Genomic DNA, 121,896 nt, shown 5'->3' on the forward strand with positions numbered 1-121,896 from the left:
TCCTTCCTCCCACAAACGCCGTTTCGCCATGCAATAAATCTACTCCAATCTATTTCCAACACCATTCTATTCAGATCCCTAATACGTTATTAATTACACATCCAGCCTGTTTCTAATTCAATTCTTAATCTATTCCTAATCTACGAACCCAATCTATTTCCAATCTATTTTGTTTTCTGTCCGTGAAATATTTGACGTTTTAATCTCCTGGCAGCGATAAAAGTGAAAATATTGATGCATTCTAAACGAGGAATAGATACGGCCCAGACTAGCAGATGGACTAGGCTGGAATAATGCACGCGTGTCCCAGCGTCCATTACGTTTAAAGTACTCACGCACACGTGACTGTTGCTGAACACGTGATGGTACATACCATCTGTTGAACTCAAGTCAAAGGAGACTTGTTTAAGTCACCATCTGGTGACCTCAAGTCAAAAGGTGGCTTGTTTAAGTCACCATCTGGAGACCTAAAGTCAAATTTCGACTTGAATATGTCACCATCTACATAATAATGTCAAAAGGTGAATCATAAATCACCATCTACACAACAATCAAATGTTACTTGTATAGGTCACTATCTACAGAATTAAAGTCAGTGGTGACACCATCTACACCACTAGTCAAAATGTGACTAGCATAAGTCACTCCCAAAAGAAGCCAAGAACCGACGGCTATAAGCATCCAGCCTGTAAGAAACGTGTTTTAAAAACATACGTTACGTGTAAGGTACTATTTTAATGTCATTGTCGCGACTAAATACAATAATTAACGTATACGGGGTTAGATTGGTGTAATTAAAGAATCAGTTAATTAATTACCAGAGGCGGGAGGTAGGGTAGGTCAGGTAGAGTGGTGTAGGTTTATAGAGCGGCCAGCTAAGTCACCTTTAGTCAGACGCTGATCATTGGGTACGTTCGACTTTTGTGTCTAATTTGCTCATCAACTTTTTTTTTTAATAGTCCAACCACCGCAGTGGTGCTTAGATTATCAACATTAATGAAAACCAATTAAGAATTTACGGCCACAAGTAATAAACAAACAGCAGAAGATGTAATCAAGATATACACGGCTTGGTATGTGACGGTCTTATAAAGCTTCTTTTAGGAATATAACTGTATTTATATATTTATATATATATATATATATATATATATATATATATATATATATATATATATATTTAAGCTGGGTTAAGGTATTGTTGCCTTAGCTATAACTAGCAGTACACTTTCCCCCCTCACACCCATACACATCCCACACCCATCAACCCCCCCCCCCAAACACACCCCCCACACACTTCCTGCCCCGTCTACCTGAGTTCCCACTGTAGCGACCTGTCTAGTAATTAGTCGGAGTTAATGAGAGAACGCTGCCATCAAGCGACTAAATGAGACCAATTAATCAAACTCATGTGTTTATCGCCATCCGGTGAAACAGTCGTGATTGGGAGGTATGCTCGACCACGGCCGTACCGGACCACGGGCGTGCCGGACCACAGCCGTACCGGACCACAGCCGTACCGGACCACATGTGTACCGGACCACGGCCGTACCGAACCACGGCCGTACCGGACCATGGCCGTACCGGACCACATGTGTACCGGACCACATGTGTACCGGACCACGGCCGTACCGGACCACATGTGTACCGGACCACGGCCGTACCGAACCACGGCCGTACCGGACCACGGCCGTACCGGACCACATGTGTACCGGACCACGGCCGTACCGGACCACATGTGTACCGGACCACGGCCGTACCGGACCACATGTGTACCGGACCACAGCCGTACCGGACCACATGTGTACCGGACCACGGCTATACCGGACCTTGGCCGTACCGGACCACGGCGTAACGCACCATGGCCGTACCGGATCACAAAAAAACGTGTACTTTTACCTGCATGTTTTTTTGGTCCAGTGGGCTGTTGTTGATAGGAGCTGGTCAACATTTTTAATTTGTTGTGGTCGCCATTCCTGAATGGACACATGAAATGATGCTCATATTTGCTCGTGGTTATCGGTTTATCAGAAATAATTGTTGACTATAAGATCAATATTTACATTTGTTGGCTGAGGTCCACTTGCACTTGGCAACTGTGGGACGTGGGTATAGTGGTGGTGAGCGGAAAAAAGTCACAGAAAAAAAGTCAGAAAAGAAATAATTTCTTTTTTCGAAAAAAGTCATAAAAATCACAGGAAAAATGTCACAAAAATGTTCTTCTAATACATATTTTGATTGGTTTTTTGAGAATAGGCTAGAAAAGCTGGTTCCAAATTCTTGTTGCCAGAAAGCATATTTTTCAACCAAAATTGAATATGTTATACCGTTTGTAAAATAAGTACAACATGATAACCGGTTTTATTAAGACTAAAAATATTAAAACAAATATTTTTTTTTAATATCGATTAGTAGAGTCAGGGTGTTTTGATGATAAGGGATGTTATATTATTTAATATAAATAAAATACCACGCTATACCCCATTGAACGCTATTGTGTATTATACATGGAAAACAATTGTTCTGACTTTCATTGCTTTACTCTCCCTTGCGATTCTGGTTAATTTCAAGGAGAGGTTGGGGGCGGTTTTTTTTTAAATAATTGAATTGATAAAACATTTCAAAACGGCTTTTCAACTGCCTATATTCAGTACAAAAATATGAACATGAGTGTAATCGATGGTTCCCAAACAGCTATAATTTTTACATGTGCAACTATAAAGGGTCGTCCATAAATGACGTCACACTCTAACGGGGGGGAGGGGGTCCGTAATTGTGTAATGTTTAAGAAAAGTTCAACTGCAATTTTGAGGGGGGGGGGGGTTGTAGGTTGAGGTGTGACTTCACTTCAGTTGAGTGAGGGGGAGAAGGCGGGTATGGCTTTTTGTGACGATGTGTGACGGAGGGGAGGGGGAGGTAAAAATCGTCCAAAACAGCGTGACGTCATGTATGGATGACCCCAAAATTTTATCGCGTAGACCCCTGGCACTGTACGACATGGACGCGTTGACCCTCTGGCTCGTAGTGGCCTTAGTGGCACACATCTAAGTAATAAGCTTGAATGTCAGATAGACTGAGTCTATGCTTGTAATGTGTAAACATTGTGTGATTCGCTGCTAAATTTGTGACAAATTATAAAAAAACCAATTTGTTTTTTGTGTAGCGATCACAGCAACAGTGTAGCACTTCCCTCCCCTTACCACCGATCATACACGGGTTATCCCCGCTGATTATTTATTGGAACTGTAGGAAATAATTCAGTCCCGTGGTCCAGAACCAACAATGGAAGTCTGTTATTGATTCATGAAGAACCGACGATACACCGTGGGGATGGACATCAGAAAAAAGTCGGGGGACAGTCTGGAAATATTGTGTCCCCTGGGGCCGGGGGTATCAGCGCTGGGGCGGTCAGGCGTGATGCTCAATCGTTCACGGTCTGACGCGTCACAACAATTACACCCGACGTACTCACGCACACACACACACACACATACACACACATAGACACGCGCGCGTGCCGCTGTTTTGTTGTTCTAAGGAAACGCCCCTGTCCCTGGTGACGTAACTCCAGCCCCACCAGACGCCGGGGGGTGACACCGGTCGTGAAACAACACCCAGGTGTGAGCAGACGGCTGGCAGACGACATGACGTCATCAGCGAGTGTCAGCAGGCGAGTACCGTGTGGATACAAAAGGTCGATTACTCTCCTGCAAGTCACGTGCAATATAAGGCCAAGGTCGGTGTAATTCAATTGATGCGCCCCAATTGACGGGAAATTCATGAAAACATAAACACAGACTACCGGTAAACATGGCGTCTGTTACTACTGGTAGGCGTTGATCTGTGATTAGAGATAAAATAAAATCTAACGTGTGTACGTTTATCTTTCGAGCATATCTATCTTTAAGTAGAGCTATGTAAGAAGCGATTTTTTTTTTCTGATTTGGGAAGGGGTGAGGGTTGTAGCGCTCTGATGACCACAACGCAAACCCTGCCTAAACAGTGAGTAGCAGTCGATCTCCTCAACTTAAACTAGATCTATGTAGAATACAATAATGCAGCTCAAAATGGACCCTTACCCTTCCCCTCCCCCCCCCTCCACACACACCACCTTCACATCATTGGATATGCCACTGGCCTCATACTGGCGAAAAATCTTTTAACAGTGAGCCACCACCCCCCCCCCCCCCCCCCCGGCTTTACCCTACCCCTCAGCCCAATCCACAATGGTATCTTAGCAACGACAACTGACAAGTTTGTATCGTTCTGCAAACACGGTGAATTAGAGTCATTAAAAAAATATCAGCCTCAACGTTATCAGTGACTCACTTGCCTTGCTCGGTCCTCATTACCATAGCAACCATCACGTGATAGTTTCCTGGACAACCTCCTGTCAACCATCACGTGGTTGTCTTCAGAACAACATCCCGCCAACCAAGCTGAAACAACAAAAACTAAAGGCCAATATGGCATGTATCTCCGCGCATGCCCAATCGGCCACTGCCTTGCTTCATGTATCGCGAACCAACATTAGGTAGAACGGTCGTAGCGGAAGTGACGTCATCGACGGTGTGACTAAACACCGGAAGTGGCCGATAAGGGACAAAACGTGCGGCTGTTGAGAAGATATGGTCAGATTTGGATGGGCTCATGATGATAACATCACGATGTGCACTCATGATGAGAACATCGCGATGTGCAAGCGACGCATCAATCTTAGCCTGGTGCATTAGTTTTACACATCAATCAGACAAGTATCCATCCGTGACCGGCTTAACGGGTGGATGGGCGGGGCATTGGCCATCGGGACTCAGTAGATTTGTGGCGTCACTTGGTGTATACAACGGGGGGCGTCATGGGAAGATCAATGTACATCCTATTCAAAAAAGTTTATCTAATGATTAAAATGCCCAGAATTAAAATCTAACCAGATCTGATATCATTCTTCAGCTCAACAGGACGATCCCTAAACCGCATATAAGGGTCAACAGTATACCCCCGATCCCATAAGGGGTCTTCAAGACTAACCACTGTCCATCAAAGGTCAACAGGACGCTTCTGATCCCATAAAGGGGTCGATGGAGCGACTCCCAGATCACATATGGGGGTCTTCAAAGAGGTCTAAATCACGATCCGCAGACCCCAGAAGGTAGTCAACCCGAGGGGTCCACATGACGCTCCCCACCCCAGAAGGTAGTCAACCCGAGGGGTCAACATGACGATCCGCAGACCCCACAGAACGCCGCCCGCCGTGGGCATGGACCAGAAAATGGTGGCCGTTAACGAGGGAGCCAGACCACACTGGCGGGATCGACCACCCTCACATCCGGTTCGCGAAACAACTTCCGGAAATGGGAGAGCATGACAGCCAGACGACTGTAGTTATGGTTCCTGGTGAGGATGGCCTCGGTATCGTGGAGATTGTCGGGCCGTTGATGATGGCCCTTGGTCCTAACTGTATTCATTAATGTCAGCGATAATGGCGCCACGGGTAGCTCCCCCTTGCTCCGCCATTTTTAACTGTATGGGTGGTAAGTGTGGGTTCGGTGGTACCCGATATACAGAATGTTGATCTTTATATCAACCGATATACAGAATGTTGATCGTTTTAGCGACCTATATACAAAATGTTGATTTTCTTTAACTCGTTACTTAAACTCGCAAAAGAAATGTGTTTAGCTGTAGAAAACTTGAATAGTAAACAGGGTAACAGATCGTTGGGAAAAATGCATGCCTGGAAATATTTTTAACCCCAGGATCTTTGAGGCATCTAAAACAAATTAGAAAAGCGAAAATATGAAGAATACACCTTTCTGTGTAAAAGAAATGTATCAAACTACATGCTGCCAGTAGCTGAAACAATGGAGGTACTTGAGGGTAGTCAAGGGTGACAAAGTTGGGGCAGGTTTCATATTTGAACCCAAACAACGTTGGTTTTCGGCACAGCTGAGAATTGGCTGCTACAAATGTAAATAGATAATTGGAATTAATAAGTGCTTCCCCCCAAATAGTGATGTTTTAGCCACGCTTATAATATAGGGTGAGGGATGAGTAAGGTCGCTTAATTGTATAATGACATTCAAAGTTATTTTTACTTATTCATCACACCACGAGAAATATGAATGATCTGTTTAAAAATTACCTAAACCAATACTACATATATTATTTCTGTCGCTGACCCAAAATTCAGGATTTGTATTTGTTCAGCAATTGTTTTCACCTTGTTTTTAACCGCACACAGACAGACTCGACGTTCGACAGTTTTAGAACCCTCGCCCTACACGGGGTACTGGGACGAATGAAAGTAGAAAGATGGACGGCGTCCCTTGAAGCGAGGGCTAAAACACAATTCTTTTATTCCCGCACACGTCTGCAGATTGTTTGGTGAGCTGGGCAGACGAGAGCTTTGTACTCGGCTCAAACTCAGCAGAAGGCGGGAATAAAGGAGCAGACGATATGGAAATATTTTCTAGACCAGACGGAGGAGACTTCCATCGTAGGTGGTTGTTAGGAGGAGGTAGCCTGAAGGTTGGGAGGAGGTAGCCTCAAGGTTGGGAGAAGGTAGCCTTACGGTTGGGAGGTGGTAGCCTCAAGGTTGGGAGCAGGTAGCCTCAAGGTTGGGAGGAGGTAGCCTCAAGGTTGGGAAGTGGTAGTCTGTAGGTTGGGAGGAGGTAGCCTGCAGGTTGGGAGGAGGTAGAAGAAGATAGCTTCAAGGTTGGGAGGAGGTAGCCTCAACGTTGGGAGGAGGTAGCCTCAAGGTTGGGGTGTGACAGCTTTAAGGTTGGGTGGAGGTAGCCTGTAGGTTAGGAGGAGGTGGCCTCGAGTAATAGGAGATACTCTCAACATTGTTTTACCCTTTGCTTTTCTTGCCTTGGCGTACGGCGCATGTTAAAAAAATTCAGGGCATTGAAAAGGGCACTTTTGGCATCAGACAGTCTTATAACATCATTATACGGGTCGGGTGACACAATTGAGGAACTCAATCGAGACATGGTTTTATCTCCAGCACCTCTCCCCCTCCCCTGTCTAGCCCCCCCCCCCCACCCTCCCAGGGTCTGTCTAACCAACCCCCCAATTCTCCCTTAATAAAGAGGCTATTGCAGCGAACGCGAGTCAGGCCGAGGGCTTTGATGCGCTCAAGAATCCTGGGGAAAAAAATAATCCCGCGTCAGAAGAGGCAGTGATGGGGCTTTTAAAAAGTCATCAGTCGCTCCACGGCCCGGGGGTCGGGACGGCAACAGGACAGTTAACTGGCGCTGGCCACCCGGGGAATTGGTAATGTGGACATAGACAAGTCTCTTGGACATAGACACGTGTCCTGGACACTGTGGGGTGGGCCGGGAACAAATTTGACTGGCCGTTGTAGGGGGGGGGCTGAGGGATCCGTTTAGCTGCAGTTAGTGGGGTGATGGAGAGGTTTAGCTGCAGCTAGTGGGGTGATGGAGAGGTTTAGCTGCAGTTAGTGGAGAGGTTTAGCTGCAGTTAGTGGGGTGATGGAGAGGTTTAGCTGCAGTTAGTGGAGAGGTTTAGCTGCAGTTAGTGGGGTGATAGAGAGGTTTAGCTGCAGCTAGTGGAGAGGTTTAGCTGCAGTTAGTGGAGTGATGGAGAGGTTAAGCTGCAGCTAGTGGAGAGGTTTAGCTGCAGTTAGTGGGGTGATGGAGAGGTTTAGCTTCAGTTAGTGGAGGGATGGAGAGGTTTAGTTTCAGATAACGGAGTGCGAGTGATGTGTAGATTTAGCTGAAAGTGCATCTTCAGTACCGCAATTTACCTGTAATTTTTCCCTTGAGATACATTTGTTTACCTGTAATTTTTCCCTTGAGATACATTTGTTTACCTGTAATTTTTCCCATTAGGTACATTTATTTACCTGTACCAATGCACGAGAGATCTAACCATCTACCTGCTAATATTGTGAGTAAAACAAAAAGTTCTTTTGTCGTGTGAGGTCAACTCTCCTGTTTGTTTGACACTGTTCACCTACAGTTTATGTTAGTTTGTAGGGTGGGGTGTTCATGTGGCTTACAATATAATGAAATTTACTGGAGGTAATATGTACTTCCTCTTCCCTTCTCTATCCTTCCTCCCCTCTTCCATCACCCTCCCCCCCCCCCCACACTATTTAATCAGCCTATAAACACCAAAGTTTACTGCCTGATTTAGTACTGCAGCAAGCTATTTCAAACAGCCCTGTTGTCCAGGGCTACTAGCCATTCTACCCAAGCTAATATTATCTCGTGCTACTATTGTTGTACCCCACACCCTACTGTGGAACAAAAGAAATGAGAGGTATCTAGCCAATGATCAAGGGTAATGACCGCTACCCCCCCCCCCCCCCCCTCTCACCCAACCCCAGTCTGTAGGAAAAGATATCCTGTGCCACATAAAGTACCTTGAAAGCACTTTACAAAAATGCGATGTTGAAAAAAATGCAAATTAGCAATTATGCAAATTTGGCTAATCAGGAAAACGTCGAGCTTTCAACAGCAAAAGGCGGCGCCACGGGTGTGGAACTCTGCGACTCAATGGCAGGAAGTTTTTTTTTTACAAAGGTTGTGTTATCCCAACAGCAAACTGGGGCTTTAATCAATCGGCTGGGTGAAACACCCGTTAAATTTAATTTTTGGACACGGGTTGAAAGTGTAAAGATAAACTTGCTGGGGCCTTGACCTTAGACTATGTTCTTGCTTGTACGGAGTTAAACCACTAACTTGGTGTAGACACGTCACTAGCACCTAAACAACAGGATTAAATAGAAAAAGTTATGTCACTAGCACCTAAACAAATGACTGAATGGAAAAATCCACGTCACTAGCACCTAAACAAATTACTGAATAGAAAAAGTCATGTGGCTAGCACCTAAACAACAGGACTGAATAGAAAAAGTCATATAACTAGCACCTAAACAGCAGAATAGAAAAAGTCTTTAGATTTTAAATCTATTCATCAATGAAAGCATTGCTTAAATTTGTGTAAAATGAATCAATGAAAATCATGGCGCTTGAAAAAGGAAGGCATTACTAAACAATACATTGGCCTACTTGAATTATACTTTTTACTAATCAATGTCAAAAACACGAGGCAATGAATTAATTTATGCAAATCATCTAGGTCGCATAATAACGTCTGACGTTTCCTGAGGGGTTCGATCAAAGTAGACATGGACAAAATGCTTGGAGGTTGTTGTTGTTTTTTTACAAGCTTTTATTTAACTCACTTCCTCTGTCGTCAGTCTGTCGACAGTCTGTCTAGACGGAAACGCAGGAGTGAAAATTCGGACAGTTCTACTTGACCGATACGATTCACAGTTGGCACGTGGGTCAAGACATGAAGACAATGCAATCTGAAACTAAATTTGACTTAATTGGATGCCTAATTAATTTTTTATGAATTAATTAAAATTTGGACCGAATTAGTAGGCATGTCTAGCCAACCACACCACACGCGTCATCACCTTCAATAGCTGCGCCATCACGTAATGGCTGCGTTCAAAAACCATTGCGCGCCTACTGAACGTGATGTTCAGTAGGCGCGCAATGGTTTTTAGTCATGTAACTCTATTGTAAATAAAACATGTAAAGTACTGAAAAAAAAATTCATAAAAAACGTTTTAATAACAAGCTTTTATGTAATGATGCACTAAAAAGTAGAAAATAAATTATAGACTACTATTTAAATAACTATAAAGAAAAGCGTGGGTCACTTTAGTATCTATTGGATACCTTTACTAATGTTAAGGAAGACACCCACGCTTTTCTTTATAGTTATTTAAATAGTAGTCTATAATTTATTTTCTACTTTTTAGTGCATCATTACATAAAAGCTTGTTATTAAAACGTTTTTTATGAATTTTTACAAGCTTTTATTTAACTCACTTCCTCGTCAGTCGACAGTCGACAGTCTGTCTGTCTAGACGGAAACGCAGGAGTGAAAATTCGGACAGTTCTACTTGACCGACACGATTCACAGTTGGCACATGGGTCAAGACATGAAGACAATGCAATCTGAAACTAAATTTGACTTAATTGGATGCCTAATTGATTTTTTATGAATTAATTAAAATTTGGACCGAATTAGTAGGCATGTCTAGCCAACCACACCACACGCGTCATCAATAGCTGCGCCATCACGACCACGTAATGGCTGCGTTCAAAAACCATTGCGCGCCTACTGAACGTGATATTCAGAAGGCGCGCAATGGTTTTTAGTCATGTAACTCTATTGTAGATAAAACATGTAAAGTACTGAAAAAAAAATTCATAAAAAACGTTTTAATAACAAGCTTTTATGTAATGATGCACTAAAAAGTAGAAAATAAATTATAGACTACTATTTAAATAACTATAAAGAAAAGCGTGGGTGTCTTCCTTAACATTAGTAAAGGTATCCAATAGATACTAAAGTGACCCACGCTTTTCTTTATAGTTATTTAAATAGTAGTCTATAATTTATTTTCTACTTTTTAGTGCATCATTACATAAAAGCTTGTTATTAAAACGTTTTTTATGAATTTTTTTTACAAGCTTTTATTTAACTCACTTCCTCGTCAGTCTGTCTAGACGGAAACGCAGGAGTGAAAATTCGGAAACTTCTACTTGACCGACACGATTCACAGTTGGCACGTGGGTTAAGACATGAAGACAATGCAATCTGAAACTAAATTTGACTTAATTGGATGCCTAATTAATTTTTTATTAATTAATTAAAATTTGGACCGAATTAGTAGGCATGTCTAGCCAACCACACCACACGCGTCATCACCTTCAATAGCTGCGCCATCACGTAATGGCTGCGTTCAAAAACCATTGCGCGCCTACTGAACGTGATGTTCAGTAGGCGCGCAATGGTTTTTAGTCATGTAACTCTATTGTAAATAAAACATGTAAAGTACTGAAAAAAAAATTCATAAAAAACGTTTTAATAACAAGCTTTTATGTAATGATGCACTAAAAAGTAGAAAATAAATTATAGACTACTATTTAAATAACTATAAAGAAAAGCGTGGGTGTCTTCCTTAACATTAGTAAAGGTATCCAATAGATACTAAAGTGACCCACGCTTTTCTTTATAGTTATTTAAATAGTAGTCTATAATTTATTTTCTACTTTTTAGTGCATCATTACATAAAAGCTTGTTATTAAAACGTTTTTTATGAATTTTTTTTTAACATTTCAAGTAGGCTTACAGTTTAGCAATTTTAAACACATTGATGTAATAACATGTGTTAAACGCGGGAAACTATTTTATTTTTACTTTTGTAAACACCTGCCTTGGATATTTTTAGGTAGTATCACTTTATGAGCAATACCTTTGTGGATTATTTAATCAGGACCACCGGAAATTGGCAACTTTCAACCAGACTTCACTTCCGGTAAATATTTACTGACCTATTTAAAGAATTGAACCTCGGGTTAGGCTATTTTAGGGTTAGGCTATATTGCAACTGTGGATTAGAATCTATAACTACTGTCTGATAAGGTTAAAGATTCCAAGAAACAGGAACGACCCCCCCCCCCCCCCCAGCATGTGAGCACATGATGGAACCATTTTTTGAAGCTGAGCGTCCAAAACACCATGTTAATCTGACCATTAGCATAGCCAGCCGTCGAGCAGGCGATAATTATTTTGTTATCTCTTCGACCATGCATACGGGGATCACGTGACACAGTTTGGAGCTGCAGACGATAGCTGAGCCTCAAGGTCGTGACCGCATCGTTTGGACAAAGGCTCATGTTTCGGAGTGAGGACGTCGGCGGCTTGCAGGGTGATCTGACGGGGGAGATGGTTCGGCACGTCAAGGTAATCAAGCTTTGGGGAACCTTGACCTTGATGTTTGGGGAAGTTTGATCTTGATGTTTGGGGAACAGAATTGAGTGCACGCGCACTGTCAGATGCGTCTGCAGCTATCTCAGTGATGGGGATGTTTCAGTAGAACATCGCAGGAACATCACAGTAACATCACAGGAACATCACAGGAACATCACAGGAACATCACAGTAACATCACAGGAACATCACAGGAACATCACAGGAACATCACACACAACAACATCACAGTAACATCACAGGAACATCACAGGAACATCACAGGAACATCACACACAACAACATCACAGGAACATCACAGGAACATCACAGGAACATCACAGGAACATCGCAGGATCTGTTTAGTGCACATTATTATTTAGAAAGTTTTTTATTATATACGTTTTGAAATTTATTAGGCTGAGGAGGGGTTGGGAATCTATATTAAAAGCCTGTGTTTAATGCCATCTAATATGCGTGCAGTGTTCCTTTCATACTTTGGGGCACTTAAAACTTTCTGTTGGTGGGGAAGCGGACACTGGTAAAAGTATATATTTTCTATATAAATTATTTTTCGTGTTTATTTGTGTGTGGTCCCATCAACATCCTGTGTGTCGTCTGTGTGTGGTCCCATCAACAACCTGTGTGTCGTCTGTGTGTGGTCCCATCAACAACCTGTGTGTCGTCTGTGTGTGGTCCCATCAACAACCTGTGTGTCGTCTGTGTGTGGTCCCATCAACAACCTGTGTGTTGTCTGTGTGTGGTCCCATCGACAATATATTGTGGGAAAGTTGTGTGTGTATGTGTGGTCCCATCAACAATATCTTGTGGGAAAGTTGTGTGTTTGTATGTGTGGTCTCATCAACATATGTTTGTAAAATTCGTGTGTCTGTGTGGTTCCATCAACAACATACCAAATGTACTTCCCCCAATCAAAATGAAATCCTTCATTCTGTTGTTTTCAAAAAAAAAAGTTCTCTATTGTCAGCCCACGTTTCTCCTCCCACTCTGTTTTCCAACTAAATTTCTAAATTTAGATCCCATCTTCCCCCAATTTAGCCTGCACTCTCCACCCAAATTTTAAATACGTTCTTGTTTTGCAGAGGCATTTGTGTGATTTTTTAAAACTAATCCGCTTCTGTCCCCAAAAATATTTTTAAGAAAGCATAAAGTATAAATAAAACAATCTTTGATTTCATGTGTCGGGTGGAGTTAGATTGTAAACAAACAGTAAGAAGGGGAGGTAATGACCTGACAAGGGAGAGAAGCGGGGAGGTGATTAGGGTCACGGAAAGTCATTGAGATGTGAGGTGGAAAGTTTGTCCCTGCCTCCCTAGAGATGTCATTTCTCCGGGATGTCATCTAATGTCAATTTGTCATCTCTAGACTGGTCGAGGTACTTTGTTCATGGCGTCTGGCTATTTTTACAACCATGTGTAAACTGTTGTGGGGTGTGAGGAGGGAGTGTATGGGTCAGTATGGGTCACTGTGGGTTTTTGTAGGGTCATTTTAGTTGCTGTACTGGTCATTGTTCCATTTAATAGTGTCCGGTCCTTTTTACTTCTAACTAGAGGTCTTCTTCGTTCTTAATTTTTATTTTTGAGGGGTTTCTCTCCAACATAATTACGTATTTCGTGTCAACATGTTATATGGCATACGGCCAGTTGTCTCATTGGTTTTCTTGCTGGCTTTATTTCCATAGGCTTGGTCCACCCGAGTACAAGCGTATGGGCAGCAGTTGTTTGATTTTTAGAGTTTTCTCTCCTGGAAGGATTTGAGTCGGGACATTAAGAGTTAGCAATAGTTACTTTCGATTGATTGGGTTTTTTTTTTTTAGTTTCAATTTTGTGTGGCTACAGCAATGGTGAATCTGATAGACTAGGACTGGTCAAACACCTGCGCCGTCCACATTTTTCGTTACGTATGAACAGTTCAAGGTCACTAGTTCTAGGGGCATTCGGGGATAAAATATTACTCACGTTCTTTTTTTTTTCTGTATTTAGTGCGAGCGACGCTGAAATTTTCTATAATCAAAAGCTAGTAGGAAAATGTTGAGATAACTTTGGCACTACTCTGGCCCTCTTCCCTCCCTTCCTTCCCTCCCCCCCCCAACCCCCCCCCCAACCCCCCACCCAACAAGACGGCAATATCCCACGTCCACGGTCCCCAGCTGGAAAGTTAATATAACACAGAATTACATTTCAATGGAACAAATGGGGGTATTTTTCTTGGTACATCGATTTCGTCTTAATGAAATTCTGGAATCTCTGCCCAATGCCGACTCTACGGTAAGACGGGCACTGTCGGTTTAAATGTAGTGGGTTGCAGGGTTGGGGGTAGATGTATGGGGAGGGGTAGGTGTGGGGTAAGTTGGGACTGGTAGAGGTAGTACTTTCAGTGTAAGGAAATGGTTAGGATTAGCTTGTTCTGTTAAACACTACCAACCAAAGTTAAGCACTAACAAATTAAGTTGTGCCATAAATGCCCATACAATAACATAACGCCTAAACAAACCCCTCCATGACATACCCCACAACTAAACCACACTAAGCCGAACCTATTTTTTACTTCATCCGGCATTTAGAAACAACATCCTTCTTACTTACTCGGGTATAAGACATTGTCTATGTTAATAGGACATTACCCCTTGTCAATAGGACATTACCCCTTGTCAATAGGAAATTACTCCCTTGTCAATAGGACATTACCCCTTGTCAATAGGACATTACCCCTTGTCAATAGGACATTACTCCCTTGTCAATAGGACATTACCCCCTTGTCAATAGGACATTACCCTCTTGTCAATAGGACATTACCCCTTGTCAATAGGAAATTACTCCCTTGTCAATAGGACATTACCCACTTGTCAATAGGACATTACCCCTTGTCAATAGGACATTACCCCCTTGTCAATAGGACATTACCCCATGTCAATAGGACATTACCCCCTTGTCAATAGGACATTACCCCTTGTCAATAGGACATTACCCCCTTGTCAATAGGACATTACTCCCTTGTCAATAGGACATTACCCCCTTGTCAATAGGACATTACCCCTTGTCAATAGGACATTACCCCCTTGTCAATAGAACATTACCCTCTTGTCAATAGGACATTACCCCTTGTCAATAGGACATTACTCCCTTGTCAATAGGACATTACCCACTTGTCAATAGGACATTACCCCTTGTCAATAGGACATTACCCCCTTGTCAATAGGACATTACTCCCTTGTCAATAGGACATTACCCCCTTGTCAATAGGACATTACCCCTTGTCAATAGGACATTACCCCTTTGTCAATAGGACATTACCCCGTGTCAATAGGAATTTACTCCCTTGTCAATAGGACATTACTCCCTTGTCAATAGGACATTACCCCTTGTCAATAGGACATTACCCCCTTGTCAATAGGACATTACCCCTTGTCAATAGGACATTACCGCCTTGTCAATAGGACATTACTCCCTTGTCAATAGGACATTACCCCCTTGTCAATAGGACATTACCCCCTTGTCAATAGGACATTACCCCTTGTCAATAGGACATTACCCCCTTGTCAATAGGACATTACTCCCTTGTCAATAGGACATTACCCCCTTGTCAATAGGACATTACCCCTTGTCAATAGGACATTACCCCCTTGTCAATAGAACTACCCCTTGTCAATAGGACATTACCCCCTTGTCAATAGGACATTACTCCCTTGTCAATAGGACATTACCCCCTTGTCAATAGGACATTACCTCCTTGTCAATAGGGCATTACCCCCTTGTCAATAGGACATTACCTCCTTGTCAATAGGACATTACCTCCTTGTCAATAGGGCATAATCCCCTTTGTCAATAGGACATTACCTCCTTGTCAATAGGACATTACTCCCTTGTCAATAGGACATAATCCCCTTTGCCAATAGGACATTACCTCCTTGTCAATAGGACATTACCCCCTATCAGCAGGGTGATGCTCTGCAGGTGACCTGAGGTCGAAGCTTCTATACTAACGCAGAAGTTAAAATGTAGCGACGCATTTGTGACGCTACTAGACTCGAAGGGAAGACAACTCAAGCGATGTTCCCTGACTTGTTGTTGTCCTTGTCAAGTTGACATATTTGTGTATAATTTCCTATTTGTCTTTTAAGTACCATTCAATTTACAAACTAATCTAAACACGAAAACAACTGTAACCACTACATATTTGAGAAAATGTTATCGAAAAATGGACACAAATTAAAAGAAAGGCATGTTTTTACTAAACCACCCTCTCCCTCCTTCATCCTCCCCCCCCCCCCCCCCCCCCATTCTTTAGACTCCTGTTGTTTGCGTCAGTCAAGCTGATATTTTTAAACCAAAGTGAAAAAAAATTTCACTCCATTTTCGGATTCCCAGCTCAACTGTAGAGAGACCCAATCGAAAGAACGTAATGGTCGGGTTAAGCCGGTCCACGGGAATGTTTTGTGCCAGTGGCCGCTGGACATCATTTAGGTAGAGCGGCAAGAAAAAAAATCAAGATTGATGACCATACGAATTCACACTGAGCCCCTAACCAAGACAGAGCTTGGGTTCATAGCCCCGCCCCCTGCCATATTTGTTCAGATGGTGCAGGCCCCGGCATTGACCGAACCTTCCAGAGCTTCTGGCACCACGGACCAGCAGACGATCATGGGGGGGGGGGGGGGGGTGTGGACAAACACCCCAGTTATACCCTGCTCGCGGTCTTCATTAAAAGTAGTTTCATCTTCCACAACCTCCCTCGATGTTTTTTTGTCTTCCCATCTTGTCGGTCCGATAGTTTTGTCTGTCCAAAGCAAATAGACACATATATAAACATGTATACTAAACGATATATATATATATATATATATATATATATATATATATATATATATATATATATATATATAGATATATATAGATAGATATATAGATATATAGATATATAGATATATATATATATATATATATATATATATATATATATATATATATATATATATATATATATATATATATCTATATATATATATATATATATATATATATATATATCTATATATATATATATATATATATATATATATATATATATATATATATATATATAGATAGATATAGATATAGATATAGATATAGATATATATATATATATATATATATATGCAAGTACGCTTGTAATTGAATAGACGTGTGTGGGCTTGTATTTTCGAAGGTTAAAAACAAAAACTGTATTATTGATTACATCATTCACATTTCTCACTGCAAAGTCTTGGAGATATTTTTTCTACAGAAAAACTTGTTCAGTGTGACATGAATATGAGGAGTGAGGTTTTCAACGTGACACAAAGCTTATATCATACAGAGTATAGTTTGACGTGACACATTTACAACCTTGACATAATTCATGTACATATTTAACAGCAACATTGAATATTCAGTTCTGCGTTTTAAATTTTTACACTACTAGTATAGTTAAAAACATGACAGTAATATGCTACACGTAATAAGAAGTTAAGGAGTGCTACTACAATGTGACAATAATACCACTACTATGTTGAAAGTGACATTGCAGACAAAATGGTTCCCTACGAACAACTATTTGCCGTACCAGGACCACCAGTATCACCAACACCATCAGGACTTTAATGTTAAGAACAGTTTCTTCCAGGCATCTCTTGGTGTGTGTGGTGGGGGGGGGGGTTCTGCCTCCCCCGAAAAAAGTCTACCGCCCGCCCCCCCCCCCCCCGAACGAAATGGAATTTATATAGAAAATATAAACTTTTACTAGTGTCTCCCCCCCCCCCTCTCACCGGAGAAAAAAGTCTGGAAGAAACACTGGTTAAGAAGGACGCTTCTCTAACTTAAATTGCAATTTTCCACCTGCAATAAAAAGTTAAATAAGTAAATGACAGGTAAAACATCATTGCTTACCTGGGTTGTCATGAAACTTGTAGCGACCTGGTCCAGCTAAAATTAGCATACGAAACACAGGAACAGCCTTGACCTAGACCTCAGGGCAAGAATCATGCAGACGACGTCCGACAAGTTCTGTTAAAACAATGCCTTCAATTTATGCCCAAAATGTGATCTCGAAAACATACACAACACACACGCTCAGAACTACAACACACCAATGGCCAACAGAGAAGATCCCCTAACAACAACACACCAATGGCCAGATCCCCTAACAACAACACACCAATGGCCAACAGAGAAGATCCCCTAACAACAACACACCAATGGTCAACAGAGAAGATCCCCTAACAACAACACACCAATGGCCAGATCCCCTAACAACAACACACCAATGGCCAGATCCACTAACAACAACACACCAGTGGCCGACAGAGAAGATCCCCTAACAACAACACACCAGTGGCCAGATCTCCTAACAACAACACACCAATGGTCAACAGAGAAGATCCCCTAACAACAACACACCAATGGCCAGATCCCCTAACAACAACACACCAATGGTCAACAGAGAAGATCCCCTAACAACAACACACCAATGGCCAACAGAGAAGATCCCCTAACAACAACACACCAGTGGCCAGATCTCCTAACAACAACACACCAATGGTCAACAGAGAAGATCCCCTAACAACAACACACCAATGGCCAGATCCCCTAACAACAACACACCAATGGCCAACAGAGAAGATCCCCTAACAACAACACACCAATGGTCAACAGAGAAGATCCCCTAACAACAACACACCAATGGCCAGATCCCCTAACAACAACACACCAATGGCCAGATCCACTAACAACAACACACCAGTGGCCGACAGAGAAGATCCCCTAACAACAACACACCAGTGGCCAGATCTCCTAACAACAACACACCAATGGTCAACAGAGAAGATCCCCTAACAACAACACACCAATGGCCAGATCCCCTAACAACAACACACCAATGGTCAACAGAGAAGATCCCCTAACAACAACACACCAATGGCCAACAGAGAAGATCCCCTAACAACAACACACCAGTGGCCAGATCTCCTAACAACAACACACCAATGGTCAACAGAGAAGATCCCCTAACAACAACACACCAATGGCCAGATCCCCTAACAACAACACACCAATGGTCAACAGAGAAGATCCCCTAACAACAACACACCAATGGCCAACAGAGAAGATCCCCTAACACACCAGTGGCCAACAGAGAAGATCCCCTAACAACAACACACCAGTGGCCAGATCTCCTAACAACAACACACCAGTGGTCAACAGAGAAGATCCCCTAACAACAACACACCAATGGCCAGATCCCCTAACAACAACACACCAATGGTCAACAGAGAAGATCCCCTAACAACAACACACCAATGGCCAACAGAGAAGATCCCCTAACACACCAGTGGCTAACAGAGAAGATCCCCTAACAACAACACACCAGTGGCCAACAGAGAAGATCCCCTAACAACAACACACCAATGGCCAACAGAGAAGATCCCCTAACACACCAGTGGCCAACAGAGAAGATCCCCTAACAACAACACACCAATGGCCAACAGAGAAGATCCCCTAACACACCAGTGGCCAACAGAGAAGATCCCCTAACACACCAGTGGCCAACAGAGAAGATCCCCTAACAACAACACACCAGTGGCCAACAGAGAAGATCCCCTAACAACAACACACCAATGGCCAACAGAGAAGATCCCCTAACACACCAGTGGCCAACAGAGAAGATCCCCTAACAACAACACACCAGTGGCCAACAGAGAAGATCCCCTAACAACAACACACCAATGGCCAACAGAGAAGATCCCCTAACACACCAGTGGCCAACAGAGAAGATCCCCTAACAACAACACACCAGTGGCCAGATCCCCTACACGGGTCACCAAGCACGGCCGCCATGTTCGACTAGCTATATCCGGTGAATCTTATCAATAAATTGCACGCGCCCGCCAAAATTAGAAGTCTGGGTAAACTAAACACACACAAAAAGACGCCCCCCCCCCCACCATACGGCACCCGCTCACACAGTGGGTTGGGAACATCACGTGCAGGCGAGGGAGGTAACACTTCCGCTCAGCTTTTCTGCCAATCGGAAACCGTTTTCTCAGAGGGTTCCTCTTGTGATGTGGTTATGTGGGTGTCATGTGGGTGGTATGTGGGTGGTATGTGGGTGGTATGTGGATGGTATGTGGGTATGATGTGGTTGGTGGTTATGTGATGGTGGTGGTTGGTGACAAGACAACTTGCCCGTGCCTATACATTGATAGCCTTGTACCGACAAAACGCCGACACAACCCCGACACAACCCCAGACTTGGAGAGTATCAGCCTCTTGTAGAGCCACTGATCCATCAAAGTCTGTGGGTGGTCACGGTCATCCTCCCCCCCCCCCACCCCACCCCTCCAATTCCCTGGGCGATCATGTGGTCTCTAGTCGCAGTGTAGTCAACATTTTATTTAAAACGTATTCTTTTATTTAACGATCCCCCCCCCCCCCCCCCAAATAGCATCTGCAAACCCCACTCCCTCAAAAGTAATTGTTGTTCTTTTAATACAGCTATTTCTGTATAAACTATTTACTTGTCACATACGATATTTGGGCAACGATATTGGTACTGGTGGGTGAAAGTCGATGGTTAAAGAATGTGGTCTGAATGTGATTTTTTTTTTGTGAACATGCGATCTGATTGTAAAAATGTTATTTGAATGTAGACATGGGATCTGAATATGAGAATGTGATTAGTATGCTGAATGCTGTTGTACCAAAATGTGAAGATTCGGCAGACATTTACGATCCACATCTGTATGCTAGATGAAACTAGAGGTTACACGATCCTTCCACTAACACTATTATAACAATTGTCCATAAAGTGGATCTATTTCATTACTAAGTTTTGTTTCATTATTTGTTGTGATATGAACCAGCGGTTGCTGTTGATTTATAAACTCCTGCGCCGGTAATTGTTTATGTGATTTAACTTAGGCTATGAATGCTAAAACACGCTCTGTGAAATTATGCCATAAAATTAATTTGTACGTGAGAATTGACATCATACCTCCCGCCATTATAACGGTTTGATTTCGTACGATATCCCACCCCCCCCCCCCCCCCTCTTCACCCCACCCTTCTATTATGTAACCAGAAGTTGTTTTTAAGTGTATAATTACTTCCCTTGAGGGTGATGATCGCTACACGAGCAAGGGAAGTAACAAGGAAAATGTTTCGGAAATTGCTAAATATCCGTATGAAGCGGGCGTTGAGGGAAGAACCAATTAGGCAATAATAGATTAACTCCCCTGTGTGATAGATAGAGGATGGGCTCAGTTCATCATTTGTAAATTGTATGGCTCCACCGCAGTGGGAAGATTAAGTGAACTTTATTTAAACAACGAAAACTGCAAAAAATTGTTGCAGCATGTTGTGCAGGTTTAGCGTGTGTAACGAATAGAAATGTTAATAAATGCTTCAAAACCTGATGTGATATGCTTTAATTACAAATTACGTTAATGAGTGCATGGCTATATTACAATATTTTTGTATTTTATTTGAACAATTAACATCTACTCATTTCCAATTATTGTAATATATAATTTAATCTACATGAATATATTGTTATTCGTGCATGCATGATTTAACTTTATAATACGTTAAGAGATAAAATTATTGTCTAACAAATTTAAATAATTAAGTTATTGTTTTCACGGCTATTACATGACGTCGTGCGCCTTCACCTTTACATATATGTAGGTCATGTTCCTTTATGGTGTCTGGACAAGGTCATGGTCAGGGATAGGTTAGGTCATGGTCACAGCTGGTTCATGTCGTCACAACAACTGTACCACAACCAGCACACACACACACACACACAACTAGACTTGACCAACACAAACACACACACACACAAACACACACACATACACACACACAAACACACACGCGCGCGCACACACACACACACAAAAGCAACTTGTTACCAGAAATGTGATACTTTTCTATGAGGAGCGACGTGGTCAGGTGAGTGAGTACATGATCACTAACTCACATAGTTCGCCAAAGTGAGTGGGTTTGCTGACCACAGTTTTTTTAACTTGACTTGTTCCTTTCTGGCCCCTGGGAAACAAAGTGCTGCGGCCACACTTCTTCACCGGACACGGTTGTGAGCGGCTTACTATTTTACAGTGCCCGGATCAAGAAAGAGATGAACTCTACTTCATCTGCCTATTGGTTTTGGGAGTAATGGGAGTTACCAGCGAACATGAGAGACATAAAAAAACGAAAAATATGTTGTCACAGTTATGCCCCGTGTTAGGTGTGGCCCTCGTAATGACGTCATTAATTTTTTCTCTCGATGTAGCTTTTAATTGCCCCCTAATCAGGTCAATTTATGGCTGGATAAAAAACGGTGCAACAGCTCCAAGGCGTGAGTATCTTGTTCCATCTCTCACGTGTAATTAGCTCTAGGCATGGTTTTAGGGGGGGGCGTGGGATGAGGGGTGCGAGAGGTGGGGAGGGGGCATCAATTATTCCAGAGTTTTGTTGCCGTCACTAAAGAAAAAGGTTATCCATGACCTGTTTGCCCAAACCAAACTGTAGGGGGGGGGGGGGGGTGACACATAACACATTATCATTCTGTGACAAAAATTGTGCCCGGGGAGGGGCGGGGTGATTTTCATTACATCTTTGTCATCGCAAGACATCGATTATGGTTTGTGTTTAAATCATCAACAAAATCCTCAGCCAAACACTGCACATGATGCCAAATGTTCCTGAGTGTAGTAAACTGATGTCTAAGTCCATCTAGTACCACCTACCTATGATGCCAAATGTCACCTAAATCACCTACCTATGATGTCATATGTCACCTAAATCACCTATGATGTCAAATGTCACCTAAATCACCTAGCTATGATGTCATATGTCTCCTAAATCACCTAGCTATGGTGCTAAATGTCACCTAAATCACCTAACTATGATGTCAAATGTCACCTAAATCACCTAAGTATGATGTCAAATGTCACCTAAATCACCTAACTATGATGTCAAATGTCACCTAAATCACCTAACTATGATGTCAAATGTCACCATAATCACCTAGCTATGATGTCATATATCACCTAAATCACCTAACTATGATGTCAAATGTCACCTAAATCACCTAGCTATGGTGTCATAATGTAGTGTTCTAATACCAAATGCCTCCAACACATCTAGTGTTCTGTTGTCAAGTTGTGGGGAACTAGACCAGTTTTACCGTCTGTATTTTTGTATCATTTTCACCAGGGTTAATCACCTATGATGTCAAATGTCACTTAAATCACCTAGCTATGATGTCAAATGTCACCTAAATCACCTAGCTATGATGTCATATGTCACCTAAATCACCTAACTATGATGTCAAATGTCACCATAATCACCTAGCTATGATGTCATATATCACCTAAATCACCTAACTATGATGTCAAATGTCACCTAAATCACCTAGCTATGGTGTCATAATGTAGTGTTCTAATACCAAATGCCTCCAACACATCTAGTGTTCTGTTGTCAAGTTGTGGGGCACTAGACCAGTTTTACCGTCTGTATTTTTGTATCATTTTCACCAGGGTTGTTGCCGCTGAGAAGAACTCACCAACTAGTAAAAACAACGAAACCATCCATTAGCTTACATCTCATAACGAACGTCTGAGGGTCAATAATTAATGCTGTGTAAGTGTCTCCTCTAACTAACCACTTCTGTCATTTCATTTTTCCGTTTGATAAAAAGTTGATCTGTATAGTATCTTATTCATTTTTAAAAGCCTTTTAACGGGAAATCATCGCCGTTAAATAATTTACGCCTCGATTAGATTCCGCACGCGGCCACCATATTTTAGTGGCCAGTTGGCCAGATTTCTTTGACCGTTGGCCAAAGGCCATTTGACATTAAAACAGATTGTAGGCACTTATGTTTAATTTCCTCTGCCATTGGCTACTTAAGAGCACGCTAGTTATTACAAGTCTTTTAGAGAGCTAGTCTGTTTATTAAAACAGTTTAAAAAATATAACAAGTCTTATCTCATTTCCAAAAAATAAAAATTATATTTCGAAATTTCTACTTCTTGTCCGTTTTTTTTGTTAGAACTCTGTGAATATACAGTGTGGGGTTAGTGTAGGTACGATTAATTTCCTGATTTTAAAAACTCGGTTAAGTTTCTAAGATGACCTTTAGTCGACTACCCAATACCTCTAGATCTATTTCCGGATTCTATTTTTAGACTTTGAAGTCGTTTCAATGGTGAGCGCTGTTGGAAGGATTGTACGCAAACACGTCCAGGCAAACACCTGCAGGCAAACACCTGTAGGCAAACACGTGCAGGCAAACACCTGTAGGCAAACACGTGCAGGCAAACACCTGCAGGCAAACACCTGTAGGCAAACACGTGCAGGCAAACACCTGCAGGCAAACACGTGCAGGCAAACACCTGTAGGCAAACACGTGCAGGCAAACACCTGCAGGCAAACACGTGCAGGCAAACACCTGCAGGCAACACCTGCAGACAGGACAAGAAGCCTTTCAGTGCAAGATGACAGTGATGACGCGTCTTCAGCAGACGTGTCTTTAGATGTCTTTAAAGGATGTCGCAGGCCTAATGCTCTATAATATTTCATGATGTGGAGTGGAACCTTTAGTTCCAGGCATAACAGAGCGAGAGATCAAACCAAGTTGCAATATGTTGGTATGCAAAACTCATTAACTCTACTTCATCTGCCTGAAACCACCGTTAGTTATATAATATATATATATATATATATATATATATATAGCCTATATAGGCATATATATATATATATATATATATATATATATATATATATATATATGTAACTGGGGTAGGCCTAACTACCAGTTACAAATGATAACGAACGAGAAGCCGAGACACAGTGTTGGTCTGATGCAACCGATAACAGGTGGCTTATTGGGTCGGGCTGATAACAACCTCAAAGCCAACGCGTGCTATTTTGGGAAACGGTATTCAGACGGCCTGTCAACTTTGATGGATAGGACGCAGATGTTATTTTACGGTCTGTACGTTTGAACTACGCAACTGGTGGTCGGAGATCGAGTACAAGTATCGATTACGGAGGAATACAAGTACGGAGACGAGTACGGATACAAGGCATAAATAGGAGGGCACGGCAGGACTCGTTCTCTCTCTTCCCGTTTCAGCGAGCTCTCTTCCATCTTCATCGCTCGCTTAGATCAGTCAGTCTGTGTGACTATGTCAAGTCGGTTATAGAACGGGTTAGCCGTATTGTGTTAAGGAGGATTATAGACATGTGGATTCAGTTATATAAAGCCTAGTGAAGGACTGTTAGGGGTCAGTTGATTCAGACTATTATTGAGAAGCATTCCTGTTGATTTATTGTGTTATTATGAAGCATTTCTTGATTCATGTAATAAAGGATCAATAGCGAACCTGCATCTTGAGTATCTATACTGTGGTCAATGTTGTCTAGAATGAGTGGTTAAACTCGTTAACACGTGGCACTACAGGCAATTAGGTCTCATTACATGTGGCGTTGCGAGCATGGTAACTGTTGGCTCGTTACAATTGGCGTTGTCGGCAGGATAAATGTTCGCTCGTCACAATTGGCGCTGCGAGCAGGGTCACATTTGGCGCTGCGAGTAGCCTAGGTCACATTTGGCGTCGTCGGACAGGATGAATTCAACTAGACTTGCCGTTTAAGGCACCTATAGTCAACCTTGTGCATAACTGTGTTTAGTGTGTGTGTGAATTCGGACATTCAGGAACTGTGAAAATTGAGGAACGAGGAAAAATTTTTCATACACACACGGTAAGAAAGAACTCTTTTTTTTTGGTACTTAAGGAAGAAAATGTCTACTCTGGACGAGAAGCAGACCCATATAGTGGTCCTACCCAGAGAGTCCCATATTAACAAATTTTACGGGGACGGAGACCCAACTTTAACCAACAGGTTCAGTGAAGAGGTCAAAGCGGCCTGGGCCTCGAGACATATGTCACCAGAGGAAAGATTAAGACTGCTGATGGGCAGTATAGGTGAAACGGTTAGGGCAGAGGTTAAGTGCCACGATAGGACCGTCCAATCAGATCCAGATAAGGTGCTGGATCTGATTATGGAGACCTTTGGGGAGAGACGGTCGGGAGTGCAACTGCTATCGGGATTCGTGGGCTTAAAGCAGAGAATGGCGGAGAGTGTGATGGAGTACTCACACAGGATGAACAGGGCCTTTGATTTGGTAAAGGGCAAATCACCGGACATTGATGTACGCCTACTGAGGGACCATTTCATCGAGGGGCTAGCAACCCCGATCTTAAGGAGAGAGTTGAAAGAGGAGGTCCACAGAGACCAGCAGTTGACCTTCCTTCAGGTCAGGAACTCAGCGATCCGCAGGTCCGAGGATGAGGACCAATCGAACTGTTCGGTGGACAAAGTCTCTGTGCCTGAACAGAGACAATCCCCACCCACAGGGGCCGACACGATGGAGACCATGATGGCTCAACTGTTGGCCCACCTAGAGAAGGTTGACCAACGCTTGAAGTGGTTGGAAAGCAGGTCAACAGCTGAGAATCAGGAAAAGAACGGGACAAAACAGGGACGGGTTGGACGGCCGCGTCCTGCCAAGCCTTCACTCCAATGGACGGCAGACGGTCGACCAATTTGTTTGTCTTGTTCACAACCCGGACATATGGCACGGTACTGCCAGGGAAACGGTCGTCCTCTGTAAGGCAGGGCCAAGCTACAGAGGGGCGAGGTTATGGCCCAAGAAGCAAAATGATGGGAGTCTGTCCCGAAATGGTGATTACGATTGGGGACATCGCGGTGAAGGCAATTGTGGATACAGGCTCCCAGGTGACGACAATCACGGAAATTTTTTACACCAAATGGATGAAAGGAAAAGACCATAGGTTGAGGTCTGACACAGGCATGCGCCTGACGGCAGCTAATGGACTAACCATTCCATACTGTGGTTATTTTCTGGCGGATGTCGTGGTGGCAGGACATAGGTTGAAGCAGGTTGGGGTGTTCGTTACGAAACACAACCTAGAGACAAATGTGTCAAATATACCTTGCCTGTTGGGCATGAATATTCTTGGCCAGTTGCCAGAATTTCTTACAAATATTGTCGGATCGACCACACCAGGTCAGGGATCCAAGTTGGCCAGGTTTGCCAAGACCAGAGGAAGGATATCAGTCCCGGCAAACACGGTCAAGGCAATCACATTAAAAATTGGTGATAGAAGTGTGAATGGTGATGTGATGATAGAACCATGTGGCGCCGCACTGAGGGCAGGCGTCGTGTTACTGCGGACATACACATCAGCGGAAAACGGACTAGTTCAAGGGTTGGTAGCAAATGTTTTGGATGAAGAAATTTTTATACCGCCTAACACTCTGGTAGGAGTACCACAGAACGTCGAGGTACAAAGGTCGGCACAGTGCATCGAACTGATCAATACCAGTAGTAATGAAGTAACAATTAGGTCGGTCAATGTGACGGCCGAGGTGAAGAAAGAAGATGGCCGATCATATATGTAACTGGGGTAGGCCTAACTACCAGTTACAAATGATAACGAACGAGAAGCCGAGACACAGTGTTGGTCTGATGCAACCGATAACAGGTGGCTTATTGGGTCGGGCTGATAACAACCTCAAAGCCAACGCGTGCTATTTTGGGAAACGGTATTCAGACGGCCTGTCAACTTTGATGGATAGGACGCAGATGTTATTTTACGGTCTGTACGTTTGAACTACGCAACTGGTGGTCGGAGATCGAGTACAAGTATCGATTACGGAGGAATACAAGTACGGAGACGAGTACGGATACAAGGCATAAATAGGAGGGGACGGCAGAACTCGTACTCTCTCTTCCCGTTTCAGCGAGCTCTCTTCCATCTTCATCGCTCGCTTAGATCAGTCAGTCTGTGTGACTATGTCAAGTCGGTTATAGAACGGGTTAGCCGTATTGTGTTAAGGAGGATTATAGACATGTGGATTCAGTTATATAAAGCCTAGTGAAGGACTGTTAGGGGTCAGTTGATTCAGACTATTATTGAGAAGCATTCCTGTTGATTTATTGTGTTATTATGAAGCATTTCTTGATTCATGTAATAAAGGATCAATAGCGAACCTGCATCTTGAGTATCTATACTGTGGTCAATGTTGTCTAGAATGAGTGGTTAAACTCGTTAACACGTGGCACTACAGGCAATTAGGTCTCATTACATGTGGCGTTGCGAGCATGGTAACTGTTGGCTCGTTACAATTGGCGTTGTCGGCAGGATAAATGTTCGCTCGTCACATATACATTCCCGGAAACTGAGGACCCAAAACTAAATGAATTGCTGAATAAATACAGTGATATATTTGCCTCGTATGAGGGTGATTTGGGGTACACGGAAGTAATAAAACACCAGATACCCTTACTACAAGACAAGCCGGTGGCGCAACCTTATCGAAGATTGCCACCAAGTCACTACTCTGCGGTGAAAGCACACCTGAACGATCTACTAAAAAAGGGAATTATTACAACCAGTACGAGCCCATATGCGGCACCGATTGTAGTGGTAAAAAAGAAGTCAGGGGAGATAAGACTGTGTTGTGATTACCGGAAATTGAACAATATCACAAGAAGGGATGCATTCCCCTTGCCTCGTATTGATGAATGTCTTGATGCGTTGGGGGGAGCAAGATTTTTTTCTACCTTGGATTTGGCCAGTGGCTACCACCAAGTGGCCATGCACCCCAACGATCAACATAAAACTGCATTTATTTCTCCACTGGGACTGTACGAGTGGACCCGTATGCCGTTTGGTCTAACTAATGCACCTGCTACATTCCAGCGAGTAATGCAGAGTGCTATGAGTGACTTTCTATTTCAAATAATGTTGGTGTATTTGGATGATATTCTAGTTTACTCAAAAACTTGGGAGGACCATCTAAAAAGATTAGAACAAGTGTTTCTCCGTCTTAGGGAGATAGGAGTAAAGCTGAACCCAGACAAATGCTGCTTTGGTTTGAAATCGGTACATTTTTTGGGTTACGTGATTTCGTCGGATGGCATCGCCACTGACCCAGATAAAATTGCAGCTGTTAAAGAATGGAAACAACCAACAACCACGGTAGAGGTCAGGTCATTCTTGGGCTTTGCTTCCTATTATAGAAAATTTGTGCCGGGTTTTGCAAAAATTGCCGCACCATTGCATGACTTGGTAAACAAAATGACAAAAAAACACAGTAAGGAGAAAAAGAAAGGTAAAACACACCTGATAGGTGAATTATGGACTGATGAATGCCTGAACTCGTTTAAGCTATTGAAAAAGGCTTTGACAGAGGCGCCGATATTGGGATACGCGGACTTTGACAAACCATTTCGGTTAGAAATTGACGCCAGCTCTAAAGGCCTGGGAGCTGTGCTATCACAACAACAAAAGCAAGGTTTCAGGGTTATTGCGTATGCCAGTCGAGCTCTGAAGGAATCAGAGAAGAACATGACAAATTACAGCGCCATGAAACTAGAACTTTTGACATTAAAATGGGCTGTGACGGAAAAATTCAGGGACTATTTATTAGGTGCTAAATGTGTGGTATACACTGACAATAACCCCTTGAGTCACCTAAAGACAGCAAAGTTGGGATCCATCGAACAGCGATGGGCAGCAGAATTGGCACTCTTTGACCTAGAGATAAAGTATCGCCCGGGGCGGTCCAATGGCAATGCGGACGCCTTATCAAGGAATCCTTACGAGAAACCGGGTGATGAGGAAGAAACGCTGACAGGAATATGTGAGGTCAGAGCGTCAACAGATATCCCTCATGGGGTACAAGTGATGCAGAACGGGCAGACCGGGGTGGAGCACATATCCACGGAACCCGAACATATGGACAGTAGTGATTTTAATTGCCTTAATCACCAAAAGATAAGAGATGCCCAGAGAACGGATAGTGGCTTACAACCGCTATTGAAACACGTCCAGGAACAAAAATTCCCAGGAAGAAGGGAAAGAGAACAATTTGGTCGAGAAACAAAGAAAATACTGAGTCAGTGGAACCGTCTCAGTATAAAGGATGGTGTTCTCATGCGGAGAATTCATGACCAAATTGATGGCACAATACACCAGGTGGTGGTGCCGGGACAATTACGAGGAGAAGTGCTAAGGTTGGCACATGACAGGGCAGGACACCAGGGTCAGGACAGAACCCACAAAATATTACGACGGAGGTGTTACTGGCCCAATATGGAAATGGAGGTCAAACGCCATTGTGAGGCTTGTGTGAGGTGTCAGCATGCGAAAATGCCAGTTGTCAAAATGAGACAGCCATCAGGACACCTACTAGCGACAAAACCACTAGAGATTGTGGCTATGGACTTTACGTCGTTGGAGCAATCATCGGATGGGACGGAACATGTGTTGGTAATGACTGATGTATTCACCAAATGGACTGTGGCGGTGCCCACACGAGATCAGACTGCCAAAACAGTGGCAAAGGTCTTATTACAACATTGGTTCATCAAATATGGCATATCAAGACAATTACACTCTGACCAAGGAAGGGCCTTTGAGTCAGAAGTAATTAACCAACTGTGCAACCACTACGGGATCAACAAATCTAGAACAACCACATTTAATCCGAAAGGAAACGGACAGTGTGAACGGTTCAACCGCAGCATGCATGATTTGCTGCGTACGCTAGAACCTGAACAGAAAAAACGTTGGCCTGATTTTCTCCCAGAGTTGGTATATCTATACAACTGCACACCACATGCCACAACCGGCTTTTCGCCATACATGTTGCTGTTCGGACGAGAGGCTCGACTCCCTCTTGATTTGTTCCTAGGAAAAAGGGAGAGTATGACTGGCTCATACACCGCACTGGAATATGTGAATGAACATATGAGAAGAATTAGAGAAATGTACAGGGTAGTACAGGAAAGACTAGAACATGAATCTCGGCGAAGGGAACCGCCGATACAGACGAAGGACCCGCCACTCAAACTGAATGACAGGGTATTACTGCGTAGCCACCCGTTAGGCAGAAACAAAATCCACGATCTCTGGGGACAGGAGATATGGCAAGTCGTGGAGATGCCTAAAGCAGCAGGTGGCCCCTTTAAGATAAGACCCATCGATCACGCCAAACCGGATCGGTGGGCGAATATTGCTCAATTAAAGAAATATTGGAATAGGCAAGAAGAGCAGTTACACACAGAGAAACCCAAGACAATTAGGGAACCGGAAGTTACAACGGAAATTCACATACCCATTCCGGAACCATATCACCATCAACAGAACAACAGCGATACGCAAGGGGAGGATACCGGCAACAATGAGGATCCCGGTCCCTCCAGAAGCAGAGAGACAGTAGACCATCAGATAAGTGGTCCGCGGAGAAGTTTAAGGAACAGAAGGAATACGAAATTTTTTGTCAGCAACCATCAATTCTTTCATGGTCGCGCTGGTATGAAAACAGACTGTTCAAAGAGCTATAGGAGTGAACTGGTGAAGGCACCAAATGGAAAGGGTGGATGTGAATTCTAGAACTGTTTTGTGTCTCAGAAAGATGATGTAGACACAGTTGATATGTGAAATAGGTAGAACTGTCAATCGTATACGAATGGAACGTCGTGGACAGTGAGTGGAACAATAGATTTTTTTTTTTTTTACGACTGTGCGATTGACTTTGAGGAGTGCACCTGCCAGGCGTTGTTTGTGGTTGAAAACACACAAAAAAAGCAGGGGTGGATGTAACTGGGGTAGGCCTAACTACCAGTTACAAATGATAACGAACGAGAAGCCGAGACACAGTGTTGGTCTGATGCAACCGATAACAGGTGGCTTATTGGGTCGGGCTGATAACAACCTCAAAGCCAACGCGTGCTATTTTGGGAAACGGTATTCAGACGGCCTGTCAACTTTGATGGATAGGACGCAGATGTTATTTTACGGTCTGTACGTTTGAACTACGCAACTGGTGGTCGGAGATCGAGTACAAGTATCGATTACGGAGGAATACAAGTACGGAGACGAGTACGGATACAAGGCATAAATAGGAGGGCACGGCAGGACTCGTTCTCTCTCTTCCCGTTTCAGCGAGCTCTCTTCCATCTTCATCGCTCGCTTAGATCAGTCAGTCTGTGTGACTATGTCAAGTCGGTTATAGAACGGGTTAGCCGTATTGTGTTAAGGAGGATTATAGACATGTGGATTCAGTTATATAAAGCCTAGTGAAGGACTGTTAGGGGTCAGTTGATTCAGACTATTATTGAGAAGCATTCCTGTTGATTTATTGTGTTATTATGAAGCATTTCTTGATTCATGTAATAAAGGATCAATAGCGAACCTGCATCTTGAGTATCTATACTGTGGTCAATGTTGTCTAGAATGAGTGGTTAAACTCGTTAACACGTGGCACTACAGGCAATTAGGTCTCATTACATGTGGCGTTGCGAGCATGGTAACTGTTGGCTCGTTACAATTGGCGTTGTCGGCAGGATAAATGTTCGCTCGTCACATATATATATATATATATATATATATATATATATATATATATATATATATATATATATATATATATATATATATATATATATATATATAAAGTATAGGGCTCCGTGAATGTGTAAAAGCCAATTATCATTTAGTTTTAACGTAATTAGTGAAAGACTCCAGGCCGACGAATCCTGCCATTTGACCTACTGACCTGGTCATCACATTAGGTCTCCGGATTAGATTAAGGCAGCGGAAAAAGGGGGCTAACTCGTAGAAAAAAATAAAGCCTCTGTGAGGGGAGAGAATTCATGAGGAAAACCAGTGAACTGAACGCCAAGTTGTCTTCCAATCATGTGGGGCTGAGTTGTGTTTGTTTATCTCTAATGGACTACAAGTGACAGCAAAAATAAAATGTTCTATGTGAGAAGATTATTTTTCTTTAAAGATTATTTTTGTTTAAAGATGTTAGTTAAATACCGTCTCTAATTCTTGTTTCAATATTTGTGTGGTTAAACTAGGACAGAGGTCAAATATTGGGATAGGGGTCAAATATTGGGATAGAGGTCAATCATTGGGACAGAGGTCACAAATATACCAAAACAAAAATTTCTATTTCCTCATGAAATTTTTTTAAACACTCATCTAGCATTATTATTGAGTTTTTTTATGTTGGCATTATGAGTACTGCATCATTTCTTTACTAAAGTTATAACATTAAATTGTTATTTTATAATGTTTGTTTCTCAAACTAATCTTCTAATTGACGACTAAATTTTAAATTTACACTACCGGAACTGCGTCACGGAGCTATTTGTGTATGCGTATGAGACTGTTGTTTTATGTTAATTTACTGACTATACAGACGAATGGTCTGTTTGTCCTGATGACGTAACTAATTAAACGACTATCGATCTGTTGACCAGTGATCTCCCCACGGGCCAGGATGTACCCACGCCCCCACCCCTCCCACCCGGAAATGGAACCACCCCTGTTAGTCGTGGGAATGTGTGAGGGTCACCATCTCATGGTTGGGGGCTGAGGGTTGGGTCCGTGTGTCCTGCCCGTAGGGTGGGGGTTAATGGCACGGAGGGACGGGATCCGTTACTGCGGTGTATGGAGGGGGAGACGTCAAGGTCCCAATTTAGATTAGGTGGTCTTGTCACGTGACAGGGGTCGGAGGTCAGGAAAAAAAGTGGGAGGGAATTCACTACCATTTGTATACAAGGACGATTTAATACACCAACCAGCAACTACTGATGGTGGGATATAGTTATTTAAGAACTTACACCTTATGATTGAGTTGAGTCTTGGTGGGTCATACCTAAGACCGTGACGGATAGGGGGTCATAGACGGTGACAGATAGGGGGGGGGGGTCATACTTGAGACGGTGATATAGGTGACAGCCAGGGTGGGCTGACGACAATCTCCCCGCCCCCTCTCGGTTGGTGTGTGTGTGTGTGTGTATGTGTGTGTGTGTGTGTGTGTGTGTGTGTGTGTGCTTGCTTGCGCGTGTGGACATGCGAGTTATAGACTTATTTGTGTGATCTATTTAACATATTGAAGCGTAGGAGGGGTCGTCGTCCATATGAGAATTGAACATATGAGAGGTTTTGGACAAGCCAACGAATGAATAATACAGGTCGACTTTTAATCAAATACAAGTCGACTTTTTAAATTAAATCATAGGGAAGAGTTGAAACCTTTGTGTACAAAGAAAATATTTCATAGGGGGGGGGGGGTGTCAGATAAAAATTGACGAGCAGGCAAGTTTTGTTTGTCTAATCATGAAACAATGGTCGATAGTTTCAGAACTACAACACTCAACATTGCCATCCTTCACCCAGCAAGACAACTCCAAACACTCATTTCGCTCCCCTTAATCACGCCCCCCCTTGATCCACCTGTCCACGTTAATCTGTCATGACCCGCTCACGCTAATCTGTCATGACCCGCTCACGCTAATCTGTCATGACCCGCTCACGCTAATCTGTCAAGACCAACCAGTACTCAGTTGATTACTTGCCTTTAAAGTGATCTCCCCTTTTAAAACTAAAAAGTTTGATCAAATATTAGCCCAAAACGCAATATTCCATTGAAATGATGATGTTATTAATGAACAACATCATCAATCCAACGCCCTCTCTCATGTTTGAGTATCCCTTAATTGACCCCTGGAACTTTTCAAGGTCACGTGTTTGCTACTTGTGTAACAACGAGTAAATAAACGTCTTTTAAATTAATGACCGGAAAAAATATTTGAACACTGAAAAGTGAAAGACAGTGGCGTAGCGAGGTCGGGTGTCACCCGGTGCGGCACTTAATGGTGTCACCCCCCAGAGGCGTAGCGACCCTTCCCGGGGACAAACTTTCAAATTTTCGATTTGCACACCCCCCCCCCCGTCAAGTTTTTCTCTATATATTTTGCTATTTTTACCTTGGTGTCACCCCCCCTAAATGCTGTCACCCGGTGCGGTCCGCACCCCCCGCCCCCCCCCCCCCTCGCTACGCCTCTGCTACTTACATTATTATTGCGTGAGTACCAAGATCAGTTATGAAACATCATATTTTATCTGTGACCAAAGAAATTATGTAACATTATATTTTATCTGTGACCAAAGAAATTGACGTACTAAACGCTGACATTTTCCAGTTGTTTTTTAACTGGCGAAGTTGATCGATTCCAGAATAAACAATGCAAGCTTATCGTAAGAGTTCTATCAATTCTGCCTGCTTCGAACATAATAAACAATGCAAGTTTATCGTAATAGTTCTATCGATTCTGCCTGCTTCGAACATAATAAACAATGCAAGCTTATCGTAAGAGTTCTATCAACTCTGCCTGCTTCGAACATAATAAACAATGCAAGCTTATCGTGAGAGTTCTACCAATCCTGCCTGCTTCGAACATAATAAACAATGCAAGCTTATCGTAAGAGTTCTATCAATTCTGCCTGCTTCGAACATAGTAAACAATGCAGGTTTATCGTAAGAGTTCTATCAATTCTGCCTGCTTTGAACATAATTTCCCATCGTTTCACTTCCAGTTCTTGTGTCGATTTTTTTTTTATTCTTGTAAAGTCGTTTGGCTACGCCCCTGGTGAAAGAAAACAAGTATAAAATCCTGTATATTAAAATAATAAATAATGCATTTTAAAATGCACTAAAAATAGAAAATAAATGTTTCTTTCTTTAGCTACAATAGTAAAACATCGGTCACTTGAATATGGTTGAGATTTCATAAACTATCTACCCTTTTACTCATTCTTAAATGGGAACTTTGTTTTGATTTCTTATTTGAATTGCACTTAAAACTTGATATTATAAATATTCTTAAACTTGTTTCATTGACTTCAGTATCTAGAAATCTAAAGCCGATATTTTAAACCCATTCTTTGGTCTGTTTGTTCTTCATTTAGGCGCCACAACCATTCTGCTACAAGTATTTGCTGGTAAGTGGCCAGCGGTGATAACTCTAAACCAGGGGTCTCCAAACTTTTCAGTCCGAGGGCCGCATTAACTATCAAATTTCAGTTTGGGGGCCAGTTTCTTCCAGGCATGTCGTGATTTTTCTGAGCAAAGTTCCTCAGCCATTACCAACAAACATTGTTTCCGTGGACAAAAAGATCTCCGCGGGCCGAAGTTTGGAGACCCCTGCTCTGAACGATAGTTATCTGCCCCTTAATAGCGTCCGTGGTCGACTCTCGAACGTGACATCTGACGTGATTACAACTCACCTCAGTCACCTGACTGATACAACTCACCTCAGTCACCTGACTGATACAACTCACCTCAGTCACCTGACTGATACAACTCACCTCAGTCACCTGACTGATACAACTTACCTCAGTCACCTGACTGATACAACTCACCTCAGTCACCTGACTTATCGAGTAGCGCTACTACTTACTCTAGTGATCTCCCTTTGTGTTCTTGAATAAAGTTATCTTAAAACTATTTTTCTGACTAGTTGATAGTTGAAATTATTCCATTCGATAGTTGGATACTATTGAGCTAGCATCGGAAAAAATGTATCTGGAATGTTCTGCATTTGGGCCGAAACTGCGTTATAAGACTTGACCCTAAACCCACCCACCCATGTATATATGAATAAAAATGTGAATTTAAGTGAGTATTTCATTGTGTTCACACACACACACACACACACACACACACACACACACAACCCCCTCCCCCCTCCCCCCCCCCCACACACACACACCTTATCCAACTCACTTACTGTCTTAAAAATAACTTCCTGGTTTTATAAAACCTTACAGAATCAACTTTATCGGTTGTGACATTTTTAATTTCGGAGCTGTTAAATATTATGTAATTAATTTTAACCTGATCTCTAAATATTTCAACACTTTTTACGTAGCGTGTGGACAAAGGGCGGGTAATCGGTAACCGCGGCATTCAGCAGACGATCACGTGTTTTATTGACGTCACTCAGCAGACGTTCATGTCTTTTATTGACGTGTTCCGTGTGTATTAGCCATGATACATTTGCAATGAAAATATCTGCCAATGATGACGTAATATCACACGTAGCCAATCAGCTAATCATATCACACGCAAACACCGGGACAACAAAAAGATTTCGGAAAGAGAAAACTTGAATTATTCGAAGGGGAAAAACTCAGTTTACTGGGAAAATACTCAGTTGGGGAAATCGTAAACTAACTCTGATCACTGCCATTGTTAGGTGTATAATGATATGTGATGTTTCTGTTGATGTGATGTTTCTGTTGATGTGATGTTTCTGTTGATGTAATGTTTCTGTTGATGTGAGGTTTCTGTTGATGTGATGTTGATGTGATGTGATGTTGATGTTATGTTGATATGATATGAAATCGATGTGATGTTTCAGTTGATGTGCTGTTTCTGCTACATAACTGTTAAATTAAATGTATAGTGTGAAGGTGTGGGTGGTGTGGGTGGCGTGTGGGTAGTGAGTGGGTTAAAATACTGTCACCAAATTTCAACATTTCATTCTCCATTTTTTTTTAATTAAATTTTCAATCAGTCTGGTAATAGATCTGAAACAATGCCGTTTCATTAGTATTTAAATTGCTTTAATGAGTTGTTTTTTTTTAAATTGCTTTATGTGGAAACGACTTTGTTATTAGTTGGTTTAGTTTTGTTTTTATCTGAGCGTGTACACAAATTGGAAAACTCCCCCTCTGTTGAGGAGAGTTCTACATCCACTAAGTTTGTTTTAAACAGCTGGTGTCATCACATGTGTGAGTACCATTTGTACAGTTCACCCAGGCTAGAGAGCAGATGTTTTAGACGTGAGTACCCAGGGCCTCGTCTGACATCTATTTATACTTGCATTGATTCTAAACTCAGCCTCTATCTCATTTACCTCTCCCACTTATCGCCGAGAGGGATTATGTGATTAGGGATTATGTGATTAGGGATTATGTGATTAACTTCATTCGCTGTATCAATGACAATAAAAACAATTACTCAAAAATAAAATACAATCTTCTTGTGTGGCGAATTAGGCAATTCAAAACGACCCGGGCACGGGAGAGAGGGACCCCCCGGGGAGTGTAGGGGCTCCCTGGGGTAGATTTTTTGCTCCTGCAGCCTGCTTGTCTCTGGGGGTGTTGATTTGCTTAATAGAATAGATGGGTCCGGGGATTCGATGTGACGCAGGGACGGGTCAAATTTGATGCAATGTGACAGCCCGGTCGGCTGGGGGGCCTGGGCGACACCGCGGCTACAAAGTTGATTCCTGGCCGGGCTCCCCGTGTGTCAGGCGGACAGATGATGGGGGTGGGGGATTAAACAGTTTGGACACGGCATTGCTGTGGTCAGCATTCTTAAACATGCAAGCGGTTTTTTTTATTTCATATATGTATTTGAATATATATATATATATATATATATATATATATATATATATATATATATATATATATATATATATATATATATATATATATATATATATATATATATATATATATATATAATATAGTTTATGTGTATAGTTTATTTCCATACACCAACCACGGTTGTGATCGAGATCAGCTGAAGTTGAAAATGTTTGAGAATTAAATACGTGTGATCAACCGTCGGCCATCAACATAGGGCCAACAACAGACCCAACAACCGTGAGCCAAAAAAGAGGGCCATCAACCGTTGGCCATCCAACCGTTGGCCATCCAACCGTTGGCCAACATAAGACCATCTACCGTGGGTCAACATCCGATGGCCTACAATCCTGGGCCAGCATCAACAACATCTCACATAAGTGGCTGCAGGAAAATAAACCGCTGAATTAAGTGCAGGGAGGATATTTTTTAAATTAGTTTTTAAAAGCAGACGCGTAGTGTAAGCAAAAACCAGACTTCAGAAATAACGAGGATCTCTGTAAATGCGATGTATAGCCCGAAGGCTTCTCAACTATTAATTTATCAAAATTACAGACATTTTTTCCTGCGCGATATTTTAATGGGAATCGTTGTACGTACAAGCGGCTGTTGAATTGAAGCAAAAAAATGTCTGACGTTTTTCTCGACGTTTAACTTCTCTGGTTGGAGGGGGGGGGGGCTGCTATGTTTGAAACTTGTTGACAAAAACAAGTGGATGCGTGCAGCCCAAGGGACGGAACTCACGATCCAAGTTTGGTGACTGGGTGGAAGGGAAACCATCGAATGAATGTCGAATGTTTGTTTGGTGAGCGATAGTTGTATCAGGGACTTAGTCAAACCATTGGTGATAAAGGAATGTTTGTTTGGTGAGAGACAGTTGTATCAGGGACTTACTCAAACCATTGGTGATAAAGGAATGTTTGTTTGGTGAGCGATAGTTGTATCAGGGACTTACTCAAACCATTGGTGATAAAGGAATGTTTGTTTGGTGAGCGATAGTTGTATCAGGGACTTACTCAAACCATTGGTGATAAAGGAATGTTTGTTTGGTGAGAGACAGTTGTATCAGGGACTTACTCAAACCATTGGTGATAAAGGAATGTTTGTTTGGTGAGCGATAGTTGTATCAGGGACTTACTCAAACCATTGGTGATAAAGGAATGTTTGTTTGGTGAGCGATAGTTGTATCAGGGACTTAGTCAAACCATTGGCGATAAATCACAACATGATTGGTCGGACCTAACCCGGAGCTTGGGGTTGAAATCTCCTCAAATGGCGTGTCCATTTCTTCCTAAGTTAGTCCTGAAAGCTGATTAACGGCCCCATGCTAATGGTATTTTCTGGTTTTTAAGGATACTTGTTTTTTATTCAGGTTATATTTGCTTAAGGGGTACGCCATTCTATACAAATCAGTAATATTTTGTAATTGGACAGCGATGCAATATTCTGTGGGATAGAACGGCATAAAAAAATATCTCAGTACATCGACTCAAGGCTAGAACGTCGGTAGTGTCCACGAGCATAAGAGAAGAGTGCTCACGGCATTCTATCAAGTGCCAGTTAATGAAGCATATCTAGGAGGTTTCAGCTAATCATGTTTGAATCATGGCTCATCTTGAGTGTTCTATTATTTATTGCCATCTCATTCTTTGAACGTCGTGAGCATGCATGTAAACGCCACGGGAGTTGCGTCCCTTAATTGGTTACTGTTAGAAATAAAAGCCACGAAAGTTGCGTCCCTTAGTTGGTTACTAATTGAAATATTTTGAGCTAGTAGCCTCAGAACGGAGGGAGGGGTGATAACAAGTTTTAACAGATTAAACTTGAATTGAAGTTTAGTTTCTTTTAGTAAGTCTGTGCGTGTGGCGGGAGGGGGGGGGGGGGAGAGAGTTGATAATTTTTTTTATTTTTCGAGAACCAAAGAACTTAGAAACGGATCATAAACTACTGACGTAGACTTGGGCGTGAGTTTAACAAGTTATGGGTAAACATCATTCATGTAGACTCTGGGTTGGTAATGCGTCTACGTCTGCTGGTGTATGACGTCACTTCCTGTCCCGGCGTGAATCCAATGACTGTCTGTATGGCAGGTCATTGTCCAACAGCCCGAGCAGACGACTACGGAACAGCGAGCCAGCGAGGCTGTCAGAGAAAGAATGCAGCGGCAGTTTCCGCCCATTTTCTCAGAGTTAACTCCCTTAAGTATAAATAAAAACTCTCTTTGTTCATTATTGAACACATGAACATTCTAACAAACTTCCGTCATTTTTTTAAATAATTACACTGACAGTCAATCGTTTCAAACATGCAAAAAGTACTTTGTCGCTGGTATTCTCCTGTGATTATTTTATAACAAGAGCGCAATCATTTCATTGATCTGATTTCTATTTCTGCGCAGCATTTAATTCCGTGTCCGTAGGTCCGAGCAATTATTTTAATAGCTGCGTCTCATCAATGATTCACCCCCCGCTCTGTGCCGGCCTTTGTCCGGCCCGCCAGTGGCCCGCTAGTGGCCCGCTAGTGGGACCACTGCCATTGACGCGGGCTAATCTTCTGTCTTTATCTATTAATAAATCATACGGCCAGTGTAAAATCGTTTAGCCGCGGCCTGCTTGCCTAAAAATTTGTGATAAAATTTCCGCGATTTTTTTTTAGTTTATATTAAGTGTTGTGATAGAATGTTTTTGCCATTAATTTAACATACAAAAAAAACTGTTCCATAAAGAAAGAAATTAAAATACCATGTCATTTGAAAGCAACATCTTAAGAAAACCTGTTGAAATGTGTCCAACTTCCAACAAACAACCCCTTCCCTCCCCCTTTTTGAAGCCCACCCCCTACACACGGAACATGCCCATAAAACTCTCAGTGGTAGCAGCCAACTTTAAAAGGCTTGACGCATGTTTTTATCGTCCTTTCTAATCCCCAGTTAATTGCTTTAATTAACGTCCATTCCCTTAAGATTATACGCCAGAAGATTTGTTTTTTGTGCCGATGTGCATAACGAAATATGACGACTTATTACCTCAAATGATAATTTTTTTTTAAATATTCCACCGTTTTTTCTACATGTTTTAATATTCGACCGTTTGTGTCGACATTTTTTTACTGGTAAGTTATAAATGAGCAGAAATCCTACAAAGAAAGCAGCGATAGAGGTGCCAAACACTCAGGCAGATGATGATAAGTGGGTCACCACTAGAGGTAGTTGGGTCACCAGTAAAGGTAGTTGGGTCACCACTAGAGGTAGTTGGGCCACCACTAGAGGTAGTTGGGCCACCACTAGAGGTAGTTGGGTCACCACTAGAGGTAGTTGGGCCACCACTAGAGGTAGTTGGGTCACCACTAGAGGTAGTTGGGCCACCATTAGAGGTAGTTGGGTCACCACTAGAGGTAGTTGGGTCACCAGTAAAAGTAGTTGGGTCACCACTAGAGGTAGTTGGGTCACCACTAGTGGTAGTTGGGTCACCACTAGAGGTAGTTGGGTCACCACTAGAGATAGCTGGGTCACCACTAGAGATAGTTGGGTCACCACTAGAGATAGTTGGGTCACCACTAGAGGTGGCTGGGTCACCACTAGAGGTAGTTGGGTAACCACTAGAGGTAGTTGGGTCACCACTAGAGGTAGTTGGGTCACCACTAGAGGTAGTTGGGTCACTATTAGAGATAGTTGGGTCACTACTAGAGGTAGTTGGGTCACCACTAGAGGTAGTGGGTCACCACTAGAGATAGTTGGGTCACCACTAGAGATAGTCGGGTCACCACTAGAGGTAGTGGGTCACCACTAGAGGTAGTTGGGTCACCACTAGAGATAGTGAGTCACCACTAGAGTAGTTGGGTCACCACTAGAGGTAGTGGGTCACCACTAGAGATAGTTGGGTCACCACTACAAATAGTAGAGAATGAACCAAGAGAGGTGTGTCACCACTTTATAACATTTCTACATTTTTTTAACGATGTTATTTATACTATTAATATTTTATTTACATGTTTGATACTATTCTTTGATGTTCTAATGAAAGTATATACACTTATATGGTTTTTATATATACACTTATTGATATTATACATAAACAAAAAACTCTACGTTATGTTAAAAATGAAAGGACAATACTACTTCATTTATCGTGTCCCTATTAGCCGCAATAACTGAGGGATAATAACATTCATATTTGAACAGATTCCTTCATTATTAACTTAGTTATAATACTTATTAACTTCATATGATATTAACTTACAGCGTCTATGTGAATTGTCAACTATACAATTGTAAATGAAGTATAAATCAAGCTAACGACCTACGTATTATATTAGCCATGACTCTACCCAATCAGCTAACAGCAAGCTTGTTCTAGCCAGCCTAGAAATGTGGGGTTGGGCTCTAGCTAGGGGCAGGGAAGATTTGAAGACGGGCTGGGTTCGACCCACCAAGGGGGAAAGATAACAGCCGCTAGTTTTAATGACGAAAATGTCGATGTTCGTTATCGTCCCAATCAAACTTTTTTTAAACTTGGCGCAAATCAATATCTGGGACGCTTGGGCTTTTCGCGCGGAGTGTGAAAGAAAATGATTTCAAATATTTGCAGTTGCATGTCTTTGATCGCGGTGTACTTTACGTCCTTTACTCCGCGTTAAGATCAAAAAGAAAAACCGTGGCATAGCCTCTGGGCGAATTTGTCCATCTTTTGTCGATGCCTTCAGGTTCTAATACTGTGGAGAGTTGCTTTCTCTTGAAAGGCTGAATCGGTTGAAATCATCAAACGCAAGTCGAAACAAAAGAATATCTTTCTTGTTTTGTTATTGCCTTTTCTATCGACGTTTCGTGGTCGTCGTTGTGTTTGGGTGTGAACGTGTAGGTAAACAGTATGTCTGTATATCTGTCATGTATGTAAACAGTATGTTTATTTATCTGATAAACGAAAACCAGATTCCGAATTTCAAGACAAAATATCAAAAGTATTTTGGACAGATGCTTTGAAAAAGGGCACTATATAGCATAGCAGTTGTGTAAACAGCTCATTTTGGTCTTTTATTATTATCAATGCACTTATTGCACATCTTTAATTATTCGTTCAACAACCTAAATCTACATTCATTTGGTCTAGAATGTTTTGGTCTAGAAAGTCCCGTTCTCCAATGTTTTCTACCTTGAAGGAGATGCGCATATTTTACTCTAAACCGTGTTTTTTTATCCATTCATTAATTAACTTTGGATTATCTGGAATGAAGATTTGTTCTAGGAAGGAACGCTTCTCAAATATGTCGACTAAGCTTGGTGTTTGTTCTGGAATAAGTTGCTCTAAAATCCCAGGCCGAGTTGCAGACGACAGCAACACACGTGCAGGTCGTGACGCGGACAGCAGACGATGAATAAAGGCGCGGTGCTTGTCGGAATTAGACGTTGGTCAAGCATGGTGCCAGTGGTTTATCCTGACGATGGACGTTGGGCTACCCTGGTGCCAGTGGTTTATCCTGACTTTCAGACCACTTGACCGCTGGACTCAAATGATAAACATTTACCTGAAGATTAGGATTATCACATGGTTTCTGTTGTCACGTGATATCAAACTGGTTCTGTTGTCACGTGGCATCAAACGGTTTCCGTTGTCACGTGGCATCAAACGGTTTCTGTTGTCACGTGATATCAAACTGGTTCTGTTGACACGTGATATCAATTATAACGCCACCGACATGTGGATCGAAGCACAAGTCTAAACAACTTATCACTAGTTAACATTAGATTATATTATATTTGTTTCAGAGATTTTTAAACATGGTATTTTATTGGTATCAGCATTTTCTTCAGTAACTATCCGTCTAAACCTACGTAATTTTAGTAATAAATATGCTTAATAAATATTGCACATGTTAGCAAGCACTTAATTGCAATTATTATTTTCATTATTAAACAGCAAAGAACCGAATCGTTCAAGCTAATTAGTTTCACATTGAACGCACGCTGTTCATTATTTCATGTTGTCTAGTCTAGCTTGACGCACGCTGTTCATTATTTCGCGTTGTCTAGTCTAGCTTGACGCACGCTGTTCATTATTTCAAGTTGTCTAGTCTAGTTTGACGCATGCTGTTCATTATTTCAAGTTGTCTAGTCTAGTTTGACGCACGCTGTTCATTATTTCACGTTGTCTAGTCTAGCTTGACGCACGCTGTTCATTATTTCAAGTTGTCTAGTCTAGTTTGACGCACGCTGTTCATTATTTCACGTTGTCTAGTCTAGTTTGACGCACGCTGTTCATTATTTCAAGTTGTCTAGTCTAGCTTGACGCACGCTGTTCATTATTTCAAGTTGTCTAGTCTAGTTTGACGCACGCTGTTCATTATTTCACGTTGTCTAGTCTAGCTTGACGCACGCTGTTCATTATTTCAAGTTGTCTAGTCTAGCTTGAAGCACGCTGTTCATTATTTCACGTTGTCTAGTCTAGCTTGACGCACGCTGTTCATTATTTCATGTTGTCTAGTCTAGCTTGACGCACGCTGTTCATTATCTCATGTAGTCTAGTCTAGCTTGACCCACGCTGTTCATTATTTCATGTTGTCTAGTCTAGCTTGACGCACGCTGTTCATTATTTCATGTTATCTTCCGATCAGCACAGATCAAATTACCCGGATGTGTTGCTAACGACGCGTCACCATTGCAATAATTAAGATAGCATCCAATCAAACCGCGTTTAACTACTTTTTCGGCTAATCCCTAATAGTGCGTGCAGCGCCACCTGGGAATACTGTAACTGTGCGCATATCTCGCCAAGCGTGGAAAAAGCGGTAGCGCGCTCAGACAAAGATAAACAAACACGACGCTGGCTGAGAAACAGCAGTACAATTTTATACCGTCCGTTATTGTTTTGTTTTTTTACCGCTAGAGTGGAGGGAACAATTGAAATGTTGAAGCCGGGTGAAAAATAAATGGAGACCACCCTATCATCTCAGACGGCTGATGTTATTCGATATTTGGGATATCGATTATACCTGTGGGTTTTAAGAACTGACGGTGTTAAAAATTAATAATTTAAAACAAATGGTATTGATACCCTTATATGTTTAATGTACATCGGTACGGTGTTTGATATTTTAAATATAAGGTCGAAGGTCACGTGATCTTCTGGTCATGCAACTATTGTTACCTAATGGAATAAAACAGAATTTTTTTGGGCACCAAATGTAAACAATGTAGCAAATCCTCAACACAAAATTCAATAATATCAGTTTTTTTTAGTTTTTACTAGTTTTCATTTAAATTTACATAAAAGCTAGTCATTATAACGGTTTTTATGCATTTATAAAATCTTTTTTTTTTTCATGTCACAAATTTCTGGGCTGAACTTTTCAAATATGTTTCTGAAGACAACGCAAGAATGTCTTATTTTTTAATCCAATTAGATATTAAATTAGGTATTTTAAAAAGTCAATCAGCAGATACATTCAAAAGAAAAGGGGAGGTAACTAAAAATGCCGATCACTCGATTTGCCAGATAAGGTTATGTTCGAGACATTTGTTTACATTTTTTTCGATGAATCATGTTAGTCAGGAAGTGATTATAGAATAACTCGTGGTGTGATGTTTAAAGAAGATGCCTGATCTATAGGGTATATTGGAAACTTGTTTAGCCATGAGGGATATCGGCTTCTGAACGATCGGCTTGAAACAAAATATAGGCCTCTAACTAACTTATTCTTTTTCCATGTTAAGTATCGACATAACTTTATTTCTTTACAGTTTCTAAATAATTATAAAAAAGTGAAAAAAAAGTCGAAGGCAATTTTATTAGAGATGTTGAATACACCAAAAAAAAAAAAAGAAACTTGGCGTACATTTCTGTTAAAGTTTGATTGCAAGGGGAATCACTGAAATATATTTATCAACCGACTCCGATAGCTGTACGATTAATATTACAGCTAGAGAAAATATGTTTTGTTTTGTTTTTCAGCGTTGTTACATTTGTTTTATTTGAAAATTCGGGGCTGAGAAACCGGATATTTTAGAACATCAAACGTTCATTTTTTTAGATCACTGAAGGGTAGATCAGCAATTATTTTATTTAACAGGTTAGGTAACTCCTGCCGTAACGACCGATAACTGCAGTAGCAATAGTAGCACTCGGTAGGAAAGAAGAGTAAGTCAACACCGCTAGCTGGACTAAAAACTAAACGGTGTTGATTCGCCGCTGAACGCCTGGAGTAATTTTAGAACATCGGACGGTGTCAAGTGAAAATAATATCCCTGACAAACTAACACAACATTGTCTCGGGGTATTTGACACCGCATTGGTTTCGGTCGGGGTTTTAATAAAACAGTGTCAGACAAAGGGGAATGAATCTGTCAAAAGAGTTATTTCCCCTAATGAAAATAGATTGGTCGAGTAATGAAAACCTATTGACTTTCCAGCAATAGACGTGAGCGCCAACAGGTCTTAATTTTCTCGGGATACTTGAAAATTAAATTAGTCAAAAAATGGCTACATTTCTTCACTTATATTTAACCATTAACAAAGTTAAACTCATTATATTTAAAACAGAACCGAACATTGGTACTTATATGAGACTAATTTGCTCTGAAACCCGACCCTTTTTCTTTCACTATGATTAACAAACTACTTATGTTCTAGGGATTCTCAAGCACTTTTTTCTGAACTAACTCTCTTGTATGTCTGTTGTTTCTTAGTTGGCTTATCAAAAGGCTTTTTTCCTCATTAAAACAAGTAAAAGCCCCTCCCCTCCTCCGTTTTGTAATAACGACACAACTTATAACACTTTACATTTACCAAGGTATGTGACGACAAGACTTAGAGAACCACCGTGATCAGAGATTAGTTTGTTTTGTGTTCAAATGGCAAAGATATTCGTTGTCGAGTCTCGAAATAAACGGGGTAATTAGTAAACTTAGTGGATTAATTTACTTCCAAACGAGGCGGTAAAAATGTTTTCTTCTAATATAGAGCTACAATTAATTGGGGGGGGGGATCTCGTTTAGGGCAGTTTAAACACCAGATCTGTTGGACAGGCGAAGTAGAGTTTGCTTGTTATTTGTCAAAGACAGCTCTTAGCTTTATGGGTTGAGAGATCTAGAAAGGACATAAGGACATTAGAGTATAAGGACATCGATTATAAGGACATCGAGTAAAAGACATTCGAGTATAAAGACATAAGTAGAATTCATTAAGGAATAAGTATATAAGGACCTTCGACCTAAGCACATTGGAGTATAGACCTAAGAATATCGAGTATAGACCTAAGAACATCGAGTATAGACCTAAGAACATCGAGTATAGACCTAAGAACATCGAGTATAGACCTAAGAACATCGAGTATAGACCTAAGAACATCGAGTATAGACCTAAGAATATCGAGTATAGACCTAAGATAATCGAGTATAGACCTAAGATAATCGAGTATAGACCTAAGAACATCGAGTATAGACCTAAGAACATCGAGTATAGACCTAAGAATATCGAGTATAGACCTAAGATAATCGAGTATAGACCTAAGAACATCGAGTATAGACCTAAGAACATCGAGTATAGACCTAAGAACATCGAGTATAGACCTAAGAACATCGAGTTGAGACCTAAGAACATTCGAATATCAACCCAAGCACATTCGAGTATATGGATATGAGTACATTTTAGTATAAGAACATAAGCAAATTCGATTATTCATTTTAAAGCAACAACAACGCACGTAATAGCGTATGAGTCGGTATGCTATTATCAGTGTTTGCATTAAAAATGTGAGTGTGTGTGTTTGTGTGTGAGGTTGTTATCCGACTGAACCGTCCAGTGGACGTAACCAACGGCAACTAAGTTTATCCTCAAGTCAAAAGAGTCATGTCCAACATCAGCACAACTACTAAAAATAGATCTCAACTCTCTCTATACATCTTCTATACTAATCTATACACACAATTAAAACGACGTCCGGTCGGTTGTTTTATTTTTTTAAATAAATCTTTTAAACCCTCTTTTTTTTAAAAGTGTTATTGTATAGAAAATAAATGTATTAATTTATGCGTATAAGGGAAGGGATCGGGCTACAGACGATTAACCTTTGAACTCAGACGACTAAATAAAAGAATTAGTCAGAGTCCAGAGAGGGGCGTGGCTACAGGGAGCCATCACTGGGGGAGGGTATCGGATTCCTGTGGACGTTTTCCCATTGTCGTGACAAATATTTGAACAGGCCGCCCTGGAGGGGCGTGGTCACGTGGTCTCAGGCACGTGCTCACAGCACTACAAGCTGAAGGAGGGGGATCGAATCCTAAGTGGCCCGTTATTGTGGGAGAGTGGCCTAGTAAGACCAGGGGAGAAGAGTGGTCAAGTGAGGCCAAGGTGAAAGTGGCCCAGGGTGGAAGATTGGCCCAGGGTGGAAGAGTGGTCAAGTGAGGCCAAGGTGGAAAAGTGGCCCATGGTGGTAAAGTGGCCCAAGATGTAAGAGTGGCTCAGGGTGGTAGAGTGGCCTATGGTGGAAGAGTGGCACAGGGTGGAAGTGTGACCCAGTTAGGCCAGGGTGGAAGAGTGGCCCAGTAGGCCAGGGTGGAAGAGTGGCCCAGTTAGGCCAGGGAGGAAGAGTGGCCCAAGGTGGAAGAGTGGCCCAGGGTGGAAGAGTGGCCCAGTTAGGCCAGGGTGGAAGAGTGGCCCAAGGTGGAAGAGTGGCCCAGTGTGGAAGTGTGGCCCAGTTAGGCCAGGGTGGAAGAGTGGCCCAGTTAGGCCAGGGTGGAAGAGTGGCCCAGTTAGGCCAGGGTGGAAGAGTGGCCCAGGGTGGAAGAGTGGCCGTTAGGCCAGGGTGGAAGAGTGGCCCAGTTAGGCCAGGGTGGAAGAGTGGCCCAGGTTGGAAGAGTGGCCCAGTTAGGCCAGGGTGGAAGAGTGGCCCAGGGTGGAAGAGTGGCCCAGGGTGGAAGAGTGGCTCAGGGTGGTAGAGTGGCCTATGGTGGAAGAGTGGCCCAGGGTGGAAGTGTGACCCAGTTAGGCCAGGGTGGAAGAGTGGCCCAGTAGGCCAGGGTGGAAGAGTGGCCCAGTTAGGCCAGGGTGGAAGAGTGGCCCAGTTAGGCCAGGGTGGAAGAGTGGCCCAAGGTGGAAGAGTGGCCCAGGGTGGAAGAGTGGCCCAGTTAGGCCAGGGTGGAAGAGTGGCCCAAGGTGGAAGAGTGGCCCAAGGTGGAAGAGTGGCCCAGTGTGGAAGTGTGGCCCAGTTAGGCCAGGGTGGAAGAGTGGCCCAGTTAGGCCAGGGTGGAAGAGTGGCCCAGTTAGGCCAGGGTGGAAGAGTGGCCCAGTTAGGCCAGGGTGGAAGAGTGGCCCAGTTAGGCCAGGGTGGTAGAGTGGCCCAGGGTGGAAGAGTGGCCCAGTTAGGCCAGGGTGGAAGAGTGGCCCAGGGTGGAAGAGTGGCCCAGGGTGGAAGAGTGGCCCAGGGTGGAAGAGTGGCCCAGTTAGGCCAGGGTGGAAGAGTGGCCCAGGGTGGAAGAGTGGCCCAGCTAGGCCAGGGTGGAAGAGTGGCCCAGGGTGGAAGAGTGGCCCAGTTAGGCCAGGGTGGAAGAGTGGCCCAGGGTGGAAGAGTGGCCCAGTTAGGCCAGGGTGGAAGAGTGGCCCAGGGTTGAAGAGTGGCCCAGGGTTGAAGAGTGGCCCAGTTAGGCCAGGGTGGAAGAGTGGCCCAGGGTGGAAGAGTGGCCCAGTTAGGCCAGGGTGGAAGAGTGGCCCAGGGTGGAAGAGTGGCCCAGTTAGGCCAGGGTGGAAGAGTGGCCCAGGGTTGAAGAGTGGCCCAGGGTGGAAGAGTGGCCCAGTTAGGCCAGGGTGGAAGAGTGGCCCAGGGTGGAAGAGTGGCCCAGGGTGGAAGAGTGGCCCAGGGTGGAAGAGTGGCCCAGGGTGGAAGAGTATAAGCTCCAGGCCTATTTCATAACTAGTAGTGGATTTGAACAACTATCAATAATTACTCATAGTACTTTATTTTATAACCGTTCAAATTTAACAGATTGAAAATATACATGTTTTTAAATGCATTCTATACCATATCAAATTTTAAAAGGGCTATATTGAAACGAAAATCTGCCTCTAATTCATGGTTTCGATAAAAATTATTACCTAAGTCATCTGAGATATGCATTAGTTAATAGTTGATCTGCTAAACAGAAAACACTACTTTTAAAAGAAGACATCTTTAGGTTTATAAGGGGGGAAAATCCCACAAAAAAAAACGTGTTGATTTGTCCCCTTCCCCTCCCTTCCCCTCCCTTCCCCTCCCTTCCCCTTCTCTAAACACAGGAGATTGGCCTCAAGATTTCTAAGTCGACGTCTTGGTTTGCTCACAGCAGCCGTGTGCACGTGAGCGACCGGCACCCAAACATCGGGGCCTCGAGAGCTGGGTTTGTACGGGCATGTCACGGAGCTTATGGAATTCTCAAACAAATTTGTCTGAGAAAAAGCCGGCATTAAACCGGCTAAGTCCGGTTAATTTGAGCAAATCGTGTTTAAGAAAGGCCGGCCGAAAAACCTGCCGTGGAATATCCGCGTGACGAAATCTGGCATTGTGGGATGCCAGGATGGACTGTAGAAAAATATGGCATTGTGGGATGCCAGGATGGACTGTAGAAAAATCTGGCATTGTGGGATGCCAGGATGGACTGTAGAAAAATATGGCATTGTGGGATGCCAGGATGGACTGTAGAAAATATGGCATTGTGGGATGCCAGGATGGACTGTAGAGAAATCTGGCATTGTGGGATGCCAGGATGGACTGTAGAAAAATCTGGCATTGTGGGATGCCAGGATGGACTGTAGAAAAATCTGGCATTGTGGAATGCCAGGATGGACTGTAGAAAAATATGGCATTGTGGGATGCCAGGATGGACTGTAGAGAAATCTGGCATTGTGGGATGCCAGGATGGACTGTAGAAAAATCTGGCATTGTGGGATGCCAGGATGGACTGTAGAAAAATCTGGCATTGTGGGATGCCAGGATGGACTGTAGAAAAATCTGGCATTGTGGAATGCCAGGATGGACTGTAGAAAAATCTGGCATTGTGGGATGCCAGGATGGACTGTAGAGAAATCTGGCATTGTGGGATGCCAGGATGGCCTGTAAAAAATTCTGGCATTGTGGGAATTCAGGATGGCCTGGTAAAATAACTATGTGGATCCCATGAATGTTGTGATACAATCTTGAATGTTACAGTACTGGACACACACAAATTAATTCACATCCTGGGTTTTTTACTACCACCACCCCTAACAATACGCACCAGAGTTTCTTCCAGGCATCTCTGAAAAAAGTCTGGAAGAAACACTGATACGCACACGCACACACACACACACACACACACACACACACACACACAATCAGTGTTCTGCTCCTCCCATTACGGTTTTAAATGCCATGGGGGAAATGTATCTTTTGTCTCAGTTTAAAGAAATTAAAAGTTATCATTACTAACGACACGTGATCAAGCTCGTTATCAGTTACGAGCCGACCCGCTGCGTATCATACGCCGCTATTTAGTTGTTTTTTTTTCTCTACTTTTCAGTAATTTATAATTTGTGAATTTGACAGTACCAATGCTGCCACTGAAATTATTTGCTTAAAAACACTAAACCCCTTCCCCCCCCCCCCCCCCACGTGAAAGCAGCCTCCTCTTAGTTACCTCCTCTAAGTTTAAAATTTTTAAACTTAGAGGAGGTAACTAAGAATATTAAAATCGTTTCAAACTAAATTATCTTCCCCTAATATCCGTCACCAAACCCGTCTCTATGATTGTAAAATGTAAACAGCGTGACCACAGCTCACCAGACAATATGGGGGTGGGGTGGGGGTGGTAGTGATAGAGATAGAGAGAAAGAGAGGGGACTGCAAGGAGGCGCTTGCAGCTTGTTTTCTAACTGATCCCAGAAGAGAATTATATATACGAGCCGGCCCGCGGCATAACATACGCCGCTATTTAGTTGTTGTTTTTTTCTACTTTTCAGTAATTCATAATTTGTGAATTCGACAGTACCAACGCTGACACTGAAAATATTTCTTTAAAACACTATAAGTAGCTCGTTAAGGACCATAACCCCCCCTTTCCTTCTCCTCCCCCCCCCCTCCCAACGTTTAAAATCGTTTCAAAATAAATTATCTGCCCCTAATAGCCGTCACTAAACCCGACTCCACGAAGGTAAACATAGCGTGAACCACAGCTCATTAAGAATATGTAGGGGTGGGGATGGTAGGGAGCGCGTTTACAGCTTGTTTTCTAGCGTCTCCCAGAAGAGAATTATATATATAGATAGATGTTAAGAAGGTTTATTATTTTACAACCAATGTGAAGCTGTTGACACCCTGAAATTATCACTTTTTTTAGAAATAATTTTTCAGACCTACGCATGTTGTAGAACTAACATGTGTTCTTGATCTCTGCGTATTTTAAAGATACAATAAAGAAACGTATTTGAAGCGAACAATAAAGGAGCTGTATTTGTACCGAACAATAAAGGAGGTGTATTAGCACCGAACAATAAAGGAGATGTATTTATACCGAACAATAAAGGAGCTGTATTAGCACCGAACAATAAAGGAGCTGTATTTATACCGAACAATAAAGGAGCTGTATTAGCACCGAACAATAAAGGAGGTGTATTAGCACCGAACAATAAAGGAGCTGTATTTGTACCGAACAATAAAGGAGCTGTATTAGCACCGAACAATAAAGGAGCTGTATTTGTACCGAACAATAAAGGAGCTGTATTTATACCGAACAATAAAGGAGCTGTATTTGTACCTAACAATAAAGGAGTTGCATTTGTACTGAACAATAAAGGAGCTGTATTTATACCGAACAATAAAGGAGCTGTATTAGCACCGAACAATAAAGGAGCTGTATTTATACCGAACAATAAAGGAGCCATATTAGCACCGAACAATAAAGGAGCTGTATTAGCACCGAACAATAAAGGAGCTGTATTAGCACCGAACAATAAAGGAGCTGTATTTGTACCGAACAATAAAGGAGCTGTATTTATACCGAACAATAAAGGAGCTGTATTAGCACCGAACAATAAAGGAGCTGTATTAGCACCGAACAATAAAGAAACCGTATTTGCACCGAACAATAAAGGAGCTGTATTTATACCGAACAATAAAGGAGCTGTATTAGCACCGAACAATAAAGGAGCTGTATTTGTACCGAACAATAAAGGAGCTGTATTAGCACCGAACAATAAAGGAGCTGTATTTGTACCGAACAATAAAGGAGCTGTATTTGTACCGAACAATAAAGGAGCTGTATTTGTACCGAACAATAAAGGAGCTGTATTTGTACCTAACAATAAAGGAGCTGTATTTGTACCTAACAATAAAGGAGCTGTATTTGTACCGAACAATAAAGGAGCTGTATTTGTACCGAACAATAAAGGAGCTGTATTAGCACCGAACAATAAAGGAGCTGTATTTGTACCGGACAATAAAGGAGCTGTATTAGCACCGAACAATAAAGGAGCTGTATTAGCACCGAACAATAAAGGAGCTGTATTTATACCGAACAATAAAGGAGCTGTATTAGCACCGAACAATAAAGAAACCGTATTTGCACCGAACAATAAAGGAGCTGTATTTGTACCGAACAATAAAGGAGCTGTATTAGCACCGAACAATAAAGGAGCTGTATTTGTACCTAACAATAAAGGAGCTGTATTTGTACCGAACAATAAAGGAGCTGTATTTGTACCGAACAATAAAGGAGCTGTATTTATACCGAACAATAAAGGAGCTGTATTTGCACCAAACAATAAAGGAGCTGTATTTGTACCGAACAATAAAGGAGCTGTATTTGTACCGAACAATAAAGGAGCTGTATTTATACCGAACAATAAAGGAGCTGTATTAGCACCGAACAATAAAGGAGCTGTATTTGCACCGAACTTAGACTTAGAGGCTTTACTTCTTGTCTTGAAAACAACACCACGGAAATTATGTTTCTAATTTTAAGAAGTACTATCTATCACTATTCGAGACGTCTTTGTTAAATATTTCCGACAGTAGTTTTGTTGTTGTTTTTTAAAGTTTATTGTTAAAGATGTGCATGTCATCCCGGGGATTTGAAATATTTTCTATTTGGAATTTTTTCATATCTTCATCGATTTATTGAATCTTCTAGTTTTAAATGTAAAGGCTTTCCGTAAGTATGGTAATTAACGCTAATTGTTGATAGTGTGTATCGTTTGTACTGTGATTTGGGGAATTAACGTTAATTGCTTAATTACTAACGGATGACCGGTAAAGAAGACGTAGACTCTCAGAGCTATTAAGTATCTGAAAAACTGTGTTCAAACGGTGATTTAGACAGGTACAAATATTTATTTTACAATTGGCAGGATCTTGTCAAGAGTTGCTTGTACAACATGATAGGTGTATAAAACTAGGTGTACAGACGGTGGTTGTACAAAACTAGGTGTACAACATGATGGATGTACAAAAATAGGTGTACAGACGGTAGTTGTACAAAACTAGGTGTACACACGATGTTTGTACAAAACTAGGTGTACAGACGGTGGCTGTCAACTAATATTTTTAATGTACCTAAAAAAAGTCTGTTTTTTAATGTTACATGGGACATAATCATCTTATTAATTTTTATTTTAGCCTTAACGCTATTACCTCCCCTATTTAATTGCAAATATGTACAGCGTGTTATTCTCTTTTCTCTTTCTCTTTCTCTCTCCCTCCCTCTTTCTCTCTCCCTCTTTCCCTCTATCTCTCTTTCTCTCTCTCTCTTTTCAATCTCTCTATTAGAATGAAACTATGAAACTTAAGTATAATGAAGATTTGTTTCTAGCACTATTAGTATTAAGTCAAGTCTTATTAACACTGGATACCAACTTTTACAGACTGGGATATTTATTGGGTGTAGTAAACTATAGGTTATGGTTCAATGACACACAAAAATGTTATTCCCTAATAATTCAACACTATGGCCTTTTCTTTTCATTCATTAGCGCCAGTCTATCACCAAGTGTAAACAAAACAATGGCGCACCAATGAGCACCGTCACTGAACAGTCGTATTTCTACTAGTGCTCGACCCAGTACTAAAAAATGGCAAAAAATGAATGAAATTGTCTTTTCTTTAGGTATCTAAAATTTAAAACATTAAATAAGACCTACGCATTTTATTTTCGTTCTTTATTTCACTGTGTATGAATTTATTTCCCATTAAGTAAGGTAACCCTTGTCTAGTAGTTTCCAATAACACCGCCATTGGTGCGAAACCTACACAGAAACTTCGTGCGTCATCATCTAACGTCATGATGCCATGGCTGCACCGGAAGCGGTCCAATTTTGGCAAACAGTAAAATAACATCTCAAGTGCTTTAACCCCACCTAGATGCGGTAAGTGAACCCTTTGTTTCTCTTTTTAATTAACCTTTTGATGAAATTTAGAATTACTTTCGTGTATTGAAAGAACAGAGGCTCTAGATCTAGACGTGATTGTTGTTCAAAACAAAAGACTGGTTACATAGGCCCTATTAGATATAGATCTAGATCTAATCTAGATCTAGATCTAGATTTCTAGATCTAGAGTCTAGTCTAGATCTGGATTTTACATCTAGATCTATCTAGATGATCTAGAGAATCTAGATCTAGATCTAGATTCTATAGAATAGATGTAGATCTAGACGTCTAGATGCAATAGACTTTTATCAACACATAGATCTAGATCTAAACAGTAAAAAAATAAGGTATATTCTCTTTCGAACACGACGGTCCATAGGGCAAGTGAAGTAGAGTTCACACGATTCTGTGACCTCGGCTTATGAAAGGATAGTGTGGTCAGCACTGTACCCAGCAGCCTTTACTTTCCCTAACTCACGTTAGGTACCCATTAGAGCTGTTTAGAGTTGGGTGGACTCAGGGACATTGTACGTACTTGAACCCGGATTCGACTCGAGATATAAACAGTGGGATGCTGGATTCTAGGTCTGGATTGTCTAGATCTACACACGAAAGATCTTTGTTGCTGACAGATAGACCTATGTTACAGATGCACGGATGATTAATGATGTTTTTTTCTGTGTTAAATGTATTGTTATATTAAGAGGGCCGTGTTTTTAAAAGCGGAAATTGAAAAAGACAAACGAAATTGTTTTAAATGTCACAGAGTAAAGATGTTCTTTATCCAAGTAACAAATATGAACGGAACACAAAGCATGTGCCATAAATGTATCAAACAAAGAGACTCAACCATTCTAGCTTATGGTCTTCTTCATATGACATAAATGTATCAAACAAAGAGACTCAACCATCCTAACTTAAGGTCTTCTTCATGTGACATAAATGTATCAAACAAAGAGACTCAACCATCCTAACTTAAGGTCTTCTTCATGTGACATAAATGTATCAAACAAAGAGACTCAACCATCCTAACTTAAGGTCTTCTTCATGTGACATAAATGTATCAAACAAATAGACTCAACCATTCTAGCTTATGATCTTCTTCATGTGACATAAATGTATCAAACAAATAGACTCAACCATTTTAGCTGATGATCATCTACGTCATGAATGCTGTTTTAAGTTACCACATTAAGTGCACCACGGAATTCGCAATTTGCATTATGAATTCAAGCAGAAGTTTGTAATGAATAATTAACTACTTCAACAATGAGGCAAGAAAATATATTTTAGCGTAGTTTTGTTTTTCGTTTTATCGAATAAAAAAAAAATAACACGAGAAAGCGATTTGCGATGCCAAATTGCTTTTTTATCCCCAATAAAAATATTTCAGATTATTTTTATATTGTCTTTTGAAAATTTATTATTCTCATCTAGAAGCCAAACAGAGAAAACTATTATGCTCTGTTAATGTGAGGTAATATTTTAAAGTGTTGACATAAAGATTCTTAATTCTTAATGGAATAGCTATCGAAGGGATAGCGTTCTTGTGCTTTTAAACGTTGAAATCGGCCTATTCAAGTACAGTAATATAAGACGAATAATACTGCTTACTTCCCTTACATTAAAATTAAACGGCAGCTGAATAAAAAATTAATGGAACAAATTATATGAAGCAGTTTTCATTTAACAAAGCCCAGTTTTGTATTTATATTATTCGCATACGTCACGTGGTATTGAATGTTTAATGACCAAATAAATCGGAGAATGCAGAGCACGTCCTACAGGACTGCTCCTTGTACAACCCGGCACGTTCTAAACACTGGCCCCTATACACCCCACTCAAGGAGAAACTATATGGGGCACCCACAGATCTGGAGACCACAGTCCAGTTCATACACGAAGTTGGGCTTGTTGTTTAAATCCTCTGGCAAAAATACAATTAAGAACAAAGAAGAAGAAGACAGAAAAACACTCTATATTTAGAACAGCCTCTACACGTTTCAAAAGTCATTTCTACCCCACAGTGGCGTAGCCAGGATAGTCTCAATGGGGGGGGTTCCAATTTTTACCCGGGGACAAACTTTCGATTTGCACCCCCCCCCTCAAACTTTCGATTTGCACCCCCCCCCCCTCTCAAACTTTCGATTTTCACCCCCCCCCCCCTCATACTTTATATATCTATACCGAGGGGTCTATGGGGGGGGGGGTTATGACCCCCCCTAATCCCCCCCCTGCCTACGCCACTGCTACCCCACCCCCTGCAGACTTGTAGTGTTGAGTTATGTTATCTTTTAGATGAGGCACTAAAATGGTGGAATATTTTTCTCCTGGTAGTGATATAAATATAAACCAGATGGCAGTTTAATCAGTGACATGTCATATGGCACTCTGACACTAGGATGTGCGATAGTCAAGTTAACCCTAATCCTAGGACAGTATTACCCTGCAGTATCTGTATGATGTATGCCATCAATGTTTATGTACCCCCCTGACTTAACTCTAGCTGCAACCCGAACCTTAACCCTTATCCTCTGTAGATTTGATAGCACTAGCACGTAACCATCATCTTTTACCATTCGTTCCCACGACACACGGAGCAGATGAAGTAGAGTTCATCTGTTTGAATGAGCTGGTCATAAAAGGATCAGGATAGTGTGGTCAGCACTAGGCCCAGCCGCCTATGTTTTCCTAACGTGAGTCAGGTATCCATTAGACTCGTTAAACGTCCTACGTTGATGCTTCCGGGTTAGCAGTCGTAAGCTCTATCATCCGGCCACGCCGTCCCCGCAAATGGTGCTTCAGAATCCCCAATGGTTCTTATTTCCCCATTCCCCATTTACGCTCTTCTCCTCAATTTCAAGTGTCTGTAATTCCCTCAATCCCAAATCCATATCCCCTGGTTATCCTCATGTTTCCCCTCCATCCCCAGTGACCCTCATGTTTTCCCCTCCATCCCCAGTGATCCTCATGTTTTCCCCTCCATCCCCAGTGATCCTCATATTTTCCCCTCCACCCCCAGTGACCCTCACGTTTTCCCCTCCATCCCCAGTGATCCTCATGTTTTCCCCTCCATCCCCAGTGATCCTCATGTTTTCCCCTCCATCCCCAGTAATCCTCATGTTTTCCCCTCCATCCCCAGTGATCCTCATGTTTTTCCCCCTCCATCCCCAGTGATCCTCATGTTTTTTCCCCCTCCATCCCCAGTGATCCTCATGTTTTCTCCTCCATCCCCAGTGATCCTCATGTTTTCCCCCTCCATCCCCAGTGACCCTCATGTTTCCCCTGAATCCCCAGTGATCCTCATGTTTTCCCCTCATCCCCAGTGATCCTCATGTTTTCCCCTCCATCCTCAGTGATCCTCATGTTTTCCCCTCCATCCCCAGTGATCCTCATTTTTCCCCTCCATCCCCAGTGATCCTCATGTTTTCTCCATCCCCAGTGATCCTCATGTTTTCCCCTCTATCCCCAGGAGACTCTTACCGTGAGGTTTGGGACATGTTTGGTAAAGACAACGTCTGGTGTCCAGGCAGCCGAGCGCGGCGCTGACCTCGTCACTTCTGTAGCAGAGGTGGCCACCCGTCCAGACACTCGAGTCAGACCACGACGTGAACGTCACCAGCTTGCCAACGATGTCTGCCACCGCTGTACAGCAGTCCATGGACAGCAGACAGGGGCTTGAGCTTTGCCTGGCCGACAACGTGCACTCTCCGGAACCCTGTCAACCCTCGGCTACACACACAAACAAACCAAGTTCCGGCCCGTGGGACTCGGGCAGCGGGGAGTTCCAGAAGACAGCCTTAACAGACCAGAAAGAAATTAGCGACAGCACCCGAGGCCGCAGCACAAACACGCCTGGACCTGAAAGTTTTAGTTCGGATAAATTTAACTCGCCGGCTCAATTCATAGAATACACGCCAAAGTCGGGCTCGTACGAAAGCAATTACTTTAACAACCGGTCCAATTCTGGAACATTCTATGACAAGCCGCTCAACGGGTGCTACACGTCAAACTTTAGCAGCATCGTATCCAGCTCAAATAAAGATAAGTTCAACGTAGATGATTTCATGCGGGATGTCAAAAGTGGGAAATATTCGAACGGCGAAACCATAGCGCCGGATGTTGACAGCGTTCAAGGGGAGAGCAGCCAGCCTGAGATGAACAATTCGCCAACAAACTCGCCAACACACTCGCCATCTGAGACCACCAACGGCACCCAGTCCGGCTCGTCCTCTGGCACCGTGTCTAGACAAGATTTCAGTTTTGAGTCCAGTGAGTTAGGTCTAAAGTTAAAGTCCACTCTCCAGTCCGAGTTTTTGTCCCGAGAGTTCAAGCCCAGTTCAGGTGGCGGGGGTCGTTCTATCGACGACATCATGAGGGACTACGGGGTCAGCTCCAGGCCTTATTCTTCCGCTGACTCCTACACACGCAGCTATCTCTCGTCTTCTCTTGGCTACATGAACGTCTCGGCCAACAACGAAAGCTCCAAATTCCCACCAGGTAGTATCGATACCTTAAGTTTAAGCCGTATAGGACACACCGTAAACAACAACCACCCAGAAACATTAGGTACTTACAGCGAAATATCGATCAGAAGCAACAACTTTTCAAGTAGTATCGATATCCCCAAGGGTTCGAGCACATCGGTAGAAGAGGGACCGCAGTCCGTGGTGGGCATCAACAATGTCTCGCAGAACAACGAGACGGTTCCCGAGGAGGAACACGATATGAGGAACTTCGGCTCCTCGGTCGACTACTCCACGGCCATCAACTACAGGAGCATGTCCACCACCTCTCAGCGCTACACCTCCATCACCGACCTCGGCAAAGTCGGGCCGTACTCCGGGGACATCACCCTCAAGCCGACTACCAGCAAGTACAGCTCAGTCGAGTCTAAGAAATCGGAAATTGTTCTCGAACCTTCGGGTAGTGGTACGTCTAAACAAACCAGCGTCGACTACGTCAAGCCGGTGCCTGACACGAACAAGTACCACGGCACGGTTTACTACGGGGAAATGGCTAAAACTTTGCCGTCATCTTGGGGCACGGGTTCACAGTATCCATTCAACAGTCACGTTGGATCGACTTCAGACGCCCTGGGCTTCTCCTTACAAGCAGAAAGACAGAGACTACGGAACATTGACGCGATGATATCAACTACTCCCTTCCATTCGCGGGCCCATGACATTCCTTACTCTTCAAGGTTTGTAACGGGGCATAACTTCGGCTCGAGTGAGTTAGAAGGGCGTAGGAGATATTCGTCGCCACATTTCACCCCTATATCCACGCGAGTGGAATGGTCCAGCACGCGAGGACACACCCCCATGGGAAAATCTACCTCTGCACCCAATGAGCCATCCCGTAACTTACACGCTACGGGTTCCTCTGTGGACGCTTCGTACCTGGGCGGCAACAACTTCCAGTATAACAACTGCACCTACAACCCTTCCCTTGCACATAAAACAAGCGATAAAAAGACATCGGAAAACAGTAGGGGGCAAACACCCAAAGAAAGTTGTCCGTTTAAAAATCTGAAGAAGAGAGATCCGAAGGGCGGAAGCTGCTCACCCGTACGTAACGCTCTGTCTCGGCCAACATCGGACGCTGTTGTATCGCTGCGCGACAAGAGGAGCCAGGGGAAGATGGTGCATCGCGCGGCCAGCTGCTCGCGGAAGAAAGAGAAGCTCGATGAATACAAAATAGGAAACGTTTTTGAGTTTGTCAAAGATTTAAATAAAATGTGGCAGCAGAGTATAGCGGGAGAAGGGGGGAAGAAGGTGAAAGTTTTATCCAAGTACCAACCGTACCAGCCTACATCGACCACGAGCGTCAAGTCCCCCACCGATAAACGCGGGGCCTTCGACAGATCTACCGGCCAGATCCGACCTCAAAAAAGTCAAAGCTGCCGGGTCTCGCGTGAAATCTACGAGATGGCTGGAGAGAAAGAAAATCTATCCGGTCGGGAAAACAGCATTAAAAACAAAAGGGTCAAGTCTGCTAAATCTTTCACCGCGGAAACAACAACGCCTAAATCGATTCTAAAACAACCCAGTAAAGTCGTCGCCTCCCGATCAGTCTCCGTGACCCCCAACAAATCCCTGACGAGGAATACCCCAACCCCAGCGCGTTTCCCTGGCAACCAACTAACCACTGCTCAGATGTTTGCCGGGTTAACTTTGAAGAAAAAAACAACCACCAGCAAGAACAACCGAAAATCACAAGCTGCTGCTAAAGCTTCAAATAAAATCAAACAAAAATGATGTTTTGTTACGTGAAAATAATCAACTATAGTTCACTATACTTTTCCGAGGACGCAAACTTTTCAACTGGATATTTTACCCTTTTGGCGGGCAATAATTTTTTACTATGAATATGACTCAAATGTCACCACTTGTAAAAGTATACAAGGTCCTTGTTCCTAGACACACAGCTTGATACTAAAATTTAAAAATCGCGCTCAATTTTTGGTGGAGATCAATACAACATGGCCGGTTTATAAAATGAGTATAAACTACAGCAAATGTGGACAACTCGAATCAATAACTGACCGAGAGATTTTTTTCTTTTTAGTTAATCAAGCTGCAGAAATCAGCCCAAGGCAGTCGTCTTTTAGAAAACATCTTTTATCTACCGCGAAGTGAAACTCTTTAACAACAAAAATCACTTCTGTGCTACTGGGTCGGATTTTTAACTTAGTAATTTAGAAATGCTTAAATTAAAATTATGTATCTGTTGCAACTTCTTCGCTATTGTTGTTTATTTCAATTTCTAGATTTGCTATTGATTATCTGAATATATTTAACATAGAAGAATGGTTGAATGCTCAAATTACTATTGTTTAGTTATGACATGGTTACAGTTTCTTTTTAAAAAATAGATTTAGGGCCTTAAGACTATAGGGCTATGAGCCTGCAATAAAGATCTACATTTTATAAAGGTTTAAAAAAATTGCATAGTTATTCAAACGTTTTATCTTATTTCAGTGTAAGATCTACTTCATCAAGGTATGAATGGTTTTTTTAATTGATTTTAGTGAAGATTTTGTGCAAAATGATAATTTAGACTACTTCCAGGGGCGTAGCGAGGGGGGGGGTGCGGACCGCACCGGGTGACACCATTTAGGGGGGGGGGGGTGACACCAAGGCAAAAAAAATATATACAGAAAAATGATAATTTCACTTAGTTAAATTATTGATTAAAGTGTTAAATAGTCTCTTTTAAGAGCTAACCTGACAAATCCCGACAAGGGTGGAGGAGAAGGGGTGGGGGGGGGGGGACACCAAGACGTAAACCTGCTAATGATAATCATACTATATCAAGCTGTATTTGTAGCCGACAATAGATAAAATTCATTAATATTATATCTGAGCACAGTTTAAAGCAATCGCTGTGGGGGGGGGGGGGAAGTTACATTAACTCAACGTTGCAAAGTATGTCTTTAGTAAACTTTTTTTGTTAAGCATCGTAATAATTTATATGTTAATCCATGTATGGGGGGGAGTAAAAAAATTAAATAAATAAAAAAATATGTGAATACATATACACATGCGTATATACATACTTACTTTTATATATATATATATATATATATATATATATATATATATATATATATATATATATATATATATATAAAATATAGATATATATATAGATATATATATATATATAGATAGATATATATATATATGTTGGCTGGTACTCTATTATTAGTTGGTTATTTTATTTGTGTAAATAGGTTGCTTGTTTTTTTTTTTTGTGGTTATAGTTTTGTTGTTGAGTAGTAGCTGGCTCGGGCTAATGTCCCCCACCACTTCTCACGAGATGGCGTTCGAGTCTCACGGCACGCTGATCTGCTTGGGGTGTCACCAGGTAAATTTACGAGCGGTCACATTCGTGGACTGTGGCCGGAGATCAGCTTGACCGGACCCTAGGTGTGAGCACCCAATTGTGTTTCAATTTAATGCCCTGTCTCCCCAACGGTCGCCTCGTTTAAGTTATGGGACCTGTGTCAGATAGGATCAAACTGGTGGTTTGGGGTGATGGGAAAGTTTGGTTTGATTCAGCATATATAAGAGGATGGTGGTGTGCTCTCTCTATCTCTCTTACACACCAAGCTAGGGCTAGAGACCAGTCTAGGCCTTATGATGGCAACCTAAGGCTAGCCGCAGAGGCTGGTTTAGTGGCCCGGCTGAGGTATGGTTGATATGGCCTGGTGTTTACACCAGCGGCCCAACGCCTTGTTCCTGTACATATGTGACCTGATGTAGAGACCAGTGGCCAAATGTCTCGTTCCGGTGGCCCGATATTGTGCTCGTGGCCCGATATTATGCTCATTGCCTGATGTCTCGAGCCAGTGGCCCAATGTCTCGAGCCAGTGGCCCGATGTCTCGTTCTTGTGGCCCGATATTATGCTCGTTGCCTGATGGCTCGTTCTTGTGGCCCGATATTATGCTCGTGGCCTGATGTCTCGTTCTTGTGGCCCGATATTATGCTCGTGGCCTGATGTCTCGATCCAGTGGCCAAATGTCTCACTCTGGGGCCAGATGTTTGTTTTGGAGGACGGATATGTTGTCCTTGTGGCTGGGGAATCACCCTGCCTTTTGTGTGTGACGAACTGGGTCGTGTAAGGAACTCATATAAATTCATGAAAGGATAAAATTGTGGTTGTATCTAAAAGTGTAAGTGATTTATTTGTTATTTTTCACATGTATTAAGAATTCGAGGGATGTTTCCTTAATTATGAAGACTGGCCAGGTCTTATTTGTATTCTTTTTTTTTTTTTTTTTTTTTTGCTTGTAAAATACATTTTTGTGAAGTAGGATGAAGTTAAATAAATGCATATTATGTGTGTTTACTAAGTTTTATTTTTTAGCTTAATGTTAATGTTGTAAACTGTGTGTGTAGTAATTAGTTTTGCTCAGGTCTGGTAAACCTTCCCTGTTTCATAAGGGAATGCACGGATATGAGAGAACAATACCATCTTACCATCTCTCTCTTTCCCGAAAATCGGAAAATCCCCCCTTACATTTTGGTGTCAGAAGTGGGATATCAGAATAGCTTTATAACCTCGACGAACCCCTAACACACACACACACACACACACACACATATATATATATATATATATATATATATATATATATATATATGTGTGTGTGTGTGTGTGTATGTGTGTGTGTGTGTGTAACCAATGAGGTAACACCGACTTCCTCTACTCGATGGTAGGTTCGATCACTTTATTGTGGTAATAACCAAACCAAACAAAAAACAAAAAAAAACCAACAGACCTCCAAAGTCTGTAAAGAAATAAACAATAAATTAAGATTAATCATCACATTCATCAGCTAGTCTTTCACTCTAATAACCTATTAACAACGTACTTTCATGCTCAACATCCCAATGTATCAACTAACAACGTTCTTTAAGACACAACATTCACAATTCATACACTACATTCACAACGTATTCACTAACAATGATAGCTACGTACAATCTTACTCACCCCTAAGTCCGGTCACAGTAAGCACGTCCGTACTGGTTTCTTCTAACTTGGTCTGGATTTCTAACTCGTACCACGACCAAAGTCTAGTCTACAGTCTCTCGTGTACCTCTAGTTATAATGTCCTGTCGTGTGTCGATGGGTCCGTATTTATTGGCTACCCCTGGCATCTGCCAATATTCCTGAATGTCGATAAGTCATGTCCTATCTATCAAAGTACCAGTCCGTCTTCCCCGTACATCACACTGAATCTCGTCCCGTGCGACGTAAATTACCTGTTGATACTACTCACGGCCCCGGCAGGTGCGGTCACTCTGGCCACGCCCCGGTGTATAAATGGGTACAGGTAATGTCCGCGGGTGGTTGCGATGTCCCCACCACTATTGGCCCGTAACTTCCCCTAGTTACATTACTCCCCGACAATCTTTCTTTTGTGTCCACACAAAAGCTCTAACCGTAATATCAACAGTATCTATAACAACACATCCTTTCATATTTCATGACATACAATATATTTTTTTTAAAAACAGTGGTTATTCTCTTACTTTGGCGTCTACTATCATCCTTCCTCCACACATATCCTCGTCTAACACAAATAAACGAAATCCCTTGATGTTTCAAACCCTACTTTAACCCTTTAAACAAGTTACATTTTGTATTTGACCTGTCCCATTCTTCCCCTTCATAATTCTAATGTGCTAGCCAATACATCGACTATTTTACCTAGCTGCGCTACTACATCCTCAACATGACAGGTCTTCTCTTTATTGGCATCAGAGTTTCTTCCAGGCATCTCTTCGAAGAAAGTCTACCACCCCCTCCCTCCCCCCCCCCCCCCCCCGAACGAAATGGAATTTATATAGAAAATATATACTTTTGACAGTGTCCGCCCCCCTCTCCGGAAATTGTTGTCAGCCCCCCCCCCCCCCCCCCCCCCGAAAATTTCAAGTGCAATCCGGAGAAAAAAGTCTGGAAGAAACACTGATAGGCATTTATTTTACAAGACCTGTGTGAACGCTTTGAATTCCTTTTAATCTTTCACCTAATATTCCGTAAGTTCAGGATCTGGTGCTTTCTATTTGAATCAGGTACTAGTCATAGCCAGGTACTTGTCATAGCCAGCTACTTGTCATAGCCCATAGCCAGGTACTTGTCATAGCCCATAGCCAGGTATTTGTCTTAGCCCATAGCCAGCTACTTGTCATAGCCCATAGCCAGGTATTTGTCATAGCCCATAGCCAGCTACTTGTCATAGCACATAGCCAGGTACTTGTCATAGCCCATAGCCAGGTACTTGTCATAGCCCATAGCCAGGTATTTGTCATAGCCCATAGCCAGCTACTTGTCATAGCCCATAGCCAGCTACTTGTCATAGCCCATAGCCAGCTACTTGTCATAGCCCATAGCCAGGTACTTGTCATAGCCCATAGCCAGGTACTTGTCGTAGCTCATAGCCAGGTACTTGTCATAGCCCATAGCCAGGTACTTGTCATAGCCCATAGCCAGGTATTTGTCATAGCCCATAGCCAGCTACTTGTCATAGCCCATAGCCAGGTACTTGTCATAGCCCATAGCCAGGTACTTGTCATAGCCCATAGCCAGGTATTTGTCATAGCCCATAGCCAGCTACTTGTCATAGCCCATAGCCAGCTACTTGTCATAGCCCATAGCCAGCTACTTGTCATAGCCCATAGCATGGTACTTGTCATAGCCCATAGCCAGGTACTTGTCATAGCCCATAGCCAGGTATTTGTCTTAGCCCATAGCCAGCTACTTGTCATAGCCCATAGCCAGGTATTTGTCATAGCCCATAGCCAGCTACTTGTCATAGCACATAGCCAGGTACTTGTCATAGCCCATAGCCAGGTATTTGTCATAGCCCATAGCCAGGTACTTGTCATAGCCCATAGCCAGGTATTTGTCATAGCCCATAGCCAGCTACTTGTCATAGCCCATAGCCAGCTACTTGTCATAGCCCATAGCCAGCTACTTGTCATAGCCCATAGCCAGATACTTGTCATAGCCCATAGCCAGGTACTTGTCGTAGCTCATAGCCAGGTACTTGTCATAGCCCATAGCCAGGTACTTGTCATAGCCCATAGCCAGGTATTTGTCATAGCCCATAGCCAGCTACTTGTCATAGCCCATAGCCAGGTACTTGTCATAGCCCATAGCCAGGTACTTGTCATAGCCCATAGCCAGCTACTTGTCATAGCCCATAGCCAGCTACTTGTCATAGCCCATAGCATGGTACTTGTCATAGCCCATAGCCAGGTACTTGTCGTAGCTCATAGCCAGGTACTTGTCATAGCCCATAGCCAGGTACTTGTCATAGCCCATAGCCAGGTACTTGTCGTAGCTCATAGCCAGCTACTTGTCATAGCCCATAGCCAGGTACTTGTCATAGCCCATAGCCAGCTACTTGTCATAGCCCATAGCATGGTACTTGTCATAGCCCATAGCCAGCTACTTGTCATAGCCCATAGCCAGGTACTTGTCATAGCTAGCTACTTGTCATAGCCCATAGCCAGCTACTTGTCATAGCCCATAGCCAGGTACTTGTCATAGCCAGCTACTTGTCATAGCCCATAGCCAGCTACTTGTCATAGCCCATAGCCAGGTACTTGTCATAACCCATAGCCAGGTACTTGTCATAGCCCATAGCCAGGTACTTGTCATAGCCAGGTACTTGTCATAGCCCAAAGCCAGGTACTTTAGCCCATAGCCATGTACTTGTCGTAGCTAGGTATTTGTCATAGTCAGATACTTATCATAGCTAGTTACTTTTCATAGTCAGGTACTTTTCAAAGTCAGGTACTTGTCATAGCTAGATATTTGTCATAGCCCAAAGCCAGGTACTTGTCATAGCCAGGTACTTGTTATAGCCAGGTACTTGTCATAGCCCATAGCCAGGTACTTGTCATAGCCCATAGCCAGGTACTTGTCATAGCCCAAAGCCAGGTACTTGTCATAGCCAGGTACTTGTTATAGCCAGGTACTTGTCATAGCCCATAGCCAGGTACTTGTCATAGCCCATAGCCAGGTACTTGTCATAGCCCATACCTAGGTACTTGTGATAGCTCATAGCCAGGTACTTGTTATAGCTCATAGCCAGCTACTTGTCATAGCCCATAGCCAGGTACTTGTCATAACCGATAGCCAGGTACTTGACATAGCCAGGTACTGTTCATAGCCCATAGCCATGTACTTGTCATAGCCCAAAGCCAGGCACTTGTCATAGCCAGGTATTTGTCATAGCCCATAGCCAGGTACTTTAGCCCATAGCCATGTACTTATCATAGCTAGGTACTTGTCATAGTCAGGTACTTGTCATAGCCCATAGCCAGGTACTTGTCATAGCCCATAGCCAGGTACTTGTCATAGCCCATAGCCAGGTACTTGTCATAGCCAGGTACTTGTCATAGCCCATAGCCAGGTACTTGTCAGAGCCAGGTACTTGTCATAGCCCATAGCCAGGTACTTGTCATAGCCCATAGCCAGCTACTTGTCATAGCCCATAGCCAGGTACTTGCCATAGCCCATAGCCAGCTACTTGTCATAGCCCATAGCCAGGTACTTGTCATAGCCCATAGCCAGGTACTTGTCATAGCCCATAGCCAGGTACTTGTCATAGCCCATAGCCAGGTACTTGTCATAGCCCATAGCCAGGTACTTGTCACAGCTAGGTACTTGTCACAGCTAGGTACTTGTCATATCTCACTTCTCTTCTAAACCCCAACTTTTCTGTTCTAGAACCAACTCGCTACCCTCGGCACCACTTGTCAGTGACCAACATGAGACCATCCAGAGGTGTACGTCCAGCCCATATTTCAATGGACCCATGAAAGAGCCACCTCGTTATGTGAGGCCATCAAAATTAAGCAGCAGCAAACGGTTTGTTCAAGTCATTATAATCAAACATTTTGTTTTTGTCTGCTGGTTTGTTCTGGTAGTTAGACTCAACTGGTTTGTTCTGGTAGTTAGACTAAGTCATGTTTCCGTCACATGACCAATGCAGTGTTTCTTCCAGACTTGGGGGGGGGGGTGCGGTAGACTTTCTTCGGGGGGGCGGACACTGTTAAAAGTATATATTTTCTATATAAATTATATAAATTTCATTTTGTTCGGGGGGGGCGGTAAAAAATTTTCGGGGGGGGGGGGGGCTTTGCCCCCCCCCCCCCACCCCCGAAGAGATGCCTGGAAGAAACTCTGGACCAATGTATTTTGTCTATTGTCAGGTGCCACACCTGATAAACAATAAGAAGGAAGTGACTACAGATAGTCCAGTGAGTACTACCATCACCACCACCAACAACAACAACAACACCATCAACAACACCCAGGGTCAGATTGACCCTCATGTGAACTCTCAAACTATGGATGATGTCTTGGAGATTCTAATCAGAAATAGAGGTCAGTGGTCATGCTTCCAGCAGTAACAGGGGGTCTACATGCACTTTTCCTCTCTCTAATACACAAGTTATTGATTGACCTTTCAGATTTGCCAGGGGGTCTACATGCACTTTTCCTCTCTCTAATACACAAGTTATTGATTGACATTTCAGATTTGCCAGGGGGTCTACATGCACTTTTCCCTTCTCTAATACACAAGTTATTGATTGACCTTTCAGATTTGCCAGGGGGTCTACATGCACTTTTCCTCTCTCTAATACACAAGTTATTGATTGACATTTCAGATTTGCCAGGGGGTCTACATGCACTTTTCCCTTCTCTAATACACAAGTTATTGATTGACCTTTCAGATTTGCCACCAAGTGCTGCCACAGAACCCCTGCCCACACCAAAAATGGCTGCGCCAGAAACCAGCACTGTTACCATGACAACAGCAGCTGGCGTGACTTCAAACAGCTACTCAGGTCAGCAGCACCTCAGCCCAAGGGACCAAACCTTGACCTCTGTCCACACGTTTTCTGACTCTTTCCTGAGCGCCCCACATTGCGCAGCCCCCAGGAGCTGACGGCTCCCTTGGGTCTCCAGGACCCCCAGGCTGATGCAGGGGAGCTGCTGGACTGGGGAGAAATGCTGCCCTCACCAGACCTCTCCACCATGGACTGGTCAACTGAGACAGGTTTTAATCAGCTGGACATGGGAGAACCCAGCCTCAACCTGGAGGTCAAGGTCACAGAATCCCAGCTGACCAGCCATGACGGGTACAATGAGCTGCTGGACCAAGGCAATGCAAGTGGGCCCTACGGGGCCAGTCTACACACTCCCAGCAGGCATGGCTCCGAGCCAGACCTGGCCGCGCTGGGCTTGGGAGGGGGGGGGGGAGGTGAGTCCAGTGACATTGTGGACGCCTCAACACAAATGGACATGTCAGACTGGCTAGATGTCATGATGCCAAATGTCAACATGTCCATCAACCATCACATGAACTTGTCCAGCAGTTTTTCAGCTAAACCCATCCTGACTCCCAGAACACAGCAGGAAGTTTTTGACATCTTCAACTTTGATGACCCGGAGTACGGCCCTTCTGTCATGAGCTGGGACAAGCCAGCCGAGCAGACCACCAGCAGCTGAATCAGGCACTGTCTTATGGGACAGTTAACTAGCTGAACCAGGCACTGTCTTATGGGACAGTTAACTAGCTGAACCAGGCACTGTCTTATGGGACAGTTAACTAGCTGAACCTGGCACTGTCTTATGGGACAGTTAACTAGCTGAACCAGGCACTGTCTTATGGGACAGTTAACTAGCTGAACCAGGCACTGTCTTATGGGACAGTTAACTAGCTGAACTAGGCACTGTCTTATGGGACAGTTAACTAGCTGAACCAGGCACTGTCTTATGGGACAGTTAACTAGCTGAACTAGGCACTGTCTTATGGGACAGTTAACTAGCTTCTTCTTCTTCGTTTTATTAGTGTTGAAGGGGATCGAGATTTATCGGCCAGTGCGTTTGAACTCGAGACTGTTCGAATTTATCAACCATGAGCTTTTTGCCGACTCGACCACGCCTCCAACACAATTAAGCATTACGTGTCAACTGGTTATGCGCCATTGAGGCCATTGACTCCGATTTCAGCCTGCTTTTCTTTTTGGATTTGCTTCCATAGCCTTTGTCCAACCAAGAACAAACTACAAAGCAGCAGTTGTTTAATTTTGGAGTTGTCTCTCCTAGAAGAGTGACTGTCCCCAGCTAACGAGCCTCATCTGCCCGGGGGTTCGAACTCGAGACTTTTCGGTTTCGCAACCATGAGCTTTACCGACTCGACCACGCCGACCCCTAGTTAACTAGCTGAACCAGGCACTGTCTTATGTGACAGTTAACTAGCTGAACCAGGCACTGTCTTATGGGACAGTTAACTAGCTGAACTAGGCACTGTCTTATGGGACAGTTAACTAGCTGAACCAGGTACTGTCTTATGGGACAGTTAACTAGCTGAACCAGGTACTGTCACGCTGTTTTATGGGACAGTTAACTAGCTGAACTAGGCACTGTCACGCTGTTTTATGGGACAGTTAACTAGCTGAACCAGGCACTGTCTTATGGGACAGTTAACTAGCTGAACCAGGCACTGTCTTATGTGACAGTTAACTAGCTGAACCAGGCACTGTCTTATGGGACAGTTAACTAGCTGAACCAGGCACTGTCTTATGTGACAGTTAACTAGCTGAACCAGGCACTGTCTTATGGGACAGTTAACTAGCTGAACCAGGCACTGTCTTATGGGACAGTTAACTAGCTGAACCAGGCACTGTCTTATGTGACAGTTAACTAGCTGAACCAGGCACTGTCTTATGGGACAGTTAACTAGCTGAACCAGGCACTGTCTTATGGGACAGTTAACTAGCTGAACCAGGCACTGTCTTATGTGACAGTTAACTAGCTGAACCAGGCACTGTCTTATGGGACAGTTAACTAGCTGAACCAGGTACTGTCACGCTGTTTTATGGGACAGTTAACTAGCTGAACTAGGCACTGTCACGCTGTTTTATGGGACAGTTAACTAGCTGAACCTGGCACTGTCTTATGGGACAGTTAACTAGCTGAACCAGGCACTGTCTTATGGGACAGTTAACTAGCTGAACCAGGTACTGTCACGCTGTTTTATGGGACAGTTAACTAGCTGAACTAGGCACTGTCTTATGGGACAGTTAACTAGCTGAACCAGGTACTGTCACGCTGTCTTATGGGACAGTTAACTAGCTGAACCAGGCACTGTCTTATGGGACAGGTATGATTTTTTACCCCCCCCCCCCCCCCCTCCCCTCCGTCACACATCGTCACAAAATGCCGGGTAAATGCTTCTTAACAACCACACAAAAATCTTACTTCCGCGGGGTTGTCGTGACTTACCTTGAGCATGCGCGTGATTTGGTTTCAAATCATAGCGTCATAAATTATGACGCTATCATCATAATGCATCACCATCATGGGTCAGCAATGTGCAAGACAAAAAGAAATTTTAAATGACCCAGACTTGGATTTCCAAATAGGACACAAAGAATTGAAAGCGGTAATCACGTTGTGTGGAGGTCGAGCCACGGAGAAACAAATCGCAGGCTTCTTGTACCAACGTGGCTTTTATCAAACATTTAAAGGAGCCCAAGAAAGCGTAAACGCAGAAATCACCATTGCCAGAGAGGAAGGACGAATTTTCAGACTGGCGTCAGGAGTAAATGTTATTCTGCTGTGAAATCAAATAAAGGTAGATCTAGGCCTAGAAATTAGTTAGGAAACTAATTATCATAATATTTAATGCTTTCATGGGTAATACTTAGGTAAAACTCCATTTTAGCGTATTTTATTCTCCGCTGTTTGTTTACCTCCATTTGAGCGTATTTTATAATAATTATAATAACCGAAACACACCAAAACATTAGGAAAACACGATTTATTTATTTGTATTGTATTTTTGTTTTAACAAATGAATAAAAAAACAAAGAGAATGACTTTGTTTTAGATTTTGATAATTTACAAAATTTGAGAAAAATCCAAATTTAGAATATTGAATGTGCTATGTTTGTCAGTTAGAATTTTCATGGCAATGGGTGAAGTACGTAAACGAAACGTAACTAAAGTCAATTGCAAGACGGTTTAAGTTTGTATTGTTACAAGTATCTCCCAGGCATGATACTATAAATAAACATTTACGAACTTACAATGACCCCAAAACTGAGGCCAACATAATTTCAAACAGCTATTGTCCGAGCTATGACGTATGCTGATAATTATTAATAATTAAAGTCAATGTGAACTCACGGTGAACCCACGACCGTGTAAGGATTTTTCTCCCGCTGACAGTCACACGATATTTAATTGGAACAGTTCTAATGCTTTTTTATGTTGTTGTTTTTTTTTTACCTTTTCTAATTAAAAATAACATTCATAAAAAAATAAGTAGATATACTCTAGTGTTTCCCTAACGTTTTAGTGTGTTACGGTTGTGTTTATAATAAAATACGCTCAACTGGAGGTGAACGTGAAGCGGGGGAATAAAATACGTTAAAATGGAGTTTTACCAAAACCTTAGTTATTAGTTTAGCGTCGTAAATTCCAACGTAGCTAGATCTAGATCTAGATCTAGATCTAGCAATGTCACAATATATGTGCGATGGAGGTAGGCCAAACTAATGAATATTTCTTTCATTTGGCCATATTTATGACATATTTTACATAAAATAATAGATAATTGAATAACATCACAATCCACGACCAAACCAGTCAAAAATATCCTCGAATAAACTTTAAACTACCACTTTTTAGACAACAATGAGTAAATACACGCAGCGGCCATGTTTCAAAAACAATAATAGAGTAGTTTCCCTTGTAAAATTATCTATTCGCATGTCTGTTGTGTTGATTTTGTGGTTTAATATGTTGTTTAGTATTGTTTTAATAATGCCTGTATAGTTGTTTTTCTTTTTTTTATTAATATAGTTGACATGAATGACTAATAAACCTTTTCAGACTTAATAGTGTGTATCCAAGACCACAACAATTGTTGGGAGGTCGAACTTTTAAACACTTTCTTTGTAGTAAAGAAATCAATATTAGATCGCCCATAAATGACGTCGCTCTTAAAATAGTAATGACAGCGTGCATTATTACAGAACAAACATATGAACATATTGTTTCAGATAGAAATTGTGATTTGTGGTGGGGAGAGGTTGAGTAGAAATCAGCGATCTGATTTTGATACGGTCAGGTTTTTTTTCTTCTGAAAACGGGATGGTTGTGGGAGAAAGACCAGCTGTAGAAGTATGACGCGTCATTCATTTGGTAACTATTAAGAAGGGTCAAGAAATGTAAAAAGCATGCTGAGTCGCATTTCTTGAACCCCCACCTTTTCATCCCCCACTTAGCACATCGTCACCAAGTTAACGCTCGCACGTGACGTCATTACTATCTTAACTCATTCCCGCCGGATGCGACTAAATGCGTCCTGGGGGGGGGGTTCCGCCTGATGCGTCTAAATGCATCTGGCCACACCCCCCTGCTTTCCTTTTCAACTAGATAATGAAATCTCGCATGCCCGATATTAATACCGATAACGAAGTGGTAGCTAGAATCCAGCTGTTTTTAATAGCAAATTTACTAGATTAGCTCGAACAGGGTTCATAAAAATTAATTTCAGGATTTTTAAATTGATTTAACCATAAATGGGGATCTATTATTCAATTATTTATAATATTTTTCAAAATATACGAAAATATACTCAAATTTAATGACATATTCATTAATTCACTCCCTCCTACATTACTAGTTTTGGCCGAATTTACTAAACTAAGATTTTACCCTTATCTGACCTAGACGAAGTTATATAATTATGAACTGACTACTCGGAAAAAGATTTTTCGCCCCGTCTCCCTCCACCTAGTCGGCAAAAGATAGTTGTGCGCATGCGCATGCGCAGTGAACTATGGCTACGTTTAGGGTTAGGATTATGGATAGGGCTAGTTATTAGTTAAACTAGTCCAGATATCTAGTCCTATCCTAATGAAAAAAGTAGGTCTATTGTCAAAATTCAATCATTATCCAATTAGGCCCTTCCTTAATAACCTTAATTCAAATAAAATATATGGGGCTCACTCAATTTCAATAACTGGTGTAGCAAAGATCTGTGCTGTGCACTATATGATTAAAATTTTAAAGTTGTTAAAATTTCTTCTCATCCAAACAGATCTTCAATCAGAATCATGCAGATCTTTGTGAAAACCCTGACAGGTAAAACCATTACCTTGGAGGTTGAGCCATCAGACACAATAGAAAATGTGAAGGCTAAAATACAGGACAAAGAAGGCATCCCTCCTGACCAGCAGAGATTAATTTTTGCTGGCAAACAACTTGAAGACGGACGCACACTATCAGACTACAACATTCAGAAAGAATCTACTCTTCATCTGGTTTTAAGACTTAGAGGAGGTAATTTTTGTTTCCAGCATGATTCTTTTGAACTAACATTCATTATTCTATTTCAAAGTTTGCAATATAAGAACCAATATGATAATTGTAGTTGACCTTTCTTTACATGTTACTTAAATGTTAGCTTAAGGATACTTTCTAAACCTGTTGACAGTTGGATGTGTAGGGTTGTGTTCAGGTCAACATTCTAGAATATATTTTTTAACTGGTTACAATTAATTAAATTACTAAAAACCATCTACATTTTATTAATTATAGGTATGCAAATCTTCGTGAAGACCCTCACTGGCAAAACCATCACCCTTGAGGTTGAACCATCAGACACCATTGAAAATGTCAAGGCCAAAATCCAAGACAAAGAAGGCATTCCCCCAGATCAACAGCGTCTGATCTTTGCTGGCAAACAGCTTGAAGATGGTCGCACTCTGTCAGATTACAATATTCAGAAAGAATCAACCCTTCATCTGGTGCTTCGTCTGAGAGGTGGTATGCAAATCTTCGTGAAGACCCTCACTGGCAAAACCATCACCCTTGAGGTTGAACCATCAGACACCATTGAAAATGTCAAGGCCAAAATCCAAGACAAAGAAGGCATTCCCCCAGATCAACAGCGTCTGATCTTTGCTGGCAAACAGCTTGAAGATGGTCGCACTCTGTCAGATTACAACATTCAGAAAGAGTCAACCCTTCATCTGGTGCTTCGTCTGAGAGGTGGTATGCAAATCTTCGTGAAGACCCTCACTGGCAAAACCATCACCCTTGAGGTTGAACCATCAGACACTATTGAAAATGTCAAGGCCAAAATCCAAGACAAAGAAGGCATTCCCCCAGATCAACAGCGTCTGATCTTTGCTGGCAAACAGCTAGAGGATGGTCGCACTCTGTCAGATTACAACATTCAGAAAGAGTCAACCCTTCATCTGGTGCTTCGTCTGAGAGGTGGTATGCAAATCTTCGTGAAGACCCTCACTGGCAAAACCATCACCCTTGAGGTTGAACCATCAGACACTATTGAAAATGTCAAGGCCAAAATCCAAGACAAAGAAGGCATTCCCCCAGATCAACAGCGTCTGATCTTTGCTGGCAAACAGCTAGAGGATGGTCGCACTCTGTCAGATTACAACATTCAGAAAGAGTCAACCCTTCATCTGGTGCTTCGTCTGAGAGGTGGTATGCAAATCTTCGTGAAGACCCTCACTGGCAAAACCATCACCCTTGAGGTTGAACCATCAGACACTATTGAAAATGTCAAGGCCAAAATCCAAGACAAAGAAGGCATTCCCCCAGATCAACAGCGTCTGATCTTTGCTAGCAAACAGCTAGAGGATGGTCGCACTCTGTCAGATTACAACATTCAGAAAGAGTCAACCCTTCATCTGGTGCTTCGTCTGAGAGGTGGTATGCAAATCTTCGTGAAGACCCTCACTGGCAAAACCATCACCCTTGAGGTTGAACCATCAGACACCATTGAAAATGTCAAGGCCAAAATCCAAGACAAAGAAGGCATTCCCCCAGATCAACAGCGTCTGATCTTTGCTGGCAAACAGCTTGAAGATGGTCGCACTCTGTCAGATTACAACATTCAGAAAGAATCAACCCTTCATCTGGTGCTTCGTCTGAGAGGTGGTATGCAAATCTTCGTGAAGACCCTCACTGGCAAAACCATCACCCTTGAGGTTGAACCATCAGACACCATTGAAAATGTCAAGGCCAAAATCCAAGACAAAGAAGGCATTCCTCCAGATCAACAGCGTCTGATCTTTGCTGGCAAACAGCTTGAAGATGGTCGCACTCTGTCAGATTACAACATTCAGAAAGAATCAACCCTTCATCTGGTGCTTCGTCTGAGAGGTGGTATGCAAATCTTCGTGAAGACCCTCACTGGCAAAACCATCACCCTTGAGGTTGAACCATCAGACACCATTGAAAATGTCAAGGCCAAAATCCAAGACAAAGAAGGCATTCCTCCAGATCAACAGCGTCTGATCTTTGCTGGCAAACAGCTAGAGGATGGTCGCACACTGTCAGATTACAACATTCAGAAAGAATCTGAGGTGAAACTGTAGGCTCAAAAAGTTTTTACAAAACAGTACATCTAGTTCTTGTACAACTTATTTAACTTATTTTACAGAATTAATTATATAGAATAATTATTTAAACTTCTTACCCAGTACATTTCAATAATTCCTAGATATACATTTTGTTTGATTTGTCTGTTGTTTAGCTGTCATGGTGATAAGGACTTGTATTTTTTTCACTCATAAATGTGAGCGGTTGTGCTTGTAGTTGTAGCCTTGGTCAATTTCACAACAACCATGAAAATGTAACCTGTGTGGACACGGCCTCTGAGCTATTATGTAAATCTCGCTGTTGGGACAACTGACGTTCTTTGAAAATACTTTTTTTTTTATTTCTAGAAAGCTATGAGAAACCTAGCCCATAAAATGTAAAACAAATTAGAAGGTAACAAGTTGCTGGTGGTGCAAATAATAATAGCTTGTGTCATTAACTCGAGCTGGATGAGGTAAGGAAGTGAAGCTATCCAGCTTCATAAATGCAACCAATTTAAATGACGTTTTTATGTCAATTTAGTTTCTATAAACTTAAGTTAAATTATTACCTTATCACAAACGTGATTTTTATATATTTTTTTAAAATATCTTCTTTAATCAAATAAACATACAGAACTATATAAAGAGTCACTAATCTCCCTTACTTCTGATAGCCGCTCCTACTAAAAATTCTTGATAACCACGGGCCCCTGGCTGATCTGTTTCGTTACTGACCGACACAGAACCTAGGCCTGTATGATCATGTACCATACATCAATGTATAACATTTTACAACGGTACATGTGTTACTGCTGTAAAGAACGCGTGTCGTATGGAATGTCTTTTTGTTTTCCTCTGGAATAGATTCCCGTAAGCCAGGTATTTTGGGCGAGCTAACAAATGTGTCACCCCATGTTTTCAGACAGAAGTAAATGTCATGTGTCCAATGTCAAACCAGAAGTTGTCATTTGACCAACCGGAAGTTAATGTCATGTGTCTACCAGAACTTAATGTCATTTGTCCAACCAGAAGTTAAAGTCATTTGTCCAACCAGAAGTTAAAGTCATTTGTCCAACCAGAAGTTAAAGTCATGTGTCTTCCAGAAGTTAAAGTCATGTGTCTTCCAGAAGTTAAAGTCATGTGTCTTCCAGAAGTTAATGACATGTGTCCAACCAGAAGTTAAAGTCATTTGTCCAACCAGAAGTTAAAGTCATGTGTCTTCCAGAAGTTAATGTCATGTGTCTTCCAGAAGTTAAAGTCATGTGTCTTCCAGAAGTTAAAGTCATGTGTCTTCCAGAAGTTAAAGTCATGTGTCTTCCAGAAGTTAAAGTCATGTGTCTTCCAGAAGTTAAAGTCATGTGTCTTCCAGAAGTTTATGTCGTGTGTTCAGTAAGAACAACCGAAAATCACAAGCTGCAGCTAAAGCTTCAAATAAAATCAAACAAAACTGATGTTTTGTTACGTGAAAATTAGCAACTATAGTTCACTATACTTTTCCAAGGACGCAAACTTTTCAACTTTTGGCGGGCAATAATTTTTTACTATGAATATGACTCAAATGTCACCACTTGTAAAAGTATACAAGGTCCTTGTTCCTAGACACACAGCTTGATACTAAAATTTAAAAATCGCGCTCAATTTTTGGTGGAGATCAATACAGCATGGCTGGTTTATAAAATGAGTATAAACTACAGCAAATGTGGACAACTCGAATCAATAACTGACCTGGGTTTTTTTTTTAGTTAATCTAGCTGCAGAAATCAGCCCAAGGCAGTCGTCTATTAGAAAACATCTTTTATCCCCCCCCCCCCCCCCCCCCCCCCCGCCAAGTGAACTCTTTAACAACAAAAATCACTTCTGTGCTACTGTTTAATGGGTCAGATTTTTAACTTCCACTACATCATTATTTTATTGAAAATTATATATATATATATATATATATATATATATATATATATATATATATATATATATATATATATATATATATATATATATATATATGGCACCGCTTCTCATACACTAACCATAGAGATACCACTTCCCATTGAAGTACCAGTTTCCATAAACTTACCGTAGAGGTACCACTTCTCATACATAACTGCATAATAATGTCTAATGCATTGGTGATTGATATCATTAAAATTCACTTTAAAAAACTTTAAATATATAGGCCTAATTTAAATTTAACTTAATATGCACAAACAATCAGATTGATCAATTTTTACTGAAAATAACAGAAAACATTTCACGGATTAAAAATGGAATGACTGAAATCTAATGCTCAAGAATTTTCATTATTATATATTAATTTAATGAAACTATTGCAATGATGCACACACTAGAATGAATGACAATATCTTCTGGCCTGATCATAATTTGTTTACAGTTCTAAATAAATGCAAGATTTTCTTAAATATCTTTGCTGCAGAGAAATAAAAAAATAGTTGTATCCACAAATGAACATCCTCATCAGCTGTTGTCAGTTGTTTATTTTAGTTCCGAGCTCTTCCCTGATTTGCTTGGCCGTCTTCCCATCCTGGACTCTATGTACCCAGTAAACAATCTGGGCCCGGAATCTTCTTCCATCAGAGGAATTCCTTGTCTGGACTTAGAACCAATCAGACGAAGGTCCTCGGTGTTGCTGGGTATGGAAGACGCAACTGTTGACTTGTTGTCTGTATGTTTGCCATAGGGTTTAGATGTGGGGGAGATATCATTGTTTGCATTGGCTGGCTGGTTGGAGAACGTCTGTGTTTGTCCTTTACTCAGGGGTTGTAGTCTTCCTACCTGCACACACAAAATTAACTGGCACATTAAACATTTAAAGAACAACAGACACCATTCTAATGTTATTCTTCCTTAATAAATACAACATAAGTCATATTTTTTCTTCCCTAATTTAATAAATATTTTCCTCATTTTACTTATAAAAATAGAGACAAATTTTATATAATGTATTAGCTAATATAATATATGTATTTAAAAAATATTTGATAAGCATGTTGCTGCATGTATCAATGAGAAGGTGCGTCTTACTCTTTCAATGGGGGTGTTAGGGGCAGCATTTCGTCTATAGCCAACAGGCTGTTGTTTAAAAGATCTTCGCTGGTCAATCCCTCGTGCTGCATTACTTGACTGATGTGGCACGGGGGTGGAGACTAAGTTGTGCTGGGTGAGGTAGGGCTCCCTGGGGCTCGTGTTGTCCACTGTTGAGTCTGCGTCATCTCTGTCTACTGGGTCATAGCGTGACAGGCGAGAGGTGTTCCGTAAGGTTACCGAGGGGGAAAGACGTCCATCCTCAAATGGCTCAGGCACCTCAAGACAACATTGTATTATATCAGTTACAAGACAGTCACACTCTCATTATTTTATACAGGTACTAGCCACTACATTCCCATCTCACAATGAATCAGTAGTTTAGTCACACTGTCATTATTTTATACAGATACTAGCCATTACATTCCCATCTCATAATGAATCTTGTTTAGCATGTGTAAAGTAAAAAGTAATGTAGCTTCAGATATCTTACTTTCTAGTTTGGTGTCAAATCAAGATATGAAAAAAATTGTTTGCCAAATTAAATTCTTTATGATTTTTTTCAACCTGACTATTTCTAACTAACTGAGTTTCGACGTTGATATTTTAACAACCTAATCAATTTATTATTTCATTCTTTATAAAGTATAATATTATGCTTTTAAAAAAAAGGTTAATTCATGAAATACCTGGACAAACTTTTTCTTTTTTTTTCTCACAAGATTGTAAACATTTTGACTTGTACCTTCAGACATTCTCCTGTAGAGAAAAAAAAAACCTTTTTAAAATAGTTTAATACAGTATACCATTTTAAAAAAGCTAGAAAAAGGAAATAACTAACTCGCAATGTTTTTGTAGTAATAGTTTAACTTTTTTAAAGTTATAAAATATTCATCAGTACCAATCAACATTTTAGCAAGTAGAAAACCAAAACTTTAAAAATCATGTTTATACATACAAGCTTTGAATGGAGTTATCATTCAGTTTAACCATAAATGGACCAACAGATAAAAATAAACTGACCACGACATAAATGGACCAACAGATAAAAAATAAACTGACCATGACATAAATGGACCAACAGATAAAAATAAACTGACCACGACATAAATGGACCAACAGATAAAAATAAACTGACCGTGACATAAATGGACCAACAGATAAAAATAAACTGACCATGACATAAACGGACCAACAGATGGGGACTCTATTCTCAAGTTGTATGGTGGGTATCTGCCATATTGCCTACTGTTTGATGCTTGTAAAAAACGATTGTCTCTAATGTCCCTCTGTGGATGACCAAATTCTGAAATATGCAGAGAGAATTATTTTTAATCTGTGGAAATCTTGATCCAAAGGGTAAGTTATTCTATGACATTAAAATTTATGATTAAAGCAATAAGGCTTTAAAATTATTAAATTATTTTTAAATAACCTTTAAACAAAATATTTTCAAGATATAAAATAAAAATATTTTATATATTTTTCTATCAGCTGGATTGGATAAGAAAAATAAAATGGTACACTTTGATAAACTGTGCCAGGTTGGAAACTTCTCTATCAAAGAACAAATATAAATAAAAGACTACCTAATTATTTTTTAAATTTCATTTTAACATATTGGCTTTAATAAACAGCTTACTAAGGCAATAAAATTAATAGGCCCTCCTATAATATTTTTTTTAAGAATCATCCAATTGATAATTAATATATAAATTTTTAACATATTCATATCTTTATCATACAATTTTATCAATTATTTAAAACTTTCATAAAACGGCTGTTCTAAAATTAAGTAACGAATCATTTAAAAGTTTTAAAAAATATTACATAAAAACAAAAGTGAAATTATCAAAACATTCAAGCACAAAAATGAACTTGAGAATTTTTTTTTAAATAAAGTTTTGAACTTCTTTGAATCAACCAATGCAGATAAATGTGAATTTCTTTGAATCAACCAATGCAGATAAATGTGAACTTCTTTGAATCAACCAATGCAGATAAATGTGAACTTCTTTGAATCAACCAATGCGGATAATGTGAACTTGTTTGAATCAACCAATGCAGATAAATGTGAATTTCTTTGAATCAACCAATGCAGATAAATGTGAATTTCTTTGAATCAACCAATGCAGATAAATGTGAATTTCTTTGAATCAACCAATGCAGATAAATGTGAACTTCTTTGAATCAACCAATGCAGTTAATGTGAACTTGTTTGAATCAACCAATGCAGATAATGTGAACTGTGCTAATATGTCATCTTTTGAAATCAAAAATTTTTGTGATGTTTTTTTTATAAATATGACACACCAACTCTGATTAGATGAAATAAAAACATGTTTCTTGTTTACCTGACTCATATAAATCCAGTGGGCTGTCTGTCAAAAGCATCATGTTATTGTAGAGAATAAACCCCATTACAATCATATTTTTTTTATTTTTAGCTTAAGTAATCAACCCATTACAATTATAAATGTGATTTACTCGCGTAATAGATTATTTAATCCTGATTCAGGTGATGAGAGATTAGTTAATCCCGAGTCATGTGAAGATAGATTAGAGTTAATCTTGGAACCACAACAAAAAGCATTAAGACACCACAAACCTAAAAATCTGCTTCTAGTGTTCCTTTGTTGTGATGTCATAACAGATTCTCTCCCTTTGTCCACTACTCCCTGTAACTAGATCAAAGAAAACAAATTTTATTGCTTCAAATCATTTCACACCTATCTAGATGTCAAGAGAAAACAACTCTTATGGGATACAAGCAGACAAGGCTTTGTATCTATAGCTTTTTACATCAACTTACTCTTACGCCAATAGTACCACAAAAATAAAATTGTGTTAAAAAAAAAATTCTGGTCAGTGTGATGCAAAGAACTAAGACATGCAAATAGGTAATCAAAAGATTTCAGCATTTAATTGTTAAAGAGACAGTGTGGTCAGTTCTCTAGGTCCAGCTATAATTACTTCCCCTAACTTGAGTTAGTCACCCATCAAAGCTGGGTAAATACAAGGAGGATGTTCTATAGACTCAGGTCCAGGAACCAATTTCAATTTAACTTGAGGATATAGAATTTTATGGAAATAATGACATTTTAACCTTATTTTTATATTTTACTAGAAAATTTTTGTTATACATAATCACCCCAAGCATGTGTTACATTAAGCACATGCTGTCATGGTCTAAAGTCAAAACATTTGTCTGTCATTGTTTGTCATACCCTGGGGTCACATAGATCAAGAAGTCCTACCCTGGGGTCACACCGAGTCCTACCCTGGGGTCACATAGATCAAGAAGTCCTACCCTGGGGTCACACAGAGTCCTACCCTGGGGTCACATAGATCAAGAAGTCCTACCCTGGGGTCACACAGAGTCCTACCCTGGGGTCAGAGATCAAGAAGTCCTACCCTGGGGTCACATAGATCAAGAAGTCCTACCCTGGGGTCACACAGAGTCCTACCCTGGGGTCACATAGATCAAGAAGTCCTACCCTGGGGTCACACAGAGTCCTACCCTGGGGTCAGAGATCAAGAAGTCCTACCCTGGGGTCACATAGATCAAGAAGTCCTACCCTGGGGTCACACAGAGTCCTACCCTGGGGTCAGAGATCAAGAAGTCCTACCCTGGGGTCACATAGATCAAGAAGTCCTACCCTGGGGTCACACAGAGTCCTACCCTGGGGTCAGAGATCAAGAAGTCCTACCCTGGAGTCAGAGATCAAGAAGTCCTACCCTGGGGTCACACAGAGTCCTACCCTAGGGTCAGAGATCAAGAAGTCCTACCCTGGCATCAGAGAGTTTGTCTGTGATTGTCTGGACAGGCTGTAGCTGTGCTAGACTGTCCTTTGTTGCCTCCCTGTTCTCTCTGTTGATTTTTTTCAGCAGGGTGCTTGACTTGATGCGCTGGATCTCATTTTGTGTTGTGGCTGTCAGGAACTGGGACTGTGTCGGCTGGGCAGACCAATGAGAACAGTTTATTTTGGGAGAAGTGTACAATGGTGGGTGAAGGGTGAGACAATGGACCACTGGACCTGACCTTTAATGGTCAGCTTGTGTATGATAAACGGTAAAGAAAAAAAATAATTTGGTCTAATTTTTTAAAATACAACATGTAAAATTATTTTATTTATAAAGCAATACATTTTTGTGCCAAGCAAAGGGAAAAAAAGGGAATAGATTTGTGCCGGGGAAATGTATGGTATTTGTGCTGACAAAAATTGTATGGAATTTGTTATTATTGTGGGAGTGTTTAAGTTTTTACAATGCAAGAAAGCTGTTCCTAACACCACAATACATGGACATCTAAATGATTACTTCTAAATTAGAATACCTTCCATTTTAATATATCTAGTAAAGACTTTGATAAATAACAAAAAGTAAATCTTTTTTAAACAACTTTTAATTAAGTTAAATAGCATAAAACATATTTAAGAGAGTTTTTTATCACTGAAAATACTTATGATCAGAGACAAAAAAAGTCATTTTATAAAGCCTTTTTTATAAAAATTATAAGATGAAAAAGATGCAAGTACAACTAAAACTATTATACATATTTGTCCTTATAAAGTCTGACACACATTATCGTATGCCTTGTTTAAAAAATTCTAAGACAGAATATAAGACCGTATTTTTTTTTTCATGTCACCAACTTCACGCAACACTCAGCTTACAGAAACAGGTAAACTCTTCTTCAGCTTCACTAAATGTCAACTCAAAGGAGATTTTTCAAATGCCATGTCTTGGATTATAAACTGGGAATTTCAATCACTGCCATGTTCTGACGTTTATTTCTATTTTACACACGGCAGGATAATTTGTTCTGGCCATCTAAAAAAGGTTTATATCCTGACATGCCATATAGTAATGCAGTGATTTCAAAACTAATACGTCTAACTGAAGAAATTAAAAATTGAAAAACTTACCTTTTTCTTCTCTAATGGGGGACTACTGGAGATTTTACTTGAGGAAAATGATGTAATTGTGCGGTTGCCATTTTGAGAACCATTGCCACTGACAGCAATGCCATGAGCATCAACGTTAACTGTGTATGTGTTTGTGTTTGTGTAGTAACTGGCTGGTTTCTGCTTGCTTTGACAGTCTGATTTATCAGGACTTGAGGTGTCGTTGTATCTGATGGTTGGTCCCTCCAGGACATTGTCCTGATGCGTGCTCGTCTTTAGTTTGAGAAACCTGGAGTCTGTGTTGATCCACTCCATGTTCTCTGGGGTCTCCAGATTTTCACTGACCACCTCACCGCCCCTCTGCTCTTTGGTTTTTTTACCAGGTTTACCCACGGCTGGGTGACTGGCTGGGTTAGTGGCTGGGGTGTAGTCCAGGATGTTGCCCACTCGGAAGTCAGCAAAAGTCAAGAGGTGGTGGTTGTCATGGTGGTTGGTAGGGCCAGTCAATTTTTTTTGTGATTCTGTAAATGTCAAATCTGTTTGGTGAGTCCCGGTAGTTAGTCCCTGGTCCTTTTCGTAAATATCTACAGCTGACTTGGAAAAACTGGAACCGGCCCTGTGGTGACTGTCTTTTGGTTGGAGCTCATGTTTATGCTGTACAGGGCTGTTTGGGAGGTGCTGTATAGAGCTGTTGGGTGTGTCGTCTGGTGAGTGTTTCGTGCTGATGAGCTGCTGGTTGGAGTCTGATGTGTCTTTGGCCAGTGTTTTGTTTTGTGATTCACGTAGACTGGCTGTGGGGTCAGGCGTGCTCTGGAAGTGGTGTACGGCAGGGGTGTGGTCAGTACTGGGGTTGGGCTGGTCAGTTGAAGTGTTGTCGCTGTTAGCTGTCTCCTTTGTGTGATCTGCGCTCTTTAGTGTGTTTCTTATACTGTTGGCGGTGGTCTGGTTGCGAACCTACATCAGTAAAATAATGGGCCCAGTTAGTAAAACCTTTCTTTAATCACCAAGCGTATAAAGTGCTTAAATTAATAATTTTAAATACAGTATCATACAAACACCTAAAAATAAACCTAGGAGACATTTTTTAATAATGTGTCATAATCTAAATATTGATACACACTACAATAGATAAAATCAAGAAGCAGATATCTATAGATTGTCTAAAACCTGCTACCCATTGCACATTTCATGGAACATTTTAATGACAAGTATAAACATCACAAAGATACAACATACCTGCTTAAGGTATTAAGATGTACAGGTACCCCAAAAATACAACATACCTGCTTGAGGTATTAAGATGTACAGGTACCCCAAAACTACAACATACCTGCTTGAGATATTTACTGCTGACAGGAGGGTGGAGGGGTTTAGAGTTAATCTCATCATCTTCCTCTTTCTCAGTTGTCTTTCTGTCCAGTGTTGGGTCCACCTCCATTGGATTGTTTTCATCCTGCTCTACATTTGTTTCCCTGAAATTTTGGGGTTTAAATTTAGTCAACTAATTGCCTGATAGGGGTTTAAATGTATTAAGCTGGATCTATTGAAAGGATTAAATTTTGGGGCTTAAATTAAGTCAGCTTATTGTCTGAATTTATTAAGCTGGATTTTTTGCCTGTTAGTGATTTAATTAAATCCACCATGATCAGTGCTATGTTGATCATAATAAGCAATTTGTAATGTTTCAATGACCTTGACATCCAAGGGGATAATGTGGTCAGCAATGTGCACAGCAGCCTTTCTAAGGGACCCACCAAAGCTGGGTGAACCTAGGGACGTCCTACAAGCCTGGGATCAAATCTCAAGACTTTCAGGTTAGCAATCGTTAGCTCTACCATTCAACCACATCATCCTGTTATGCCAATGGTTGGCTAAAATATACACGATGTAATCCCTGGCTTGATTATACAACTTGAGCACAAAGTGTGAAATCCTTTCCCTCCCCCACAACCTGTAATTTTCCTCCCCCCCCCCCCCCCACACAACACACCTGTGATTCCCCCACACACAACACACCTGTGATTCTCCGTCCTCCTCTTCTTGCTGGAACTGTGTCCACTGTTGACAGGCTGACAGGGGTGCCGGTCAATAGCGCGGTCAGTTTGGAAGACAATATGGCTGATACAGTCATCAACAACTGCACGCTCAGAAGGGTCAAGACTCAAACAAGACTAAACAAATGAGATAAACATCACACTCAGAAGGGTCAAGACTCAAACAAGACTAAACAAATGAAATAAACATCACGTCAGAAGGGTCAAGACTCAAACAAGACTAAACAAATGAAATAAACATCACGTCAGAAGGGTCAAGACTCAAACAAGACTAAACAAATGAGATAAACATCACACTCAGAAGGGTCAAGACTCAAACAAGACTAAACAAATGAAATAAACATCACGTCAGAAGGGTCAAGACTCAAACAAGACTAAACAAATGAGATAAACATCACGCTCAGAAGGGTCAAGACTCAAACAAGACTAAACAAATGAAATAAACATCACGTCAGAAGGGTCAAGACTCAAACAAGACTAAACAAATGAGATAAACATCACGCTCAGAAGGGTCAAGACTCAAACAAGACTAAACAAATGAAATAAACATCACGTCAGAAGGGTCAAGACTAAACAAATTAAATAAACATCATGTCAGAAGGGTCAAGACTAAACAAATGAAATAAACATCATGTCAGAAGGGTCAAGACTCAAACAAGACTAAACAAATGAAATAAACATCACGTCAGAAGGGTCAAGACTCAAACAAGACTAAACAAATGAGATAAACATCAGAATGAATGAATAAAATAAATACTTTAACATAAGGAAAATTTGTCTGCACAAAGAAAAAAATGCACTTCTTAAGAAAACTACAAATATTGTGTAAGCATGTAATATTAGTTTATTTTTCAGTGAATTAATACGACATATTATTTAAGTCTTTAATTTGATGAATTGTAAATTTAAATCAACTATTTAACTAAATAGCCAACCAATAAAAAATAAAAAATTTTAAATAATGTATTAGGGAAAAAATATACTTGTTGATTGTCGCTTTGCTTATGTAAATATATCAACACTTAAAAACTCTTTAAAAAAAATGTATGCTGTTTGCTGGCACTAGTTTACGTTGACCTGTGGGTTCTAACAGGAATAACTTCAAACATCTGTATTGTCATGGCGCTATTGCTAAATTTACCTTCATAAAATCCAATGCTACGCTTGTCAGGATTCCATGGTAGTGCTTTTCTAGGGTCTTTGGCCTTTTGACGGCAGGAAACTGAAAATAATACCAGGGTTAAACACAAGCAGCCATTTTTTTAAAACAAAAATTAAGTAATATCATCATGACACCTGTGTGATTTACCTTAACCCTTTAACACCTGTGTGATTTACCTTAAGCCTATGACACCTGTGTGCTTTACCTTAACCATATGACACCTGTGATTTACCTTAACTATGATACCTGTGATTTACCTTAGGCCCATGAAACCTGTGATTTACCTTAACCCTATCACACCTGTGATTTACCTTAAGCCTGTGTAACCTGTGTGATTTACCTTAAGCCCGTGAAACCTGTGTGATTTACCTTAACCCTACAACACCTGTGATTTACCTTAAGCCCGTGAAACCTGTGATTTACCTTAACCCTATGACACCTGTGTGATTTACCTTAAGCCCGTGAAACCTGTGATTTACCTTAACCCTATGAAACCTGTGATTTACCTTAACCCTATGAAACCTGTGATTTACCTTAACCCTATAACACCTGTGTGATTTACCTTAACCCCGTGAAACCTGTGTGATTTACCTTAACCCTACAACACCTGTGATTTACCTTAAGCCAGTGAAACCTGTGATTTACCTTAACCCTATAACACCTGTGATTTACCTTAAGCCCGTGAAACCTGGGGTTCTTTAGAAAAATTTTCATCTGATCCTCTGGCAGTGGGCCTAAAATCTTCTGGATGACAAACAGCTGGTCAATCTCACTGTCCCCAGGGAACAGAGCCTGACCGTCAGCCAGCTCCCCCATGATGCAGCCAATGGCCCACACGTCCACTGGTTTCCCATAGGGGGCTCTGTTGGATATTAGTGGAGGGGTTTATGATTCAATGGAGGGGTTCATGCTTAACTAGAAGGGTTCATGTTTACATGGAGGGGTTTGAGCTTAAATAGAGGGGTTCATGTTTAAATGGAGGGGTTCATGATTCAATGGAAGAGTTCTTGATTAAATAGAGGGGTTCATGTTTAAACAAAGTGGTTCGAACTTAAATAGAGGGGTTCATTTTTAAATAGAAGGTACCTACAAAATATACTACCAACAAGACCTGCAACAGACTACCAACAAGACATAAAACAGAAGGCTAGCACATGACCTAAAACAGAAGGCTACCACATGACCTAAAACAGAAGGCTACCACAAGACCTAAAACAGAAGGCTACCACATGACCTAAAACAGAAGGCTACCACATGACCTAAAACAGAAGGCTACCACATGACCTAAAACAGAAGGCTACATGACCTTACCCTATCAAGAGCTCAGGTGACCTGTACCACCGTGTAGCAACATAGTCAGTGTAGAGACCATTAGAGCCAGCGTTAATAGTGCGGGCAAAACCTGCAGACAGTAAACATGTCAGCCGTGAGTAGTTGAACACATCTTATTCCAGTTGTGTGCGGCAGGGGTGTGTGTGTCTGTGTGAGCATATGTGTGTGTATGTGTGAAGTGTGCTTAGGTGCATGCGTTTGGGGATGTGTATGTAAATGCAAGTGTGTTTGTGCAAGTGTGTATGTGTGCATGTAAAAGTGTATGTGCATGTGTATGTGCAAGTGTGTATGTACATGTGTGTGTGTATGAGCATTATGTTAAATCCCTTGACTAAACTCCCTCCATGGTTACGTACCAAAGTCACAAAGCTTAAGAACTCCATCCTTGCTGATCAAGAGATTTTCTGGCTTGATATCTAATTATAAAGAGAAAAATGTTTTGATTAATTAAACCTGATAATATGAATCAATAGTTTTCTAGCTTTATTTCTAATTATAAAGAGATAAATATGTTTTGATTAATTAACAATGCTAATACAAATCAATATCGATCATAAATGAACTGACATGAAATGTAGTTGTAGCTGTGATTACAGGTTTAAACCTGGTTAGATGCCCCCATGAATATGTCCCTAGAATGACATATGACATCAAATCACACTATAAATGACAAATGACATCAACTTATCCTTATGAATGACACATGACATTAACTCACCCCTATGAATGACACATGACATCCACTCACCCCGATGAATGACACATGACATCCACTCACCCCTATAAATGACACAAGACATCCACTCACCCCTATAAATGACACAAGACATCCACTCACCCCTATGAATGACACATGACATCCACTCACCCCTATAAATGACACAAGACATCCACTCACCCCGATGAATGACACATGACATCCACTCACCCCTATAAATGACACAAGACATCCACTCACCCCCATGAATGACACATGACATCCACTCACCCCTATGAATGACACATCAACTCACCCCTATGAATGACACATCAACTCACCCCTATGAATGACACATCAACTCACCCCTATAAATGACACATGACATCCACTCACCCCTATGAATGATGTCCCTTGAATGACACCACTGAACTGCCTTACATAGCTGGTAGGTCAAGCTCCTAGTTTTTTCAAAAGGTATCCCATTGGGGAAGGGTTCGAGCAGTTCTAGCATGTTCTGAAAAAAAGGTAAAACATTGTTGACAACACTTTATAAAATCCTACCTATTGTTCTGTACAAATTACTTTGTCCAATATCCTTCTTTTTTTCTTCTTTCTTAATTGTAACGTTGGAAGGGATTTTCACCAACACAATTAAGTATTACATGTCATCCGGTTATGAGCCATATAAGCCATTGACTCTGATTTCAGCCTGCTTTTCTCTTTCATTCTGGATTTGATTTCATAGCCATTGTCCAACCAAGAACAAACTACAAGGCAGCAGCTGTTAGATTTTGGAGTTGTTCTAACACTCTCCATATAGGATCAACTTTTAATGCATCACAATATGTTCTAACCAACTCTACATTAGACCAACTTTTAATGCACCACAATATGTTCTAACCTTCTCCATATGGGACCAACTTTTAATGCACCACAATATGTTCTAACCTTCTCCATATGGGACCAACTTTTAATGCACCACAATATGTTCTAACCTTCTCCATATGGGACCAACTTTTAATGCACCACAATATGTTCTAACCAACTCTACATTGGACCAACTTTTAATGCACCACAACAGTTCTAACCTTCTCCACATATTCAAAAACCAAGTAAAGTTTCCCTTTCCGTTTGAAGGCTTCTCTCAGCTCCACAATGTTCTCCTGTTTCAGTGACCTCAGCATTTTTAGTTCCCTCATGGTGGTACGTCGTACGTCTTCATTTTCTGGGAATTTACGGGAGGAAGTTACATTACGTATTAATTATTTATAACATATTGTACTGGTATCTTTATTTTCTAGTTTATAAGAGAGGTTTAAATTATATGTCAACACATAGGCTATGTATTAAAAGTATCTTCAACTTATGAGGAATATAGAAATAGACACAGAATTTGTTTATAATAACCCCCCCCCCCCTCGAGCGGAATAGAATTTACATACAAAATATATACTACTACCAGTCCCTCACCCCAATTCCCCCGCCCCTCCCGGAAGAAAAGGGTCTAAAAAACAATATCATAAACACATGTCAGAAAGAAACAATATGTATAAACCCACATTGCAGATACCACAAGCACAAAAACATAATTAACTTTACTTTTCGATTTGCAACAATTATCGCAACTGAGAACAGCCCATAAAAATTAAAATGGGTCTCACATCTGATGCGGTTTTTAATTAGTTTCTAGATGTCGCCTTACTGACAACACAGTTGTCTAGTGCTTAGTTGAAAATGGTGTGTTTAAATCAAATCGAATATATCATTGGCGTGTAAATAAGGGCTAATAAGAAGGTAGTTAACACACTCGTATATTCGTACTCATTTCATATACTATGTAACTATTCAAACACACACACATACACACACAATTTCTGAAGACGCAGATTCTTCGAGGCAATTGTACATCTAATTAACCAAGTGCTAAGGCAAAGTTTGGCCAATGTTGGGCCAATGTTAGGCCAAGATGTAGCCTGTATTGACTGTCAATATTTGGCCAACATTGGGCTCATATGGGATGTGCTGGATAAGCACAACTAAATTTAAGTTACTGATATTAAAATAACAAAATTTGACATTTTTTACAGAGACTTAGATTTTAGCCGAGTCAGGCGGGAGGGTTGAGTGGGAAGCCATCTCTAGCAGTAGGGCAGTTTCACCAAACTCCTGGCCCGTGGTAAATATTACATAAGAAAATGTAGGACTAATTATTTTTTAAATCCTATGTTGTCAAGTATCTTATGGTGGAAGAAAATTAAATTCGAAACAGAGGAACCCCTTATACCCCCCCCCCCTTTTCCCCTGCAAATACATCAATTCCAATCTCATAGTCATGTGACAACCAATAGCCAGTCACGATTTTGTTCTGTGAGTCCAATGTTTTTAAGGGCGACTTTTTTTTTCAATAATATTTTTTAATCAGTGTTTAATTTTTCAACAATATCCTTGAGATCGATGTTTAAAATCAATATTCGCTGACCAACTGAGATCCCAATCACCAAGTCTGACGACCGTACGTCTGTTGTGTTGGGGACAGATTCAGCCAACGATGTAATTTCTGGATTTGTTTTTTTTTTTTTTTTTTTGTCACAGAGGGTACCAGCGTTGTTCTATTGAGATGGTTGTGGTTTGTGAACACTAAGACCCACTCGGAGTAAAATATGTATGCCGGCTGAACAAAAAAGTATTCATTACAACATTGTAGTAGACAATTTTTTTTTCCAAATAAAAAACTGTGTTAAGAACACTACTACTCCCACCGTGTACAACACACTATAACAAAACAATGAACCACAGCCGCCCCTTCATGTTACTATTTTTAGCAAGTTGTGAGTACAGAATAGGCCTACGAATGATTTGTTACGAAACTAAATTTGTTGTATTGACAAGAGAGAGTTGAATGCTGCCCAGCCATCCCATAAACAAGCTTGGTTCATTTCACACGGACGTCAAACCTTAAAGCTGTCGGTCTCTGTGGTAGCGTAAGGTCAAGACTACACACATCGACCACTCACCCTTATATACGGCCGGCTGTCACGTGACTGATGGGAACGAGGCTTTGACTACAGAGCCGAAATCATGAAATTTTAATGGCGTAACTTTTCATTGACTTTCCCCATCTTCCTCTTGTGGTCACGTGTGGTCACGTGTCTAGTGACGCTGTTGTTTGTTGTAACACGTCATGGAGCGGTGACGGGCAACTCCGTGTTTACAATTTGACCTCCCACAACATTGGGCTTTTACTGTTGTCAGTACCACAACATTGGGCTTTTATAGTCGTCAGTACCACAACATTGGGCTTTTACAGTTGTAGCTACCACAACATTGGGCTTTTATAGTCGTCAGTACCACAACATTGGGCTTTTATAGTCGTCAGTACCACAACATTGGGCTTTTACAGTTGTAGCTACCACAACATTGGGCTTTTATAGTCGTCAGTACCACAACATTGGGCTTTTACAGTTGTAGCTACCACAACATTGGGCTTTTATAGTCGTCAGTACCACAACATTGGGCTTTTATAGTCGTCAGTACCACAACATTGGGCTTTTACAGTTGTAGCTACCCCAACATTGGGCTTTTATAGTCGTCAGTACCACAACATTGGGCTTTTATAGTCGTCAGTACCACAACATTGGGCTTTTATAGTCGTCAGTACCACAACATTGGGCTTTTATAGTCGTCAGTACCACAACATTGGGCTTTTATAGTCGTCAGTACCACAACATTGGGCTTTTATAGTCGTCAGTACCACAACATTGGGCTTTTACAGTTGTAGCTACCACAACATTGGGCTTATACTGTTGACAGTACCACAACATTGGGCTTTTACTGTTGCAGCTACCACCACATTGGGCTTTTATTGTTGTGAGTACCACAGCATTGGGCTTTTATAGTCGTCAGTACCACAACAATGGGTTTTTATAGTTGTAGCTACCACAACATTGGGCTTTTATAGTTGTAGCTACCACAACATTGGGCTTTTACTGTTGACAGTACCACAACATTGGGCTTTTATAGTCGTCAGTACCACAACAATGGGTTTTTATAGTTGTAGCTACTACAACATTGGGCTTTTACTGTTGTCACTACCACAACATTGGGCTTTTACAGTTGTCAGTACCACAACATTGGGCTTTTACTGTTGTAGCTACCACAACATTGGGCTTTTATAGTTGCTACCACAACATTGGGCTTTTATAGTTGTAGCTACCACAACAATGGGCTTTTACTGTTGACAGTACCACAACATTGGGCTTTTATAGTCGTCAGTACCACAACAATGGGTTTTTATAGTTGTAGCTACCACAACAATGGGCTTTTACTGTTGTCAGTACCACAACATTGGGCTTTTACTGTTGTCAGTACCACAACATTGGGCTTTTACTGTTGACAGTACCACAACAATGGGCTTTTATAGTTGTCAGTACCACAACGGTGTACTTTTACTGTAGTCAGTACCACAACATTGGGCTTTTACTGTTGTAGCCACCACAACATTGGGCTTTTACAGTTGTAGCTACCACAACAATGGGCTTTTATAGTCGTCAGTACCACAACATTGGGCTTTTATAGTCGTCAGTACCACAACAGTGTACTTTTACGGTTGTAGCCACCACAACATTGGGCTTTTATAGTTGTCAGTAACACAACAATGGGCTGCCATTGTCGACGTACGACGCTGATATAATTGCGTGGTTATAGTCAGTCGATTTATGACGTCACGGGCATTCTTACGATGTGTGCTATGTGGGGGGGGGGGTGTAATTCTAGATCGAGGCTTGGCCTTAACCCGGAACTAAGAAATAATGGAGAGCTTTTAAGTTCGGTATTTTATTTTTGTGTTAGCCCTCTTGAATATTGACCAAAAGCGGCTTATTTTTGTGACCATGGTAAAGTCTGTTTCTGGGACCACGGTAAAGTCTGTTTCTGGGACCATGGTAAAGTCTGTTTCTGGGACCATGGTAAAGTCTGTTTCTGGGACCATGGTAAAGTCTGTTTCTGGGACCACGGTAAAGTCTGTTTCTGGGACCATGGTAAAGTCTGTTTCTGGGACCATGGTAAAGTCTGTTTCTGGGACCATGGTAAAGTCTGTTTCTGGGACCATGGTAAAGTCTGTTTCTGGGACCATGGTAAAGTCTGTTTCTGGGACCATGGTAAAGTCTGTTTCTGGGACCACGGTAAAGTCTGTTTCTGGGACCATGGTAAAGTCTGTTTCTGGGACCATGGTAAAGTCTGTTTCTGGGACCATGGTAAAGTCTGTTTTTAATCTTCCTGTGATATCAAGATTACAATCCAATTTTTTTTTAAGTTGTTCGTGTACCCGTAATCTGATTTTATTTTCAAATGCATTACATTTTATTTTATTTTTGCCAGCCATTTGTGACCCGCAGATCCACCCGTTTGGTTGGTGCATTAGATGCGCGGCGATCTTCTGCGCATGTCTGTCCACATTTGACAATTTGTTGAACATTTAATTTTTGTTTTCTTTTTGTGAGTTGCAGGTCAGAATGATAACAATCCCCCAAAGGATTTAGCATACTCTCTTCCAGCCCAGCAGCACGCTTGCGATGCACGGGACTAGACAGAATAACTAAATAGGTTGACTAATCCCTAACTATGGCGACAGTAGCGTGATCACTAGACATTAACCTTTGAACCTGCTTGAAGAAAAATTTAACTATGTTTGTCGTTTCTTTGATGGCTATTGCGTCTTGAAGCACGTCGCTAAGGGCTGACACAAACATTAGGACTGACTGACACAGATATTAGGGCTAACTGACACAAACATTAGGGCTGAATGACACAGATATTTGGGCTAACTGACACAGATAATAGGGCTGACTAACACAGATATTTGGGCTAACTAACACAGATATTAGGGCTGACTGACACAGATATAAGGGCTAACTGACACAAACATTAGGACTGAATGACACAGATATTAGGGCTAACTGACACAGATATTTGCGCTGACACAGATATTAGGGCTGACTGACACAGATAATAGGGCTAACTAACACAGATATTTGGGCTAAATGACAGATATTGGGGATAACTAACACAGATATTAAGGATGACGTCTACAACATTCAATGGACCAATGGCATCAGGCCAGTCCACATACATGTAGATGTCCATATAACAGACTATATGAACACATATACCCATACGACAAGTCTACATATAATTATAATTCATGAGTAGGCCTAAATACATACATATATCATGATTAGTATGAGCGAGCACACTTATATCAGAGACTTTCATACACTCATATGCCTCGACCTGTGTGCATAGAAACAAGGACAACGCAAAATAAGGACAACAGACCTCTGTATATGTACATACACCCATACTATAGACCAATGCCTATGTACAACGAGGGCCAATGCCTATGTACAAAGAGGGCCAATGCCTATGTACAACGAGATCCCAACACCGGCATTCTCATATGTACATCATAACGTACGTGTCCTTCACAAGTTAGCATAAGACCATCAACTTCTAGATAGACAAGGGGGAGACAATGAAAAGATTGATTCGGTGATTTATCCCCTGTCGCATGTAATATTTAAGAAAAACAAAAGCGGCCTGACACTGTCTTCACTGTGCGCACTGTACTATGAACAACGGGGCTGTTGTTTTCAATCTTTCTAAAAATAGTCATTGCACGAAGTCACATGATACACATTAGTTGGTGACGTAGAGGGTAAGGTACATAATTTAGTTTTTAATCGTCAGTAAACGACGCTTTCCGATCAGACAGTCCATGGGACAGTTGAAGTAGAGTTAACTGTTTCTCAGACCTTGTTTTATGAAATGTGTGGTCAACACTATGCCCAGGCGCTTTTACTCACCTTAATTAACGTAAGTCGGGGGGGGGGGGGGGCTCGTAAAGTGCACGAGATTGGATGACTGATTAGCATTTGATTTGTATGACTTTGATTTGAAGGACTTTGATTTGAAGGCTTTGATTTGAAGGACTTTGATTTGAAGGACTTTGATTTGAAGGACTGATTTGAAGGACTTTGATTTGAAGGACTTTGATTTGAAGGACTTTGATTTGAAAGCATTTGATTTGTATGACTTTGATTTGAAAGCATTTGATTTGAATGACTTAGGAAAGACTTAGATTTGGATGACTTTGACTTGGATGACTTTTATATCATTTGCTAAAGATACCACCGTAGTAAAGCCCAAGTAAATGTTTCAACAGAGAAAGATCCTTGAGATTTTCACATGTGGACACATAAATAACTGTGACCAGAGCCACTGTAGCAGTTTAAAACCACATCTACACCAATACACCAGGCTGTCCCTAGACGTGTTTGTTTACCCCGCTCAGTAGGCTAGCCATTACCAAAGCTACACTGAAAGTAACATTTAAACAAAAGTTTACCCCGCTCAGTAGGCTACAGTGGATTTAATTGAAACAAAAAAACATGGCAACTGTGCCTAGCGTTGCTTTTTTCGGCTTAGTTAATTTAATTTTAACGACGTTAATCAATGACGTGACGTCCATGGTGATGACACGGTATGACGTCACACAGCGTGGCTGGAATGCCACACAAAAAAACAGGCACGGTTTCGGCCAGAGTTTTGAAAAATATTTCTATTTAAAGCCTACAAACGTCAGTGTTGGACTGGCGGATCCACGACCGAGTGAAGACAAAGATTCATACGCCGAACCAGCTTGGCGTATCTAGAGGCGCTGCGATCTATTTGTACAGCCCAACTACTTCGTTATGGTTCGCACAATGGCGCGGCGACAGGAATAACATAACAATAACATTCCTCAACGGTAATATAACACTTGATATCTTTGAATTGATCTGTTGAGAGCTTGTCTCGACCGATGGTATAGGCGGGTAGGTCTGCAATCAATAACTGTCATTGTCACAATGGCCGGGCCTAGGCGAGACAATGCGATGAGGAATATTTAATGCGGAACCTATTAATACAGAAGAACAATTCCTCTTTTGATCTGACTTCTGCTCTTTTAAAAATATTAACAATTTTTTAACAATGGATTTTAGAAATAGGACAAGAAAATAAATAAAAAATTTCTTTGGAAAGATGAATACTAAAACCGTTTAATATATAATATTAAAACGGTATGTTAAGCCACTTTGTATCGTATAGCTGTAATGACTTCATGTTTAGTGAGTTTTTAATGTAAGGAGCAGTGGCGTAGGCAAGGGGGTTGGGGGGGGGGGGGGTTATAACCCCTCCCTTGGACCCCTACCCCTATATATATATATATATATATATATATATATATATATATATATATATATATATATATATATATATATATATAATTGATTTTATACATAAGGAAAAATGTTTGAATCCCTCCTTTGACCACTTCCTGGCTACGCCACTGGTAAGGAGGTTTCGGTTCGTATTTTAGTCAAACCTCCCAAGCCCGCCTCAATGTGATTTGTTATTGAAGGTCAATGGAAAATTGATCCAATGAAAACACACGGAACAAATAAATTATTTGTGACGGCCATTTTGGTTCACGAAGGTAGATGGCACAGTTAAAGGCGCCTAAAGACGAAATGTGAGTCAGTTAAAGCCGTCTAAAGACGGAATATGGGTCAGTTAAAGGAGTCTAAAGACGGAATATGGGTCAGTTAAAGGAGTCTAAAGACGGAATATGGGTCAGTTAAAGGAGTCTAAAGACGGAATATGGGTCAGTTAAAGGAGTCTAAAGACGGAATATGGGTCCGTTAAAGGAGTCTAAAGACGGAATATGGGTCAGTTAAAGGAGTCTAAAGACGGAATATGGGTCAGTTAAAGGAGTCTAAAGACGGAATATGGGTCCGTTAAAGGAGTCTAAAGACGGAATATGGGTCCGTTAAAGGAGTCTAAAGACGGAATATGGGTCAGTTAAAGGAGTCTAAAGACGGAATATGGGTCCGTTAAAGGAGTCTAAAGACGGGATATGGGTCAGTTAAAGGAGTCTAAAGACGGAATATGGGTCCGTTAAAGGAGTCTAAAGACGGAATATGGGTCCGTTAAAGGAGTCTAAAGACGGAATATGGGTCCGTTAAAGGAGTCTAAAGACGGAATATGGGTCCGTTAAAGGAGTCTAAAGACGGAATATGGGTCCGTTAAAGGAGTCTAAAGACGGAATATGGGTCAGTTAAAGGAGTCTAAAGACGGAATATGGGTCAGTTAAAGGAGTCTAAAGACGGAATATGGGTCCGTTAAAGGAGTCTAAAGACGGAATATGGGTCCGTTAAAGGAGTCTAAAGACGGAATATGTTGTGGTAAAAGGCGATGTGTGCTAGATCACGGAGACATCAAACAGTTTGTCGGCCAAGCCTTACCCTCGCTGTCCTTGAACTTTTTGATGGCCACCATTTCTCCGTTTTCCTGGGGGGAAAAATATAAAAAAATAAATACATCAACATGTGTATGGGGGGGGGGGGGGGAAGATGTAAAGTAGCTTTGGATAGAGAACCAAGTTAGAAGGTTCGAGAACATCGTTTGGTGCCTAATAGAACATTTTTGCAGTATCCCCCCCCCCCTCACCTGAGCTATGCCTCCGTCGTAAAACTAGCTATGTAACATAGCAACTTAACTTTACTACTTAAGTAACAGTGGTCTACTCTAGGTTTAGCTCAAACACTTTAAAACACCACCCTAACCCTGTAATTACCCCCCCCTCCCCAAACCCCCCACCCCGCCCTCAATCATATTTTTTCAAACTATGGAAAGTTTAGTACTAATTTATTCAATTGTTTTGTTGTTTGTTGTTTTTTTAGGGGGGGGGGGGGTGTTTGTTTTTTAATTATATTCGGATCATTCAAAGTCATTTTGTTATTGCTATAGAGCTAAAAATAAATTAAAACCACACACTAGTATTATACTGAAGAGTAGACGAGATCGTTATATATTTAACGACACCCCCCCCCCCCCCACGTCCACAATTCAGTCTATATTTAACTCTAGCGGCCCCACACCAACACACAGGTGTAACGGGACCCCCCGCCGCCCCAAACAAGTTGGCTCCCCTGCAACACTACGGCGCCATATAAGTTACAACCAATGAAAGTTCGCAGATCGATGAATTTAAATAGCGTTCTAAGACTTTGATCGTAAAGCTTTTCAAGATTAGCATTTATAAGTTGCGATACAAACACTTGGGAGTAGATTCTTATCTGGCTTGAGCACAATTGCAACAGGGGGAGGGGGGTCTACCGGGAGGTGGGCGAATATTTATAGCCATGGGACCGATACGTGTCAGGGAACTTCTGTGTTGACCTGTAGGGAACAATCGATGACAGAAGATTTATGTAGATACTCACAGGGAACATTTGAACAATATATCTCAGAACACTTGACTAACCTAAAACCCATCAAGACTAGGGACCTCTACTGTCTAGCCTAGAACCCAAGAAGACTAGGGACCTCTAAGCCTACTGTCTAGCCTAGAACCCATCAAGACTAGGGACCTCTACTGTCTAGCCTAGAACCCATCAAGACTAGGGACCTCTAAGCCTACTGTCTAGCCTAGAACCCATCAAGACTAGGGACCTCTACTGTCTAGCCTAGAACCCATCAAGACTAGGGACCTCTACTGTCTAGCCTAGAACCCATCAAGACTAGGGACCTCTACTGTCTAGTCTAGAACCCATCAAGACTAGGGACCTCTACTGTCTAGCCTAGAACCCAAGAAGACTAGGGACCTCTACTGTCTAGCCTAGAACCCAAGAAGACTAGGGACCTCTACTGTCTAGCCTAGAACCCATCAAGACTAGGGACCTCTAAGCCTACTGTCTAGCCTAGAACCCATCAAGACTAGGGACCTCTACTGTCTAGCCTAGAACCCATCAAGACTAGGGACCTCTACTGTCTAGCCTAGAACCCATCAAGACTAGGGACCTCTACTGTCTAGTCTAGAACCCATCAAGACTAGGGACCTCTACTGTCTAGCCTAGAACCCAAGAAGACTAGGGACCTCTACTGTCTAGCCTAGAACCCATCAAGACTAGGGACCTCTAAGACTTGTCTAGCCTAAAACACATCAAGACTAGGGACCTCTACTGTCTAGCCTAGAACCCATCAAGACTAGGGACCTCTACTGTCTAGCCTAGAACCCATCAAGACTAGGGACCTCTACTGTCTAGCCTAGAACCCATCAAGACTAGGGACCTCTACTGTCTAGCCTAGAACCCATCAAGACTAGGGACCTCTACTGTCTAGTCTAGAACCCATCAAGACTAGGGACCTCTACTGTCTAGCCTAGAACCCAAGAAGACTAGGGACCTCTACTGTCTAGCCTAGAACCCATCAAGACTAGGGACCTCTAAGACTTGTCTAGCCTAAAACACATCAAGACTAGGGACCTCTACTGTCTAGCCTAGAACCCATCAAGACTAGGGACCTCTACTGTCTAGCCTAGAACCCATCAAGACTAGGGACCTCTACTGTCTAGCCTAGAACCCATCAAGACTAGGGACCTCTACTGTCTAGTCTAGAACCCATCAAGACTAGGGACCTCTACTGTCTAGCCTAGAACCCAAGAAGACTAGGGACCTCTAATGTCTAGCCTAGAACCCATCAAGACTAGGGACCTCTAAGACTTGTCTAGCCTAAAACACATCAAGACTAGGGACCTCTACTGTCTAGCCTAGAACCCATCAAGACTAGTGACCTCTACTGTCTAGCCTAGAACCCATCAAGACTAGGGACCTCTACTGTCTAGCCTAGAACCCATCAAGACTAGGGACCTCTACTGTCTAGCCTAGAACCCATCAAGACTAGGGACCTCTAAGACTTGTCTAGCCTAAAACACATCAAGACTAGGGACCTCTACTGTCTAGCCTAGAACCCATCAAGACTAGGGACCTCTAAGACTTGTCTAGCCTAAAACACATCAAGACTAGGGACCTCTACTGTCTAGCCTAGAACACATCAAGACTAGGGACCTCTACTGTCTAGTCTAGAACCCATCAAGACTAGGGACCTCTACTGTCTAGCCTAGAACCCAAGAAGACTAGGGACCTCTACTGTCTAGCCTAGAACCCATCAAGACTAGGGACCTCTAAGACTTGTCTAGCCTAAAACACATCAAGACTAGGGACCTCTAAGACTTGTCTAGCCTAAAACACATCAAGACTAGGGACCTCTACTATCTAGCCTAGAACCCATCAAGACTAGGGACCTCTACTGTCTAGCCTAGATCCCATCAAGACTAGGGACCTCTACTATCTAGCCTAGAACCCATCAAGACTAGGGACCTCTACTGTCTAGTCTAGATCCCATCAAGACTAGGGACCTCTACTGTCTAGTCTAGATCCCATCAAGACTAGGGACCTCTACTGTCTAGCCTAGAACCCATCAAGACTAGGGACCTCTACTGTCTAGTCTAGATCCCATCAAGACTAGGGACCTCTACTGTCTAGTCTAGAACCCATCAAGACTAGGGCCCTCTACTGTCTAGCCTAGAACCCAAGAAGACTAGGGACCTCTACTGTCTAGCCTAGAACCCATCAAGACTAGGGACCTCTAAGACTTGTCTAGCCTAAAACACATCAAGACTAGGGACCTCTACTGTCTAGTCTAGATCCCATCAAGACTAGGGACCTCTAAGACTTGTCTAGCCTAAAACACATCAAGACTAGGGACCTCTACTGTCTAGTCTAGAACCCATCAAGACTAGGGACCTCTACTGTCTAGCCTAGATCCCATCAAGACTAGGGACCTCTAAGACTCTTGTCTAGTCTAGAACCCATCAAGAGACCACTAAAACTATTGACTTACTTTTTGCTCTTGTATAATTAATCCCCAGTGGAGTTGTTTATCATGGCAATCCCGATAAGTCGACCGTGGGGGTGGGGGTGTTGGGGGGGGGGGGTAAGGTCGGGGGGGGGGGGGGGGTTAAGGTCGGGGGGAATCAAAGGCTCGGGGGCCATGTTATCCGCGCTGTGGCGGGCGTTTTATAATTCATTGTGAGCAGTCGTTTGGTCACAAAGGTCTTTTGGTCCAGTCGTTTGGTGGGTAGGTCCGGTCATTGTGAGCAGTCGTTTGGTCACAAAGGTCTTTTGGTCCAGTCGTTTGGTGGGTAGGTCCGGTCATTGTGAGCAGTCGTTTGGTGGCTAGGTCCAGTCACAACGGTCCCTTGGTTGGTTGGTTAGATTTGGTCATAGCGAGCAGTTTTGTGTGTTGGTGGGAAGGTTCCTACAGAAACTGAAATCTGGCAATATGGAATCTACAATAGTGCAATAGTACAAGTTTTCTGCATTTTTTTAGTATTCTCTCCTATAGGTCAATGGGCAAGGAACATGAGCATTACGGGCAAACGTTGTTGTCGTGTCCATCCATTGACATCAAGCTCTTCACATACAACCCCAGCGGTATGTTGACATCAAGCTCTTCACATACAGCCCCAGCGGTATGTTGACATATATGGACCAATAACTCAAACAAACACCCCACGTGGTATCAATAACTCAAACACCCTACGTGGCAGTGGCGTAGCCAGGATCGTCTCAAGGGGGGGGTTCCAATTTTTACCCGGGGACAAACTTTCGATTTGCACCCCCCCCCCTCAAACTTTCGATTTGCACCCCCCCCCCCTCAAACTTTCGATTTGCACCCCCCCCCCCTCAAACTTTCGATTTGCACCCCCCCTCAAACTTTCGATTTGCACCCCCCCCCCCTCAAACTTTCGATTTGCACCCCCCCTCAAACTTTCGATTTGCACCCCCCCTCATACTTTTTATATATACCGAGGGGTCTATGGGGGGGGTTATGACCCCCCCTAACCCCCCCCTGCCTACGCCACTGCTACGTGGTATCAATAACTCAGGCAAACACGCTACGTGGTATCAATAACTCAAACACCCCACGTGGTATCAATAACTCAAACACCCTACGTGGTATCAATAACTCAAACACCCCACGTGGTATCAATAACTCAAACACCCCACGTGGTATCAATAACTCAAACACCACACGTGGTATCAATAACTCAAACACCCTACGTGGTATCAATAACTCAAACACCCTACGTGGTATCAATAACTCAAACACCACACGTGGTATCAATAACTCAAACACCCTACGTGGTATCAATAACTCAAACACCCCACGTGGTATCAATAACTCAAACACCCCACGTGGTATCAATAACTCAAACACCCTACGTGGTATCAATAACTCAAACACCACACGTGGTATCAATAACTCAAACACCCTACGTGGTATCAATAACTCAAACACCCCACGTGGTATCAATAACTCAAACACCCCACGTGGTATCAATAACTCAAACACCCCACGTGGTATCAATAACTCAAACACCCTACGTGGTATCAATAACTCAAACACCCTAGGTGGTATCAATAACTCAAACACCCTACGTGGTATCAATAACTCAAACACCCTACGTGGTATCAATAACTCAAACACCACACGTGGTATCAATAACTCAAACACCCCACGTGGTATCAATAACTCAAACACCCTACGTGGTATCAATAACTCAAACACCCCACGTGGTATCAATAACTCAAACACCCCACGTGGTATCAATAACTCAAACACCCCACGTGGTATCAATAACTCAAACACCCCACGTGGTATCAATAACTCAAACACCCCACGTGGTATCAATAACTCAAGCACCCCACGTGGTATCAATAACTCAAACACCCCACGTGGTATCAATAACTCAAACACCCCACGTGGTATCAATAACTCAAACACCCTAGGTGGTATCAATAACTCAAACACCCCACGTGGTATCAATAACTCAAACACCCCACGTGGTATCAATAACTCAAACACCCCACGTGGTATCAATAACTCAAACACCCTACGTGGTATCAATAACTCAAACACCCCACGTGGTATCAATAACTCAAACACCCCACGTGGTATCAATAACTCAAACACCACACGTGGTATCAATAACTCAAACACCCTACGTGGTATCAATAACTCAAACACCCTACGTGGTATCAATAACTCAAACACCACACGTGGTATCAATAACTCAAACACCCTACGTGGTATCAATAACTCAAACACCCCACGTGGTATCAATAACTCAAACACCCCACGTGGTATCAATAACTCAAACACCCTACGTGGTATCAATAACTCAAACACCACACGTGGTATCAATAACTCAAACACCCTACGTGGTATCAATAACTCAAACACCCCACGTGGTATCAATAACTCAAACACCCCACGTGGTATCAATAACTCAAACACCCCACGTGGTATCAATAACTCAAACACCCTACGTGGTATCAATAACTCAAACACCCTAGGTGGTATCAATAACTCAAACACCCTACGTGGTATCAATAACTCAAACACCCTACGTGGTATCAATAACTCAAACACCACACGTGGTATCAATAACTCAAACACCCTACGTGGTATCAATAACTCAAACACCCTACGTGGTATCAATAACTCAAACACCCCACGTGGTATCAATAACTCAAACACCCCACGTGGTATCAATAACTCAAACACCCCACGTGGTATCAATAACTCAAACACCCCACGTGGTATCAATAACTCAAACACCCCACGTGGTATCAATAACTCAAACACCCCACGTGGTATCAATAACTCAAGCACCCCACGTGGTATCAATAACTCAAACACCCCACGTGGTATCAATAACTCAAACACCCTAGGTGGTATCAATAACTCAAACACCCCACGTGGTATCAATAACTCAAACACCCCACGTGGTATCAATAACTCAAACACCCCACGTGGTATCAATAACTCAAACACCCTACGTGGTATCAATAACTCAAACACCCCACGTGGTATCAATAACTCAAACACCCCACGTGGTATCAATAACTCAAACACCCTAGGTGGTATCAATAACTCAAACACCCCACGTGGTATCAATAACTCAAACACCCCACGTGGTATCAATAACTCAAACACCCTACGTGGTATCAATAACTCAAACACCCCACGTGGTATCAATAACTCAAACACCCCACGTGGTATCAATAACTCAAACACCCCACGTGGTATCAATAACTCAAACACCCCACGTGGTATCAATAACTCAAACACCACACGTGGTATCAATAACTCAAACACCCTACGTGGTATCAATAACTCAAACACCCCACGTGGTATCAATAACTCAAACACCCCACGTGGTATCAATAACTCAAACACCCCACGTGGTATCAATAACTCAAACACCCTACGTGGTATCAATAACTCAAACACCCTAGGTGGTATCAATAACTCAAACACCCTACGTGGTATCAATAACTCAAACACCCTACGTGGTATCAATAACTCAAACACCACACATGGTATCAATAACTCAAACACCCTACGTGGTATCAATAACTCAAACACCCTACGTGGTATCAATAACTCAAACACCCCACGTGGTATCAATAACTCAAACACCCCACGTGGTATCAATAACTCAAACACCCCACGTGGTATCAATAACTCAAACACCCCACGTGGTATCAATAACTCAAGCACCCCACGTGGTATCAATAACTCAAACACCCCACGTGGTATCAATAACTCAAACACCCCACGTGGTATCAATAACTCAAACACCCCACGTGGTATCAATAACTCAAACACCCTAGGTGGTATCAATAACTCAAACACCCCACGTGGTATCAATAACTCAAACACCCCACGTGGTATCAATAACTCAAACACCCCACGTGGTATCAATAACTCAAACACCCTACGTGGTATCAATAACTCAAACACCCCACGTGGTATCAATAACTCAAACACCCCACGTGGTATCAATAACTCAAACACCCTAGGTGGTATCAATAACTCAAACACCCCACGTGGTATCAATAACTCAAACACCCCACGTGGTATCAATAACTCAAACACCCCACGTGGTATCAATAACTCAAACACCCTACGTGGTATCAATAACTCAAACACCCTAGGTGGTATCAATAACTCAAACACCCTACGTGGTATCAATAACTCAAACACCCTACGTGGTATCAATAACTCAAACACCACACGTGGTATCAATAACTCAAACACCCTACGTGGTATCAATAACTCAAACACCCTACGTGGTATCAATAACTCAAACACCCCACGTGGTATCAATAACTCAAACACCCCACGTGGTATCAATAACTCAAACACCCCACGTGGTATCAATAACTCAAACACCCCACGTGGTATCAATAACTCAAACACCCCACGTGGTATCAATAACTCAAACACCCCACGTGGTATCAATAACTCAAGCACCCCACGTGGTATCAATAACTCAAACACCCCACGTGGTATCAATAACTCAAACACCCTAGGTGGTATCAATAACTCAAACACCCCACGTGGTATCAATAACTCAAACACCCCACGTGGTATCAATAACTCAAACACCCCACGTGGTATCAATAACTCAAACACCCTACGTGGTATCAATAACTCAAACACCCCACGTGGTATCAATAACTCAAACACCCCACGTGGTATCAATAACTCAAACACCCTAGGTGGTATCAATAACTCAAACACCCCACGTGGTATCAATAACTCAAACACCCCACGTGGTATCAATAACTCAAACACCCTACGTGGTATCAATAACTCAAACACCCCACGTGGTATCAATAACTCAAACACCCCACGTGGTATCAATAACTCAAACACCCCACGTGGTATCAATAACTCAAACACCCCACGTGGTATCAATAACTCAAACACCACACGTGGTATCAATAACTCAAACACCCTACGTGGTATCAATAACTCAAACACCCCACGTGGTATCAATAACTCAAACACCCCACGTGGTATCAATAACTCAAACACCCCACGTGGTATCAATAACTCAAACACCCTACGTGGTATCAATAACTCAAACACCCTAGGTGGTATCAATAACTCAAACACCCTACGTGGTATCAATAACTCAAACACCCTACGTGGTATCAATAACTCAAACACCACACATGGTATCAATAACTCAAACACCCTACGTGGTATCAATAACTCAAACACCCTACGTGGTATCAATAACTCAAACACCCCACGTGGTATCAATAACTCAAACACCCCACGTGGTATCAATAACTCAAACACCCCACGTGGTATCAATAACTCAAACACCCCACGTGGTATCAATAACTCAAGCACCCCACGTGGTATCAATAACTCAAACACCCCACGTGGTATCAATAACTCAAACACCCCACGTGGTATCAATAACTCAAACACCCCACGTGGTATCAATAACTCAAACACCCTAGGTGGTATCAATAACTCAAACACCCCACGTGGTATCAATAACTCAAACACCCCACGTGGTATCAATAACTCAAACACCCCACGTGGTATCAATAACTCAAACACCCTACGTGGTATCAATAACTCAAACACCCCACGTGGTATCAATAACTCAAACACCCCACGTGGTATCAATAACTCAAACACCCTAGGTGGTATCAATAACTCAAACACCCCACGTGGTATCAATAACTCAAACACCCCACGTGGTATCAATAACTCAAACACCCCACGTGGTATCAATAACTCAAACACCCTACGTGGTATCAATAACTCAAACACCCCACGTGGTATCAATAACTCAAACACCCCACGTGGTATCAATAACTCAAACACCCCACGTGGTATCAATAACTCAAACACCCCACGTGGTATCAATAACTCAAACACCACACGTGGTATCAATAACTCAAACACCCTACGTGGTATCAATAACTCAAACACCCCACGTGGTATCAATAACTCAAACACCCCACGTGGTATCAATAACTCAAACACCCCACGTGGTATCAATAACTCAAACACCCTACGTGGTATCAATAACTCAAACACCCTAGGTGGTATCAATAACTCAAACACCCTACGTGGTATCAATAACTCAAACACCCTACGTGGTATCAATAACTCAAACACCACACGTGGTATCAATAACTCAAACACCCTACGTGGTATCAATAACTCAAACACCCTACGTGGTATCAATAACTCAAACACCCCACGTGGTATCAATAACTCAAACACCCCACGTGGTATCAATAACTCAAACACCCCACGTGGTATCAATAACTCAAACACCCCACGTGGTATCAATAACTCAAACACCCCACGTGGTATCAATAACTCAAGCACCCCACGTGGTATCAATAACTCAAACACCCCACGTGGTATCAATAACTCAAACACCCCACGTGGTATCAATAACTCAAACACCCCACGTGGTATCAATAACTCAAACACCCTAGGTGGTATCAATAACTCAAACACCCCACGTGGTATCAATAACTCAAACACCCCACGTAGTGTCAATAACTCAAACACCCCACGTGGTATCAATAACTCAAACACCCTACGTGGTATCAATAACTCAAACACCCCACGTGGTATCAATAACTCAAACACCCCACGTGGTATCAATAACTCAAACACCCTAGGTGGTATCAATAACTCAAACACCCCACGTGGTATCAATAACTCAAACACCCCACGTGGTATCAATAACTCAAACACCCCACGTGGTATCAATAACTCAAACACCCTACGTGGTATCAATAACTCAAACACCCCACGTGGTATCAATAACTCAAACACCCCACGTGGTATCAATAACTCAAACACCCCACGTGGTATCAATAACTCAAACACCCCACGTGGTATCAATAACTCAAACACCCCACGTGGTATCAATAACTCAAACACCCTACGTGGTATCAATAACTCAAACACCCCACGTGGTATCAATAACTCAAACACCCCACGTGGTATCAATAACTCAAACACCCTAGGTGGTATCAATAACTCAAACACCCCACGTGGTATCAATAACTCAAACACCCCACGTGGTATCAATAACTCAAACACCCCACGTGGTATCAATAACTCAAACACCCTACGTGGTATCAATAACTCAAACACCCCACGTGGTATCAATAACTCAAACACCCCACGTGGTATCAATAACTCAAACACCCCACGTGGTATCAATAACTCAAACACCCCACGTGGTATCAATAACTCAAACACCCCACGTGGTATCAATAACTCAAACACCACACGTGGTATCAATAACTCAAACACCCTACGTGGTATCAATAACTCAAACACCCCACGTGGTATCAATAACTCAAACACCCCACGTGGTATCAATACCGCTCTGTAATCTCCTGATAATAAAACCAGCATTTGCTTGCAGTAAAAAAAAAACAGGAATTGGCGGAGAGATTGTAAGGAAACGGCGTCCAAACATAGACACAAACAACAAACGGCGTCCAAACATAGACACAAACAACAAACGGCGTCCAAACATAGACACAAACAACAGCGAACTTGTACGAGATCGTCGACACGCGACTGCTGTGTACCGACCACAAACGCCTCGTCCGTTTCTTGTTGCGCTAGTTTCATCTTTTGTTGGGGTAAAAACTCGAGGGATTAGGCGCAAAATTGTTTGTACACGTACGCGCGCAAGGGTATATAATTTTGTGTTGGCTAATAAATAACTATCGTCTTGTATGTGGTAGGTATCGTCTAGTGGTTATAAGGTATCGTCTATTGGGTGGTAAGGTATCGTCTTGTGGGTGGTAAGGTATCGTCTTGTGGGTGGTAAGGTATCGTCTTGTGGGTAGTAAGGTATCGTCTTGTGGGTGGTAAGGTATCGTATCGTCCTGTTGGTGGTAAGGTATCGTTTAGTGGATGTTAAGGTATCGTCTTGTGGGTGGTAAGGTATCGTCTTGTGGGTGGTAAGGTATCGTCTTGTGGGTTGTAAGGTATCGTGAAGAGGGTGCTTATGTAGAAGGTGTAAAATGTCCACTGTAAAATGAAAAACCTCTACAAAGTAAGCTACGGAACAAACAAGGATGTTAATTTATGTAAGTCACAGAGGTAAATTCCAGGAGCCTTCACGCATCACGGGCTAACGGGCGGTTATGAAAGGGTGAGAACTGGAGCGTGTAAACTCTGATCACGCCAGAACCGTGTCCCGTGGCTAACCCATCAAGCGTGACGCTGTTTGATTACTCCCAATCGCTCACTTGAAGTAATCTCCTCCTGTTCTATTCAAGTGTGGTTTTCGAGCTAAATAAAGTTTGTTGATTGTATTCCGCTTCTTTCAAGTCCATATCATCATGTTTGGTGCTTCATATCATGTTTGGTGCTTCATATCATCATGTTTGGTGCTTGCTGGAGTTGATAACACCGTTGGTTAAAGTAACAACTACCATTTTTATTGGCACCTTCCATTAGAGACACACGGTCAGCAGGATGGAATACTTACAACTGCTAACCCGAAAGTCTCGGGTTCGAATCCCGGGTTCGAGTCTGTAGGACGTCCCTGCGTCCACCCATCCCTGGTGGGTGTCTGTACCTGACTCACGTAAGGGAAACACAGACAGCTAGGCATAGTGCCAAGGTCATTGAAACAGATGAACTCTACTTCATCTGCCCAGCCTGTCTTGGACATGGACGGGAAAAGACGACGTGTTAAATGATGAACAAGTTACTATAAGCCAGAAGGTTTCACAAGGATTCGATGCCTGAGTTGGTGGACGCAGAAATTTCAATCAGAGATCGATCAATCCCCGCAGACCGAAGCCATTGATTTATAATCTATTAAAACGTATTTTATTTTAAAACCACCCAGCCTTAATTTGCAATTTCGCTAATTTATTCCTATTTTGTCGTTGAAGGTGATATCCGTCAGGTGCCAAGGTGTCTGGCGCTCGGCTCTGTGAGATTAATCTTGGACAGGGGTTCTAAGATTTTTGGCCCGGCTCCGTCATTTAACCGGGTGTGTTAATGTCGACCAACTAAGGTGGTCCCGTCCAACATACACCTGACCAGGTCAATACTACTAACCGTTGCCGTAAACCCATGCCGATATTGATGTGTCGTCACATTTTCAGGGGTTCTAAATTTTATATTAGCTTAAGAACCGTTGGCAATATTCTGTGTACGTGTGCGAATGGGAAATAAACGCAAAAGAATCACTAGAATGGACTAAAAGCCCATAAACAGAACTAGAATTGGCAACAAATGCTAGCATAGTACAAAAATTGGCTTAAATCCCATCGATAGCACCAAGCAGGTAGAAAACCTATAGCACCAAGCAGGTAAAAAACCTATAGCACTAAGCAGGTAGAAAACCTATAGCACCAAGCAGGTAGAAAACCTATAGCGCTAAGCAGGTAGAAACCTATAGCACTAAGCAGGTAGAAAACCTATAGCACCAAGCAAGTAGAAAACCTATAGCACCAAGAAGATGAAAAACCTATAGCACCAAGCAGGTAGAAAACCTATAGCACCAAGCAAGCAGGTAGAAAACCTATAGCACCAAGCAGGTAGAAAACCTATAGCACCAAGCAGGTAGAAAACCTATAGCACCAAGCAGGTAGAAAACCTATAGCACCAAGCAGGTAGAAAACCTATAGCACCAAGCAGGTAGAAAACCTATAGCACCAAGCAGGTAAAAAACCTATAGCACCAAGCAGGAAAAAAACCTATAGCACCAAGCAGGTAGAAAACCTATTGCACCAAGCAGGTAGAAACCTATAGCACCAAGCAGGTAGAAAACCTATAGCACCAAGCAGGTAGAAAACCTATAGCACCAGGCAGGTAGAAAACCTATAGCACCAAGCAGGTAGAAAACCTATAGCACCAAGCAGGTAGAAAACCTATTGCACCAAGCAGGTAGAAAACCTATAGCACCAAGCAGGTAGAAAACCTATACACAATACTTGAATCAGTCAAACTACTAGAGTAGACAACAACCACATCACTCTAATGAAAACCCTCTACACAGCATATCAACACTCGAGTGTTAAAGCCAGCCAGCCATTCAGCCAGCCAGCCAGCCATTCAGCCAGCCAGCCAGCCATTCGGCCAGCCAGTCAGTCAGCCAGCCAGCCATTCAGCCAGCCAGCCAGCCAGTCAGTCAGTCATTCAGTCAGTCAGCCAGCCAGTCAGTCAGTCAGCCAGTCAGTCAGCCAGCCAGCCAGCCAGCCAGCCAGCCAGCCAGCCAGCCAGTCATTCAGTCAGTCAGCCAGCCAGTCAGTCAGCCAGCCAGTCAGTCAGCCAGTCAGTCAGCCAGAGAACCCCACACCTCACCCCCACACCCTTATATCGCTTTACCTACCATCACAAGCTACACAATTTTCTGACTAAACCCGAAGTCCTTTTTTTTTTCAACCAACTCAGAGAACGGTGGTACATTAGCCTTGAAGTCATATTTATGATCAAACAAAATCGTGTACCATCGAGATGATTGATTGCTTTTTTTTTATTCATTAATTGATTAATTCCATTAACTTAGTCGGCCGTTGATAAACGGTAGAGGTCAGGGGTTTCAATTTTCTACCGTGTAAGGGGGTTAGCCAATACGAAACAACTCTACTAGTCACGTGGTATACACAGTGTGTGTGTAGTACGTCACCACAAAAAAACCAACATGGTTGTCGCAATGCAGCTCCGAGTAAATCAAGTACACATATTGATCGGAGAATTGAGGGTCCCTAAGACGGCGATTTATCGCCCCTAACTGCTAATCCTTGACTCCATTAAGCAGGGGCAGTAACTGGGGTGTCAATAACAGTACGAGTACTGGCAGGGGATCGATGGGCTGAGATTTGTCTATATTGATTTGTCATGACAATGGCTATTGTTTGTCTCGGCGTGGAGTCTTAGGGTTATTGGTTTATGGGTTAGTGTTTGTATCAGTGTAAAGTGTTAGGGTTATTGGTTTGTGGGTTAGTGTTTGTCTCAGTGTAAAGTGTTTGGGTTATTGGTTTGTGGTTTAGTGTTTGTCTCAGTGTAAAGTGTTTGGGTTATTGGTTTGTGGGTTAGTGTTTGTCTCAGTGTCAAGTGTTTGGGTTATTGGTTTATGGGTTAGTGTTTGTATCAGTGTAAAGTGTTAGGGTTATTGGTTTGTGGGTTAGTGTTTGTCTCAGTGTAAAGTGTTTGGGTTATTGGTTTGTGGTTTAGTGTTTGTCTCAGTGTAAAGTGTTTGGGTTATTGGTTTGTGGGTTAGTGTTTGTATCAGGGTGAAGTCTTAGGGTTATTGGTTTGTGGGTTAGTGTTTGTATCAGAGTGAAGTCTTAGGGTTATTGGTTTGTGGGTTAGTGTTTGTCTCAGTGTAAAGTGTTAGGGTTATTGGTTTGTGGGTTAGTGTTTGTATCAGTGTAAAGTGTTAGGGTTATTGGTTTGTGGGTTAGTGTTTGTCTCAGTGTAAAGTGTTTGGGTTATTGGTTTGTGGGTTAGTGTTTGTATCAGTGTGGAGTGTTTGGGTTATTGGTTTGTGGGTTAGTGTTTGTCTCAGTGTCAAGTGTTTGGGTTATTGGTTTATGGGTTAGTGTTTGTCTCAGTGTAAAGTGTTTGGGTTATTGGTTTGTGGGTTAGTGTTTGTATCAGTGTGGAGTGTTTGGGTTATTGGTTTGTGGGTTAGTGTTTGTCTCAGTGTAAAGTGTTAGGGTTATTGGTTTGTGGGTTAGTGTTTGTATCAGGGTGGAGTGTTTGTGTTATTGGTTTGTGGGTTAGTGTTTGTATCAGTGTAAAGTGTTAGGGTTATTGGTTTGTGGGTTAGTGTTTGTCTCAGTGTAAAGTGTTTGGGTTATTGGTTTGTGGGTTAGTGTTTGTATCAGTGTGGAGTGTTTGGGTTATTGGTTTGTGGGTTAGTGTTTGTATCAGTGTGGAGTGTTTGGGTTATTGGTTTGTGGGTTAGTGTTTGTCTCAGTGTCAAGTGTTTGGGTTATTGGTTTGTGGGTTAGTGTTTGTCTCAGTGTGGAGTTTTTGGGTTATTGGTTTGTGGGTTAGTGTTTGCATCAGGGTGAAGTGTTTGGGTTATTGGTTTGTGGGTTAGTGTTTGTCTCAGGGAGGACTGATGGGGTTTGTGGGTTTGTGTTTGTATCAGAGTTAGTGTTTGTATCAGGGTGGAGTGTTTGGGTTATTGGTTTGTGGGTAAGTTTTAAGTTTACTGAGTTGTCATCTTAGGTTTATAGTTTTAGGATTATGACCAGTGTTTCTTTCAGCCCCCCCCCCCCCCACACACACACACGGGTAAAAGCGATGTGTTATTATAGCCTTAGTGATGTATGTATTAAGAAGGTAGGGTTAAAGAAGTTAGGATCAAAGTTATGGTAACAATGTTAGGTCTAGAGAGTCAGTTAATAATTGAGTGTAAAAAAAAGTCCATTTCAGCCGTTGTATTAACATTCACTTTCAGCTTTCCCATGCCAGAGAGGAGATAATCGAACACAATTGGGTATACAGAGTCAAAAGGGAACTTTTTAAAAGCTATAAATACCCGTTCAATTCTCGGGTAGCGAGAAATTCGAAACTTGAAAACACTCAACCCTGAACTATAGACGTTTGTTGTTTTTTTTTATTTATAAAGCTATCCTGAAAGTTTTAAGTTCATATAATTGTGGAGGTAGGTATGGAGATATTGTGCGGAAATTGTTCAATTAAGTCACATCTTTGTTTACCTTTTTTTGGTAAGTAAATAAATAGACCAAGGCTGATGCCCTGCTGACTTTATAATTATTTAGCAGCCCTTCCAAGTTTCATGACAGTTTTAAAAAGCAATCATTACGGCTCTATGAGCTCATTGAACTATATGATCAAGCGCTGTGTGGGACACAATGGACCCTGAAATTATCAGGGGAGATAAACAGCGGGTGGACGCCGCAACCTGAAGCTTGTCTTTAACATGCGGAGTTGTAGGTCGTGATCTAAAACAAAAAGGCTGATGTAGTTTTTTTGTTTTTTTTCAGGATTAAGTTGGTAGGCGCCCTAATGGGATGGCGCAGGCCACTTCGCCAGATATTTTTGTTCAATTTGACAGGATCCCAGACGCCCTTCTCCTCCCTCCCCTGGGGGGGGGGAGAGAGATTAAACGACAAAACCTTACCATTTTAAACTGAGCTCTCACATGATTGTAAACTTGAGAAGAACCCGTTGTGACACATTACACATAATAATTTATCAAAAAAGAAATAAGCATAGGGCCTAGAAATAATAGTCTATATAGCTCCATAATCAGGTAGACCATTGGATGATTGCGCATTGGAAATCCAAGAAAAATTCATGGGCGGTAAGGTGTAAATGCCGTGATGTTGGGCACCTAAGGCGGTTATGTGGGCAGACAAAATCCCGAGTATATGCTATAGACAGGTGAAAAGTCCTGTATTTATACTATAGACAGATGAAAGTCCCGTGTTTATACTATAGACAGGTGAAAAGTCCCGTGTTTATACTATAGACAGGTGAAAAGTCCCGTGTTTATACTATAGACAAATGAAAAGCCCCGTGTTTATACTATAGACAGGTGAAAAGTCCCATGTTTATATATTAGACAGACGAAAGTCTCGTGTTTATACAACAGACACATCAAACAAAAGAATGGGATGGGTGTTAACAAACGTCAATATTTCATGGCTTACCTTATGGCGGCATTTCATCACCACACCGTAGGCACCTGGGGATGAGAACATACGGGAATCAACGGCTTTGCTGATTGCTAATTAAAAGGTGGTGTGGTCATTGGCTAATGCAATAATTATACGGTCTTGTTGTAATTAGTTAATGTTGTAGGAAGTTATGTTCCTCTTAAATTGCTGTACTTTACATTTCACGTGGCCATTTCAAATAAAAAGTGAAAATGTATTGTTGAAACACGAATTCTTAAAAAAATGTCAAGTTGTGAGTTTAACGTATAGGTGGTATACAACAGCGCCCTCAACACCTGATCAACCACATTTAGCCCTTCAACGCGATACTGTCTTTCATGTTGAACATAATTAAAATATTTAAAGAAATGACGGTGTGTGTCTGCGATGTTTTGCTGCTGTACTCAGTCTATATGAGCACAGGTGTTGTCAAGTTGACTGCCAGTGAACACAGAAACATTACACCACGTGAACTCGCGGGGAGGTAATCAGCTCTCTCACACGTCCCCTGTCATACAATGAGAAGACCTCCGACGGTCAGGTGCCCTATGATCAGTGGCGTAGCGAGGTCGGGTGTCACCCGGTGCGGCACTTAATGGTGTCACATCCCCCCCCCCGATGCGTTGCGACCCTTCCCGGGGACAAACTGTTTTCGATTTAACCCCCCCCCCCCCCTCAAACTTTCGATTTGCACCCCCCCCCCCTCAAACTTTCGATTTGCACTCCCCCCTCAAATTTTCGATTTGCACCCCCCCCCCCTCAAACTTTCGATTTGCACCCCCCCCCCCCTCAAGTTTTTCTCTATATATTTTGCTATTTTTGCCTTGGTGTCACCCCCTTAAATGGTGTCACCCGGTGCGATCCGCACCCCCCTCCCCCCCCCCCCCCGCTACGCCCCTGCCTATGATAACTTATATGGGTAGAGAAAAAGTGCCAGAATGTTGGAGAAAGGGGAATCTTCCCTCAAACAAATGATTTATCTAAATATCTTTGTATAGGTAACGACAACATCTAAACGCGTTTCACGGCGAACACCGCAAAACTCGCGCTCAATTAGCTGACTTCCCCAATGGATAGTCCCTTCATTACGCTGGTAGATGGAAACATATGTAGATACAAAAGTTACAAAGACGGGTCTGTGGTTGAAAAAAAGAATAGCGAAAACGGGAATGTGAATTCCTACTGATCGGGTAAAAATAGGAGCCACGGAAAACCCAGCATTAAACAAAGGAAAACGCAGCATTAAACCACGGAATAGGCAGCGTAAAACAACGATAGAAATCACGTTTTATGCCTACTGCCGTTATTAAGCTAATCGGCCTACTTCGTTAAAATGTTGTGTTTTTTTTGTTTTTTTTTTTTTGAGGTAAAGCAGATGGGTCGGATTAGTGTTATTGAAGATTACAAAAATATTCCTCACTGAATATTGACATTTCACTGAGTATTAATATGATAGACACTCCATTACATAGGCCCTATCGTTACACGGGTCTGAACTTCTGATACATTTCATGACTTCAGTTTTTGGACTAGTGGGATATTCAGTTATCACATTGGCCTAGGGAGGATTGTTAAAACTGTTGCTGAAGTGGCAACCTAAGACTATTGGCAAAGGAACCTATTCAGCTACACTAAATTATAATAAAACTACAGAAAAGAACAAAAAGTAGACAATAGAAAAATCACAAACATGCAGAAATAACTAAAACTTGAGAACCCTTAAAATGTCAATAAAGAAATATATGCTTAATAGATGAAATTGCTTGTGAGTAAATGGTAAGGCTACTGTATGAAATACATTTTCCACTAAATTATTCTTATAGGGAAATTACCCAAACTGCATCTTTTATAACATGGTACATGCAAGACTGTGGTAATATAATTTTGTGATGTGTTGATATAATTTTTTTAAACTGCTGCTAAGAGCTAAATAATAAAGAAAAATAAACTCTTAACATAGTAATAATGGTAGCTTACCTTCACCGACTATATCAATGACTTCGTACTTGTTCATTACATTGTCTAGTTTCATGTCAGCACACACTGATATCTACACTATCCAGGCTTAAACAAAAATGTAAACTTTTGCTTACAAAAATGGCGTCTCAACTTTTATCATTTACAACTAGCAGCCAAGAATCTTGAATTGACTATGGTGTTCTTCTGAGTGATGTAGTCATACTTAGGTAAGTTAGGAAATATCTGTTCAATATCTGTTACTGATGATTATTATTAAACATTCTGAATGATTTAATGAGTTTTTAAGTACCTGAATAGGAGAATTGATAGAAATAAATGTTAATATGGCCTACTAAATAAGTGTAAATGTAAAAAAAATAGCAATAATTTAAAAGTTGAATTGGTATACTGAGCTGCAGAATAACAGGCCAAAATCAATTTTTAATCAAAAATAAATTTTAGCTAGTCATATCTCAACAACTAAGGAATCGGGAACAGCTGAAAAAGAGGCAGGAGACTGTGGGGAGTAGCAAACTTTGCCAGAAGCCCTATGCTCCACAAGGCACGGAAAGGAAAAATAATGATGATCTCAACAACTATTTTTTGCCTAAACTTCAAGTCCTCCATTTATTAGCTTTTGTGACACAGTTAATTAGGTATTTGTTAAAACTACAGTAAGAATTTTTAGGGTTTTTTTTAACACAAGTATAGATCTATTTTAGTATATTTATTTTGAATAGTACCTATTTGTTGATAATTAATGTTGTTAATCTATTATATTTTTTAATCTCCCATGTCAAAATAGTAAATAGTGTTATAGGCAACTAATTATAGGCATCTGTAAGTTTGTAGGGGCCTAATGGAATGAAAGAAATAATCACTAAAAAATTATCCTATTTTAATTTATAATAAAGAGAAGATTATTAGTAATAACATTACTGTATATTGAATATTGTGCATTAGGCACATAGCCTACCTACACACTTGGGTTTAATTCATGTTAATTCTTAAAACATAGTTCTTGGGTCCGATTTATATAAGATAAGTAGTAATAAATAATGTATGATTGATAATGATGTGGGGCATACAATAGAAACTTACTAATTTTTAAATTTTGCAACTCAAAAATAGATTGTTATAGATTAGTTAGAATATAGTATAGATTTATATTATATATCTAGTTCTAGTAGTCTAGTAATATGTATTAGATCTATGTACTGTAGTGCTTTTCCTAGATCTAGTAGTAGTAGATCCATTAACTTTTTTTAAAAAGTAATAAATATTATTAGATCTATAATTTTTATATTAGACCTTAGTGCTTAGTTAATACGGTAATCTATCGTTTTGGGTACGTAAAATCGCCCGCGGCTATTTATGTACGAAAACGCTACCTCATTGTCAAGGCTTTAATAGAAGTATATTGTCATACTTTTGTGTCAAATATTATAGATAAATGAATAATAAACCTAAATCAATGGCTAAATATATCGATATAGGCCAGAAATTAACTTTAAACAGCAGTGTCTGAGAGCAAGATTTGCTATATAAACAGCAGCCATTTGTAAAATAGAGTGGCTTCCCCCTGAATCTGGCGCTAAAAGCTTATAAAAATAAAACTTAGACAAGATGGCTGCTATAGTAGATGAGCATGGTTGCATCTGTTGGAAACATCGCTAGTCTTCATTTATTACGGAATAGTTTTAATTCAATTGTTTAAAAACAGGTACATAAATGAATCAAGGAAACATTTTTGAATTTTTTAAAACATAAATCCTCCTCAAAATGTGAAATAATTATTAAAACTTAAGGAGTCACCTGTTTTTCACATTACAAATCGCGGGCGATTTTACGTACCCAAAACGATAGATTACCGTTAATACTAATACTCTAATAGTTAGTTAGTAATATTAGGCCTATATATATTTAATATTATTTATTAGGGCCTAGATCTACTTACTACTTAACTTACTTCATACTTCATACTTATACTTATTACTTAACTTTGAGTAAATAATATTATAATAAATAATTAAATATTAGGCCTAAATGAATAAATATTAAATTGTGTAGGCTAGGCCTAAATATTACTAAATAATAAATAATAAATAAATAAAATATAATCTAGATTCTAGATCTAATCTAGATTAAGAATATTAAATATAATTTTAAAAATACAGTTCATTGGTTACATACTTAGGACACATGGGTATAGTTTCTCAATAATGTCCGGTATTAAATTTTGTCCTTCGTGCTAGCTGAGGCAGAACAGGCCGTCAAGCTCCGTCTCTGCTGTAAACAATCCGCCATAATATTTTCCTTGCCAACATACCCACAATGCCACTGGACCTTATGCTCTTGGGGCCCTAGCGGGGATTCCAAGTTCCGAGAAAAGTCGGTCTTAATATAATAAGCTAAATAACTACAGCTTCATTGTCTACAGATTAAATCTATATATATATAGGCTAACAATTCAAACTAGAACATCGCAAAAATTATCAAATAAGTTTCAGAGCAAGCAGCTCAACAAGAAATGCATAGATGCTTTTAATGATACAGGCAGTAGCCCTGTAATTTTAAAGGAAATAACCGTGATTATATATCTAACATCCAATAATATATATTTCCTTTTGGGATTACGTCCCCTGACTAAATGTCTGAAAAGCAGCCTATAGTATACACGCGTCCTCTTTGGACGAACACCACTCCACCCCCACACACTAATCGTAGACTTACGACTTCCATAGAACTTCACCAAATTAATTACCACGAACATAGGCTACTAATTTAATAAATAGTAGTATTTCTTT

General features: G+C 41.5%; 4 protein-coding genes across 6 annotated transcripts; 2 read left to right on the forward strand and 2 right to left on the reverse strand.

Moving 5' to 3' along the window:
* Nucleotides 1-41,291: 41,291 nt before the first annotated feature.
* LOC131938804 (autotransporter adhesin BpaC-like) lies at nucleotides 41,292-42,297 on the reverse strand. Its single transcript, XM_059296996.1, has 2 exons — nucleotides 42,293-42,297; nucleotides 41,292-41,832 (listed from the first exon to the last, which is right to left on the reverse strand). Exons 1-2 carry the CDS (start codon nucleotides 42,295-42,297, stop codon nucleotides 41,292-41,294), a joined length of 546 nt encoding a protein of 181 aa, XP_059152979.1.
* Nucleotides 42,298-55,414: 13,117 nt separating this feature from the next.
* On the forward strand, nucleotides 55,415-62,277 carry LOC131937797 (uncharacterized). The gene is made up of 2 exons (XM_059295444.1): nucleotides 55,415-55,532; nucleotides 59,008-62,277. The coding sequence occupies exon 2, from the start codon at nucleotides 59,168-59,170 to the stop codon at nucleotides 61,793-61,795; it is 2,628 nt and encodes an 875-aa protein (XP_059151427.1). The 5' UTR covers nucleotides 55,415-55,532; nucleotides 59,008-59,167; the 3' UTR covers nucleotides 61,796-62,277.
* Nucleotides 62,278-75,173: 12,896 nt separating this feature from the next.
* On the forward strand, nucleotides 75,174-77,507 carry LOC131937809 (polyubiquitin-like). Its single transcript, XM_059295456.1, is given in 1 exon segment — nucleotides 75,174-77,507. A coding segment is annotated over 1 exon segment (2,292 nt). The 5' UTR covers nucleotides 75,174-75,200; the 3' UTR covers nucleotides 77,493-77,507.
* A 1,988-nt stretch (nucleotides 77,508-79,495) lies between these two features.
* LOC131937815 (cyclin-dependent kinase-like 5) lies at nucleotides 79,496-121,575 on the reverse strand. 3 transcript variants are annotated; one of them, XM_059295478.1, is made up of 20 exons: nucleotides 121,283-121,575; nucleotides 119,108-119,194; nucleotides 117,125-117,159; nucleotides 100,013-100,058; nucleotides 91,760-91,896; nucleotides 91,065-91,185; nucleotides 90,328-90,387; nucleotides 89,951-90,041; nucleotides 89,312-89,501; nucleotides 88,619-88,699; nucleotides 87,440-87,594; nucleotides 86,754-86,895; nucleotides 85,445-86,377; nucleotides 84,306-84,473; nucleotides 83,125-83,200; nucleotides 82,871-82,897; nucleotides 81,693-81,822; nucleotides 81,206-81,275; nucleotides 80,517-80,795; nucleotides 79,496-80,267 (listed from the first exon to the last, which is right to left on the reverse strand). In XM_059295478.1, exons 2-20 carry the CDS (start codon nucleotides 119,160-119,162, stop codon nucleotides 79,968-79,970), a joined length of 3,096 nt encoding a protein of 1,031 aa, XP_059151461.1. In that variant the 5' UTR covers nucleotides 119,163-119,194; nucleotides 121,283-121,575; the 3' UTR covers nucleotides 79,496-79,967. The 3 variants fall into 3 exon arrangements, with proteins under 3 accessions (XP_059151461.1, XP_059151452.1, XP_059151470.1); XM_059295469.1 differs by having other exon boundaries at nucleotides 119,108-119,399; XM_059295487.1 differs by lacking the exon at nucleotides 82,871-82,897 and having other exon boundaries at nucleotides 79,497-80,267; nucleotides 119,108-119,399; nucleotides 121,283-121,572.
* Nucleotides 121,576-121,896: the final 321 nt, after the last annotated feature.

This window comes from Physella acuta, unplaced genomic scaffold (genome assembly GCF_028476545.2).
Source record: "Physella acuta isolate Inbredline_101_S28 unplaced genomic scaffold, ASM2847654v3 ptg000017l, whole genome shotgun sequence".
Taxonomy (NCBI): domain Eukaryota; kingdom Metazoa; phylum Mollusca; class Gastropoda; family Physidae; genus Physella; species Physella acuta.

Excerpts from the sequence above, each read along its gene's own strand:
- LOC131937797 (XM_059295444.1), top strand. The coding sequence starts at position 59,168 with ATGTCTGCCACCGCTGTACAGCAGTCCATGGACAGCAGACAGGGGCTT.
- LOC131937815 (XM_059295478.1), bottom strand. The coding sequence starts at position 119,162 with ATGAAACTAGACAATGTAATGAACAAGTACGAAGTCATTGATATAGTC. Across the intron at positions 90,042-90,327 it reads TCTTAAGCTTTGTGACTTTG|GTTTTGCCCGCACTATTAAC; the intron begins GTACGTAACCAT and ends TACTGTCTGCAG. Across the intron at positions 82,898-83,124 it reads CACTAGAAGCAGATTTTTAG|ACAGCCCACTGGATTTATAT; the intron begins GTTTGTGGTGTC and ends TGCTTTTGACAG.